Here is a 144,179-nt window from a genome sequence, read left to right as displayed (position 1 = left end):
ACAAGAACTGGCACTAGTCGAAGAAGAAGGCTTTCACCAAGTACTGCAAGAAGTGGCAGGATGACAAGGGTAAGAAGCAGCTCGAGAAAGACTTTAGCAGCATGAAGAAGTCCTGCCCGGTCATGCGCGCCATCACCCACACCCAGACGCGCCTGCTCCCCCTGCACCAGGAGAAGGCGCACCTGACGGAGATGCAGGTGAATGGGGGCTCCGTGGCTGAGAAGCTGGACTGGGCCCAAGAGAAGCTGGTGCCAGTGAACCAGGTGTTCGGCCAGGATGAAATGATCGACATCACGGGGGTGACCAAGGGCAAAGGCTACAAAGGGGTCACCAGTCGTTGGTACACCAAGAAGCTGCCCCGAAAGATCCACCGAGGGTTGCGCAAGGTGGCTTGTATCGGGGCCTGGCATCCCGCCCGTGTGGCCTTCTCGATGGCCCGCGCTGGGCAGAAAGGCTACCACCACTGCACAGAGATCAACAAGAAGATCTATAAGATTGGCCAGGGCTACCTCGTCAAGGACGGCAAGCTTATCAAGAACAACGCCTCCACCGACTACGATCTCTCTGACAAGAGCATCAACCCCCTGGGCGACTTTGTCCACTATGGGGAAGTGATCAATGATTTTGTCATGCTGAAGGGCGGCATGGTGGGCACCAAGAAGCGAGTGCTGACTCTGCACAAGTCCTTGCTGTTGCAGACCAAGCGCCGTGCCCTGGAGAAGATCGACCTCAAGTTCATCGACACCACCTCCAAGTTGGGCCATGGCCGTTTCCAGACCGTGGAAGAGAAAAAAGCTTTCATGGGACCACTCAAGAAAGACCGGATTGCCAAGGAGGAAGGCGCATAACAGATGGTACAGCTGGTGGGATCAGAATAATGACTTCTTTTTCAGTGGGGGAAAAAAACTGTGGTACATATACAATGGAGTACTACGCATCGCTAAAAAGTAGTGATGAAAGTTTGAAGCACATCACTGCATGGGAAGAACTGGAGGAAAGCATGCTAAGCGAAGTAAACCAAGCACAAAAGGACAAGTACACATTGAGTCCACGGAGGTAAGCTTTAAAAAAAATGCAAAAGGGACATAGGGGAAAAGCTACTGTATGAACATTCCTGGGGTGAGGACCAGGTAATATGGCAGGGACCAGACCAAATTCAGGGATACACATGGTAGACAGATAAAAAAGAGGCGGGGAAAGGAAAAGTAATAATAATAATAAATAAATGGGTAGCGGGGTCACAGGGCACTAACCCGCCCAAGGGTGCCACCGTGAACCCGTATATCTCCGATCTGCCTGCCTCTGTGCCTTTGCCTGTGCTCACCCTTTCTCTACTTGGCTCGGTCCTACACCTGTTCTTTTGTGTCTGGCTTATGTCATTACCAGCAGCCCTGCTGGCGTAGTGGTTACGAATTGGACTGTGATCTGCAAGACCGGCAGTGCAAGTCCACCAGCTGCGCCTTGCGAGAAAGATGAAGCTTTCTATGTCTGTAAAAGAGTTACCATCCCCGGAACCCGTGGGGGCAGTTCCACTCTGCCCATTAGGGTTACCATGAGTCAGAGTTGACTGGATGGCAGTGAGTTGGGAATTTTATTTATTTCATTCCCAGCATGTCTTTTCAAGGTTCATTTGTGACCTGACATTTATCCCCCTATTTTAATGAAAGGACACCACTCCATTCTAGAACTCGAACTCACTGACTTGGTCCATCCATCTGTCCACGGACTCAAAGGCGGCTTCCACCTTTGGCTGTCGTAACTATAATGCAGTGATGTCCATAATTTAAAAGAAAACGTTTTGACATGATGTTTTTAGGGGACACAGTGAGACCAGAGCATTTGTCCCTGCCGGTGAAGGGACTGGAGGTCAATCCTTTTTTTTCCCTTCTTTTTGAAGTGTCTCTATTCCCATCTATAAAAGATGGACCCCACTCAGGACTGTATATGGTTTCTCTCCTTGAAATAAAAAAATCCATTGTTGTGCCCATTACATAGAGGGGGAACGAAGCTTACAAGCTAGTGCCAAAACCAACACCCACAAGGCTGGTGGCTGGAGGAGGTCTGTGTGCCCACTGTGGCTGGAGGAGGGACAGAGGGGCCTACAGGGGGGCCACTGGGCCTCAGAGACCTTCTAGGCGAGGCTACAGGAACTGCAGCAGCTCTGGGGCGAGCTGAGGGCCAACTGTAGGAGGAAAGAGACCACGCTCCAGGAGGCCTGCAAGGTGGGACTGTGCACGCCCTGGGCCAGGTTGGATGGGACCCCAGGTTGCCCAGTGCCCACTGCTCACCCCACGTCCTGCCCCAGGCCCTGCATACGGGGGAGCATCTGGGAGCTGGAGAGCTGGCTGCATACTGTGGAGGGGGAGCTGCGAGTCCCTGGCAGTGGATAGGACCGTCCTGGGGTGGATGAGCTCCAACTGGGGGCAAACAAGACTCGTTTCAAACACCAGCTCTGTCTCCTCTAAGGGCCCGTGTACAACTGCGACAACACAACAGTGGGTCCTGCTGGGTCCCCATTAGCATCTGGGAGGAAGGCTATTTATTACAGGGAATCCTACCTTTGTCCCTTGGTGTTAATTGCAGACTCACTGGGTGACGGATTGTATCTGGCACTGACACGCACCACATTTGCCGCAGCAAACACCAACACTTTGTCAAACTCCGTTTGGTATTGCTCCATCCCTCCATTATTCTCCCTAATGACAAAAATAATTAACACATTCATATAAAAGCACAGGATGAGGAAAGCTTTAATTTATGCATCTAGTTCAGGGTCATCCCTCTTATCAATATATGACAATCTAATGAGGCTTAATTAAAAAGTAGCAGTGAAGCAATTTAGGAAACTGAGGGATTGTCACGAGTCCTGGTTGTGACAGCATGTTCTGTGCACCATGGAAGATAACAGATTTGTCTTCTGTGGTATCTCATATCCATCATCCCCAAACTACCTGCTCTTAGGGGTAGAGAGAGCGAGCTTGTCTTTGAAAAAAGTGCCTGGGTTTGGTAGCTGCTCACAGGATGGCAGGTGTAATGTATTATGAGAACTTAACAAGGCTCTGAGAAGACAGCTATTGGAAGGTCTGGCTGGAGGGCAAGGTCATGGCCCTGAAGGATTCAGGATCCAGAAGTCAAGTCAGAACTGGATGCCAGAGACTTTCTCAATCCAGCCCTCTTTGCCCCTCCCCTAAGGCCAATACATTTCTAAGGGTTATGGATTCTACTTCAGAATCTTTCTCAAACCCAGGGCCCTCTTCACCATTATTGTCTAGACCTGGTCACCTCTTGCCTTATAAATAAAAATATGGGTTTATTGTAAGTCTGGGTCTGTTAGGTTTGTCGGGTGGGAAATGTCTCGGGCCTTGGCTACACACTGGAAAGAAATTCACACCAAAGTCTGGTTGGTAATCCGAGTGGGTTTATATACATGAGAGGAGAAGGTTCCGGCGTTACACTAAACTGAACACGGGCACCCTCATCACACTGCACACCCAGCCCTGCTGAGTGGAAGGCAGAGAAGCAGCTGAAGGGAAGGGGCGGTGGTCTCCAGATTCCAGCCTTTTAAGGGCTTTCAGCTGGGAGGCGTCAATTAAGCTCTCCTGGCTTGGGCTTAGCCCGCATTGGCTTCCAAACTCCCGTAGGGGGCCCCCTAAGCATGGAGAGGAACAACCCCTTGTCTTGCTACCTAACCGGTCTACATTCCTGCATGGCTACATTGAGATGGAACTAGCCCCTTTAGACAGCCTGTGTGGTTCACCAGGAGACACGGGCCCCAGTGTTCCCTGTGACCACCTTAAACCTTAAACTACTGTTGGAGTTTATATTACCTGTGTGGGTCTGTGGGCATGGGACGTTTCCATGCCAGAGACCTGAAGTTACACAAATAGGCATCCAGAACAGAACTCATACAGGCTCTAATAAGATGCTCAGATGCTTCTCGCTAGGATGAGAATTTAACGAAGTGTATGAGCAGTTCAGATCTTGTAAGGGAGAACAGGTCAGTAGGGTATCCAGAGAAGAGAGCAAAGGTCAGGGGAAAGGGAGGGGGCCCACAGTCATCTGTGCTCTGTGTTTGGCCACATGACAAGAAACCGGGTCTCCTTGCAAAAGAAAGCAGAACAGCAAGTCCCTCAGAACTACGACATTTTTAAACATGACCTATACAACACTCGGCTCTGGGAGGCGCCTTGGAAAACCATAAAAGCCCTAAAAGAGGGGCAAGGAGGAAGCCCAAGTCTTTGATTTTCCCTGCTGTGCTTTCAGTGTTGAAATGTCTGTGCACGGAGCCTTTGAAATTTCAGAATCAGAGAGTGGATTCACAAGCCAAGCTCCTGCTTTATTCTTCAATGCATTTTGGCCCAGCTTCTCCTTGGTGAGACATGTAACAGAAATTCTGGACTTAGGAGCCACTTGGTCCTTGGACACTAGGAGATTTCAGTGGAATCTGAAACAGGGCTCTAACCACCAGCTGGACTGGCCTAGGAAGCCCAAGTATTCAGTCTCCCAAACACCAACCTCCCGTTGCTCTTCATCTGCCTGCACCTTGTTCAGCTTTAGTTGTCCGTGGAAGCGTTTGGCACCCATCTGATGCTTCGGAACCCAGAAAGGAGGAAAGGTAAAACTGGGATTCAAATGAAACAGACTTAAGCAGGACCATAGCCAAGATGTGTCCAGGGCTCCTCGCAGCATTTGTCACCTCCATTTCCCTCTTCGGACTCAGACGTGGCAAGGTTCAGAAACAAGCTTTACCAGAAAGAACAGCTGTGAACCCAGCCTGCTTCCAAGTGAGAAAAAGCCCTTTACCCATGAGTTCCTGAGGTCAGCCCAGCCCTGTGCGTCCCCACCCCTCCCAGAGTCCCTGGCTCTCTGGCGAAGCATTAAAGCAAGTGGAAGCAGAGATTTGCTCAGAATAAAAAAATCGTTTTTCACAATAGCACGGCACGTTCTGGATGGCAATCACGGCTGAACAAACCATATCCGTCCTCCAGTCATAATGTTGGCGCCTAAGTGACCAAGCACATACATTGTGTGGCGAGATTCAGAGCCTATTCCATTTGTGGTCAATTGTTTCCTCCCTTTCCTTACTTTGCACTTAGGAGACATGCTCTCTGGAGGTGGTTGAGGCTTGTCTTGTCACCAATAATCATCTCCTACACCTTCCTTTACAGTCACTAATTTGATGTGTTCACTCAAAGAAATGCCAATAATATGAGGTTTCAGAGGAGAGCTCCTAGAGCTCCCCCAGACAACAAGGAGGCCGAGTGTCACCGTCATTATCCTGAGCTGGGAGGGGGCACAAGTGTTCCGGAAGCTGGGGATCCGTCACTGCCTGCCCACCGCACAGACAGAGCAGGTGCTGGTTATAATTGCTTCTAGACGTCCTGCCATGCTGAGTTGAAAGTCAAACCCGTAAACGCTGCCAGACTACAATAAAACTGGAGTACACAGACATTTCTGTATCATTGCTGGGTGAAAATATACTGAGTGGAGTTGGATGAGATGGCAGCAAGTGCCTAAGGAGTGGATGCTGTGGGAACACCAACAAGATGAGTCGCCGTTTTCTCTTCTCGTCTGCTTCCCCCCCCCCCTATATTTCAGGACCAAAAGACATGACAAATATGTAAGGAAACAAGTTTGTTCATTTTTAGAGGAGTCTCCCACCCCACCCCACCCCACCCCCATCCCTTCTGGCCTCCTTTGAGCAAGTCAATAGAATTTTTTTTTTTAAACCTGGCTTCTACTATGGCACTTTCCGGAGTTGCTATGTGGCTGTGTTTAAAAGTCGCCTTTGGGATCCAGAGCACAATCCTTGTCACAAAGGCATTCTCCCAGTCCCAAATAGCAATGCGACCTCATTTCAGAAGGTTGTTCTTGTTTCTGTAGACCCAGAAAGGAGTTCAAGCTGTTGATCTTGACCGTGGTTGTCGAGTCAGCCTCTCATGGGCACCTCATGGGAAGCGGAGCAAACTATGCCAGTCTGTGCTATCACCAGGGCTGGGAGGGGAAGCCAACCGTGGCGGGCCATAGGTCGATGTGTGGATGGAGATAATCAGGTCTTTCGTCCTTATTCTATTTCAGTCTGGAAACATCACTGAAGCCTGCTCAGTGTCATAGCAACACACAAACTTTCACTGACAGTCTGGGGCACATTGGCTGCAAATCGAACCCGGGTCTTTCCGGTGAAAGACAATGAGAGATCTACCACTGAAGCACCATGGCCCTCACCTCAGACCAGGGCAGTCATTTCCCACAGATCTACCAGAGTTCAAACCAGACCACAATGCAGGATGACTGAGATTGCCACCAGAATCTGATACTGATGCAGAAGAAAACCTAACTACCATTTTATTGACTCCCACTCATACCGGCCCAATAGGACAAAGAACTGCCCCTTTGGGGTTTTGAGACTTTAAATCCTTACAGTAGCGGTTCTCAACCTGTGGGTCGCGACCCCTCTGGGGATCAAATAACCCTTTCACAGGGGTCAACCAATTCAACCAAAATTACAGTTATGAAGTAGCAATGAAAATAATTTTATGGTTGCAGGTGTCCACAACATGAAATGTATTAAAGGGTGGGGGCATTATGAAGGTTGAGAACCACTGCCTTACAGAAATAGACAACCTCATATTTCTCCCACGGACGGGCTAGTCAGTTCAAACCCCCGACCTTGCGATTAGCAGCTTAATGCACAGTCCACTACACCACCTGGGCTCCTAATGCTATAATAAGAGATACAATTGTTTGATCTCTCCTGGAAGAGATATACTCAGGCCTTGGCTTCGCACGAGAAAGAATTCACTTCGAAGCCTGGATTGTGATCCAAGTGAGTTTTTTGAGAGAAGAAGTTTCAGGTTTACACAGGCACCTCAGGGCCCCTCACGGGGCACAGCCTACCTAGAAGCTGCTGGAGAGAAAGTCACTCAGTGGGCTCCGGGATCCTGCCTTTTTTCTTTTTTAAAAAATCGTTTTATTAGGGGCTCATACAACTCTTATCACAATCCATATATACATCAATTATGTAAAGCACATTTGTACATTCATTGCCCTCGTTATTCTCAAAACATTTGCTCTCCACTTAAGCCCCTGGTATCAAGTCCTCATTTTTCCCCTCCCTCCCCGCTACCCCATCCATCAAGAAACCTTGATAATTTGTGAGTGGTGATACTGAGAGGGTTGTGGGAGGGTGGATTGGAAAGAGGGAACTGATTACAAGTATCTACATGTGACCTCCTCCCTGGGGGACGGACAACAGAAAAGTGGGCGAAGGGAGACATCGGAGCGGTCAAGATCCTGCCTTTTCAATTCCTCCATAGGGAGGCATGGTTGACGGTCATGGTCAACCCCAATGGCTGGATTGAATTCACCTGGCCCAGATGGGCCAATCCAGGTGAAATGCCCACCTAGGTGTACCACACCTTCCTGGCCGGAAGTTTGAACCTGAGCATATGTAATGGATGACCCAGTCCCTATGCTAAACCACCTAATAGTATTTGCAAGATGCCAAGCACCGTTCTAAGCTTTTTGTGTATAATAATTCAATTATTCCACTTAACAAGCCTATGTGTGGACTCTATTCTGGCCTCATTTTACAGATGAAAAATCAGTGGCACAGGATGATAAAGTCATGAGCCTAGGACCACACAGTGAGGAAGTGGGAAGGAGATATTTGGACCCAGGCTGCAGAGCCCATGCCTTGGGTGCCTACAGCTGCCATGTAGGACACAGAAAAGCATGGAGCAGACTCGGCGTAAGACATTAGGGAGTTGGGAGGAATGTAGCATGAATGTATGTGCTATGACTTCATGAGAGTAGCTGCTACTCAGATCCAGAAGAGAATACAAGCCTTTTGCAAAAATTATTTTTGCCAAGAGAGGGTGGAAAACTGCATCTTGTGCGAAATCCCCCCAACCTGCACATATGCATAGCTATTTCAGAAGGTTCCAAACAATGTGTGCTGTGCGGCAAACCAAACTGAGCTCAGGGGGAGCTGGTCTGTGGGTTATGTTTGCCAGAAAGTGAGCAGTTTGAACTCACCAGCCACCACTGCAAGGGAGAAAGAGGAGGCTTTCTGCTCCCATGGACTTACAGCCTTCGAAGTGGCAGGGAGCATTTCCATGCGTCCTATGATTAGGATCTCAGAGGGTGAGGGTGGAGTTGGTTGAGACCTGTCTTCAGGGCATTTCCCAGAAGGGCTTCCTGCAGTGGCTCTGCCTTCAAGAATGTCTGATGACCTTGAGGGCAGCAAAGTCCTAAACACACTCGGGCAGTGGTTCTCAACCTTCCTAATACAGGTCCTCTTGTTGTGGTGATGCCCCCCTCCCCCAACCATTAAATGATTTTCTTGCTACTTCATTACTGTAATTTTGCTACAGTTATGAATTGGGTGAGCCCTGTGAAAGGGTCATATGACTCCCAAAGGGGTCGCAACCCACAGGTTGAGAACCACTGCACTAAGGGTTCCCCTCCCAGGCAGCCCTACCAGTGTCTGGTGTGCATAGTTCTGTGAGGTGAGAGAAATGGACTTAGTGTCTGCTTCTGGTGACAGTTGATGTGGGTGGGCTTTCTCCCTATGTCAAATCCCTCTCGAGCCATTTGTCACCACAACAGAGGGAGTCATGCACAAAAAAGCAAGAAGAGGATGCAGCACAGCAGGACAGCAAGCGGAACAATGATTGAATAAGCACAATTCACTTCAATCATGAATCGGGTGCCCTTGAGATGTGAGGAAGACCCCAGTCTAGTGACATTAGATCAGGTTTAGGGATTGAGTGAAGGGACCCCTCTTGGCTCCCCTCAGCCCCTATTTTGCTTTCCCATTGACCCTGACCCTTGCATCGTGATTGGTCCTTATTCCAGCATGATGGTTGGTTTCATAACCACGGCATATGGGAATGTGTTAGTCGATAGGTTATACAGGCACAGCCTCTGGAATGGGTAAGTGAGGAGGCGATATGGGCTCGCTCATATAGACCTCTAGTTGTCCTTGACATGACTGGTAGAATGGATCATGTGAAGTGATTTGAGATTGGCGGTGAGATCTGATAGGTCATGCAGACTTCTAGCTGATCCTGGCAGTACCCTATTTTAAGGAAACAGAATGTTTGGCGTTTAAGTCGTATTTGAGCTTAAATTTTGAGCAATAGGCTGTGGCTCGCAGTTAGAGTCTATGTGGAGACCCTACATCCATTTTGAGGGGCCACAGATTCAGCCACCATTGAGTTCTTTCCTACTGCTGACTGGCAGTGGAAAGTTTGTCCCTCAGGCAGTGTGCTTGCGTCCACTCCCCAGGCCAGACTCAACGATATACGGTAGTGTGCACATCGTAATGAAGGTCCCGTTCATGCTCTCACAGGCCCTCCTGAAACTCCATGAATTGATCTGTCTTCAGTCACAATTTTGTGACACAGTTGTTTGTTTTCTATGTCTTATTTAAATTTTCAGGAGCCCAGGTGGTAATGCTGGATAGTGTTGGACTATTAAGAGCAAGGTCGCTGGTTTAAAGCCACTAGTCATTCCACAGGAAAAAGATGAGTTTATTGCTCCCTGTAAAGGTAGCAACTTCAGGATCCCTACACAAAGTCACTATGAGTCAGAGTCAGCAGGACAGAATGGGTGTCATTTTATTTAAGTAACTGTGGCTGTGGGTCCTTCTGACACCATTGTGGCCTCATGCGGATGCTCTCCTTCATCCAGAACAGCGGTTTGGGCCTTTTTCTTGTGAAAAACTTAGCAAAGGAGTTCCTAATAAAATATAGTTGAATTGGGAGTCTTTTCCCTCTAAAAACAAAGTAAATACATAAATAGAAACGAGACTATGGTACTAATAACCAGTTGGAGAGTTGAGAGAGCTGAACTCTCAATCCTGATAGAAACCCATTGTGACTGAGCACCTGCTCAAGGTCATACACAGCCTATGAGGTTGAGCCTATGTGTTGGGGAGTGATTGTGTACATAAAGTTAACAATTTATCTTTCTAAAGATTTTGTCTAAAACTTACTTTAAATAATAAGTTTTCCCCTGGGCTAGGTAAAGTTCAGGGAGTTTAACCCCCTAGTATCAACCCCCTCTCAGCATTCATCATGTTAGGCCAGAGGAGGCAAATCACACCCACTACCCTGGGAGCACTGCTTCCAAAAGCACATTGCCTGTGCCGGGGCAGAGGGGAGGTACCCGGACCAGAAATGCTGACAGAGTGGAACCAGAGAGCTCATCCCCCAGCTTCCCGAGGGAGCAGATGTGATGGTTCACTTCTGGATGAATATGTTTAAGCAAAGGCCAAGGGCATGACTTGGGCAGCACAAAAAGCAGATGTGCTGTTACTGCATTCCAGAAGTTCACACACTCTCCGGAGGCTCCTTGGCTGAATGGCAGGAAGTCATTGGTGGCTTCCACCTTCAATCCCAAAAGGTCACTGCCGTCCAGTGGATTCCAACCACAGTGACCCTATATGGAGTGTTCAAGACTGTAAATCTTCATGGGAGCCAGCAGTCTCATTGTCCCCCTTGGGACAGGGAGCTAGCAGCCCGTTTGGCCACCAGGGCTCCTTCCTCTCTAATTCTGGATCCAGTCCCTCCGAATATCCTGCCCTGCCCTTGTCTAGGCTTCTTAAATGCGTTCCACGCAGCTTATGTTAGTCTGGGTGCATTCGAGAAACAAATCCACAGAAACACATATGTATAAGAGAGTTGTATGTAAAGGGTGAGTGCACATCAAGAAAACATGCTCATATGTGCTTATGCACCCGCTTTGTCGGGGTACGCTGATGTGCTTTTTCCATGTGGGCTTTGTTGTTTCTTAGCTAGATGGCCCCCTGTTTATCTTCCAGCCTTTAAGACCCCAGACGCTATATCCTTTGATAGCCGGGCACCATGGTGCTTAACTACTACACCACCAGGGTTCATTAGCATGTGACTTATCTCCTGTCATTCACACTAGATGCTCAAAATAGCAGGAGAAAAGGTTTCTCCTTTGTGGCCACACCAGGTACTGACAGAACAAAGAACAGAGACACAGTTATATATCTTGACAATCATTTGCATATTATATGCCAGGAATCCCTAGGAAGTGTCTTGGAATTGTTCTACTCTGGTTCAAATTTCACACACCCTCCCAGTTTCCATACTGACTCTGCCAAACCCCTAGTAACTGATTTGCACCTCCTATCAACTTGGGGAAAAGACCCTATGCCAGATATAGAAGTGGACATACTTGGTACCCAGAAAACCTGTTCTGTGTTTTGAGGGCGGCTCAGCAAACACCCTAAGTCAGACATAGAAGTGGACACACTTGGTACCCAGAAAACCTGTTCAGTGTTTTGAGGGCGGCTCAGCAAACAAAATGGGCACAGTGATTAAGCATTCAGCTGCTAACACAACGGTCAACTCTGTAGTGGTTCTGAAAGAGAAGGACATGGTAGTTGGCCCCACAAAAGAGTTACAAACTTGGAAACCATATGGGTATTTGTATAAGGTCGCTATGTGTTCCAATTGAGATGATTGTCATAGGTTGGGTTTGGTTTAACCCGTCTTACTGAGGAGATTCCTTCTTTACACGCGATCAGTTACTTTAGAGGAAAAAGACATGCCTGTCCCAGAACAATCCAAGGACTGGTAAAGGCAACACCCACAAAGACACTCCCTCTGCCTGCCTAACTCTAAAATGCTGCCCATAAAACACTCTGCCTGGTAATATGTGGGCAGCACACTGGGTAGGTGCAGCAAATGTGTGTTGAATGTATGAGGCCATTTCATAGTTTGGTTGCACGATCAGGGTGTCTGTCATAAAGCCCATCTCTTTGACTCCACCTCTCAGCAGAGATGAACATAAGCTTCCCATTTTTTTCTAGGCAATGTCCTTGTCAAATAAAAGTTCCTTGTAGATCAGTAACTTGCCACAGAGCAAAAGATATGGGAAGAGGCTCATCTTTCTCCTGGCTATGAAATAGAATGGCAAGCCCCTCCCTTCAACACACACACACACACACGCACGCACGCACACACACCCGTGCACACACACCCCTGCCTTACAACTACATTTGGTTGATTAGCAAACAAAGCTCTACAACCCAACTATGTGTTTTTCTTCTCCAGAGGAATGACGGACTTACATACCCTGCATTGTCTTTTTTTAATGGAATTGCCCCAGTTCTCCTCACCTTTCCTTAGATAGTGCAGTGAACTATTAGATGACTGCAGGTATTGAAAACTAGTACTGATTTCCAGTTTGTGTCACCTTTGGCTTTGAGCACCCTCCACTTCTCTAGTAAGCTTTCCATTGCTTTGGGGAAATGTTCTCTCTCTGAATTTATTATGTGAGGGGGGTAGGGTAATAATCAATGTGCCTATGGAGGACTACCCTTCATGACCTAAACTCATTAAGGGGCAGTGCCTGATGGAGCATCAGGTTGGAGGAAGGCTTATTAACAACCTGCATTATACAGATGACACAATTTTGCTGAAAATGAGAAGGACTTGATTCACTTGCTGATGAAGATGAAGGATTAAAGCCTTCAGTTTGGATTATGACTCAATGTAAAGAAAGCCCAGACCCTCACAACTGGCCCTATTGATAACATCATGATAAATGGAGGAAAGATCAAAATTGTCAAGGATTTTGTCTTGCTTGAATCCACAATCAATTCTCATGGAAGCAGCAGAGAAGAGAACAAATGATACATTTCACTAGTCAAATCTGCTACACGAGACCTCTTTAAAGTGTTGAAAAGCAAGACATTACTTTGAGGACTGGGGCGGGTTGACCCAGGCCATGGTATTTCAACTGTCTCATATTCATGTGAAAGTTGAACACTGAATAAGGAAGACCAAAGAAGAATAGATATATTTGATTAATAGTGATGTAAAAGAGTAATGAATGTACCATGGACTGCCAAAAGAACAAACCCATCTAACTTGGATGAAGTACAGCCAGCATGTTCCTCAGGGCAAGGATAAGGAGACTTCGCCTTAACTTTGACATGTTGTCCGGAGTGATCAGTCCCTGGAGCAGGACATCGTGTTCTGGAAAGTAGAGGGACAATGGAAAAGAGGAAGGCCCTCAACAAATGGGATTGACACAGTGGCTGCAACAATGAGCTCAAACTTAAGAACAACTGTGAATGGTACAATACCGGGCAGTGTATGATTATGTTGTATGTATGGTCACAATGAATCCAAACCCTCCCTATGACACTGAACAACAACAACAACAACCTGACTGAATCCTCTGGGAGGACTCTTGAATGTGAGAAAAATGGAACGAAGCCAGCGGAAGGATTGGAGGATGTCTTAAATTCCTGTCTTAATCTCCTTAACCAAAAATTATCCAACAAGTCAGTAACCTTAAAACACTTTTCCCCCTGCTTTGGAGCTTACAGGTTCAAATTGGGGTGCGACTCTAGGTCAGGGTCCTTATTTGTGGATACCAGAAAGTTCCTTGGCATTCCTCGCTATCTTTCTCCCCGTACTGTGTGTTACTGGGTCTATCCTGGCCTTTAACTCAGAAGTGTTTAGGTTTAGGCTCAAGCCTATTCTCATATGGCCTCATTTTTTTAACATTTTATTAGGGGCTCATACAACTCTTATCACAATCCATACATATACATACATCAATTGTATAAAGCACATCTGCACATTCCCTGCCCCAGTCATTTTCAAAGCATTTGCTCTCCACTTAAGCCCTTTGCATCAGGTCCTCTTTTTTTTTCCCTCTCCCTCCCCGCTCCGCCCCTCCCTCATGTACCCTTGGTAATTTATACATTGTTATTTTGTCATATCTTGCCCTATACCGAGTCTCCCTTCCCCGCCTTCTCTGCTGTCCATCTCCCAGGGAGGAGGTCACATGTGGATCCTCATAATCAGTTCCCCCTTTCCAACCCACTCACCCTCCACTCTCCCAGCAACGCCCCTCTGACTCACCCATCTCCTCTTCTAAACCCCTTTATGAGGGGATCTCCAGTGGCCATACGGCTTCATTTATATTACAAAAGAACACCCTTCTTTTCAAACAGGATCATGTCCACCAAGGTTCAAATGTCTCACATATTTTGAGGGGGCTACAGATCAATCCATAATGGTTCTTTTGGGTAGCTGTAACAAATGGCTACCAATCGAGTGACTTAAACAGCAGGCATCTGTTCTCTCAATTTTCTGAAGGGCAAAGGGTTAAAATTAAGGTGTGGGCAAGATTCATTCCTTCTGAGAGCTCTGAAGGAGAATCAAAGTAGCCTCTCTCTGCTTCTGGTCACTGCTGCTAATCCTTGATATTTCTTGGCTTATAGATGCACTGATCCAATCTCTGCCAGTGTCTTCACATAGGGTCTCTTTGTGCCCAGTCCTCTTCTTATAAGAACACACCAATCAGTGCATGTAGCATCCATCTGAAATCTAAACCCAGAAAGATGGAGCTCTTGAAATCCTTAACTAAGCACATCTGCCAAGACCTCCTCTCCAAGTAAGGCCATAGCCTCAGGTTCCATGTGAACATGAATGGGTGTGTGTGAATGTGATTTAATGTACTATAGAGGGCACGCTTTGGCCTCAGGAGGAGTGTTTCGCCAGTACCTGCTTCACAGCCCTGAGATTGCCCAGGCATTTGCCACATTTTCTTGTCTTCCCACCATTTATCCACCATTAGGCCTTTTTCCCTAAGTTAGTCAAGTGTCAGTTTCTGTCACTTGTGATCATGACCCTCCCTCCCGCCCAGGTCACAAATTTAAACTGATACAGGCAATTTCTTTAATGAGCACTATGTTATCCTGACTAGCAAGCATTGCTAAGGAGGGAGGATGAATCAGCGAGAACCCGCTTGCTTCATCTAGCTTCGGGGAAGTCCACAGAGGATTGATCCCTGAGCCACTAACGAATTTTGCAACTGTCACAGAACAATGCAAATAAGTAAGATCCACATCTGCTGAACACCATCATGAGGTCAAACTGTGTGTAAATAAATGCCTGTTTCAAGGAGTGAGTAAATCCAAAGGTAAGGAGTGACAGGGCTTTGTTGGCATAAACCCAGCAAGGCATTATGGGTCGGATATTAATTAACTCATGCTCCTGGGCCTCACAGAGCCCCAGCTCAACTGCTTCAGCTTGTTGACAAACAAGCACCACCCGGAGAGAGCACTACCATTTTGATGAACAGGGTTGGTTGGGGATGATGCTTCCTAACTTGCATTTTAATACAAATTTGATGCTTCATCTGAGCAATGTGGAAAGTGCATTCAGATAAAAGAGAGGGACAAACATCAAGTGACCAGAGGATGAAACTTCTATCTAATCTGTGCCCACTGGAATTGCTTCGTGGGAAGGTATTTTTTGGTGGTGTGGGGTTGATCCCCTACCCTGCTCCAAGCCTTCCTCCTCATGCCCACCCCCACCCCAGCATACATCCTACTGGGAGAATGTCTCTGAATAATGAAGTTTTAATAAATGAAGCTTTAATGAGCCTGATAGTCTGCCTTAGACCCCTTCAAACTGTAGTCTTTCATTTGTATTCTTCCATCCTTTTGGAAGAAATGAACCTGATGGCAGGTAGTATGTTTCCTTTCCAGGATGAGCTGATAGAGCCTCTCGCTGCTACAGTGGGAGGTGAAACATTAAAAGGCCCTCTGTGGCCATGAGACATGCCCACTCTCCAAGAGACACTGGGCAGGTTTGCTGAAGCTCCTCAGAATAGACTAGTGGCCCTGGTCCACCCATCTGAACCAACCCAGTCCTCATTTGCACTGCATGCCCTCTCTGAGCTCCAACTGCATGCTTCATTTGAGGATGACAAAGCCTCTATTGTCTGAGAAGATGCGCAGACATATGAACTAATCAATGCTCCCCCTGTCCCCGGGGAGTGTGAAATTCTCCCGTTATGACCCACCAGCTTCCCTGGAAATTCCTGTCTTAACTCAGGCACTTAATATCATTGGCGTCTCTGCTTCCTTCCTTCTTGCACAGCCCCCAGGCATTAACTGTCATCCTTCCTCTCCCTAAAATATACTTTGAATCTATTCACTTCATGCCATCCTTACTGCCCCAAGGTGTGTCTTGCATTGACTATGAAACTAGATTCTGTATCCATTTTCCAGGGCTGTCAAAACAAAGCATTGTAAATCAGGTGGCTTTTAAGAACAGTCCACCACCTGTCTATCAGTTCGTGGTGCAGTGGTAGCAAGAGGGTTGCTGTGAAATTGGAAGCCGTGCCACCAATATGACAATCCCCAGAAGGGTCAGCAATGATGGGCAGGCTTCAGTGGAACCTTGAACCCTGTGGTGCTCAACCTTCCTTTAATATAATTCCTCATGTTGTGGTGACCCCCAACCATAAAATCATTTTCCTTGCTACTTCATAACTGTAATTTTGCTACTGCCATGAATCGGGAGACTCGTGTTAAAAGGTCACTGGACCCCAAAAGGGGTCACAACCCACAGATTGAGAACCACTGCTCTAGCCTAAGGCAGACTAGGAAGAAAGACCTGGTGATCTACTTCCAAATATTAACAAATGAAAGCCTTATGGGTCACAACAAAATATGGTCCTATAGAGTGCTGGAAGATGAGCCACTGACCTGCACACAACAGCTACAAAAATGGACTCAAACACACCAACAAAGGCCTGCTGAACTCCAAAGTCCTAAAAAACCCACTGCCCTCAAGTCCCTGCCAACTCATAGCGGCCCTATAGGAGAGGGGCGATCTGTGTATTAGTCTGGGTATGCTAGAGAAAACTCGAGGAAGACTCATGTGTATGACAGAGAGTTGGTGGTTTTTAAAAATCATTTCCCTATTATTTAATCATTATATTAGGGATTCATACAACTCTTATCACAATCCATCCATTCATCCATTATAAAGCACATTTATACATTCATTGCCCTCATCATTGTCAAACATTTGATCTGCACATAAGCCCCTGGCACCTGCTCCTCATTTTTGTCCGCCCTCCCCACACCCCCCTCCTTATGAACCCTTGATAATTTTATTGGGGGCTCATACAACTCTTATCACAGTCATTCCATCCATCCATCCATCCATCCATCCATCCATCCATCCATCCATCCATCCATCCATCCACCCATTGTGTGTCAAGTACATTTGTACATGTGTTGCCGTCATCATTCTCAAAACATTTGCTTTCTATTTGAGCCCTTGGTATCACCTCCTCATTTCCCCTCTTCCATCCTCCCCCTCCCTCCCTGATAAATCCTTGATAATATACAAATTATTTTGTCATCTCTTACATGTCAAACATCTCACTTCCCCCACTTTTCTGTTGTCCATCCCCCAGGGCAGAGGTTTTATGTAGATTCTTGTAATCGGTTCACCCTTTCTACCCCACCTTCCCTCCACCCTCCTGGTATTGCCACTCTCACCACTGGTCCTGAAGGGATCATCTGTCGTGGATTCCCTGTGTTTCCAGCTCCTGTCTGTACCAGAGTACATGTTCTGGTCTAATTCTACCTTATAAATCCAGAGAGATAGTTTTATATCAAACAGTAATTGTACATTAAGCAAACATCCCAGCCCAGTGCAGATCAAATCCATAAGTCTTATATTAGCCCATATGTCTGATACCAATCTATAAATTCCTTTTCAGACCCATAAAACATATGCAGTGATGCTGAATGCAGGATAATCACAGGCCAATGGGTGGAAAGTCTTGTGGATCCAGTGGCATTGTAAGCATCTCAGTGCTGGCAGCGATCTCTCTGAGGCTTCTTTGGCTTCAGAGGTCTGGTCGCATCCATTTGGCTTGCCTTCTGCAATGTCTCCCAAGGAGTAGCAGAGAGAGAGAGAGAGAGAGAGGTGTCTTCCACCTCCAAGGAGGAAGTACCAGATTTCTCAGAGTTCTCAGGAGAAGGCTATGCCCACATAAAAATCTCACTGACTATCTCCAGATTGGCAGCCTACACTCCACGCCTACACTCCTAATCCTTAACTTGACACAAGATTAGGTGACTACCACAGGCTTCTAATCCATAACAAGCCCATTTATTTTTTCCCTGCATACCGACACCAATCCAATACCCAAAGCTTTAGCCAATGGGTAGAGATCTACTTCTAAAACATGAATATAGAAAAATCGCTTTTGCTTGAAGGCTCTCAAGGAAATGCTCACTGAAAACTCCATTCCTATTATCTCACCTCCCCCAAATTAGGCTTCTTCTGGGCTTTCAGTCACACCAAGATCTCTACTGCCCCAAAGTGCCAAGTTCAAAGTTCCAGTTAATCTCCCTGATCCTGAATTTTAAGAACTGTGTGTGTAGGAGGGAAGGGGTTGGGCTGTTTGTTGAACTGCTGGGTTTTGGAGCCATTTGTTATGCAACCTCATTTTGTCAATGACTGGTTAATTAATGCAGCATTCATTTGCCCTTCTTCCACGCACAGCACATGGCTTGTATCTTTGGGATCACTCTTCCACCATGCTCCATCTCCATGCTTCTGCTGGCATTGACCCAATCTGTCAGCTCCAGGCCTGGGTAGTCAGGGCATGACTTTCCTCTGTCCAAAGGGACTGGGTCAGACTCAGTATGAGACTCATGCTAGGTTAATGATATCTAACCCTAAAAAATGCCCCAGAAACAATTGCCCCATTGCCAATGAGTCCATTTTGAATCATAAAAGGTCCCTGTGGGGTTTCTCAGACTGTAAATATTTATGTGAGCAGAAAGTTCCATCTTTTTCCCTATGAGGTAGCTGGTAGGGTAGCACTGCCAACCTTGCAGTTAGCAATCCAATGCTTACCTGATAGTACCACCAATGATTAGAAAGGGAATGAGCCTCTCTCTAATAGAATTCCTGAGCTTCTAGATAAAACTACAGCTGTCATCAGGAAGCCTGCGTGAAACTCAAAAGGAAACAGCACTGAAAGGAAAAGGTTCAAACTCTGATGGTATCAACTGAGTGCCAGAACCCACCTATTCCTGATGCTCTGTCCCCAGACTTAAAAATTCCATGAACCTACCCATTAATTTCTTCTCCTGCTCCTTCCCTTCTCACGCCCCAAGGTACTTTGACTTAGTTTTGAAGGCACTCACAACTTCACGGGTTCTGCCTTGCACAGGTGTCTGCTTGCTTCCAGTTCAGTCCTGACATTGTCCCTATCTTTAGCCATGTTAGGCTTGCGTTCTAGAGCTTTCCTTTGCTTGGCTCCCCATTGCTCTTGTCCTATGTAGTCTGTGGCTTTATCTTTAAGTCTAAGTCCTGCCCTTTCGCTTTCGTAGAAATCTGTCTCTGTATCTTGGCTCATGGCAGGTTGTGTCCTTCAAAGATGACTGTCCTAATGTTGCACATCGCACATTCTCTTGTTACAAGATGAGTTTGTGTTCCCTTTTCCAGAAACAGGGCCTGCTTTCCCTCTTCCTTGCATCTTGGCAGGCCTTTGACTATGGCAGAAGTGTTGCTCTGTGACTTCCACCTGGTCGTATTGGGTTGTTCACCATTGGGACCCTGTCAGGATGTTGCAAGGAAGACCAGGCCAAATGAAAATGTCACATATAGGGTTCTTCTTGAGCTCCAACCAATAGAAGTATCAGTCGTGTGAGGGAGTGAGTCTTAAGAGAGCTGCAGCCTCTGTCCTTTGAGCTACCCCAGCTAATGCTTGATGAAGTCAAAACTAGTGTCCTCACTGAGCTCTGCCCAGATTGCAGATTTGTGAGCAAAATTGATATTATCATTACTTTAAGATGTTATTTGTGGGGATACTTTCTGTTAGCAGCAGATCATCAGAATATTGCCTAATCAGACTGCATTGCCAGTTTTTCTCTCTCTCTCCATAGATAGATAGATAGATAGATAGATAGATAGATAGATAGATAGATAGATAGATATCCTCCACTCATCTGTCAGTTGGTTGTACTATAATGGTTTGTGTATTGTTATGATGTTGGAAGCTCTGTTCCCAGGATTTCAAATACCAGCAGGATTGCCCATGGAGGACAGGTTTCAGTGAACCTTCTAGACTAAGACAGACAAGGAAGAGGGGCCTGACAGTCCACTTCCAAAAATTACTGAAAGAAAACCTTATGGAGCACAAGAGAACACTGACTGACTAATGTGTTTTGGACACACTATCAGTGGACAATTACTTCAACATTCAGGAATGTGTGACAATGGTGCAAGATCAGACAGCACTCCATTCCATTTCATATAAGGTCTCCATGGATCACAGTAGACTTGATGGCACTCTCTATATGTTTGTCTTCAGTGACTTCCCATAGGGCTGCTCTGCCTGGCAGCCTCTATTCTTCATGCTTCCAAATGGGGAGCACAACAGGTCCATAGTCACTGATATTCCCCTCAATCCCCAGGTCAAGCAAGGAGGCATGAAACTAACTATGTTGTTCTCTCTGCCTTGTCAATCTTCGTTTTACCCTCCTCCAACAGGGCTAGAGGGGTAAATACTTACCTTGCAGTCTAGAAGAGAATTTCTTCCACACCAAAATCTTCTCCTTCTTCAAAAGGCACATACATGGTTTTCTCCTTGTTTTGAATTAAAATGGCAGATGGGATGGTAGGAAAGAAAATGAACTAGTCTAACAGAATGGCCAAACAGATTTACCTTCCACATAAGAATGCAAATAACTGCTCAATCTTGTTAAAGAGTCATGATATGATGAGCTCCATCAAAGCAGAGTAGAACACCACGGAGGTCAGACCAGAAAGACCATATTGAGTTGATTTTGTATGAGAGATTCTAGTTGTTAATTATACTTTTCATAACAGACAGATGGCAGGTATAGAAGCCCAGACTTAAAATATCTTTATCTAATTGCCTGCCTAAATATATATTTGCAATATGGTCTTCAAAGGGAATACTTTCTTTACCTTAAATACCATTTCTTTTCCCCCTCTTTTATGTAATTTTATTGAAGTATCATTGATGTACAATAAACCATAGTGTGTTTTGCTCTTTGAGGTTTTTAAAAAGAATCATTTTATTGGGGGCTCCTACAACTCTTATCACAATCTATACATACATCCACTGTGTACATTTGTTGCCATCATCATTCTCAAAACATTTGCTTTCTACTTGAGCCCTTGGTATTAGCTCCTCATTTCCCCTCCTTCCCCCTTCCCCCTCATGGACCCTTGATAATTTATAAATTATTATTCTGTCCTATCTTACACTGTCCGACATCTACCTTCACCCACTTTTTTGTTGCCCCTCCCTCATGGAGGAGGTTATATGTAGATCCTTGTAATCAGATCCCTCTTTCTACCCCACCTTTCCTCCATCCTCCTGTTATTGCTACTCTCAGCATTGCTCCTGAAGGGTTCATCTGTCCTGGTTTCCCTGTGTTTCCAGTTCCTATATGGACCAGTGTATATTCTCTGGTCTAGCCAGGTTTGTAAGGTAGAATTGGGATCATGATAGTGGGCGCGGTAGAATTTAGGAACGAGAGGAAAGTTATATGTTTCATCGTTGCTACACTGCATCCTGACTGGCTCATCTCCTCCCAGCGACCCTTCTGTAAGGGGTTGTCCAGTTGCCTACAGATAGATCTTGGATCCCCTAACTGTACCCCCCACCCTCATTCACAATGATATGATTTTTTTGTTCTTTGATGCCTGATCCCTTCTACATCTTGTGATCACACAGGCTGGTGTGCTTCTTTCATGTGCACTTTATTGGTTCTGAGTTAGATGGCCACTTGTTAACCTTCTAGTCTTTAAAACCCTACACTCTTTATCTTTTGATAGCTAGGCTCCATAAGCTTTCTTCACCTCATTTGTTTATACACCCACCTTTTGTCTTGAGAGATTGTGTCGGGAAGGTGACCATCATGGAATACCAGTTCCTTAAATTCCATATCTATAGGCTTAAGTCTTATCCACAGGAAGCCTATTTTTATTTTATCCCTTGAACAAAATCTTGCAATAATTTTCTCTTTTTGGGTAAGTCCATCCTCAATCACTTATCCTTTAACATTTACAAGAATTTATCTGTAACCAACCCCATTTACATAGTCTCATTCATGCTATTTCCACAATAATTGCTAATAACCCTATTTTTTAGAATCGGAAGAAACCATCAGCATCAATATCCCATTGCCACTGAGTTGATTTCAACTCATGGGTACCCTATAGGACAGAATAGTATTGCCTCATAGGTTTCCAAGGCTGAAAAAAAATCTCTTTATTGTGAGATGGGTGAAGCTTTACAGAATACATCCGTTTTCCATGTGACAGTTCACACATATTTTGCTTCATGATATTGACTGCAGTCTGCTCAACGTAATATCACTTATTGCACTTCCTCCTTGTATTTCCTGTTTCCATTCCCCCTTCTTTCCTGACCCTTCTGAACTTTATCTTTGAATAAATTATATCCTTTTGATTCAAATAGTTGATTAGTGTTACTTTTTACCTTATAGATCTACCTATTGTTTGGCTGAAGATTGAGCCAAGGGAGTGAGTTCAGTTCCAGATCTGAAGGTGCCTAAGGACAACAGTCTTGTGGGTTCCAAGAATCTCTCTCTGAGCAATACCCCTGAACTTTTAAAATAAGTTTAAACTTTGTTGCATATATTTCTCCTTTCTATCCCAAAATTCCAAAGCAAACTCATTATCATTGTGTTGAAGCTGACTCATAGAGACCCTACAAGATAGAATAGAACTTCACCCTTTCATTTTCCAAGGCTTAAATTTTTACCAGAGCAGACAAACTCATATATCTCACATGGACCAACTGATAGGTTAGAACCACTTACTTTGTGGTTAGGAGCTCAATGAGGAGTCCACTCTGCCATTAGAGCTCGTTAAGAATGCTATCCAGGATTCCCTAATGCTATCCCTCTCAGATCAGTTGGTAGTGGTAATAAATGTAAATCTTAAGGGGGTCAGACTGCCACATTGTAACTCTTCCTTGGGGAAGATGGTGGGTTTGAATTGCTGATTGATTAGCCCTTAAGTGCTTAATTACTGCCTCACCAGGGTTCTCCTTAACATCAGAACAGTGGACACTTATTGGTTTATCTTGCTGGTCTCTGTTCCCTAAAAATTGCACTTCATCCACAGGGTTTTCTTCCACAACACACAGCTGCTAGCGTTTTTGGTTTTTTTCTCCACATGACTTCACCTTCCTGGTCAAAGCTGATTTGTCCAGTGCTAAACACACAATGAAAACATAGCCATATTTGCACACTACACAATTTGAAGTGAGACAGCAAGCTATTTGTTGAGTTTTTTGAATGACAGAAGTCTAAAAGGAAGTGTTATGATACAGGAAACAGTGAGTTTTGATGTCCAGGATCTATGCTGGGGACCCAGTTGGCACTCCGAATGACTATTCAAAGTGATGGTATGAATCCTCCTCTTCCATGACCTACACATATAATAGATATAACCACTAAGTCCATGATTTGACAAATGTCTTGTGTGATTGAGTTTTGGTTCCCCATAGGATTAGATCCTGAGACAAAGGTTTTAATTAAGCCATTTTTGGGGGAGATATCAATAAGGAAATGGGAAATAGAAAAGGGAAAGAAGGCAGCCAATGAAAAGTACATTATGAAACAATTTAAAATTGTGAGCAACTGGAGGTTAATCTTACTGGAGACACTGTAGAAAATCTACTAGTTATTCTGCCCAGAATGTGAGGGAGTGTGGCTATTTGTCCAACAACTCCTATGGGTCATTGGTTAAGGGTTACTCCAGGAAGCAAGAATTAACTCCACAACCTCCTAAGCCATGCATGCTTAGGTACAGTGGTCTACAGAAACTAGAGAAAGCAAGAAGAGAGATGTGCTGGCCATTCGGAATTAGGCTAGCATGCCAAGTTGTCAGACATGTCAGGTTCTTGAACTATCATAACTTGAAAGTCACCATGATCCTGTGAGATATACCACTGGTATTTCAAACACAAGCATAGTTACCCGTGGTGGAAAATTTTCAGAAAAGCTTACAAGCTAAATAGACTAGAAAGAATAACCTGCCAATCTACATCTGAAAAAAATAGTGGTGTTTGTGGAGCGCATTGATAGCAGTGGAATATTGTTTCATATAGTGCAGGATGATGAACCCCTCAAGTTGGAAGACACTCAAAATATAATTGGGGAAGAGCTGTCTCCTCAAAGTAGAGTTGACCTTAGTGATATAAAGTTTTCAGGACCTATATTTGTTGATGTGGCAATGACTCAAAATGAGAAGAAACAGCAGTACTGCAATAACCACTAACAAGAAGATGGGATGCATGAAATATGGATCTAGAGAAATTGGAAGCCATGAAAAAATGGAACACATAAAGATCAAACACTCTAGGTGTTATTGAACTGAAATAGACTGGTATTGGCCATTTTGAATGTCACAATAATATGGTTTACATACCAGAGTAACAAATTTGAAAGGAATGGATGACTTTCATGTTAAAAAAGAGAATGTTTCAACATCGATTCCAATGTTCACCATTGTTAGGTGTAGGATATATTACACCTACAAGGATGAATAATTAATAAAGTTATTATTCAAATTGACACACCAACCACTAATGCTAACAATAAAGCCATTGAGGATTTTTACCAACCTTTTCAGTCTGAAATTGATGAAACATGCAATCAAGATTGCTGATGACTTGAATGCAAAATTTGGAAACTAAGGAGGAGGATCACTAGTTAGAAAATATGGCCATGGGGATGGAAGCCACATGGGAGATCTCATGATAGAATTTTCCAATAAGGGTGGCTTATTGATTGAAGATTTATTTTTCAGGGATGTAAACAGTAACCATAGACATGGATCATGTATATTGGATAGAAATACACAGGAATTAAATCAACTATATCTGTTGAAATAAACTACTATACATACTCGAGTATAACCCAAGGCAACTAATTTTACCCACCAAAGCTGGGGTGCTTTTTCAGCATAAAAAATGTGCTGAAAAAAACTAGGCTTATACTCAAGTATTTACGGTATAAAGAAGTTTAATATCATCAGTCACGAGACTGGAGACCAACTGTGGAAAAAACCATCAATGGCAAATTCAACTCGAATTCAAATAAAATTAAAACAAGTCCCCAAGAGTCAAAGTATGAATTTGAGTATATCTCATCTAAATTAGAGGATACTTCAAGAAGAAAGTTGACACATTGAACACAAATCACCTGAGATGATACGAGTTCTGCAATAATATCAAGAACATCATAAATAAAGAAATTCAAAGATAATTAAAAAGATAGAAACTAAAGAAAAGACAAAACGGATGTCACCTTGAATGTGGAGTAGCTGAAGCCAATGAAAGAAATGATGAAGTACGAAAAAGAGAGAGAGAAATATAGAAATAGTTGATGAAGTAAAGACGCTGAATAAAGAAGCTGAACATAAAATTTCAAAGGGGAATTCAAAAAGATGGAATAAAGAATTATATTAAAAGGTGCAAAGACCTGGAATTAGGACAGCAAAAATGAAAAGCATGTGCATTTCACTAGCTGAAAAAATTGAAGAGATTCAAAATACAAAATTACACAGATAGCATCAAAAGAAGATGAAAGGGATTCACTGACCACATGAAGCCCAGGCTCCACAGCGCTGAGTCCAGAAGAGCAAGATAGCATAGGGTTCTCACTGCAGATTACTCTGAAAGTGCTCACAGTCGTAGGCCCTGGATCAACTGGGGAAAATGTAGAACTCAAAATAAGAAGACTAACCTTAGGATATGACCTCACCTCCATGGCTCAATTTCAGCCCCCAAATAGGAGACCTATACTGTCAACGATGTACAATTCAGAGCCCAGCATTTGTCAGGGAGTTACTCAGAAGGCAGGAAGGAATGGGAACGAAAGACCAATGGAAACGGCAAAAAAAGGGAGGGAATAGAAAAAGTAGTATTGCATTGTAGGTATTGCAATCAATATCATAAAACATTGCATGAATTGTAAGGAAAATCAATATACTCTGTAGATTTTCCCTCATATCACAATCAAAACAGTGTAAAAAGAAAATAAGTCATATGACCGAGTACACTGGTAGATCTTGCTGAAGACCAATTTCCAGTGTTAAAAGATGTAACTTTGAGGAATAAGGCACAGCTGAGCCCTAGTGGTATAGTGGTTACAAACATAATGCGTCAGAACCAACCCAGTTGGGTTGCTCAACACAAGATCAACAGTTCTGCTCCCATACAAAGTTCCAGTACTGGAAACCCACAGGGATATCTCTCCCCTGTCCTATAGAGTTGCTAAGGGTTGGAATCAGCTTGATGGCAGTGAACTGGATGTAAGCCAGGCTGACTAGAGACACAAATCAAGTGCCACTCATATATGTGCAATAAATAGTTTTCTATCAAGAAGTCACTGTAGTATTTCTATTTCAAGGAAATATCCCAGGCCAGTCCAACTCAAGTCCATAAGTCCAACACTAGCCCATAAGTTCCTTTCCAACTTACACAGTTACATGCAATGATGCAGAATGCAGGGATGTCAAAGGCCAGTGATTGCAATGTCGTGTGGACCCAAGGTCGATGGAAGCATGGCAAGACTCTGGCAGCTCTCAACGTGGGCAGGAAGCAGTCAGGTGAATGCAAAAAGAAGGGGAGGTTCCCAGGGACCTCCTTATGAGAAGGCCATGGCCACAAAGAGGCACCATCAGGCTATGGTGTGATTGACAGATTGGATACCAACCTTACACTTTTACATATCTTCAAACTGACATAAAATTATATAACTATCATACTATGGCATTTTCAATCACTTCATATGTACTTGAAAATGGACAATAATTATGAAAGATAAAACAAAAGTTGATGTCTTTGAATTATGATGCTGGTGAAGAATACTGAATATTCCATGGACTTTCAGAAGGAACAAATCTTTCTTGGCGGAAGTAGAGCCAGAATGCTTCCTAGACGTGAGAATTGCAAGACTCCATATCACATACTTTGGACATGTTAACAGCTGAGCATAGTCCCTAGAGAAGGATATCATACTTGGTAAAGTGGAGTGGTGAAAAAAAGAAGAAGGTCCTCAATGGGATGAATTGACATACTGGCTGCAAAAACGGTCTCCAACATTAACTGTGAGGAAACAGGCTGTGGGTGCTATGAGTTAGAGCCAAATTAACAGTGTCTAACAATGACAACTCCCCTCCCGCGCCCCATCTGTCAATTTGCTGCACTGTGGTAGCTTGTGTTTTGCTGTGATGCTGGGAGTTAGTCCACTAGTACTTCAAATACCAGGCAGGATCACCCACGGTGAACAGATTTCAACACAGCTTCCAGACTAAGAACTGACAGGACGACAAAACAATCAGTCCACTTCTGAGGGATTCACCATTGAAAACTTTATGCATAGCAGTAAAATATTGTCTGATATAATGCCAGAAAATGAGCCCCTCAGATTGCAAAACAATCAAAATATCACCGAGAAAGAGAGCTTCCTCAAAGTAGAGTCCACCTTAATGATAACTCAAACCCTCACAACAGGAGCTGTAGATAACATCATAATAAATGGAGAAAATATTGAAGTTATCAAGGATTTCGTCTTGCTTAGATTCACAACTAATGCTCATGGAAACAACAATCAAGAAACCAAATAACATATTGCATTAGGCAAATCTACTGCACATAACCACTTTAAAGTACTGAAGATCAAGAATTTCATGTAGGATTAAGTTGCGCCTGGCCCAAGGCATGGTATTTTCCGCCACATCTTATGCATGTGAAATTTGAACATTGAATGAGAACGACTGAAGGAGAACTGGTGCATTTGAATAAAGGTACTGACAAAAAAATACTGAAAGTACCATGGGTGGAGAGAAGAACAAACAAATCTGTCTGAGAAGAAGTGCAGCTAAATGTTCCTTGGCAGATAGGATGGCGAGACTTCATCTCCTGTACTTTGCAGATATTATCAGGACAGACCAGTCCCTGGAGGACATCATACACATTACAGTGGAGGGGTTGCAAAAAGAGGAAGACACCCGATCAAATGGATGGAGACAATTCCTACAACAATGGGCTTTAACATAACAAAAATTTTGAGTATGGGGCAGGACCAGGCAATGTTTCATTCTGTTGTGTAGGCATTATTATGAGACATAACTGACATGAAGGCATCTAGCAACAAAGTGTACTAAAGCTTCTGGCACCTTCATTTGCTGATGGATTATAATTCAAAATGAGAAAAATCATTGCAACCATTCATTAATAATCAGAACATGAAACGTGCAAAATAAGAATCTAGGAAAATTGGAAATCATAAAAAACGGAATCTGACCTATAAAGATCAATATCCTAGGCATTGGTGAGTTGAAATAGTCCCTTTGAATCTTAAAATGATAAGAATGACTACGCTGACAATGACAAATTCAAAAGAATGTCTCTTTCATCCTCAAAAAGAACATTTCTAGATCTATCTTGAAGTGCAATGCTGCCTGTGACAGAATAATATCTATCTTCATACACAAGGAAGGCCGGTTAATAGAACCATTATTCAAATTTTCATACAAACCACTAAAGCCAATGAAGAATTGTACCAACTTCTTTAGTCTGAAATTGATCACACATGTACTGAAAATGCATTAATAATTGTTGACAATTGGAATGCACACATGGAAACAAAAAGGAAGGAAGAGTAATTAGAAACTATGGCTTTGGGGATCGAAAAGAAGCTGAAGACTGCATGAAAGAATTCTGCTAGAGCAATAACTTCCTCATTGCAAACACCTTTATTCAACAACAGGAGCGGCATATATACATGTGGAATACACAGGAATGGAATTGACTAAATCTGTGGCAAGACATGATAGAGAAACTCAATATCATTGAGACAAAATAAGACCAGGGGTTAACTATGTAACAGACTATCAATTACTAATATGCAAGTTCAAGTCAAACCTGAAGAAAATTAAAGTAAGAACGCAAAAGAGCCCAAATACAGCCTATATTATATCTGTGGTCGGCTGGGGTTTCTAGGGAAACAAACCAGTGATATTGATACATGTAGAAGAAGGAAATTCATATCAATAAAGAATTTTACATTAAGAAGTCCACACAACAAGAAACCCCAGTCCAACTCCAGCCCATAAATCAGATGCAAACTAGAGGCCCTTCCAGACTCATGAAGCTGGTGGAGGAATAGCCCAAGAAACAGGAAAACCACAGGTTGGTGGAGGCAGAGTTGGGAAAATCCAAAGTGAACAGGCAGTTGGCAGGCCACAGACAGCTCTTAGGGTCAGCAGGTCTCATGGTGATTGCCATCCCAAGAAGCCAAACGTAGGGTCCAGGGTCTTTTCATCAGGAAGAAAAAGAGTGAGCCCATTCTCCACAGTCTACTTATAGCTATGAAATAGGTCACACCCCCAAGGAGACTGTGACCTGCACCTTCTGAAGATCCTGGTCAAGCTATATTGACACCAAACCTTACTATCACAATATCTCACCTGAATTTAGAGCCTATCTCAAGAACGGTTTGGACATATTGAACATTAATGATCAGCTACCAGAAGACTTGTGAAATAGCATCAAGGTCATCAATCTTTTTTTTTGTCATGTCATTTGTGGCTATTTATTTATTTATCATAAATCATTTTATTGGGGGCTCCTCAAAAAGATCATTATAATACAGTAAAGAAAGAAAATACTACAGTGGATATCAGAGGAGACTGTGAAACTTGCTCTTGAACCTAAAGCAGCTAAAGCAAATGGAAGAAATGATGAAATAAAAGAGTTGAACAGAAAAATTTGAAAGGCCAGCTTGAGAAGATAAAGTAAAGAATTATATTGTAACGTGTAAAGACCTGGAATTAGGAAAGCAAAAGGAATGAGTACAGTCAGCATATCATAAATTGAAAGAACAGAAGAAAAAAATCCAATTCTTGGATTAAAATGTTCAAGGATTATTTATCAAACTATTGAATGATGCAGGGAGAATCCAAAGAATATGGAAGGAGTATACAGAGTCTCTGTACCCAAGAATTAGTTGAGGTTCTACTAGTTCAAAAGGCCAAGAGGAAGTTGAAGCTGCAATGTAAGCATTAGTGCAAAGCAAGAAAGGGATAGGAATGGAAATATTTCAACACGCTCATGCAGTGATAGTCCATGTCAAGAAATTTGGAAGATAGCTATCTGGCCAACCAACTAGAAGTGATTAATATTTCTGTCCATTCTAAAGAAATATGACGCAACAAAATCTGCAAATTAATTTAAAGTAACATTAATATGACATGCAAGTACAATTTTATTGAAGATAACTTTAAAAGTAGTTATAGCAATATGTCAACAGGAAGCTGCCAGAAATCCAGGCTGTATTAAAAGAGGGCATGAGGCAAGGTATATCAATGCTGATTTCAGATGGACCTTGGCTGAAAGCAGAGGATACAAGGAAAATGCTTACTTATGTACTATTGACTATGCAGAGGATTTTACTGTGTATCATAACAAACTTTGGGTAGCATATGAATACATATGAGAACAATGGGAATTCCCGTACATTTAATTGTGCTCCTGTGGTACCTGTACATAAACCAACAGGAAGTGGTTCGAATAGAACAAGGGGATAGTGCGTGGTTTAAAATCAGGAGAGTGTGTGTTGTGGTTATATCTTTTCACCATATGTGTTAGACAGGGTTCTCTAGAGAAACAAAACCAGGACATTTATGATTTGATAGATAGATAGAACACGAAGGAATATAACAGCTAATTAGTCCACATAGCAGTACAGAGGACTCAGTTTAACTCACTTCCATGCAACAGTAAATATGGCAGTACAGCCAGGCAGCAAACTGCAGAACTAGGTAAGGCAGCCACACACTGGTCTGATCACCAGAGAGCAACTGAGAGATAGGTGTGGCTTGCTGAGACATTTATCTCTTTGCCCACGAATCAAACTGTGAACTTATTAATCCCACATGTTCTTATTGGCCAGGTTGGCACTATAAACCTACCTATCTATCACACTGTACTTATTCAAATAATCTGAGAAGCTGCTCTGTATGAAGAAGTTGAGGCATCTGGATTGGAGGAAGAATCATTAACAACCTGTGTTATGCAGATGACCCAATCTTGCTGGCTGAAAGTCAATAGGCCTTGAAGTACTTACTGATAAAGCTCATATAGTACACCTTCAGTATATATTAGTCTTCAACACTAAGAATACAAATGTCTTCTCAACTTGACAAATATAAACCCACAATATCATTACAAATAGAGAAATGTAGCTAAACTCTATTTTACTTGGACCCACAATCAATACTCACAGAAGCAGCAGTCAATAAATCAATGTATTTCATTGGAAAAATCTGTTGTAAAAGACCTCTTTAAAATGTGAAAGAGCAAATGCTTTACTCTGGGGATTAGCAAGTTATGCCTGCTTTTAGCCTTGATATTTTTAATCACCTTAGATGCATGTGAAAGGAGTCTTAATTTCAGTGTCTGGTATGGGTTGAATGACTAAGAGCAAGTCGGTGGTTCAACCCACTTGCTGCTCCACAGAAGAAAGAGGAAGCTATTTGACCCTGTAAAGATTTACAGCCTTGGAAACCCTATATGGTCACTATGAATAAGAATAGACTTGATGGTAATGTGTGACATATGCATGTGAAAGATGGACCATAAATAAGGAAGACTGAAGAAAATATGATGCCATTAAAATATGATGTTGCAAATAATATTGAATATACCATGAATGCCCAGCAGAACAAAGAGGTCTGTCCCGGAAGAAGTACAGCCAGAATGTATTTTAGAAGTGAGGATGGTAAAACTCCATTTCATATACATTGAACATTGTATCAGGAGAAATTAGTCCCTAGAAAAGGACAAAATACTTGGTAGAGCATCATCAAAAAACAGGTAAACCCTGAATGAGATGGATCAACACAGTGGCTGTAACAATAGGCTAAAATATGACCATTGTGAGGATGTCACAGGACTAGAAAGGCTTTTATTCTATTGTGCATAGGGTCACTATAAGTGGCAGTGCGTGAGTTTTTGTTGATTAACAACACTGGGATATGAGCAATGTAACCATGGCATATGCTAAACTGTCACCATGCTGGACACAGTTGATCTTTGTGGCTTTAGAGGGTAATTATTTAGAGGGTTATGATAACACTGAATTTTTTTCTGTGTATTCAAACTATTCCATCCTAAGGTTCCACAGATCTATCCAAACCAAGCTCACTGTCATGGAATCAATGCTAACTCATATCGACCCTACAGCACATGGGTAAAATTGTACCTGTGAGGTTCTGAGAATGTACCTCTTTACAGAGTAGAGTCCCATCTTTCTCCCAAAGAGCAGCCGGTGATTTCAAAATACCGACCGTGCAATTAGCAGCCCAATGTGTAACCAAGAACTATTCAGGGAAGCTAGAGGGAGAGCATGAAAAGAAATGAGTAGTTGAGGTGGTTGGATGCACATCCATCCCTTTGTTCTACTCTCTATGACTTTTTCTGAGTTCATTCAAAATGTAAATTGAGACACAAAATAGAATTCTACCCAACCCTGCTATATGCCTAAACAGTATCCATTTTTCTCATTCTTACTACTAATAGAAGCTCAATTTTGTTTAGGGTGATAATGTACCTACTTAAATCGCTCACTCCTAGGCTCCCTTGCAGCTATGCATAAGCATTTGACCCAGTTTGGGCCAAATATGTGTAGGTGAAAGATACTGAGTAGGACTCCAAAGAAAGTTTTTGTTGTTGTTTAAGGCAAAACACTTGTCTGGCATAACCCATTTCATTTTTGTCCTTGGCTCTTCTGCTGTCATGCTCCCTAGTCAGAATATTGAAAGATGGGAGAGTCACATAGGTTACATGAGTTTGGCAGACCAAAAAGTATGCATTCTCCTATATCCAAGATGAGTCCCTGAGCAAATACGCCAGACCTAGGCTACCTATTTCAAGACTTACTATTGTATAAGACAAACCCCTGTGTGGTGTAAAGGGTTAACACAATTCACTGCTACGACAAAGATGCCTTGGAAGAAAAACCTGGCAATCTACATTTAAAAATTCAGCCCTTGAAAACCTCATGCAGCACAGTTCTACCCTGAATCATATGGGGTAACTGTAAATCAGAATCAATTCAGTGGCAACTGGTTTGGTATTTTTGGTGTTAATATAAGAAAAATTAAGCTTTTGTGATTAGACCACTAGAGTCGGTTTGTTTTTTCCCATGTAGCCAGATGCAATTTGGACTGATAGAGAAATAATTAAAAGAATGTAGAGTTAAGTAAGCGTAATGATTATGGAACTAATCATTTAGCAATGGGCTGCTAACCACAAGGTCAGTAGTTCAAATGCACCAGTCACTCAGGGGGAGAAAAGTGAAGCTCTCTGCTTCTGTAAAGATTTACAGTCTTGGAAGACCTATATGGGGTTGCTATAAGTTGTAATCAACTTGATAGCATTGTATTTGTTTGAGTTTGGTGACTAGTATGTAAGCTTTGAGGGGGTAGTAATAGATACTTTGAATACTATTCTTAGCACTATAGGTATTATGTCTTTTGCAAATGGGTAAACGAACAAAAGCGATATTCATTTTGTGTTTTCTGTAGTTTGCCTTATTCTTCCAAGAAGATTCCTCAAGTGTTAAGACCCAGTCTTCTCTGGCATACTTGGATAAAAGAATAACTGATAGACACAGACTTGAACCCTGGCCTGTGTGATCTTGGGTGTGTCACTGTTTTTCAATCCATTTCTCATCTGTGAACTGGGGATTACACACGTAGCCCACAGGGTTGTTTTGGAGATTCAGAGTAATGTGTGTGTCTTGGATTGAGTGCCCTTGCATGCCGAGATTATTCCTCAGGCCTGGGTGCAGGGAGTCTATTTGAGATCTGATGACAGGGAGTGGGAATAGGAAAGCTGACGCAAGACTGAGTTAGGGGGAGAAGCAATCACAATGGGAACGGGGTGTTGAGGCTTTTAATGTAGGATACAGGGGCTTGATTCCCCCAGGACTTCTGAGCAACATGGGTTCTGTCCTAGAATTGTCTACCAGAAACAGGAGGCTGGGCTCTTCTTCGCCTGTAGTGGTGTTGAGCATTCCTCCTAGTAAGGTGACTTCTCCTACCTTCCTGGGTTTGGCTTTCCATGCCTTTGAAAAGGCTTCGAGGCAGAAGGACATGGAGAGCTGCGTGCTGCACAGTTGTGATAAGACACAATTTCAGCAGGAACCTGCACTTACATAGAGCCGTTCGCCACTGCTATGATGGATATCAGGAGGAGCCCTGGAAGTGCAGTGGTTACAAGTTGGTTTGCTAACTTCAAGGTCAGCAGTTCAAAACTACTAGCTCCAAGGAAGAAAGATGGGGTTTTCTACTCCAATAAAGAGTTGTAGTGTTTGAAACTCGCAGGGGGCAATTGTACACTGCCCCACAGGATCGCTATGAGTCGGTATTGACTGGAAGGCAGTGAGATGGTGTCAGAGATGGGTCAAAGGAATGTGGCATGGCAACCCTAAGAATCTGCTACAGAACCAGAAAGTGCCTGGGATAGATGAGTTTATTGTGCTTGACCTTTTAAAACCATCAAACGGGCAACAGTTAGAAAGACAAACATACCAAGTGTCATTGGAGATCCGGGGAAAGCAGAGAAACACTGCTAATGATGCAGGTTTGCTGCACATCAATCTGGCAGAGCTTAGTGAAAGCCCATTGAATGTACCCTAGGACCTAGTGAGCCCCTCCTGGGCGTACAACCAAAGAAGCGCAGTCACTGAGTTGACTTTCATTCCTCGTGACCCTATCAAACAAAGCTGAATGGTCCCATGATGTTTTCAAGGCTTCTATTGGGAAGTAGACAGCCATGCCTTTATCCCCCAGTGTGTGGAAGACGGCTTCAAACTACTGACCTTTGGGTTAGCAGCCAAGCACTTAATATCTCCCCCATCAAAGCTCTCTCCTGGATGTATAAAAACAAACAAAACCCCAGTTGATTCTTCCTCATTAGCAACCCTACAAGGCACAGTAGAATTAATGCTTTAGGTTTACAAAACTAAATTCTTATGACAGCAGACAGCCTCTCTTTGCTCCATGGAATAGCTGGTGGGTTGGAACTGATCACCTTGGGGTTAGCAGCCCAACGCATAATTCCTGGGTATATAGTCCAAGCTATTTATCCAATTCAAAGGGCCCTTGGGACATTTTTACAAGAAAGGTCACCATGCTGATGCCTGCAGTAGAGAAGAGTTGGAGCCGAATTGGATGCCAATCAACAGACAATTGAAGAAGGAAACAAAAGAAAGATGATGATTGCTCATGACCAAGTGGCACGCAGCAGCACATGCAATTGATATGCAGCATGGCAATAACTCTTAATGACATTGCAAGGAGTTGAAAAGGTCAGAAACTGAATGAGATTTATATTGCAGTACCATTCATGGAAGCTGAAAGCCCATTCACCAAGCAGCATGGTCTAGTGCACATGGCTGTATGCCTATAAGGACACACACACACCAAGCACCCAGCATGGGGTATTAGTCTGAAGAGGGGAATGGAAGTGTTGTGAATGTGGAAAAGGAGGGACAAAACACAAGCAGGGCCTGACACTGATTAGGGTTCACGGTGTGCTATAAAGTAGGCATGATTAATCACTTCCCTGTACCAGAAGGCTGAGCTAGATTTTTAAAGCAAATCGAGTGCCTGGAACACAATGGTTGTTAGCTGCTGTTGAGTCAGCTTCCAGTCCAACTCACTGTGACAACCAGGTCCCAGTGACTCCATGGGCAATATTCTCCCTGGTCCTGCACCATCTCTTTGGTTGTGCATCAGATTGTGATTCACAGGGGTTTTCGTTAACTGGTTTTCAGAAGTAGAAAACCAGGCTCTTCTTCATCGCTCATCTTAGTCTGGACACATCACAGAAACAGGTTCAGTCTCATAGCCGCACCCAACCATGCTTCCCAATTTCAGTATCATAGCAAAACAGAAATCAGTTCAGTACCACAGCAATAACCAAGCATCCCCCTGACAAATGAGTGTTGGATGCACCTGAGTTGCATTGTCTTGGACTCAAACCCAGATCTCCCACATGGAAAAGGAGAATTCTACAACTGAACCACCAATTTATCCTCAGAATATAATAAGTATCCAGTAAATGGTTATTAAGAATGTGGCTGCCAGGAAAATCCAGCAATTTCCTGCCAAGGCTTAACACTAATATCTTCCCCCACACACTAGGAGGCTGCAGAGGAATGACTTTCTCCATGCCAGCCCTGGTATCTACACAAGGGACCCTAACACTGAGCCACTGAGCCCCAGCAGGCTGGGGAGCAATGTCAAATTGGATGAGGGACAATCCTGGTTGAGTTAGTTTCCCTAAGCTTGCAGGGCAGTTTAGCATGTCCACAGCTGTGTTCTGAATAGCCATGCGATTACCACCGAGAGAAATTCTACATGCTTTCACACCCCATGCTAGTCGTTGCAGCCATCCTTGAGTACAGTTCATGCTCATCACTATCTAGAACTCATGGTGACGCTGTGGGTGAGCCATTGGGCAGGTAACCTCAAGGTTGGCAGTTCAAAGACACCAGTTGTTCTCTGAGAGGAAGGTGAGATGATCTGCTCCTGTCAAGATTTAGCCTGAGGAATTTTATATAAGGTCACAGTGAGTCAGGATCAACTCAATGGTGTGGGTTTGGTTTAGTAGACCCGCCATCAGATCATATTTAATGTATTTATTAACATGTATATTTGCCACAAATCCAATGTCTTTTATTTTTATCACTGCATTTCAATACAATTTGTGCCTTTGTGATTCTGTATTTCATTGGAGGTATTTGGAAATATCATTCTGGGGAGTGGGCAGGGGTTCCATAGCCTTTCCTAAATGCCAAAAGGATCCATGGGGTTGCAATGGTTAAGACCCTCTAATAGAGTTTATCAAAGAGCCCTGGAGGCACAATGGTTAAGTGCTCAGCTGCTATCCAAAAGGTTGAAGGTTTGAACCCACCAGTGGCTCTGTTCTTGGAAGAAAAACCAGGCAACTCATTCTTATAAAGATTACAGCATAGAGAAGCCTAGAGCAGTGGTTCTCAAACTTCCTAATGCCACAACCCTTTCATACAGTTCCTCATGTTGTGGTGACCTCCACAACCATAAAAATATTCTCATTGCTGCTTCATAACTGTAATTTTGTTAAAGTCACCCTGTGCAAGGGTCCCACAGGTTGAGAACCATTGGTCTAGAGAGCTCTGCACTGATGAATTGAGTCACTATGAGTTGGACTGGACTAGAAGGTTCCTAACAAAAACACCAACAATCCTTTTTTACCATGACCTTGTTAACTCAAAAAGATTAATAAGCAAATTCACAAATGAGGACATCCAGTTGCCCCTCCAAACTGGAGAAGCATGAGTTAAATGGTAACCCTGACCCCACGGTGTCCTCCAGCTGGTGCCATGCTGCCTTTATTCCTTCTGCCTGTCAGGTTTGTGGAGAAGAAGTGGAAAGGGAGGGAAAGAAAAAGAAAGAAATGAAAAGATAAATTCCCAGCTTCTTCACATCACTGAATTGAACTTTACTTTTAATAAAAGTATTGTGAAATGGAAATGGTGCTTTCACTATTTTGCTTTCAGGTGATATTCAGAGACATGGTGCTGGTCATTATTTGAGCCGGGGAGGTTAGTGTGCAGATTTTCTGAATATGGTTGAGCCAGCATGCCCCCTTCCAGGCCTAGCATTTCCCTGGGCTATGAGAAGTTATAGACAGTCTACCCTCTTCTTCCTCTGACTTCGCTGCAAACCATGGACACACTGGTTCTGACTTGACCTGGCTCCAGTACAGAAAATAATATCCTCCTTGAATAATTGTAGTGCTTGCATTGGAAGGCACCCAGAGACAAATCTCTCTTCTGGTGGCATAATGGGTTATGTGTTGGGCTATTAACTGCAAGGTCAGCAGTTAGAATTCACCAGTCGCTCCTTTGGAGAAAGATGAGGCTTTCTTCTCCCATAAAGAGTTATAGCCTTAGATGAGTATAAAAACTCAAAATGCATTGGCAGAGATTCCACAGAGAATAAGCCTCCATTAAATCCCCTGGGACCATTCACCAGGGATGGGATTAAACCCTGCTCACCGTCAGTACATCAGAAAGTGTATTGTTGCAGATATGATTAGGTTAAAAATTAACATCTTATCATTTGTCTTTACTCTTAACACGTTTTTCATTTGTTCTTTTTTTAATTTTCTGCTTACCTTTTTATTGAAAAAAGTAACTAATGTCACTAAACAAGTAGAGAATTTGTTAAATGAAAATCTAATCGGTTATGTAAACTTTCACTGAAAACATAACACACTTTTATTTTTACAAAGAGTTACAGCCTTAGAAACCCAGGAAGCCGGAGTATTTTCTCTCGATAGGATTGTTATGCACCCAATGGCAATGAGTGTTGTTGGATTTTGTTTCTTTATTGTTTTCTGTAGCTTTGGAGGGGTATAGGGGTTATGTGTTGGGCTGCTGAACGCAATGTCTGAAATGGCAAATTTGAAATCCCCAGCCACTCCAAGGGAGAAAGATGAGGCTTTCTACTCCCCTAAAGAGTTCCAGTCTCAGAGCATCCAGTCCACAAAAAGAACAATATGGCTGGGCCCACTATGAGACATGATGCCCCTCAGTGACCAAGGGTGATACAGGGGACAGCACTGGAGACACAGTGTGCGAATTGCACCTAACCTGATTCCACCACACCGAGGCAAAGTGTGGTGGGGTGCAGTGGAACATCAAGGGAATGGAGTGGCAAGGTCCCCAGGGAATGCTGAAAGTGGACTTTGGGACCAGGTTGTGGTGCCTCAACAGACTGGATTGGAAAACACTCCTAAGGTCCAACAAATGATCCTTGAACTAACTACAAGCTCTTCTTTCTTGATGTGTTTTGTTTTGTTCTTTGTCAGTGTTTTTGTTGTTTTGTTGTCTGGTTCTATACTGTTGCTTTGTTTTCCTCTGTCTTGTTTTCGTGCATGTTAGTGTCTCCACAGGTCTATCTAAATAAGAAAGGCTGGATGAACTATCTGCAGGAAAAACAACAGGACCGACAGTTCTGGGGGCACTTGGGATAGGTGGAGGTGCAGGGGGGTAAGGAAGTGGTGTTAACAAACACAGGGACAAGGGAACAACATGGGACTCAAAATGGTAGTGAGGGCGAAGTGGCAGGCCTGGTAGGGAATGATCAAGGGTAAGGTTACGTAAAGAAAAGGTATAGCTGTAACCCAGGTGGGGATAGAGCATGGTAGTGGGAGAGGAGGAAAGTCAAGGGAGATGGAGGAAAGAGCTAGGAGTCAAAGTGCATTTATAGAGGTCTAGACAAAGACATGTGCATGCAAATATATATATATATATATATATATATATATATATATATATATATATATATATATATATATATATATATATATATATAAATAGATCTATGTGTCTATATTTATAGGTTTAGTATTAAGGTGGTGGCAGGACCTTGGACCTTTACTCAAGCACTCCCTCAATGCATGAATACTTTCTTTTATTAAATTGACACTCTACAATGCTCATCCTTCCGACACAACTGCTGAAGCCAAAGCTGGTGAACAAGTAAATGTGGTGAAGAAAGCTGGTGGTGCCTGGTTATCAAAAGAGATACTGTCTGGGATCTTAAAGACTTGAAGATAAACAAGCGGCAATCTAGCTCAGAAGCAATAAAGCCCACATGGAAGAGCACACCAGCCTGTGTAATCACGAGGTCCCAAAGGGATCAGTTATCAGGCATCAAAGAAAAAAAATCACAGCATTGGCTGCACACCTCCATGATATGATTGCCGAAGACAAACGGGTGCATAAACAAATGTGGCGAAGAAAGCTGATGGTGCCCGGCTATCAAAAGAGATAGTGTCTGGGGTCTTAAAGGCTTGAAGGTGAACAAGCGGCCATCTAGCTCAGAAGCAAAAAAGTCCACATGGAAGAAGCACACCAGCCTGTGCGATCACAAGGTGCCAAAGGGACCAGTATAAGACATTATGCAAAAAATATATATATACCATATATATGGTATATATATATATACATAATAGTGAATGAAGGGGGAAGTGCAGAGTGGCGACGCAAAGCCCATTTGCTGGCCACTAGAGATCCCCTCACAGAGGGGTTTAGGAGAGGAGATGGGTCAGTCAGGGGGGTGCGATGTAGTACCGATGAAAAACACAGCTTTCCCCCAGATCCTGGATGCTTCCTCCCACCAACTACCATGATCCGTATTCTACCTTGCAGGACTGGATAGGGCAGAGGTTGTACACTGGTACATATAGGAGCTGGAGGTACAGGGAATCCACGGTGGATGATACCTTCAGGACCAGGAGTGTGAGGGGCGATACTGAGAGAGTGGAGGGTGAGTGGGTTGGAAACGGGGAACAGATTACAAGGATCCACATGTAACCTCCTCCCTGGGAGACAGACGGCAGAGAAGGGGGGGAGGGAGACTCCGGATAGGGCAAGATATGACAAAATAACAATCTGTGGATTATCAAGGGCTCATGAGGGAGTGGGGAGCGGAGGGAGGGTAAAAAAAAAGAGGACCTAATGCAAAGGGTTTAAGTGGAGAGCAAATGCTTTGAGAGTGATTAGGGCAAAGAATGTACAGATATGCTTTATACAATTGATGTATGTATATGTATGGATTGTAATAAGAGTTGTATGAGCCCCTAATAAAATGTTTTAAAAAAAAGAATTCCAGTCTCAGAAACTCACAGGTGCAGTTCTACCCTATCCTATAGAGTCGCCATGAGTCGGCATCAACTGGATGGCAGGAAGGACACATAACGATTCAGACCTGGGCTTAGTTTGGGTTCTCACTGAAGCAGACCCTGGCCAAAGACTTAAAGGCAATGAGCTTATTTAGGAAACTCTGAGCATGCAGGTAATGAAGTGGCTTTGTGAGCCAGTGGAGGGAAGGCCACTGATAACAAATAGATTTTGAATCCAATTACAAACCTGGGAACCTGCTGCTTAATCACTTAGGAAGTCTCCAGGGGTAGGGTGTAGCACATGCCTCTCAGAGTTTTGCCATCCAAGGAGTGAGGGGCCTGGTCAGGGCTGTTCCCAGGGGCATATGTTCCTCAGCACATTCAGCCAGCACCATCAAAGGGACCTTCAGAGCTGGCCCTTGGTGACTGAGGCGAGTACACGGAATCAGGCATTTGGGAGTGAAGAGAAGGAGCACCGGGAGTGTCAGCTACAGATTGGAGACTGGAAGGTCAACTCGGTGCTCCTCAAGGGGACAGGCGCTCCCTTCTCTGGATCTCACTTTTAACATCGATACACAAAGGTCAATTCTGTGAGGGTCACAGACTGGGGACTCACATGGCCAAATGACGACCTGTGTGGACTCTGGTTGGCCTGCTTTTTCACTGCCATCTAGAAGATTCCAATTCACAGTGACTCTGTAAGACCGAGCAGAACTGCCCCTGTGGGTTTTCGAGGCTGAAATTCTATATGGACTAGAAAGTCTCATCTCTGCACAGCCCCCTATACTATCCCCCACCCCCCGCTGCCCCAGTGTGACTGGTGGTTTCAAATTACTGACCTTCTAGTTAGCTGCCGAAACATAACCCACTGTGCCATCAAGGCTCTTTGGCCTACCTGGCTTCTATCCAATGTTATTGAATCGCCTTTGAAAAAATCAGGAGGTTTTTCAGAAAACAGGAATTTTGACTTTCTCTAGAAAAATCGATCTGGCATCACTGGAACCTAAACTAGAGGATCCACAATTCCACGTGGCTCTGGGAATCTCAACATTTCTTCCTCCTGCTCAAAGTAAAATGGTTTAAGGGGACCTTTCACAGCTGGTGGGCTGGTCTCCTTTCTAGAAAGTTGCCTCTGTAAAGAAAATGCATCTTTCTTCCCTTTTACCTAGTTGGGGGTGGTGAGGGTAGCAGGAGCCATTGGATTAAGAAAAAACAGTCCAGGTAGCTTCAGTCTGCCCTGCCAGGGCTTTAGAGTCCAAGCCTTTTTTGCTCCAGCTGACTGGCCTGCTGTTTCCAGGGCAGCCCCACCATCTGTTCCCAGATGCAGGGAGGGAGCTGACTTTCCTTCATCACACCTGCCCCAAACTCAGGCCCAGAACTACTGTCTGAACACAGAACAACTTTTGTCTGTGGCCAAATGTGGGACCCCAAATTTCTTCCCTCTTTCCCGATACTCCTTCAGTGACTTGATGACCTGGGCCAGGCTGAGATGAATTAGCTTGCTCCTCACAGCTGGCTGCTGGGTTCCAGTCAACTCCCAGAGGCCACTGGCTGTGCCCATCAGTAGAAGTGGGAGTTGAGAACCCTCAGATCTTGGCTGAGCAGCTCTGTCAGTCTGTAGCTGTTGACTGTAGCTGGTTCTGACAGCCAGTCTAGCTGGTGCTTTAAGTCATTTCAGTCGCTCCACGTCAGCTGTGATTAATCTAGTCTCTGTAGCCTCAGAGGGAGGGGAAAACAAAACACCTCAATGACTTTGAATCAGAGTGGGTTATCCTTTTTTAAAAGGCAGAAAGTCTGAATTGGAGGATATTTTGGGGGGTCTCTTTTATGCATTTCACATTTATGAAATAAGAAATAACAGTATTTGTTCCAGTAAGTGGATCAGAACCACCTAAGGGCCCACTCCTCCCACCAGGCCACGCCTCACTAAGAATAGAGGTCCATCACTTGTCTGGCATTTTGTGGTACTGTGGTGACTTTTGTTTTGTGTGATACTGGGAGCTATGTGATTGGCATTTCATATACCAGCAGGGTCACCCAAAGAGCTTCCAGACAAAGAACAGACAATGAAGAAGGAATTGGCTGCCCGCATGGGAAGAATGAGCCATTGAAAACCCTATGGATAGCAGCAACACTGTCAGTTACTAGACCCCCCATGAACAACAGAAGAACATTGTCAGAACGTGTGCCAGAAGATGAGCTCTTCAACTTGGAAAGTACTCAAAATACGGCTGAGGAAGAGGAAGAGCTGACTTTTCATAGGCAAGTAGACCATAATGATGCAAATCGAGTATAGCCATCAGGACCTTCATTTGCTGATGGGGCACAACTCAAAATGAGGAGAAACAGTTCATATCGTCATTAATAATTGAAACTTGGGATGTATGAAATATGAATCTAGGGACATTGGAAGTCATTAAAAATGAAATGGAATACATAAAGATTGATATTGTAAGCATTAGTTAGCTGAAATGGACTGATATTGACCATTTTGAAATAGAAAATCTTATGGTTTACTCTGCTGGAAATGACACAATCAAGAGAAACAACATTGCATTCATCATCAAAAGGACATTTTCAGATCTATTTTAATGTACAATGCTATCTTTGATAGGATGCTATCTAGCCCCCTTCAAGGAGAACCAATCAATACAACTATTGTTCAAATTTATGAACCAACCACCCAAAGCTGGTGATGCAGAAATTGAATAATTCTACCACCATATTCAGTCCCAAATTTGTCAGACTTGCTATCAAAATGCTATTGGAATGCAAAAGTTGAAAACAAAGAGGAAAGATCAGTAGTTGAAAAATATGGTCTTGGTGATAGAAACCAAGCTGGAGATCGCATGACAGAGTTTGCAAGACCAATAAATTGCTGATAGCATATACTATATTTTCCAACTTCTGTTCTTTCCTCTTTGGTTCCAACATTTGCACTCCAATCACCAATAATTAACACTTTATCTTGATTGTATGTTAGAATTTTGCATGATTAATGATTTCTTCAAACATTTGATCAACAACAAAAAAGGTGACCATAAATGTGGACTTCTCCAGATGGAATACACAGAAGTTACATTGACTACACCTGTGGGAAGAGACAATAAAAGAAGCTCAATATCAGCAACTGAAACCAGTCCAGGGGCTGATTGTGGAACAGATCAGCAATTGTTCATATGTGAGCTCAAGTTGAAGTTCAAGAAAATGCAAACAAGTACACGAGAGTCAATATACAACCTTGATAATAACCCACCAAATTTTGAGAACATCTCTGAATAAAGCACAGTGTCATTTTTTAAAAAAGGAAATAAAGAAAAGATACAAGTGCTTGTAAGAAGAGACTCTGAAACTTACTATTAATCAGAGAGTAGCTAAGGCAAATGGAGGAAATGATGAAGTAAAGAGCTAAAAAGAAAATTTCAAAGGACAACTCGAGAATACAAAGTAAAATATTATCACAAAATGTGCAAAGGCCTAGAGTTAGAAAACCAAAACAGATCATATTCAGCATATCTTAAACTGAAAGACCTGAAGAAAAATGTCAAGTCTCGAAGTGCAATATTAAAAAATTCTATGGGCAAAATATTGAATGATGAAGGAAACATCTGAGGAAGATGGAAACCATATGGAGTCACTGTATCAAAAAGAATAGACCAACATTCAACCATTTCAGGAGGTAACATATGAGCAAGAACCAATGGTCAGGAAAGAAGAAATTCAAGATGCATGGAAAGCACTAGCCCAAAACAAGATGCCAGGAATTGCTGGAATATCTAGTGAAATGTTTCCACAAGCTGATAATGCACTGGCAGCACTCACTCATCTATGTCAGGAAATTTGGAATACAGCTACTTGGCTAACGGACTGGAAGAGATCCATATGTGTATACATACCAAAGAAGGGAGACCAACGGAATGGTCAAATTATGTAACACTATCATTGGCATCACATGTGAGTCAAATTGTACTGAAGCTAATACAACAACAGTTGCATTAATTCATTGACAGAAAGTTACCATATTCAGCATTCAAGAGCCATCGTGGCACAGTGGTTACAGGTTGGATTGCAAACCCCAAGGTCAGCAGTTCAAAACCACCAGTCACTCCGTGGGAGAAAGGCAAGGTTTTCTACTCCCATAATGAGTTACAGTCTCAGAAACTCACAGGGGCAGTTAGTTCTACCCTATACTATAGGGTCAGGATGAGTTGTCATCAACTACAAGGCAGTGTGTTTGGTTTCCCAGAGATTTAACCCAGATTCAGAAGAGGATGTGGAACAAAGCATATCAGATATCAGATGGATCTTGCCTGAAAGCAGTGAATACCCAAAAGATGTTTACTTATGTTTTATTAACACCCAAGGTATCTGACTGTGTGGATCATAACAAAACATGGATAGTTTTGAGAAGGGAATTCCAGAACACTTTGTCTTGCTCATGTGAAACTTGTACATGGATTAAGAAGCAGCAGCACAAATAGAACAAGGGTAGATTGCATGGTTTAAGAATCAAGAAAGGTGTGCATCCAGGTTGCACCCACTTATTATACTTTTTCAATCTGTATAGTGAGCAAATAATCAGAGAAGCCAAATTATATGAAGAAGAACACAGAATCAGATTTGGAGGAAATATTATTAACAACCTGCTATATGCAGTTTGGCTTGCTGACAAGGATGGGGGACTTGAAGCACTTGCTGGTGAAGATCAAGGATTGCAGCCTTCAATGTGGGATACAACTCAACACAAAGAAAACCAAAACGCTCACAACTGAACCAATAGGTAACATGATGATAAATCGAGAAAAATTTGAAGTTGTCAAGAATTTTGTCTTCTTGGATCCACAAGCAATGCTCCTGGAAGCAGCAGTCAAGAGATGAAAAGATACATTGCACTGGGTAGATCTGCTGCATAAGACCTCTTTAGAATGTTGAAAAGTTAGGATGTAACTTTAAGCAGGAAGTGCACATGATCCAAACCATGGTATTTTCATTTGCCTCATCTGCATGTGAAAAGCTTGCCATTGAGTGAAGAAGACCCAGGTAAACTGTATGAATTTGAACCATGGTACTGGCAAAGAATTTTGACAGTACCATGGACTGCCAAAAGAACAAACAAAATCTGTCTTGGAAGTACGGCCAGAATTCCCATTAGAAGTAAGGATGGTGAGATTTTGGACATGTTGTCAGTGGAGACGAGTCCCTGGAGAGGCATCATGCTTAGAAAAATGGAAGGGCTGTGAAAAAAGGTTGAAGGCCCTTGAAGAGCTGGATTGACACAGTGACTACAACAAGAGGACTGAGCATAGGAACACTTGGGTGGATGGAGGAGGAGCTGTTATTGTTATATTCTGCTGTGAATAGGTTTTCCATGGACCAGAACCAACTGGATGGCAAACTAACAACAACAGGGAGAGACATTAAAAAAGCGTGATTCAAAGCAACCCTGGAGGACAGGGTAGAACTGGCACCCGTGAGTTCCCGAGAGTGTAACTTTTCACAGGAGGGGAAAGCCTGTTTAACCTACTACTTAGCAGCCCAGCCCATCACCAGGGCCCAGCCCATCACCAGAGAGAAGCACTGTTAGGGCTGGATATGGCAGAGGCTGTGTACTGGTACATATGAGGGCTGGAGGTACAGGGAATCCAGGGTGGACGATACCTTCAGGACCAAGGTTGTGAGGGGCGATGCTGGGAGAGAGGAGGGTGAGTGGGTTGGAAAGGGGGAACTGATTACAAGGATCCACATGTGACCTCTTCCCTGGGAGATGGACAGCAGAGAACCGGAGAAGGGAGACTCCGGATAGGGCAAGATATGACAAAATAACGATGTATAAATTACCAAGGGCACATGAGGGAGTGGGGAAGGGGAGGGAGGGGAAAAGAAAAAAGAGGACCTGATGCAAAGGGCTTAAGTGGAGAGCAAATGCTTTGAGAATTATTGGGGTAGGGAATGTATGGATGTGCTTTATACAATTGATGTATGTATATGTAAGAACTGTGATAAGAGTTGTATGAGCCCCTAATAAATTGTTTAAAAAAATGATCCTCAATTCTATCTGAATCCTTGCCAGAGCTGCAAGTTTCCTTAATAAACACGAGCAAAAAAAGTACCTCTGGCAGCAGACCGCTCAGGTTCAAATCCAGGCTCTCTAACTTATTGACTATGTGACCTTGGGAAAACCTGGACCTCTCTGTGCTTCCAAAGACTCACTTTCCAAAAGGGAAGTCATAAGCCAACTTTTCTTATTCCTCACTGGGTTGCTTTGAAGATGAAATGAGACATCTGTCTAAAACTGCTTCTGACCATCCCTTGGTTCTCAGAGCTCCACAAATGCTATGGATTATTTTTATAAGATTATGAATGATTTTTTCCATGGTAGTACAAAGATTAACATCAGTGCTACTTCTCTCTGACAAAATATAAATCCAAATTTCTAAATAGTAGGGTCTCAACGGATGCGCTGTTAACAGCATCTTGCTTTTCTCCCATCACTTGTCACAGTAAATCTGATAAGAAATGCTTGGCTAGGGCCTGCAGCCAAGCCCCTCACTAGCAGCGTGCAGAACCTTAGGTTGTTGGCAGGCCAAGGGGCATCACAATGGCAAGAGGACACTCCACAAAGGGCCCCTGCTTCCTCCCCCACGCCCCCCTTCCCCACGTTCAGGGTGAAACGTCAAAATACAATTTTTTTGTCACCTGGTGAAATAATGAGCCCCCATTCCCGTTGCCTTGGTATCATCAGAGCGCAACAGCCACGTGGGGTAATCACTGTTTCTGTGTTAAAGCTGCTCAGTTCAAACATTTTCTCAGGCCCTGGCGAAATGAAACCCGTGCTTTCTGCCTAGGTGGAGTTTGAGGCGATTCAGCCCATTTGCTTCTGCTGAAGAGGCTACCTCAGAAAAACAGGAAATAAAAACATAGAGGGTGCCATTGACATTAGGTTTCTCGTTTTCTTCCTTTCTTCCCTACCTTCCTTTTTTCTTCTTGCCCTTCTCTTCCTCTTTTCTTCCTGACCTCCCTTTGCTCCCGTCTTCCTGTCTGCCTTCACCTTCCATCTTCCCTCCCGCACTCTTCCATTTCTTCTTCGCTCCTCTCTCCCCACCCCCACCTTTCTCCTTTCCTTCCCTGCCTTTTCCCTTCAGCCTCACAGTCTCCCTCCTTCACTCTCTCCCTTTGCTCCTTCCTTTCCCCACCTTGTTTTGATCCAGTGATTTGTACTCCTTTCTTCCTCTCATCCCACCCCTCCCCATTGCTGGAGAAACATCAGTTCCTTGTGGCGCTGGTTTCTTGGCGCCAGACCCTGTTCTTTGGGTGTTCACAAGTCTGCGTCCTGTGTGCAAACATAAGACAGACATATGATCAGTGTTGGACAGAAGATGGGATTTGACAGGTGTTCTGGATCCCAAATCTCCAGGAGGCAAAGGTAAAGTCAGGCTCCTGCCTTTAAGGTTATGTCTCCCATTGTAACTGCATCCCACAGAGGCTCCTGCCTCCTGGCCACCTGAGGCCTGCTGCCTGCCTTCCTCTAGCTCCTGGGGAATTGGGGCAGCAGTGGCAAGAACAACAAAAATCCCCAGGAGTTGACAAGAAGGGAGGCTGCCTTGCTCAAGAGACGGCCCCCTCACCCACCTGCATGTTGTTGAGATGCAGGTTCTCATCCCTGTGGCTGGGCAAGAAACGCCCCCTCCCCAAACGCAGTGGCTTCAAAAAAGGACCATCATCGTGTGGTTGCTGGGAGGCCACTGGGTCGTGCTTGGAGTCTCCCATGAGTTGGCAGTCACATGGGAGCTGGGGCAGGGGCCTCTGGTGACTCCAGTGCCTACACGTGCACTCAGAGGGCTGGCAGCTGAAGCTGGCCGTTAGCTGGGTGCTTAGCTGGGTTGTTGGTTGGAGTGTCTCCACGTGGCCTTTCCAGGTGGCTTAGGCTTCTTTCAGCATAGTGTCTGGGTGCTGAGAAGTTTCCTGAGAGGAAGCACGTGGAGGCTGGACATTCTAAGGGTGAGTACTCAAGAAGAAGTCTTTGAAGGGATTTTTCAGAAGCTGTGAAGCACTTTGGGGGAGGGAAGGGGGTTGCCCAAACTAGATGTCACAGTGCCATCTTCTCCATAATCTATTGGTCACAGAGGTCATGAAATATCCCAATTTAAGGGGAAAGGGCATAGACTCTATCCTGTCAAGGTATTTGGGGGTCACATACGAAGACTGGGAGACCCTGGGTGGCACAAATGATTAAGGGCTCAACGTATCAAGAGGTGGGCAGTTGCACCTCTCAGAAGAAATAACTAATGGCCTGCTTCTAGAAGCCCACAGGCTTGAGAATCCTGTGATGTGTAGTTTCTCCCTGGCACCCAGGGGGTCCTCGGGAGCCAGAACCAACATAACAGCAATGGGTTGGGTTTTTGTTGGTTTTGTTTGGGCTAATATTAAAACGACTAGTATGAAATTATATATGTATTGTGTTTAACTCTAAGGACTCTGATTATGCTGAAGTTGAATAAAACCGTCTGCCTCTTCTATGAACGCCAGCCGATGGAGGCAAAGGGTGAGGGACTAGAGGAAGAATGAATGTCACATTCCCGTCCTTATGTTTCAGTTGTCCTTAAAGGGCACAGGGTACAAACCAGACGTCTTTGATATGATTTTAGCCTAATGATGAGCTAGTATGATGATGAGCAGCCTGAAAAGTGATTTTAACTAATGTGATCCAATATTTGAAAAATTGATGATTTCACATCGAATTTTATATTCTCAGCATCTCAGTTACAAACAGAAAATCAGGCCTTAAAATCCTTGCATTTCCCCAAGGCAACAACAGTCTGGAGCTAGAATTTGAATGTCCCCTGTGGATGAGCTGACACGTGCCTGTTAACCGCAGTCCCCATCCATTCCTATTGCCCCCAACACAGATGTTGGCTACAAGTATCCTTTATCTATATGGCTAAATAGGTTAGTTGGTTTGGATTGGGTTGCTAGTTTTTCCTGTTTTGTTTTTGCTTACTTTTGATTTTTTGGGGGGCTAGGAAATGGTGTGTTTTTTGGTACCACATCTTCCAAAGCGAGAAAATAAAATCCAGTAAGCCAAGAAGGTCAAACAGTGTAGATTAATGATGAAAGGAGGAGCCCTGTTGGTGAAGTAGATTATGAGTTGGACTTCTAACTGCAAGATCAGAAGTTCAAAACTCCCCCCACCCCCACTCCACAAGAGAAAGATGAGATTTTCTACTCCTGTAAAGATTTACAGACTTGAAAACCCACAGGGGCAGTTCTATACTCTGTCCAAAGGGTTGCTATATGTCAGAATTGATTCCAGGGTAGTGAGGTTTTCTTGATTGATATAAATAATTTTGGTGAGTATTGAAAAAACCAGTCAATATTATTTTTAACACACATCAAAGAAGGTCCACATTAATTGTTCACACAACCCTGCCACCTTCTTTCTTTATTCCCTTGCCTCCCACTCTCCTTTCTTCCTCCCTATGGTCTTTTATCTCATTCGTTTTCTTTCAAGGTTTAGCCTAGAAGTTGGAAAGTCTGACTAATTCTTAACCAAAAGACTAAATTGGTTTTATTGTTGGTGTTATTACTTGGGTTAAATTTTTTTCTTTTCTCTTCTTCTATTGGTTTGTGTCATGTAACCCAGAAAATGGGGAAACATTTGGAACATCAAAACACTCTCCTTTCTCAGTAGACTACAAGCATTAAAGGCAACAGAGATAAATACTCCAATAATAACAATAACATACAACGATAGCTAGAGAGATAAATAGATAGATAGAAAAACCACAAAATCTGAGCAGTTGCGGGAAGGAGAATGGGACTAGCCCCATGAATAAATATAGGTTTGCCAGAGAATAGTTCTATATACATATTAGCATATACTACAAATATGTCCATGAATATAATAGTGCATCCAGGAGGCATAGTTATGAAAATGTCTTAGCTATAACAAAACCCCTTGAGGGAGCGTGTCCTAAATATAGGGCATCAGGAACAAACTCTGAGAGACCTCAAGATCAATTGGTACAAACTAGCTCACAAAGACAATGTTCTGTATCCATCAGGGAAGTGACTGGGGTCTTCAAAAGCTAGTGAGTAGCAAACTAAAAGTCGGTTCTTGGTCTCATCCTATGTGTTGGACAGGGTTCTCTAGAGAGACAAAACCATATTGCTAGTAATTATATATAAATATATTTATAAAGCTAGATATACAATACAAGAAATGAACCACTAAATTATATACAGATAGATAACACAAGAAACTAACAGTTAAATTATAAAACAGTGAGACACTAGCAGTCCTTTAAGGCTTGAGAGCCGCCAGTTGCCAGTCCCTTTCTGTAGAGAGAGCTGGGCTATATATACCCAGGCAGCAAACAGCAAGGCAAGTCACCAACTGTCGGTCCCCAGCTCCAGAGACGAACATTCCAATCCTGTGGGATTAAATGGACCTCAACTTACAGCGACACAGTCCACAAGTTAGGCATCCCACAGGTAGTGTACCCCTTTAAATTGAGGCACAGAACAAGCAAGGCGAGGCTCACAAAGCCATTTATCCCTCTGCCCTTCGATTAATCTTACTTGTGTTTATTGGCCAGGCTGGCACAATAAACTATTGCACCCTGTCTGGAGCAAATAACAGTGAAGAAAATCAAGATGCCTGGCAACAATTAGTCCAAATCAGTAATGGACTATGCGTATACCTCAGGCTCTATGATGCTAAGGTCAGAAGAACTAAATGGTGCCTGCCTATCACAAACAGCTGCTCTGAAAGGGATCATGGTACATGATCCTAGATAGAGTGGGGAGTAATGTGTAAGAAAACTGAAAGTCATATTACTACTACCAATAGTAATAATAATAATGATAAAAGATGAGGTTTATTGGTTAGATAGACTAGTGGTCCTTCATCACCCTTCAGGTCTGGAACTGAATTCAACCCCCTGAAAAATAGACAGGTTTATAAAGTGAACCTTATGAGAATCAAAGATTGCAGCCCTCAGTATGGATTACAACTCAATGTCAAGGAGACACACATCCTCACAACTTGATCAATAGGTACCATGATAAATGGAGAAGTTTGTTGTTTTTTTTTTATTTGTTGAAGTTGTCACGGATTTTTGTCTTGATGAGGTCTATAATCAATGCTCTTGGTAGCTGCAATCATGAGATCAAATGACGCATTGCATATGGGTACATTTGGAGCACAATACATCTGTAGAGTGCTAAAAAGCAAGGATGTTACTTTGAGGACTAAGGTGCACCTTACCTAAGCCATAGTAATTTAAATTGCCTCATAAGTATGTGAAAGTCAGACATTGAATAAGGAAGGCTGAAGAAGAATTGATGTGTTTGAATTGTGGTGCTGGTGAAGAATATTGCAAGTAACATAGACTGCCAAGGGAACAAACAGACCTGTCTTAGAAGAAGTATGGTCAGAGGGCTCCTTAAAGGCAAGGATGGTGAGACTTCCAATCACATACTTTGGTCATGTTATTAAGAGAGACTAGTCCCAGGAGAAGGACATCATGCCAGGTGAAGTAGAGGGACAGTGAAAGAGAGGAAGCCCCTTAAGGAGATGGATTGACAGTGACTGAAACAAGGGGCTCAAGCTTGGGAACAATTAGGAGAATAATTCAGGGCTAGGTAGTGATTCTTTCTGTTTGGCATAGGGTCAATGTGGGTTGCAACTGGCTCAATGGCACCTGATAAGAACAACTACACCAAAATGAATCATAGCACTGAGGAGCACACATTCCTCAGAACCATCAACCATTCAAAAGCAAATAGGCAGTATTTGCCCAAGGCCAAATTCAAAAGGCGGGCAAGGTTACGGGAGAAGGGTGAATGAAAACAGGAAGCAGAGTTTCAATGGCATGAGTGATATTACATTGCAGGAGATTGTCATCAATGTCACATAACAAAACGTGTATAAATTGTTACGTGCAAAGCTGATTTTCTCTGTAAATCTTAACCCACCTTACAATAAAAAGTTTCTTTTTTTAAAACAAAGACACCATCGTTCATATTATAGACACAGCCAAAGATCTCCTGGACAATCCTAAAATGATCTCCCAAATGATTGGGGTAGTTAGCCCTCCCCAGGGAGTTCTACCCATTGAACCGCTGGGCGGTTATGGCTGCAATTATATTTCAGGCCAGAAGAGGCAGCAGAGGCCTGGTTGTTCAAATGCTGCAAAACTACCAGACAATGGGCAAACAGTTTCTTTCCACGGACGACTAGCGGCTCTGTCATATCCATGTCTGGTGTTCAACCCTTGGCGACAGAATCCAGCCCCCTGGGTTTGGGTGGGGTCTGTTTCTCACCCATGCTTCGCTTGGGATTGTTCTATTGCATCCACAAAGTGGAGTCCTTTCCTTTCTGATGTCCCGAGAAAGCTGTTTTCTCCTTTTTCTCTCTCTGGCCCTCTTCCCAAGAACCCTGGGGTTCACTCTGCTTTCCGCTGGTTGATGTGTCTCAGGCAGTTACTTGACCTTGGTTCATCTACTGCAGGGTACCATTAGCAAGTAACTGCACCGTCCTTGGATGGTATTGTTCATGAGCTAGGCTGCAAACTACGGGTTAAAGGTTTGAGTTCACCCAGAGGTGCCTACCAAGAAGGGCCTGGTGATATGCCTCTGGAAAAAAACCCACCCCAGCCATGGAAAATTCGGACTTCTCTAACACACTTGGGCTCTCCATGAGTCCGAGTTGACTCAATGGCAATTGGTTGCTGGTATTCCTGTAAGTAGAAGACAACAATCTTTAAGCAGTCCCTCTTGAATTCACGGGAGGAGGATGGCTTCCTCTGAGAGAACTTCTCAGGGCTCCAAGGGCTCAATGATCTTACAAAAAATGAGAGAAACGATGAGCCTGATGACAGATGATATTGCTATGCAGGCCCCGTTTCAGGATGCTCAAGTTTCCAGGTCTTTCCCTGACTCACAGTGGAGCCCTGTGAGGTTCCAAATAGAAGGGCACCCTTGCTCCCAGGACCTGGAGCCTTGTAGCTGAGCAGAGCAGTCATGATGAGAAAGAGCACCCAAGGGGGAAGTCAGGGGGCTGCTTCACTTTTCTCAGTGTCAAGCAAACAAATGTTTTGGCAGGAAATTTCTCTTCAAGAGTGTTCTGATTTCTTGAAGGAAATCTTTTTCTGAACAATTTCCTCAGGGGAAAACCACTCAACTACCTCGGGAAAGAAGATTTTTCTCCTGCCAAGCTTACAAGGCTGTGCTAACTCACAGAGGAGGTGTGATTAGCAGGCAATGAAACTGATTTCCAGACTCCTATGAAAATCAGCAAGTGCTCGGCTGCTAAGTGAAAGGCCGGCAGTTGGAAAACCCAAGCTGCTCTGCAGGAGAAAGTGGTGGCTGACTGTGTCTGACAAGATGACAGCTTTGGAAACCCAATGGGGCAGTTCTCCTCTGTGTTCTACAGTTGCTTTGAGTTGGAGTGGACTTGACAGTGATAGAGCTGATCTTTTTCCCCATGAAAATTGGCTTTCACGAATACATGTGCATTCATGGATGTCTGTGTCTGCTTTGGCATGCATGTGCACATATGTGCCTATTTGCACGTGGATGGATACGTCTGTGAATGTGGGCGTCTCTATTTACTTTGCCATGTGTGTGCACATGTCTGCCTTTGTCAGTATGCATGCGGGATCAGGCAGCATAAAGAGATCACAGAGAACCTTGGAGAGAAAGAGAAAAGTAACCTATTTTCTCATGGGTCTCCCATACCTGACGGTCTACTGGCATCCACCGCCACGAAGACCAGAGGTCACTTCATGCCATGTGTCCAGCTGCACATTGCTGGTTGAGGTCAGTCACCAGGGAGGCAAGTCAGACTGGCCTCGCCAACCTACCACCCACCTGCAGGAGTGATTCCCACCATCTGTCCTGGAGCCCCTCCCACCTTACTCAGCCTCCCTAGACCTTGAGTGAAAGGCGTTTCCAACATTTTTACATAAAGATTTCTGATATTGACTGAAGAAATGATTTCATTTGACAAAACATGAAGCTTTGAATTTAAAGATTTGAGGCAAGTGCCCTCCAGAGAGGGGGACACAGAACGGGGCCATGCTCCCTTCCGGTATGCACGGGGGTTGCTATGAGTTGGAACCAACTTGATGAGCACCTGCCAGTAACAACAACAACCAGAAGTTGTCCAAACTTCTGTGGCCTCAACTCGGAAATGAGAATATTAATATTGCCTCCTAGAAAGAACCCAAGGTATGTACAATTGGTTAATAGCCGTTTGGAAAGTGAGTACATTAAGTGGAATGATGACATTGATAAGGCAATAAGAAACTGAGAAGGCTTCACTAACAGGTGCTTTCACATCTGTAACCAGTAGATTCCTTCCTTCTTCATTTCTTGGCATCTTCATCAGCTCCCACACTTTCCAGGCAGCTTGAGGGATTAAATGCTCAGTCTGATCCTATTATAAGCCTCAGCCTCAGAATCAGAGGCTTTACCTCAGGTTTGAGGAGCTATACTGGGAATGAGGGAGAGTAACCTGTCTTTTCTATTGCTCTCCTATCGCTCCCTCTTCCCTAGCCCTTCCCTGTCTCTGGGCCTGCCTTTCCTCCCAAGAGCAGTGGCTTCCGGGAGAAGGGGATGGAAACAATGAGCACATTCCTGACCAGGCCTCTTACCATGCTATCTTCCAACCCTCTCTTGGAAGGGCCTCCACGAAGTCTTCTTATGTCATCTCACAATAACTTGTTAGATACCATTGAGTGAGCTCCTGACTCATAACAAAAGTACACACAAGAGATTGAAGCACCACCTGGTCCTGCACTGTCCTCACAATGGTCCTTATGTGTGAGCCCATGGTTGCAGCAGTGTTGAGGAGATCCTGTCCAAGAAGGCTGCCAGTGGGTGGGAGCGGCTGCAGCATTCAGAGACTTTGGAGGATGCCAAGGAGGACAGTTCACGGCATATCATATGAGGACAGCCAGCGGGCCTTGGGGGCCCTTCCCATTATCCATAGATATATGAAATAAATGGAGGCCCTCAGAAAGATGGGCTGCAGACACCTCCAGGACTCACTTGATCCTTGGCAAGCTCCCTTGGCCTTAGGACACCACCTGCTGGAACTGTGGCTTTGCTGCCTCTCCTGGCTCTCAACTTCCCTCCTAGAGGACTCCAGCCACCCTTCTCCTTCCAGATCCTTCCAGCAGGAGGCAGATATTGGTCTCTATGCTTTTGCATGTGGCCAGTTTTCTAGGGACAGATCAGCCTCTCCCAAGAATTTGGGTTCACCAGAGTGAGCGTGCCCACAAGTCTGCAGAGCGTACGGCCAAGCCTCTGAAGAGAGAACTGCTGGAAGATTTGCCCCTTTTCAAAAGCGCTAATTCCACAGTTGAGAGCTCATCTCCTGGGGACTCAGCTTGAGTCTCAAGGAGCACATCCCCTTTGACACTGCTGGCAACTCGAGGTGCTGTGGGTCATTTTCTTGCCTTTGAGGAGTGCAAGGGAAATGCTACAATATGTCCCTTCACATGAACCACCAATCCTTATCTGGAGAACTCTCTGAGATGACAGGGATGAGAGGGAGATATTTCTGGGGCACGCTTTCACCTGCACATCTCTCAAGTGAGTCAAACATTTGGCCCCCAAAAGTTGAGTATGATGGTCAGAGTTCAGGCTGGGAGATAGAGTGTCTGGGTTCAAATCAAGAGACTGCACATCTCAGCTCCCATGATTCTCCTGCATAAAACCCAAGCCAAGCAGTTTATCACTTCCCTGCTGAGCATCCTACTGAGGCCAGCTAAACTCATTATTTGCTGATGACAACGTTGCTTGTACCAAATGGCTTTGCCATGTAGCCCTTAGCAATGGCCAGAAGGGCTTCTCATCAAACCGCAGAGCAGGGCTTCTGGCGCACATGTTAAGAAGGGGGCTATTGACAACAAGGTCGGTAGTTCAGAACCCACTAGCTGTTTCTCTGGAGAAAAAACTGTGGCTGTGTGCTTCCATAAAGATGCCCAGCCATGGAACCCCCCTGGAGAGGGCCATGATGAGCTGGAGTGAGCTCTACAGGAGTGGGATTTTTTTACTGTGGATGTAATCCCACCTGGGCAGAGATTTTCTTTGTGACATTAAAGAGGCTGTACCTTACACCAATCACTTGGCTGATACAAAAGGATTCAATTCAACACTGAAGCAAACTAACTCCAAGGGAAGAAGGCAGCTGCCATGCAGAGAGCTCCAAGGACCACCAACCATGGAGGTTATTGAAGCCAAAACAAGAATACCGCCCACCAGCCCTCAGCCCCCAGGGATGGACAAAGAGAGCCTGCCCATCAAGCTGGTGCACTGGCATGATGCTGTCAGCCTCCGGTGCTGTGAGAACATTGACTTTGGTGTGTTAACGGCACACACTTGCGGTATGTTTGTGATGTCAGCGTGTGGAAACTATGGCAAGCCCCCCTCCCTGCCTCACAGCAGCAAAGCCTCGGCATTAAAACCCTGTGCCTTCTGTGGCGCTTGCCAGCTGTGAGAGGGCAGGAAATGCCGTTGGCTTTTCTGCTCCTTGTTGCGACCTCCCTCTGAGGCAGGGAGCAGAGGATGTGAGGTTGGAATCTGTTTTGTTTCATCACTACCCTTTGTCATCTCTCTGAACACTGTCATGTGCTCCTCACCAGTGCTTCGCCCTCTCTATCACCAAGCCATATGCTCTTTAAAACATGCACACACACACACACACACACACACACACACCTAATGTTCACATTTTGAGGCACATATGTCTTTGATTCACTAATAATAACAATAATTATTCAAAGCCACTTTACCATCTGAAAAGAAATCTCTATGCATACACTTAGATCATGGATGCCAACTGCCTTCTTAACAACATTTCCCAATGAAATATTCAGCAGCGACTATATTAAGCCTTAAGCTGTTCATCCAGTTTGTGTTAATCAAAACAAAAACAAGAGACGAAGGGATCCAAAAGGACATGTAAGATCATAGACTGAAAGTATCCCCATCAAGCACCAAAGGCTTGTCCAGAAGGGCAGAGCCACAGGTAAAAGCTACGTCTCTCTGGAGTTGCTGGCATTTAACTAGATGCAAAATGTCAGCGCAGGAAATGGCTTGCCCAATGCAAATACTAACAAGGAAGGCATGTGTTCCTGTGTAAATGGAGCTTCAGCCAATCCGGGCCTTCGGGATCCAGCTCCCATCGCAACATCCACGGGAAGCACCAGGGGAATGTTCCGTTTGCTTATTTTCCCTCTCTTTGCTAAGAAGAAAAAGAGCCTTTGTGGCCTAGTGGCTACAAGTTGGGCTGCTAATTGCTATATCAGCAGTTTGAAACTACCAGCTGCTTTGTGGGAGAAAGATAAGGCATTCTGCTCCCATAAAGAGTTCGAGTCTCAGACACTCACAGGGGCAGTTCTACGCTGCCCTATAAGTTGGCTGTGAGTCAGTATGGATTCGATGGCAGTGAGTTTTCTAAGAGTAAGAAGTATCTAGGGGTGTAAACAGTTAATGAGCTCTGCTATTAAGGGAAAAGTTGTCATTCCCAACCCACTTAGAGGAGCTGTGAAAGAGAAGCCTGGCAATCTTCTTCAGAATCCTCGGCCATTGAAAAGTTTGTAGAATGTATTGACCTTGGTTGTTAAATAGATCCAGGTATATGGTGGAGCATACAGGGACCAATGTCAAAAATCTCTGAGACAGATGCAAAAACTGTGAGGGAATGAGTTGTTGAGCCTGGGGGATCAGGACCATCGTCTCTGGGATTTTCAAAGTTCCTGAGCAATCAGGAAAGGGGCAACAGATGGTCTCTCCCCATCCAGAGGACAGCAGAAGAGGAGAACTGATTGGGCACAATGAATCAATGACTAGTGACTCAAGCAACGATCACCCTCCAACACTGGAGACCAGAAGAACTAGATGGTGCCTAGCTCCCACTATCGACTGCTATGAAAGAGATCACATTAGAAGGGCTTGATTAGAGTAGAAGGGAAATGTGGGGCAAAACTCAAAATCATGATAAAACACCAAGCTTACTGTTTGGATAAAGGCTGGTGAAGTTGCAAGACTATGGTGCTTAGTTACCCTGCAGGTCTGGAACTGAACTCATCATGGCTCGATGTTCAACCAAACAATAGACAGGTCTATAATGGGAACAATGACATTAGAGACATACAAATACCGTAGAATAATAGATCACATGAGAACAAAAGACAGCATTCCCCCAAGAACGAAGTTCAAAAAAGTTGAGAATGAAGGCAGCTTGGAGACAAGAAACAAGAAGATGTGGGGGAAGTGATGGTACATTGTGGGAATTGCTATCAATGACATGAAACAAAATTTGTATACATTGCTCAATGGACAGCTGAGCTGCTCTTTAACCTTCACCCAAATCACAATAAAAATGTTTTTAATCAAAGAAAACTTCATGGTTCACTTCTACTCTGACACACACGGGGTGATGAGGAAATAGTGTCAACCGGGTTTGCTGTGGTCCAACCACCAGACATATGCTTATGGGAGAAAGAGCATGCTGACGCTGGCAATACCGAGCAGGACCAATTTGGTTTTATTTGCCTGCATCATGAAGATGGTAGCCCTGGTGGTGAGATGATTCAGAGCTCAAGTGCTAACCAAGAAGCCACCCAGTTTAAACTCACCCAGCCCTACTGAAGGAGATTTCCCTCCTCAAAGGTGTTGTTGGTTGTTATGTGCCATTGAGGCGATTCTGACTCCCTGTGACGGGAAGGAAAGGCACACTGTGCTATAGTGTTAGGGTTTTCAGCGGCTACTTCCTCTGAAGTGGGCAGTGGAACACTTCTTTGTAATCTGTTCTTAGCCTGGAAGTTTCCCTGACACCTCTTCACTTGAGGTAACCCTGCTGGCATTTGAAATACCAGTCATGTGGCTTCCAGCATCACAGTAACACACAACTTACCACAGCACCACAAATGGACAGACAACAACAGGCTAGCAGTCTTCATGGGAGCAGGCAGTCACGTCTTGACTCTCTCAATGGGGATCAGTGAGTTCAAACTGCCAGTCTCTCTGTTACAGCCGCACATGCAACCACTGTGCTGCTAGGTACATTTCCCTAAAATTCTGCCTAGAAAAATCTGTGGAACAGTTCTTCTCTGTCACAGAGGGTCACTGTGAGCCAGGATGGGCTCTGAGACACACAAATGCAACACCATGAAGCCACCTTACTCTGTCCTGCTCTTATTTAACTCTATTCTTTTCTGAGCTATCTTTTCCGTATATTCAGAAGAGACTGGCACTGAGCAGTGTTAATTCCACCAAGGCCAGGAAGGAGGTCAAAGAGTCACAAAGGACTATCTCTTTGCTCTCATGCCACTGCACTAAGGAGGCTTGGGTGGCAGCTGGAAGCTGTACATTTCACTCCCTGTCCCTACACTCCTGGCTGAGTCTCCTCAGAGTGAGACTGCCCCTTTACCCAGCTCACTGCATTGGCTGTCTTGCTCTGAAAAGAGAATTCACACATGTGAGTCTGACTGGGTGACAGATGGGAATCTTAATGCTGCTCTTTGGAATATGAAAGGCCTCAGATCAGAGTGCTGCAGGGGAGTGATGTCTGCAGAAGACCTGCTGGTCTCCCAGTTAGAAAGAAGCCTTCCCCTTTGTCTCAGAGGTGCGTTCACTGTGGGTGGCAAGTCAGATCCTTGGGCTGGCACTCTCAGTAAACAGATCATATGGGCACCTTGAGAAGTGCTTTCTCACTGACCCAGCTCCCCAAGGATGTAAATATACCAACCAGGATGACTAAGGACACCAGTGCCAAGAATGATCACATTCTTTGCATGTGTACAAATGAGGTGGGCAGCCACCGTCGCTGATGGTGGCTGCACAGTGAGTGTCTGGAATCACACCTGGCTAGGTGGACCATAGAAAGAGTTGGTGATATGATAATAGGGAGTACACCCCGTTGCCAGTAAAGCTGAGGAAATGGCATTTGAGGAAGCAGGGGCAGCCGGGTCGCCAGCATGAAAGCAGCGAGAACCTTGCTTGTGCCTCCTGTGTTCACTGGTGGCTGCTGTCATCTGGGTAGTGAGGACACCATGGCTACTGCCAGAATTCTCCACGGTCCCTGGTTCCACTCTCAAGTCGCTGGCTTCATCACTACCACTGCCATCGAGTCGATTCTGACTCACAGCAACCCGAAAGGACAGAGTAGAACTGCGGCTGGTGGGTCTGGGGGGCTGTGGATCATTATGAGAGCATTTCTATCTCGCAGTAGCTAAAGGGTCCAAAATGCTGGCCTTACGGTTAGCAGCCCAACATAACCCACTTGGTCATGAACCCTTGCCAGCTGATCCAGGGAGTCCATTCCCAAGTGCATATCTAAAAGAATGAAAGACGAGTACCCAGATGGATGCTGCACTAATCACTATGGGCAAAAGGTAAACAATAAGCCAACAATACCCATCAGTAGAAGAATAGAGAAAATATGATCTACAATGAGTGGGATATACATATAGTCTGCCACAAGAAAACTAAGGCCTTTGATTCGGACAGACTCTGTAACACAGGTGAACGCAAGACATGAAGTGAAAGACGCCAAACACCAAATGCCATGTATTGTGAGTCCATTTAGAGCAAATATGCTGGACAGGTAAATCCCGTAGAGCCATAGAGTAGATTGGTGGTTTCCCAGGGTGGGGTGGGAGGGGCAATGGGGAATGACTGCTTAATGGCTGCAGGGTCGATGAAAATGTTCTGGAACTGGACGGTGGGAAGCTTTCACAGTGTCCTTAAAACTACTCTTAAAAAGGGGAGAGAAAGAATCTGCAGAAAGCACAGTTCTGATTGACTCACATGAATGCGATCACCAAGAATTGGAATCCAATAGAATTGGAATGGCAGCTAGACTATTGTTTCCTTGGGAGGTGCCTCCAGGAAGAACCAGTAGAGAAGGGTAATACTGATAGAGCAAAGGGAAGGGGCCGATAAAGAAATGTCATTGAGTAGGTTCCCAGAGACAGTATAAATCCTCTTGTAGTTGTCCCACCCAAAGGCTGAGGGAACTGGAGTGTGGCTCCACCTATCCTCATGTGTCATTGGTTAAAGTGGCATTAGGTCCTGGAGGATGTCAACTCCCCTGTCTGCTCAATGACTGTTCCCTGTGTGGGGAGTTACATGTGCTTCCTGTGAGTCCATTGGCATTTATGAGAGTGGTGGGTGCTAAGTGCTAATACATGGGCACATTAGCAGCTGCTACAGCAAGTGCTGTACATTTTTAGCTGCTTGAGTGACAGGTGGGCCCTACCTCCTGCCTATATTCAGTGGTAGGGTGTTCAGATGGGGGCATGCGAAAAATAATATGGCCCTATTCTTTGAAAATAGACATTATTATTTTAATCTGTCCCAACCCCCTTTCTTATCTGTCCCTGTGAACTACCTCACTGGCTGAAACATCATTTCCCTGGGGAAGACACCACATTTCAATACGGTCACAAGGCTGTTTTCATTGGCCCAGTGGAGACACTCACATAAGATGGGTCAACTAGACGCTTTTTCTGGAGCATTTCCAACCAAAAAATGGAAAAGAAAGTCCCGCTTTTGCAAGTGGCCGGCATCTAAGAAGCATAATTCAGAAGCACATGTCCCGCCACGTGGAGGAGACGGTTTATGTTGCGAGATTACAGCATGTGCCCTGAGAGACAGACACAAAGAACACAGGAACATGCCAGTGGTGGTGAGGAACCGTCGACAGAGCCAGCTGTCCTCTTGTTCTCCCCACCTTTCCATTTTCCTAGGATTCTCTCTTCCAAGTATTGGTCTCTTTGCCTGTTTACAACCAAATGAGCCCCAAATAAGGTCCAGATCATAGAAATAGAAGGAGGAAGTTGGATGGAGACTGCAGTTCATACTCCCCGGAAGCCATTCAGACTCCCTGGAAGAAGGAGACACTGTGATGGAATTAGCTCTGGATTCCTGACATTTATTGAGGAATGCTCAGGGAATAAGCACCTGTGGGGGGAATCAAGGAAGGGCACAAGAGGGAAATCTCAACAGAGGTCTCAGCCCTGCCTATGGAGAGTGTCATAGTCAGTGTTCCCTAGAGAAACCAAACCAGTTATATAGCTGAAACTGGAGATATCGATATATCCACCAGGGCTCCTATGGTTAACCACTGCACCGGCCACTCATTGCCATCAAGGTGGACTCAAAGTGACTGTGTAAAACAGTATAGAACTGACCTTTTGGGCGTTGGAGACAGTAACTCTTCAGGAGATTACGAAGCTTCATCTTTCCCTCAAGGAGCCCTTGGTGTTTTCAAACTGATGTCCTTGCTGTTGGATGCTCAATGGGCCACCCACTACGACACCAGAGCCCCAGAGAGTGAGGCTTATTTCTAGGAATTGGCTCACATAGGGGAATGGCAGTTCCAAATTCATAGGTCAGGCAACAGCCTAAAGACCTCTGTCGATGTTCATCTTAAAATCCATAGGTTAGGTGATGGGAAAAGACAAGAATAAGAATGGCAAGAACACACCCTAGGGAAACTTCCTTTCTGTGCTGAAGGCCTTTGGCTGAGAGGTTTACCACTTCCCACATTATGGAAAGTATTCTATTTTGCTTGAGACCAACTCCTTCATAAGAGCAAATAGATGAGGTGAACAAGCGGCCATCTAGCTCAGAAGAAATAAAGCCCACCTGGAAGAAGCACACCAGCCGGTGCGATCATGAGGTGCCAAAGGGACCAGGTATAAGGCATCATGCAAAAAAAAAAAGAATATATATATGTATACATATCTCTGTGTGTATATGGGTATATATATATATATATATATATACCATAGAGAATGAAGGGGGAAGTGCAGAGTGGAGACCAGAGGCCCAAATGTCGTCCACTGGAGATCCCCTCATAGAGGGCTTTAGGAGTGGAGATGGGTCAGTCAGGGTGCGATGTAGTACCGATGAAGAACACAGATTTCCCCCAGATCCTGGATGCTTCCTCTCCCCAACTACCAGGATCCAAATTCTACCTTGCAGGACTGGATAGGGCAGAGGCTGTACACTGGTGCATATTGGAGCTGGAGGCACAGGGAATCCAGGGTGGATGATACCCTCAGGAACAGGGGTGTGAGGGGTGATACTGGGAGAGTGGAGGGTGAGTGGGTTGGAAAGGGGGAACTGATTACAAGGAGCCACATGTGACCTCCTCCCTGGGAGATGGACGGCAGAGAAGGGGGGAAGAGAGACTCCGGAAAGGGCAAGAGATGACAAAATAACAATCTGTGGATTATCAAGAGCTCATGAGGGAGGGGGAGTGGGGAGGGAGGGGACAAAAAAAAGAGGACCTGATGCGGAGGGCTTAAGTGGAGAGCAAATGCTTTGAGAGTGATTAGGGCAAAGAATGTACAGATGTGCTTTATAAAATTGATGTATGTATATGTATGGATTGTGATAAGAGTTGTATGAGCCCCTAATAAAATGTTTAAAAAACAAGAGCAAATAGATGAATGCTTGTTTGACCCAAAAACTGGGCACCATAGCCTCGCCACATTGATATGCAATAGGAGCCATCACAGGGAGCTCTGTAACTTGGACCTGGCCAAGTGGTGACCAGTAGCCTGGGACTTTGTAGCCTAATACGTTGCAGCGAATTGCTTACTAGTTCTCCTCTAGCTATAGTCTTTTTTTTTTTAACAATTTATTGGGGCTGATACAATTCTTTTCACAGTTCATACATATACATACATCAGTTGTATAAAGGACATCTGTACAGTCTTTGCCCTAATCATTTTTTTTCTCTTTTCTTCTTTTACATTTTATTAGGGACTCAAACAACTCTTACCACAATCCATACATATACATACATCAATTGTATAAAGCACATCCATACATTCCCTGCCCCAATCATTCTCAAGGCATTTGCTCTCCACTTAAGCCCCTTGCATCAGGTCCTTTTTTTTTCTCCCCCTCCCTCCCCTTTCCCCCCTCCCTCATATGCCCTTGGTAATTTATACCTCGTTATTTTGTCATATCTTGCCCTATCCGGGGTCTCCCTTCCCCCCTTCTCTGCTGTCCCTCTCCCAGGGAAGAGGTCACATGTGGCTCCTTGTAATCAGTTCCCCCTTTCCAACCCACTCACCCTCCACTCTCCCAGCATCGTCCCTCACGCCCTTGGTCCTGAAGGTATCATCCACCCTGGATTCCCTGTACCTCCAGCCCTCATATGTACCAGTGTACAGCCTCTGTCCTATCCAGCCCTGCAAGGTAGAATTCGGATCATGGTAGTTGGGGGGAGGAAGCATCCAGGATCTGGGGGAAAGCTGTGTTCTTCATCGATACTACCTCACACCCTAATTAACCCATCTCCTCTCCTAAGCCCCTCTATGAGGGTATCTCCATTGGCCGACACTTGGGCCTTGGGTCTCCACTCTGCACTTCCCCCTTCATTTAATATAATATATATATACACACATATATACATATACACATATATACACATACATACACACACTTATATCTTTTTTTTTTTGCATGATGCCTTATATCTGGTCCCTTGGGCACCTCGTGATCGCACTGGCCGGTGTGCTTCTTCCATGTGGGCTTATTTGCTTCTGAGCGAGATGGCCGCTTGTTCACCTTCAAGCCTTTAAGACCCCAGACACTATCTCTTTTGATAGCTATAGTCTTTGTAACTCCTACCAATGACAGGGTGGAACTATGCCACCGAGGGAAGTAGACAGCATGCTAATAATATCAGTAAGGTGCATGGCATCCTCGAAGAGGTGAGACCATTCAAGTAAGACCTGTAGAGCCCTAATGTAGGGATTGGTCGGTTTGGTCATCCTGGGTGAGTTAACTCAGAAACAGAAAGTGGAGTTTCAAGAGCACCGAGAAAGACGAGCCAGCAGTGGAGTGTGCTCTTTGGACCCAGGATCATTACTCTGAGCACCACCTCTGTCCAGGAGACAGAGATCCCTGACACTGGATGCACCAGGAGACAATGAAAAACAGTGGCAGATAAATAGCTCATGGAAGCAGAGGCAGCAGCACCAAGACCCCAGAACAGGGAGCTGACCAGCACACAGAATGAGAAAGCTGAGTGTCTTTGGGCCAAGGCTTCCAGACAAAGCGGGGTGCCTCAACGCACTTATCAGCAGAGCTGAAAGAACTTTGTACATGGTCCCAAGCAGAGCAGAGGTCAAGGAGCTGCAGGGCAGAGGCCAAGGACCAGAAAAAGTTCTGCCTCTGGGCACCACTGGGAAGAGACTGTCCTGACTGAAGAACTATATCCCCAGTCATTTCTGATCCTGAATTGTCACCTGCTAGGTCCCCAATTAACCCCAGAAACATAAGTATTGGTTTGCGAGTTCTGTGTGGCCATTGCCACTTAAGGATTATCAAACCCAGCAGAGAAGAAGAGAGTGTCATGGTAGGGATGGTTGGTGTCAGAAACTGTGAAAAGAAACGAGGGTGGAGGCATTTTGATCTCTGTCTCATAGGAATCAGCCTTGGGCTGTTTATCTTGATTTTCCTCCATTGCCTTTTGTGAAGTTACAGGGGGGGTCAAATGCCTCCACTATGCCATTTATACCCCTAAATTGACAAGTCCTTGGATGAAGGTTAGTCTGGGGAAGGAGCAGACCTTGGATGAGCTCTCATCAGCTGAGGCAATCCTAAAAGGGGCCAGACAGCTGGGACCTTTTCTATCAGTGGCTCTCTCAGCAGCTGGGGAAATCAGTCTCTTGGCCCTGAGAGGAATCTGGGTGACACACTCATCTATGACAATACCCTGAAGAACAAGCTCCCACAAAAACCTGGCTGAGAACTCTCGCCTAGAAAACAGGAGTGCATGCCTAGCTAATAATAGCCATTTACTGAAGGCCCTATGATTGGAACTGTGCCTCATTTACAGATGGAAAACTAGAGGAAGGGATTTAAGGTGGCTAAGTTAATAAGTGACAGAGACAAGATTCAAACACAAGTTTGAAGCTGGTACTGTTAGCCTTTTTTCCAGGGCTGGGTTTTAGATGAGGCAAATGAGACACTTGTCAGGCACACAAGGTAAAGAGGCCTTCCCTCTCCTGTGTGACTTTCCCCATAAGTCTGAATCATGGGCCTGGTGTGTCTTATTTGCCTTCCTTGAGTCTCAGAACCTGGTCTAGTCTGATTTGCTATTTGAAGGAATAAGCCAGAATGCTCAAGTACTCTGAGTCAAGACCCATTCTCCACTGGAATTGTTCAGTGGGATTTACCAGCCTCTTCCTTCGTGTTTCACTTTTCTAGAAACCTCCATGGAGGACTAGCTCTCATGAAGAGAGCTTCAAAAAGCTCATGGCAAAATTCCATTATTTTTTCGTATCACTTTTCCACACGCTTTTGAAAGCTCCCTCCTTATCCCTTTCCACAGTCTTTCTCAAGGAAAGAGACTGTTGCTGGTTGATGTCAGATGCCCCTGAGTGTTTTCTACTCAGAATGCTCTGCACAAACTCTATCAACAAATGACGTAGAGTCAAACGTGCTGTGTGTCTTTAAGTTGATATCAGCTCATAGTGACCCTACAGGACAGAGTAGAACTGCCCCCCAAAGGTGTCCTAGGCTGAGATCGTTATGGGACCAGCTCGTCAGGTCTTTTCCCCTTTAGAGCCCATGGGTAGGTTCAAACTACCAGCCTTTTATTTAGCCACCCAGTCCTTAGCCATTGTACCACCAGGGCTCTTTAAAACAGGGATTAGGTTGATTAATTGTATAATCTCCAGGCACATTTGAAAGCTGCTTCCCAGAACACCCTTCCCCAGATTGTTGATTAAGACGGGCATTTGGGGACTCATTTCTTTCTCATTTGTGTAAGTGCACTCTATGAGAGGGGTTTCCCTTCATAGATAGGTGATCACATACTATTTTTCCAAATTGAACCACTTTTGGTGGTATATTGGGTTAAGAGTTGGGCTGCTGCTAATGGCAAAGTTAATGGTTCAAACCCACCAGCTACTCCTTGGGAGAAAGATGAGGGTTTTCTGCTCCCGTAAAGATGTGCAGTTCTGAAAATCAGCAGAGCCAGTCTATTGTGCCATATATGAGGTCAACCCCATGGCAGTGGATTTGGTTTTGGTTTGGGTCTGTGGGGGAAGTCCTTAAGTCATTCTTTAGTCACATGGAGGAGTCCCTGGGTGGTGCAGTTGGTTAACATACTGGGCTACTAACTCATAGGTTGGAGCTTCAAGCCCAGCCAGAAGTGTCTCTGAAGAAAGGCCTGGTGCTGCATTTCAAACAACAACAACAAAATCAGTTATAGAAAAAAAACAACAGAATGTCGTTCTACTCTGGCCCAAAGGAGTCCCTATGAATCAGAGTTAACTTCATGGCAACTGGCATGGGTTTGGTCCATGGGAAAAAAGAACCCTTCATAATTGCCTCCATGCCCAATAGTTCCTTTCCTGTATCCCTAGACCACACCAGCACCCTCAGCATCTTGCCTTATAATTGCCATGGGTCCGTCTCTCTTCCCAATGGGCCAGGCCGTGATGCAGCCGCTGCTGATACAGAGGGATTGTGCAGTCCCTGCATGATCTACAGTCCTCATGACATATTTCTTGAATGAAGATTAAGTGATCCTCTCTAGAGCTTAGCTCAGGTGAATCCACTACCTCAGCTGGAACCGAAGTGGTGCCTGACCAATATCTGTTTTGAAAAGATAGAAGGGCATTCCTAATCTTTGTGGAGAAACAGAGGATTTAGTGAAATGTTTCTGCAGTTGAGGTTACAGATGATCTGTTGACATGGTCTAAAAGGTTGTAGGTGGTTTGATGTCTCTCGGTACCATCAATTTTGCATCTTGTCCTGACTTAGCAAATTGGTTGGGATTTCGGCTTACTGCCAAGGACCTTCAGAAAGAATGTGGTTGCAGGAGCAAGTTTAAGAAAGGAAGGAGCTTTGAAGCAGCCCTCACTGAGTGCCAATCCAAAGCTCTGTAACCCAGCACCTCAGAGGGCTTGATCTGGGATGGACTATGGCAGCATCACCATGAGCCACTTCCTCCAGTGGCCCTGACTGAAGGCTCAGAACCTGCCTCTGATTGGCAGCTGAGAGATACTAGGACCGTCACCTGCCACATCGCCTGTATTTCTCCTGGCAGTAAAAATCCCCAAAGTACACTATGTTCGGGCAATCTTTCCAGCCTACAAGCAGTTGTTGCTTATCTCTGTCAGCTTTTTGCAAGGGAACAATCAGGTTTTGAAATTGAAAGACTTGCATGTGTGTGACTCATCAGGTTAAGAGACAACGCATAACAACTATATTACCAGGTTTCCTTCCTCTTGAAGGATAGGTAAGCAACAAAAAGACCAATTCTCTTAAAACCTCTGATCGAGAGTGGCACACAACTCCTTCCACTTTTATTCTATTGGCCAAGCCCTTCGCTGGCAGGGCAGGGAAGTTTACTCTTTCCTTGGATGACTAGGAAGTGAGTGAAATTTTGTCATCTCATACAAAGGGAAAAGGGAAACATGCTCTATGATGAAATAAGTTTAAAAAAAAAGTCAAAATATTCATAGAATCTGCCGAGTGTGGCAAAAGCATGAGCACTCCCATTGTAGAAGAAACACTGCTCTCAGAAACCACACTGTGCCTGGCAAGGGAGGCTGGGAGGATTTATGCTTGCTCACTTTGGCCAAGTCATTAAGCATGGCTGATCAGTAGAAAAGGAAATCGGGTTTGGTGCGGGGATGTGTCATTGGATATGCAGGCGATTCTCCTTGAGATGTATTGGCCCACAACTTTGGACTCACATACAGCAGTGACCATGCAGATGGCATCGGACCTGGCAACATTTCATTTTTGTATATAGAAAGTTGACACAAGCATCTCCTGGTGGTGTAGTGGGTTACAAATTGTGTCCCTAACCTTAAACTCAGCAGTTCGAAAACAGCAGCACTCAGTGAGGGAAAGATGAGGCTTTCTACTCCTGTCAAGAGTTACAGGCTCAGAAACCCATGGGGGCAATTCTCCCCTGTCCTACAAGGTCGCTATGCATCAGCAGTGACTCGATGGCAGGGAGATTAAGTTGATATTACCTATTTTAGAAAACGGTTCTGGTTATTCAATTAAGTAAGGCAGGTGCAGCCCTGTCACACAGGGTTTGTTTAGATAGCACAATAGTGTCCACTCACTCATTAGCTCAGTGTGTCTGGAAACCCAATGTGTATTTCCACATGGGACAAGTCAGGTTGAAGACACTGGGGATTCGTGCTTTGTTGAGCAAGCCCTGGAATTGCAAGAGTTCTAAAAAGAGATCAAAGTTCCTGTTTTTATAGCTCTCTCTCACACACACAGACACACACACACACACACACACACACACACACACACAGAAAGTGGTGAACTTCACAGAACGTAGTGGGGACTTCACAGAAAGGGGGGTTAATAGCTGTGAACAGGGTTGGGATGGGTCTTGTTCTATCCATTTGAAAGTCTCTAGGCTAAACAGGAATGTCCTGGTGGTATAGTAGGTTCCGTGTTGGCCTGCTAACCACCAGGTCAGCAGTTCTGAATCCACCAGTTCCTCCATGGAAAAAAGATGAGGCTTTCTATTTGAGTAAAGAATTATAGTCTCAGAGACTCATTGGGGCATGTTTATTCTTCCCTATAGGGGCGCTGCCAGTCAGAATGAACTCAGTACAGTATGCAAATAACAAGCTGTGCTAATACCATTCCAGAGTGACAGTGGTGTTCCAGGGACTTTGGTTTCGCCTGGCCCCTGACCCTGAGGAAACATGAGGTCTTCAGGTCCTCTCCTGCTGCTCTTCTTTACCATCCTCCCATATCCTCCTCTGCACTCCCAAGTGGTGGGCATGATTTATAAACACAGAAATCCACTTACTCCTTTGGAAAAGTGGTTTACTTCACCCAAAAATTCGGAGAACTGTGTCGTCTCCCTTTCAAAGTAAATTATACGATGAACATACAATATTGATTGCAGGCATGTGGATTCTTAATCCTCAAGTTCCCATGAAACCCTGCTTTCCATGGCAAATCAGCCCGCCATTTCAGCACACCAGTATTGCCAGGAGAAAGGAGCCTCAGCAGCCACCACTGCTCCACAGCCTGCTTTTCACGGTCACACGGGGATGTCAAAGTGCCCCACACCTCGTGCACTTGACTCAGTGCTTGCTTGCAGGGGTTGCATTTCGTGAGAGCTCAACAACTTCCGAGCATTGGCAAATTCCCTCAACCAAAGGTGGGCAACAGCCTCAAAATGTCACCAGTCATTAACCACCAGCAGGGTTGCGTTATGCTCGTCAGTGCCGTCATGTGCAAGGGGAAAAACAATTCCCACAGGCTGCCCGCTGTTTGGGGAGGGAATGCCAAGTGGGGAAGCTGGGGGTCCTCACACCAGCAGCCACAGTTCCTGGCTCCAGGCCCTGCCCCAGGCTGTGCCAGGATGAAGAGCCTGGACTCTCAGAGACTCCATAGCTCGATTTCCACTCAGGTTGTGTTGTGCTGATCATTCCTTCCCTAGGCTGCCACCCATCTGTCAGTTTGTCATCATGTTGTCATTTGTCTATAGCTTTGAGTGCTGTAAGCGGTGTCACCAGCTACGATTATAACCAGAGCAAGCCACTCTGGACACGCTTCACCAGAGCATCCAAGCTAGGACACACTGGGAAGAAAGACCTGATGATGTACTACTGAAAATGAGTCCATGGAACCCTATGGATCAAAAGAGAATACCGTCCAAACAAGTACTGGAAGAGGAGCACCCTAGGTGGGAATACACTCACACGATTCAGTGGGAGGACTCCCTGGGTAGTGTTTGACTAGCACCCAGGAGGTCGGCAGTTAAATCCCACCCAGAATCCAAGAGGTGCCTAAGGAAGGTAGGCCTGAATATCTGCTTCCAAAAGGTCACAACCTTAAAAACCCTATGGAACAGTTCTACTCTGAAATGTATGGGAGTCGCTATGAGTCAAAATGGACCGAAAAGCAGCTAATAACAACAACACTGTATAAAGAACAACACTGCAAGACCTTAGGACAAAATACAGAGCAGGCACAATAGCCTCGACTCCACAGGATAGGGCAAGTTATTTTCCTTTGTACCAGAGACCGGAACTGTACAACGGAATGACACCCTGCCTGCTCTTGTGTCATCACCACAGTCGTTGGTCCATGTTGAGTCCATTGCTGTAGCCACTGTGGACATCCATCTTATCAAGGGTCTTCTTCCCTCTTGCTGCCCCTGTCCTTTAACAAGCATTATGTCCTTTCTTAAGAACCAGTCTCTCCTGATAGCATGTCCAATGGATGTGAGATGAAGACTTGCCATCCTCACTTCTAAGGGGCATTCTGGCCGTGCTTTCTCCAAGAGGGATTTGCTTGTTCTTCTGACAGCCCAGACGACTTTCGGTATTGTTTGCACATCATTCACATGCATTGATTTTTCTTCAGTTTTCCTTACTCACTGTCCAGCTCTCACATGCAATTGACCATTGAAACTACTTACCTTGAATTCAGAGCTTAGGGTACACTACCCAAAGCCACATACCTTGTGAGCGGCTGAAACATGTCTGCTGCCAGTATCTGTCCAATTCATTTTATTGAAACATCATACTCAAAAGGTGCTTTAGGCAAACATGTTTTGTCTTTTGACTACATGTCCCAATAATATAACCAGGCTCAGACCCTCACATTGTAATGATTCAGCTATATGTCTGAGAGGAAAAAGACTGCAAACCATAAAACTGATGGGAGAATAGGTACTGACTGTCACCTGCAATGCCATTCCTTCAATAAATACTTATTGAGTGTTATTCAAATGACAACATTTTGCAAAGTTTTAAGAAGACCCAGATGTAGAGAACACAGTCCCTGCTCACAGGAGACTCACAGATACTGCATCAGGGCATTCAGATCAGGGACACCACAGATAGATGCTGAAAGAAAAATCATTAAAAAAATATAGCAACCACGCACGGAATCCAGGACAGATAAAATCCTCAGGAACAGCAATGGGAGTAGCGATACAGTGGTAGCTTTTTAATCTCCCATCATCTTGCATAGGGGTGGAGTCCAGACTGTCACTCAGGCCATAGCCAGTGAGGTCTCAATGTGGGCATGGCCTTCTCTTGAGGATTCTGGCAACTTATGTATTCTTTCCTGGGGGCAAGAGACACCCATGACTTGATATTCCTGCTGACAAGATACATGGATCTACATTGACGGCAGCGAGAGCCTTGAACGGGGGGGAGTCATGTGGAGAGCCATGCCACTTTCCACCTCCACTGGGTCCATAAGACATTCCACCGACTGCCCTGTGATCTTCCAGCACTTGGTGTCATTGCATGTGTTGCATAAGTCTGAAAAAAATTTACACACTGTTATTGGATATAGGGGTTAATTTCGTACTTATGGACGTGGTCTGGACTGGGCTGGGATGTTTTCTTAATATACAATTATTCTTCTATATAAAGCTTTTTTAGGACACATGAGTGTTTATGAATGTGCTTCTCTGGTCAACTCTAACTGACTCAGATACCATGAGGGCACAGGGTGGCTGTGTAGGGAAGGGGAGGAAAAGGGAACTTATAACAATGATGGATTTAGAACACACACACACACAGCCTAGGGGCCGAATAACATTAATATGGGTAGAGGGACACAGAAGACAGTGTGTATAAAGATATTAATTTATATATAATTTAGTACGGGTGTGAGGGTTGAGGAGAGAGGGAAAAAACAGGAGCTGATATCAAAGGGGTCAAGTAGAATGATAGTGTTTAGAAAATGATGGTGGCAGCATATGTACAAACTCGCTTGATCTAATTGATTTATGGATTGTTATATTATCTGTCAGAGCCCCCATTAAAATGTGTTCTTTTTTCGATAACAACATAAACTCACTGCCATGGAGTCAATTTTGACTCAGCATAGAACACCCCTGTGGTTTCCTCGCTTGCTATTCTTTAAGGAAACAGAAAGCCTTTTCTTTCCCCTGCAGAGTGGCTGGTGGTTTCAACTATTGACTTTGAGGTTAGCAGGCACCATAGCACCATGATTCCTAAGGATGCTGGTAGAAAGAGAGAACCTTGTGGAACATAATTTAAAATTCTTTAATTATCTAGACTTACTTAACTGGAAGAGTCCCAGAGACTATAACCCTGAGTTACTCTTCAAACCTTGAATTGAAACTGTCCCCTGAAGTCATCTTTAAACTAAATAACAATTTAGCTCTTAAAGGATTGCATCCTTGAGTATTGCAGTCTTTAAAAAATCAGCACAAAACTAAATGGGCTACAGATAAGTCAAAATATATGTGAGAGGGTTGTGGCAGAGAGATTAAGTAAAAAGAAACACCTAGAATAGAAAGAACAAGAATGTTAATTCAATATGAAGAGTGTGACCAATGTCAATGAACATTGTGTCCAGAAAGGGTTGAAATGGAACAGATTTTGCTTTGTATGTTTTCACATATCAAAATTAAATATTAGTAGAAAAAGAGAGAGACTCGCATCTGTTTGAGGCAGACTACCAAATACTGGGTTATATATAATGCTAAGTATTGAAATATTATCCCATTTTCATATGCCAAGTATGGAAAGCCAAGGATGGAGTGAGGCATTCACAGGGGAGATGGCATTTGAATGATCCAGGAATATGGCTAAAGAAGATGCTCATTCCCGGGTGTTTCCACTGGGTTCGCAAACACATCAGCAAATGAATGTCAAATAACGCGTCTCACCCTCTAACTCAGAGCTGTGCAACCGAACTCTCTTCTATGATGAAAATGTTCCAGAGCAGTGATTCTCAACCTGTGGGTCGCGACCCCCATGGGGAGGGGGGTCGAACAATGCTTTCACAGGGGTCATCCGATTCATCACAGTAGCAATATTATAGTTATGAAGTAGCAACAAAAATAATTTTATAGTTGGGGGGAGCACCACATATGAGGAACTATATGAAAGTGTCACAACATTAGGAAGGTTGAGAACCACTGTTCTAAAGGCATGACATCCAACCTGGTAGCTACTACATTTTATCAGGAAAGACCAGTCCATGGAAAGGGACATCATGCTTGGTAAAACTGAAGGTCCACAAGAAAAGAGACTGACCATCAAGGAGATGGGCTGACACCATGGCTGCAACAATGGACTCCAACCTAACAACCAAGGCGAGATTTGGCACAAGATCAGGCAGTGTCCTCAAAATAACATCCTTGATCTTCAGTCTTTTTAAAAGATCTGGTGTAGCACATTTAGCCAATGCAACGTGTCATTTGATGTCTTGACTGATGCTTCCTTGAGCATTGATCTGGCTTAGGGTTTAAAAATTCCCCTTGGCTTCTCAATCATACAGGAGGCCCACACAGTGATCATCTTTCCTCACTACACAGAGTGTCATGCCCCACTCACATTGGTCTCCTTGCTGTTCCAGGAAGAAGCTTGGAGAACCCAATCACAAGGCCTTTTGCACTGACTGTCTCCTACCTGGAACACTTTCCCCACCGCCACATGGCCACTCCTGTGTCTTCCTGCCTTATTCAAGTACTGCACTATCAATGAGATCTTCCTTGGCTGTGATGCACTACTTGCCCCAAGTTTCCCATCCAGCGCAGTTTAGTGAGAAAAATCTCACTGCTACCTGCAGGGGGGGAGCCTCGGCACTGGCATCTCAGAAAATGGAGCATAATCAGAACAGAAATGTGACCCTACCTCTCATGCTAAAAGGCTGCTAACTGCAAGATCTAAACCACCACACAACCAGCCACTTCTCAGGAGAAAGGCTGAAAGTTAGTCTCAGAAACCTACAGGGGAAGTTCTACCCTGTCTTATAGGGTCATTATGAGTCAGTATCAACTCTATGGCAGTAAATTTGCATTTAGGGGGGGCGCGTTCTAAGGAGCTCTGGGTCACATACCCTGATCAATCCAACTGGCAGCTGCATCAGCTGGCTAAGGCTTCAAAAGACTGAGTAGGTAACCCAGAGCTCAGTGCTGTTGGCAGAAACTTGTGGGGGTTCAGAAGGACTTGAGGTGATGGTGTCCCTCTCAGTGGCCTCAGATAATCTTCTCCCCGGTCTGGGCATCAGCATCTTCTTTGCAAAATGGGATGATTGCATTAGAGAACCTCTAAACTCCTACATACCTGAGCAATCAGGAAGCAATTGTGAATCCTGGAGAGGAGCAAAGACTATGCTGGTGGCTCTGCAAATCTTGGGAAGCCTGGATCCGATGCGGCTGGAACTGTCCACAGCGAGGCACCAAGAATCCCGAGAGCTGTAGTTCAGGTCTCCCCCTTGCCTGTGTACCATGGAAGATTTAATAAATGTTCTCCTCATGCTAGGATCCTTGGTGGCAAAGTGGCAAAATCCCTTCACATTGGCCTGTTAACTGCAGGGTTGGCAGTTCAAACGCACCTGCTGCATTCCTGTAGGAAGGGCAGCTTTCAACTCCCACAAAGAATTGTTGTTTCAGAAATCCACAAGGACAGTTGTATCCTGTAACTATGAGTCAGAACTGGCACAATAGCAGTGCGTGAGTGAGCTTTAAACTACGTTTGAGACTGTGGTCTAATTTGAATTCCCCTACCTGTCCATTGGGTGTCATGGGAAGAGAGTAGATAGGAGAAAAAAGGGTAGGCGGCAGTGAGGGAGGAGAGTAGAATGTACTGGAGTAACACATTCTGGCAGAAAATTGTGTGTATGTGTGTGTGTGCGTGTTCTATTGTAATTCACACAGATTATGGGTGGGGGAGGGAACTGAAAAAGTAAATATCCATGAAAAAGAAATTTTTTTTTCTTTGGTGATTTTCCTTTTGTTGAGCTAAGGGATGGAGAATGTACTGCATGGGCGTGACCAGCCACTGGACTTGTGTGCTGTTAACACACCCTCCTGCCTTTGCATGCTGGGGGCCTCTCTGTAAACAGAAGTGACTTGTGACTTCTGATTTCCTGGGGCTCTAATGAGAACCCGAGAATAGAAGTTCTAAATCATGAACAAAGGAGATACAAAGGGTTAATGAGAGGACAGAAGTTTGAAGTTTCATTGGATGAAAACAGCGCCAGCATCCAACAAACATGCCAAAGGCTGAACTCTGCCCGGAAGTAATGAATGAGCACTGCCTTTAGCCCGTGTCCTCACTCTCCCCGTTTCCTGCACTCCAAGCCAGCCTCACTAAGAGTAGTCAAAGGTGACATGGTGGTCCTTTCAACTCTCTCTGACCCCTCACGCTGCCTTCACCTCTATCCAAGTTGCTTCATCCTTCCCCCTTCTCCCTGATCTTCCTCGTGGAAAGATCTAATTCATACTAACTGGTAAAAGTCAGTTAGCACACAAGAAAGAAGACATCTCCTTCCTCAGCCTATGCTGCAGAAAAGGAAACTCAGGCTTGAGCTCATTTGCCCAACTGTCAAAGGTACCATCACGGGCAGGGCCATGATGTGAAAATTCAAGCAAGTAGCCCCAGAGCCAGAGCTCCCAACCCTCATCCACTGCAGTTCAAGTTCATGGGGTGAAGTGGTGAAAAGCTAACCAGAAACTGAGAGTCAATGTAGATACCCAAGGCTTACTTGCCAGGGCACTCACTCACTGCCATTGAGTCAATGCTGACTCATAACAACCCTATAGGACAGGGTAGAATTCCCCTGTGAGTTACTGAGGATGTATCTCTTTATAGGAATAGAAAGCCCCATCTCTCCCTTGTGGAGTGGCTAGTGGTTTTAAACTGTTGCACAAAGCATAACCATGACACCATCAGGACTCCAAAACATGCCAGGGCAATCAATGGTTCTGTGAGATCTCTCAGGATAGAGATATACCTTGCTCATTGGCTACACACGAGAAAGCATTCACCTCCAAGCCTAGTTTGTGATCCAAGTGAGTTTTATGAGAATTAGAAGAAGTTTCAGGTTTATAAAGGCACCTGCAGGGCTCTTCAGAAATGTGCATCTCCTTAGAAGCTTCCCTGAAAGTCACGAGGTTTGATCTGTGCTCCTGCCTTTTAAATCACTCCCAGAGGTGGGGCGTGCTGGTGACCCTGGTTGAACTCATTGGCTGAACTGAATTCACCTGGCCTTGTTGGGCCAATTCAGGTGCAGAACACAGCCAGGTGTACCTCCCCTTCCTGGCTGGGAACCTGAGCCTTTGAGCATGCGCAGTGTACCACTCGTTCATGGGACAAAGGCTCAGACTGCTGACCATGCGTAATGGATGCCTCAGTCCCTAAGGTAAACTACCAAGCAGTTCCAAAACCCCACTGCTTTGTAGTGTTCATGAACTTTGGCAGGAACACATCCTTACCACGAAGAATCCTGGTGGCCCAATGGCTAAGCACTTGGGCTTTAGACCGCGGTCAGTAGCAACACATGAGAAAAAGGTCTTGCCATTGTAAACATTCCACCCCACTGCCATCAAACGCAAAGGACCTCTGGTGACATAGCGGGCTACTCACAGAGCTACTAAATGCAAAGTCAACAGTTCTAACCCACCAGCTTTACTGTGGGAGAAAGATGAAGCTATCTATTCCTATAGAGACATAATATCTCAGAAACCTATAGGGAAAATTCTACCCTGCCATGGACTACTAAACGAACAACCTAATCTGACTTGGAAGAAGTCAGGCCAGAGTGCCCTTGACAGCATATATGGCAAGATTTTGCCTCCCAAATATGTTGGACATATTGCCTGGAGAAGGACATCCTGCTTGGTAAAGTGGAGGGGCAGCACAAAAGAGGAAGGCCCTCAATGAGCTGGATTGACACCGTGGCTGCATCAATGGACTCAGGCAGAGAACAAATGTGATGATGGTGCAGGACCTGGAAGTGTTTGGTTCTGTTGTGCATAGGGTCACTTTGGATCAGAAACCACTCAATGGCACCCGACAGCAACAACAGTATATAAGATCACCATGAGTTGGAATCAACTCGATAGAAAGTGGGCTTTGGGTCTGTCATGGAACCAACCCTGGCTCATAGCGACCCAATCATGGGATTCTGAGGCTGTAAATCTTCATGGGAGCAGAGGGCCTCATCTGTCTCCTGCGGAGCAGCTGGTAGGTGTGAACCCCTGACTTTGCAGTTGACAGTCCAACACTTCCCTTAAAGTACCCCCCGGGGCTCCTTTGGTAACGATGACAGACTAGGAAACCCAATAGGGACATTTCTACTCTGTCACATGAAGGCATCCTGTGCAGAATGGGCTCAACGGGAACTAACACCAAACCCACCACTTTTAACACCATCCCAACCTTACAGACTGTGCTAGGCTCTTGAAGGAATTGACTTTTTGCACTCCCACTGAGCGAGCTATGAGCATGCATGCCAACACGTAACTTCCGGTCCTGAACTAGGGATCAGCTGCACATGTAAGGATGTGCTTCTAATGTGGAAGGAAGTAAAGAGAGGGGATCTGGAAGCAGGAAAAGCCAGGAAGCAGGAGTCACTTAGGCAGACCCCTTTCAGAAACCAACTTAATTAGCATATCACAGATCCTGGCTCAGAGGTGATGTTCAAAGAAGAATTGTTGACTGAATATACAAGGGAAGGAACAGAATAAGTGAACACAGAAATGTGCTAATGACCAAATTGACTCACAGTTCCGACCCTGCTCTTCTTCTTCCAGGTTCTTCTCTAGTTACTAATGGTATTTGCTTGACCTCTCACAAGCACAAAAGGAGCCCTGGTGGCCTAGCGGTTAGGCAGTGGGCTGCTAACCACCAAACTAGCAGTTCTAAATTAGCAGGCATTCTGAAGGAGAACAACAAGCTGTCTGCTCCTTTAAAGAATTACAGTCTTGGGAATGCACAGTGGTAGCTCTACCCTGGCCCATAGGGCTGCTCTGAGTCTGACTCGACTGGACAGCAGTGAGTATGGGTTTGGTTTGGTTTTCACAGGTACCCCGATCCATTGGTGGTCTTGGTAAATTGCACACGCTGGTTCAGTGGACCTTGTGTAGGGCTTGAGAATTTGCACTTCTAACAAGCTCCTGATGTTGCTAGTCTGTGACCATATTTAGGATGGCAAGGCTCTGGACTACCCGGGTCTTCCTGGTGGCTGCTGTCACAGCACAAGTTCCCAAGAGTGCACCGCTACTCATTTCTTTGGAATGATTTGGACTGAGGTTTCCCAGCCATTTCATCAAGGTTTTTGGCTATTTGTTCCATGACACTGAAAAGTTTGGACCTGACATATGCAGCTCAGGCTGTATTATCTATCTTCTCTGCCCTCTTGGATTGGAGATGGATCACCTATGAAGCGATGAGGGTAAGAAGGGTTGGGTGTCCCCGGGTAATGTGAACAGTTAGCGCGCTCAACCACTGCTGATTAAAAGGTTTGCGGTTCAAATCCAAGGCCCCTCAGGAGAAAGGCCTGCTGATTGACTTCTGAACGACCAGCCTTTGAAAGCTCTGTGGGGTCCCGTGGTGCTGACCCACAAGGCGTCACCGTGAGTTGGAATGGACTCCTCAGAAACGGGTTTAGTAAGCAGCACAAAGAGGAAACTCCTTGGTGAACTGGAGGACACGGTAGCTGAAACCATGGGCTCCAACATACTACTCCTGAGGCTGGCAAAGGACCGGGAAGTGCTGCCTTGTGTTGCAAAGAAGGTCCCTGTGATGTCAGAATGACTGGACAGCACTAACAACAACAAAGGATGTCAGGGCCCTTCACTTCCCCAGACCACTGACCAGGTTCAAAGACCCGCATGCGAGTATAGTTTCACAGTTAGACGTGTTTAGAAAAAATAATGTTTGCAAAAGTAAAATCTTGGCTTACATTTTACAGAGCATGCACAATGAGTAGAACTCTTAAGGTCCACCGGAACCTGTTTAGGGTCCCCTCCACTTGCTCACCACCGATAAGTCGATTCTGACTCATATTGATCCTACAGGAGAGGTTAAAATTTCCCCTGTGGGTATTTCAGAAAGTGTAGCTCCTTATGGGAATAGAAAGCCTCCTCTTTCTCTGCAGCTGGTGGGTTCAAACTGCCAACCTTGTCTTTAGCAGCTCAGGACTGACTTGTATCTCTATGAAACCAAAATCTACCTCACTGCCAGGGAGGTGATGCTGACTCATAGTGACCCTGTGAGGCAGAGTAGATCTGTCCCTGTGAGTTTCTGAGACTGTAACTCTTTATAGGAGTAGACAGACTCTTCTTCCCACGGAGTGGCTGGTGGTTTCAAAGTGCTGACTTTGGTGTTAGCAGCCCAACATGCAAACACTATGCCACCAAAGCTCCTTTTGTACTCCTATAAGTAGATAAATATTTCTCTTATATCTGTGTTTCAACCAAAGGCATGGCTATAAAGGAAAAAAGGCCATGAGTGTCAAGAATGATTTGAAAATGTGGAGTTCTTTTGGGAAAGGATATATATATATATATATATATATATATATATATATATATATATATATATATACACTTGTGTATATAAATAGAATTCTGACGGCGGCAAGAGTGGTCAGGAGTTGGACTGTTAATCTCAAGGTCAGCAGTTTGAATGACCAACCGCTCCTCTGGAGAAAGAGGAGATTTTCTACTCCTCTAAAGAATCACAGTCTCAGAAACCCACGGGGGCCATTTTACTCAGTCCCATGGGCCTGTGAGTTGGAATGGACTTGATGGCAGTGAGGGCATGTAAATATGCAAACACCCACCTCGGACTTAGGATTTGACCTGCTCCCTCAGCCCTGTGAGCATCTGCATCCGAAGCCATGGACTTGGCCTTCTGTGAAGAACCCATTAGTGCACCGCCACAAAGAGAATGAGTTTCCTCTGTGTCAGTCCATTACCCTGCCAACGTTCAGGATGGAGCCAACACCCTTGGTTTCCCAGAGAAATTGGCTCAACATCCCCCTGATGTGGTTGCATGACATAGGCCACTCATGCAATGCACTGCATGTGCTCTATTTAATGCACTATCACCAACAAGTCTACATGGGTGGTAACTCTGAAAACCTTGCCCAAACAGCTGGCTTCACCAAAGTATATGGAACCATGTGGAGTCGTCGACCAGTTCGACTCTGCACTGGCTGTACGTTGGCATTGCCAAGGGGGCTTTCTCACTGACTGTGACCTGAATCCTGCTTCCACTAAGCCTTGCTTCATTGGTCTGGGATGGGGCCAGGCCAATGGGAGGCTTGAAAGCTCCTAAGGGATTCCAAAGTATGACCAAGGGTGAACAGTACTGTTTTTGGCCATCACATCCGGGAAGGCCCTTGGGACTTTGCCACTCAAAGTATGATAGGTCAAGGAAACAGCAACATCAGCATTAGCTTCTCCCATGCTAATGCCATCGAGTTGATGCTGACTCATATAGACCCTACAGGACAGGGCAGAACTGCCCTTGTGGGTTTCCCAGACTGTCACTCTTGCCCGGAGTCTACAGCCTCATATTTCTCCCAAGGAGTGGCTGGTGGTTTAGGACTACTGTCCTTGTGGTTAACAGCCCAAGAGTACCAGGGCCTCTAGAACTGCTGGATCCTAGACCCCACCCTGAACCCACAAAATCAGAATCTGCCCCCCAGCCCGATTTCCAGGAACCTGGGTAAGTGCATGCATGTGAAAGTTTAAGAAATACTTCCTTAGAAACCATTACTTTCCAGAACAAACTCCTCCTGCCAGAGGTGCAGAAATGGAAGCCCATTAGGCCATGCTCGCCTAGAAGCAATTTGAGGTCTCAGTGCTCCTATATCCTGGCTGTCATCCAGATTTCCTTATTCTCACCTGGACTGTTGTCACTGCAGCAGGTATTGGTGAGTCCTCAGCACGAACAGCCCCAAATTCGGTCTAGAGACACAGCTCCCATTTCAGAGTAGTACAATCCACAGTTTCCTGTAGAGTTTCTGGCTTTTACTGGCTTGGGGTAGGGTCTAGTGGGAAACGCATCTTAGCAAGAGCCATTATGTATTCTGGATGTGCACAATGAGTTTGTCTTGAGGCATATTTATGTCTGATGTTGTTATGTATTCTCTTTCTATCCCATGCAACCTTATTTTTTTTGAAAATTTATATTTGCTTTTAATTACCCAGACATATAAGTGATTTATAGCTAGGTCTGATCGATTGGAATCAGATGACCACGCCTGGATTAACCATGGGTCCTGGTGACCATTAGGCACTTCTTTCCATGAATGATATTTTCACCTGAGTGAATGCATTCACGACTTTTCTTCTCTTAAGATAAATAAGCAGGTGGGTATCATTTTGCTCTGCTGGCACTTCCTTGTGCTGTTTTAAGTTCACCCAGCAATTTTTAAAAAGAGAAACATATTACAACTGTCACACACTTTATAATTCATGTGGAAAAATTTGGGGGAGAGCTAAATAGAGGTGACCCGTGGTGCAGTCTTACTTACTGCTTGTTAGAAGGTACTGAAATCTTATATACATAAACACTAGAAACCAGGAGAGAGGAAATGGTGGTTCCATGGCAGAATTCTCACTAGCCATGCAGGAAATTTGGGTTTGATTCTTGGCCAGTGCGCCTCCTGTTACAGCTACCACCTAACTGCTAGTGGAGGCTGGCATATTGCTATGATGCTGAACAGATTTTAGCGATGTTTTCTGCCTACAGACAGACTAGGAGGAAAGGCCTGGTGAACTCCTTCAAGCCATCAGCCACTGAAAACCCCCCAGCTGACAAGGGGTCAAATCTACAACCCATTGAAGGAATGGGGTAGGACCAGTGGGCATTGAGTTCTGTAGTGCATGGAGTCCGCATGAGTCAGCTGGCTGACTTGAAGGCAATTGTCCACAGCACTCTCTAGGAAGGCAGTGGTTGGAGCACATAGGCGTCCTTCATGTGGCCCCATGATCATCAGGCCTTAAGTCATGCAACCAACTCTGGGAAATGAGAGATGCCCGGGGTACCAGGAATATTTGAAAGACCTGGTGTAAATTGGTTCAGCCCAGGGGAGTTCTGGAAACCACCGAGGTAAGCTTCCTGCTGAAACCACTAACTTAGCTCCAGTGCGAGTGGATGGGTGTCTGCACATGTACCCAGCCACCATTAGTGCGTTTGTTGTTGTTGTTGTTGTTGCCGTTCACGACCGTAGAGTCGATGCCGATTCACAGTGACCCTATATGACAGGGTAGAATTCCCCCTGTGACTTTCTGACACTGTGACTCTTTACAGGAGTAAAAAAGCCTCATCTTTCTCTTGAGGAGTGGCTGGTGGTTTTGAATGGTTGATCTTGCCATTAGTCCATTGCGTAACCAGGTGCTGTCAATTTGGTTCCAATTCATGGCCACTCTATGTACAGCAGAACAAAACAACACGCTGCCCTGCGCATTTCTCACAGCCATTCCTACATTTGAGCCATTGTGTCAACTCATCTTGTGGAGGTTTGTCCTCCTTTTGTCTTGACCAAGCATGCTGTCCAACTCCAGGGACTGGTCCCTCCTGATAACACCCAAAGTACATGAAGCCAAATGTCACCATCCTCGCTTCTAAGAATCAATCTGGCTGTAGTTCTTTCAACATGGATTTGTTTGTTCTCCTAGAAGTTCCTTGGTGTATTCAATATTCCTTACCAGGACCATATTTCAAATGCATCAATTCTTCTCATGGGACTTCCTTTTGCATTTTCCAGCTTCCACATGAAAATAATCATGCCTTGGGATAGGATACTCCTGAGTTTTTAAGGTGACAAAGTCACCTTGGTTCAAAAAAAATGTTTAAAAGGCCTTTTGCAGCAAATTCACTGAAAGCAATTTATCCAGTGATTTCTTTACAGATATTTCTATGAGCGTTGGTTGTGGATGGGTCCAAGTAAGATGAAATGCTTCATCATTTAAATCTTTTCTCTGTTTATCATGTTGCTTATTGGTTCAGTGGTGAGGATTCTTGTTCTTTTAACCTCGAGTTGTAATCCATACTGAAGACTATCATCTTTGAACTTCATCAGTAAGTGCTTCAACTCCTCTTCCCTTGCAGCAAGCAAGGCTGGTCGCCTGCATATTTCAGGCTGTTCTCAAATCTTCCTGCAATCCTGAAGTCTCCAATTCAGCCATTCAAAACTCAAAACAGCTCAATGCCATGGAAGTCAAGTCAATTCTGACTCGAGCAAACCTGTAGGCCAGGAAAGAACCTCCCGGAAGGTTTCCAAGGCTGTAATCTTTGTGGCAGCACATGGTCACATCTTTCTCACTCGGGATAGCTGGTGAATTCCAAGTGTTGCTCTTTCGGTTAACAGTGAAGTGCTTAAACATTGCCCTACCTGGATTCCAAGTGTGAGCTAGCAGCCACAATTTTCTTCTGAGACCAAAGGGGTTGTTAGCTGTGAATTCTTGACCAAGGGTGGTCCAGCAGACCTGCTCAGTATTCACCCAGGTGCAAAATCCATCAAGAGGATGTATTGTCATTATTTTTAATCACATAACACACCCAGGTGTAGCAGCAACCCAGCTTTGTAATATCACCCTGGTTTTGATAAATATGTACCATTCCTTGATAACGCTTCCAAATCCTTTAATATCCTGCAGCTCAGTCCCTGGTGTCTGGCTGTAACAAAAGGTGTGAAGGGAGACCATATGTCAATAAACTCTCCCCTTCTGCCACAACTCAGCGCATAATCAGCTCCACGGTAAAATGCATGGTAAGTCAGTTATGCGCTGGCGGGGAGGGCAAGGGGCCCCTTTCAGGTTTGTCTTCTGATGAAGTTGACCAAAATGACTTCTTATTTCAGCCTATTAGGAGAGTGAGAGTTGCCCCCCCTCCCTCGCCATTTTTCTTTTCCCTTTTTGTCCCTTTCCCCTTGGAGGGACAGCCTGCTCTGCTATTCTGAAAGGGTTGTCTGTTTTATGCTGCGCTCTCCACTCCATTAAATCACCTTTCCTCACATTAAATACAGGTTTTCAGGGTGGTCAGAGAGCTTTGCTGTGAGGGATAATGATATAATTAGGATGACATGCATGAAAAATCATTTTTCAGCTCAATCCCAGGCAGACCACGGGGAAGCATGAAATGGGAAGGGGGAGAGGTGTACCTCACTTTAGACAAGAGCCAGGCTTCTGAGGGGGCCAGTCTCGACCTGGAAGGCTGCTGAAGGCTTCTTTACCTCACTCACTCATTCACTCATTCATTCAACCAGCTTGCTACTTACTTATTAAATGCCAGACCTTGGGGCTCTCTCACTGAACAAAAGAGACAAAAATCCCCCTCCTGTCAAGAAGCTTCCATAAACAGAGGCATTCAAATACTTCCTAGAGAATGTGTTTAAAGTCCAATTTACACAAAAGCAGAAGAAGAGACTGATGCGAGGGGTTTCACACACACACATGTTCATATATGACTCCCATTGCAGCGACAAAGTGTAGGACTCTTCCAGGAGACACTCTTCATTGGAGTTAAATTGCTCCCCCCAACCCCCTGAGCTCTCTCTCTCTCTCTTTTTTTTCTTTCTTTCTGAGAGCAATTGCCCTTGGAAGGGATTAGCTGTTATCACTCTCTAACACCTTAGTGTGAACTTATTTATTGGCTCCTTTTCCTGCCTAGATAGGAGGGGCCTCCAGGGCTGCTAAAAGCCAGAAAAATCCCAAAAAAGGCAGCAGCAAGAGAGGCAGGGGACAATTGGCGCCAGTGTTTCTCATTTGAGTGGGGGGGGGGGCATTTGTTAAAGATGCAGATTACACACGCATACAGCACACACACACTTCCCTGCCGCCCCACCCAATATGGCCCTACTAAATAAGGATCCTACCCCACCATCTGTCCGGGAGCCCCTGAACTGGCCCTTCCCATGAAACAAGCCAGGGCCATTGAAAGTGACTCTTTAGGCAAAAGACCAGTTACTTAGGTTTTCCAAACCACGATAAAGCCCATTTGTTAAGCACTTGCATATTAACCAAAAGGTTGATGCTTCAAACCCACCCACAGGTTCCTAGGAAAGCAGGCCTGGTGATCTGTTTCTGAAAGGGCACAGTCTTGAAAAGGATCCCTGGTAACATATTGTCCTGCTAGCCATAAGGTCAGCAGTTCAATACTACCAGCTGCTCTGAGAGAGAAAGCTGAAGCTTTCTACTGTACAGATGTATAGTCTCAGAAACCTACCAGGGCAAGTATACTCTGCTGCCATGAGTCAGAATTGACTCAATGGCAGCAAGTGAGTGGATGGGCAGGGATTGATTGGGCACCAACTAACACTAAGAGCAACTATTTTGGGTGGCAGTGACATTCTTCTGCTTTATCTAGAATCTGAACTCTCAGCGTCATTAACAATGGAGGCAACAGACAAATAATTATAACCTACAGAAGGGTAAAGAAAAGCTAAAGAAGTTACTTCTGTTTGGGGTTTAGTTGTGTGCTTTTTTTAGCAGAAAATATGAACTATGAAGGAGCAGGGACTTGCTGGACTTAAATATGAACTGTAAGATCTCTCTCCGGGCTAGAGTTACATCTCAGTTCTTGGCTCTGCATGAGAAAGAATTCACGCCAAAGCCTGGCTCGTGATCCAAGTGAGTTTAATGAAAGTTAAAAGAAGTTTCAGGTTTTACGCGCCACCCCTAGGATTGCTCCCCACCATGCAGCCTGGCAGAGACTGCTCGAGGTCATGCAAAGATCTCTCTCCTAAGTTTTCCTCCAAAAAAAGACCTGTCTCATGTTCTTTCTCAAGTTCTCTCCCCAGTTCCTGTCCCCAGTTTTTCCTTTCTCCCCCTCGCTCCTGCCTTTTCAAGGATTCCCGGGGGGAGGCATGGTGAATGACCCCAGGTCGATCCCATTGGCTGAATTGCAATCACCTGGCCCAGGTGGGCTGATCCAGGTTTAACGCCCATCCGTACCCACCAGCGGGAAAACCTAGGCTTTTGTTCTATGCTTGGTTCTCCTGGGCATGCGTCAATGGACATCTCATTCCTGCCTATCTGGCTAATAAAACCTATTTTTCAACCCCAAGTCTTTCTTGCCAAAAAATAATGTCCCATAATAGGAATGGCATGAGCAGGGCTTCTGCGTTGGATCAGATCAAGAAGATAGCTTTCATGCCCTGTACTAAGATCACAAAAGAATGTAATCCAGTGCCTTGTAGACAGTCTCATGTACACAAAAGTTTTTCTAAGAGTCTCCAGAAGGCTGTGCTACAGCCTAAATAGGCTGAATTGCAACATAAAACAGAGAGGGACCCATTTCAAAGAGATGTGGGGACATGGCTTTCATAAAATTGAATGCATCATGTAATCCAGTGCAAGGGAAACCCAGTAACTTTGGGAAGGAACTGCATTGGCTTGGACTAAAGAGCCAGAGATAGTGCTACATAAAAAGAAAGAAGATGATTGATAAAGCAACCCAGACATTATTGTGGAAAAGGAAAAGGGACTTAGAAGACAATCAAAAGCTACAAGGAACCTCTCTTAGGGAGAAGTCTTGTGGTTTCAACTTGTGTGCTCTGGGGGATATTTGGCAGTCACGTATTAAATTATGCATTCAATTTAATCCCTTTAAGGGATTTTGTCACTGGGCCTACAGCCCAACTATCCTGACAAAAAAATCTATCTTGAAAATCACCCTGCTGTGAGGAAGCTAAAGGCAAGCACATGATACGATCACATGGAGGGAAATTGGGGAGCCAATGCAACAGCAAGAACCCAGGCCCTAGACCTATGACCCAAAGCAAACCCATCTTGCCGGGTCTCGCTGCTTGAGCTGGTTTGGCCAATGCCACGTGGAGTGGAGATGTGCTGCCCCAGCCAAACCTTCCTCAAATTACAAAATTATGAGCAAATAATACACTGAGTGGGATTGAAAGTCACTATGCAGCAATAGGTAAGTAAAACATATGGGCCTACCATTACCTATCTGTAAAGAGTCTTTGGCAATGGTTTATGGAAGACGCAGGCCCTGATTACCTCCCATAACATGTATTCTTTATCATAGCCACGGACACTCATGGAAACATTAAAGTTGTGCTTGAGAGAGGAAAAGGTGAGTTAAGAACTGAGAAAGATGGTCATGTGGCCTGGATATTGCTCAAACACTCCATTCTCCTTGGTCTCTTGGAAGAAGGAGAGGGATGAAAACCCAAAGCTGTAAACATTGTGTGGATTAGAAACGTGTTAAGTTTGGTGTGAGGGCTGAAGGCCCAGGTTGGTAAAATTATTTCTGTGGGATTTTCTAGAACCAGAGCTGCTCTGAGGCCCACACTGGAGAGAATGCCATTGTCATTACCCTTGTATGCTTTATTTTGGCTGAGTCCCTCCACCACCATGTGTCAGGGCTTACTCAGTGCCCCTTCTCAGCCCTGATACACGGTGTTGCCAAAAGGGCTCAGAGATGTTAAGCAATATGATCAAGGTCATGAGGCTTAAGGTCAGGTACAGAGCCAGACACTGAAATGCAAGAAGACTGACTCCTATGCCCAGACCTGGGACAAATCTCTCTGACAGAGCTGGGTAGATGCCCCTAAACATCCGTCTTGTGTGTGTGTATTTGTGTGTGTGTGTGTGTGTGTATCCACATATATATGTTTGGTTTATTTGTCATCAACATAATTAGAGTATTTCTATCCAATTAAAAAATGAATTAAGCCAAGGTTGGTGGTTTACAATTTACACAAGTGCCTTTATGAACTATCATGGTTTACTTTCTTTCATTGGGAGGCAGCTCCAAGCTTCAGACCTCTTCACTCCCCAGGTGAGGTGCTACATTCAGACCAGAGTCAGAGGAAAGGATTGACCAGAAAGAGTCAGTTCACTGAATGAGGTTCCTTTTAAAAGGAAGCCAAAATTGCCCTCTAAACTCATGGCCATCAAGTCAATACTAGCTCATACTGAGGGACCCTGTTGAACAGGATCCTATGGTACAGGGTAGCTCTGTCCCTGTGACTCTCCAAGACTAACTCCATGGAAGCAGAAAGCACCAGGTTTCTGCCACAGGGCTGATGGTGGTATCAAATGACTGGCCTTTATGATGTCAGCTCAACTTGTAACTACTATGCCAAAAGGGCACTTAGTCAATCTAACAGGTCTGGCAAAATGTAGAGCCAGACATTATATACTGAAAAGGGCTCACCACCACCACCACCACCAAAGGCTGGCTTTCTGGTGGGGTCTTCTGAAGGGTAAGGGTAAGGGTAAGGGTAAGGGTAAGGGTAAGGGTAAGGGTAAGGGTAAGGGTAAGGGTAAGGGTTAGGGTTAGGGTTAGGGTTAGGGTTAGGGTTAGGGTTAGGGTTAGATAAAATTGATGTGTGACTTGATAGGGCCACTAGTAAGCCAGCATATATAAATGACTTACTCCCTCCCCCAACAGAATGGGTTCTTTTCTCCAAGATTTCACGAAACATGGCATGACCAGGAAAGACAACCGGTCCAAATTCCTAAAGCCACCAAAGTGGAGGCCGTCCCTCTCCTCCCCTCCCCATCCCCGTCCTCTTTATCCCACTTTGCAGGACGACTCAGGAGCGGGAGAGCTGGCTTAAGACCCATTTTGACCGCTGCCTGCCTATCAGTTCATGGGGGCAAAAGGAAGAGAAATACCACTTCTTTTAAAGTCACCCCCCAACACGTGCACTAGGGCTGGCATGTCCTCTCCACCCCCCAAGAAGGATCACTGGTCAGCAGCATTCTCTGCTTAAGGCAAGCAGCCCAAACACCTGGGGAAACCCCAAGAGTCCCTCCTTGGGTCTATGTCCCAATTTTTTCCCCAGGATTGCATAATTGGAATAAACAAACCCCCCTGTCTGAGAAACCACAAGGTCTGATTTCTTTGCTAGACTAGCTTTTCCACATGCAGCAGCCCACCTCAGACAAGTGCCAGCCACTTCTGCAGGTGCTGTTCACAGCAGAGGAAGGGGAGCCCTTCCAGAGAGAGGCCCAGAAAGCAGTCAATAGAACTGATGGTCAGCCAGCGGGCACTCCCCAGTGGAGAGAAACTCTTTTTACCACTCCACGAATAATGTGGGACCCAAACTCCCAGTAAGGCCCCGAGGGCTTAGCCAGGTATCACCAGTCTCTCTTGCAGGGCCTCCGCGGGACAACTAGGAAACCTATGCATTTATCTAAGGTCAGTGAGAATTTTCAGGCGCCTACAAGCGAATGTCTGTCTGCCTGCCTGCCTGCCTTTTTAGAGTGGCTGATGGAAGCCTGCGTTCTTTGTACCCCCAATGACCCAGAGGCCCCCGAAAACAAGAGGGAAATAAGTATTGCCTTTATTACTCAGCCCGCCTCAGACATGAAAAAGAAATGGGAAGCATTTGAAGGGAACAATCTTCGTGATTTGGTAGAAGTGTCTTATTGGGTGTATCACAACACGGATGACCCTACCACGACAGAGACAAAGAAATAGCTAAAATACTAGGAATTGCCATGAGACACAACAGAGACTCAGAAAAAGAGATCATGGCCCACTCATGGAGAGACTGACCTGTGGCACCGCCAAGCCCTGAGGAAGGAAGGATCCAGGTGCCTACTACAGAAGAGACAGACATTGGAAAAAACATTGCATTGAAAACTCCAGGAGAGACGGACAAACCTCCACTAGAGAGGACGGGCCTCGTCCTCGCCTAGAAAAACCCAAGTGAGAGACAATAACGCTTGAGGAAGCTGAAGGAATGTCTCAGGGCTCTGTTTCACTGGCCCCCAGGTTCTCGTGCTAACTGTCCAAGTTGGGGGCCAGCCAGGAAATATCTTGGAGGACTCAGGGGCCATCTTCTCAGGTTCAAAAAAGAGAACGGACACATGGTCAAAGGAAAGATTGGAATTACTGTCAGCCTATGATTGCTTCCAAAGTATTCACACCAGAAGGTTTGCATGGAGATTGGGGGGCTTCCCAAGCCATCAAGGTAAAAAATGTCTCTCTGCCCTATGTCCCAGTTAGCCACATGGTTTTCATGGCACTGGCTCCCGGCTCGGCTGTTGAGCCAGTGAAACTCTTTTAGCAGGAGTTGAAGTGGCCATCAGTGGAAGGACAAAACCTCCACAGTGGGCTTCCCGTTTCAATACAAAGCCACCTATATCACCTCTTGGACATTATCATTGTCCTGGACTCTGAATCGCCACCCCAGATCTAGAATGCGCCTGACATGTCCACATGGTTTGAATCAGGTTCGGGTTAACCCCTCTCGATCACTTAGTGACATGGGACACTAGACCCTGGAATACCTTTACTTTCCAGATGAGAAAACTCACTCAAAAAGACACAGGTACTGACCAACAGGAACACAACTGGTTAACAACAAAGCCACATTCCCAACCAGTGTCTGGAGCCAGAGCTCAGAGCCCCATATGCCTGTGCCCAGCTGAGCAGTCACCCTCTCCTGGACCCTCGAAAGATCTGAGCAGATCCTCCCCCACCAGGCCCCCCTCCCACGCCCAAATATGTTTTTTCATAGGATGGCACTGAATCTGCAGCTCTGGGAGAGGGACATATCTGATGGAGAATACGGAGCAGACAAAGGGGGAGGAGGGGAGAGTGGAACACATCCTGGCCCACCAGGCTTTGAGGATGATGTTCCCACTCAGAGAAGACAGTCCACACAGAAGACCACATGGCCAGCCCAAGATGAGACACGACGTCCCTCAAAGACCCATAGCCCTAGAAGGGACAACACTGGAGAGACAATGCAGGAACGGATCCCGCCACACCGAGGCATAGCACTAAGGGGGTGCAGCAGAAGAGCAAGGAGGTGGAGCAACAAGGTGCCCAGGGAATACCAAAGGAGGACTTTGGGGGCAGGACTTGGTGCCCACACAGACTGGACTGGAACACACTGCTAAGGGCCAACAAACAGTCCGTGAACTAACTACGAGCTTTCCTTTCTTGAGAAGTTGTGTTTTCTTTGATGGTCATTGGATTTTGGCTGTTTTCTTTTTTTTGGTGCTTGCTTTCGCTCTGTCTTGTGTTTGTGCATGTTATTACCTCTACTGTATGTCTAAAAAGAGATGCTGGATGCACAATCTGCAGGAGAGAAAAAGGGGACCAACGCTTCGGGGGAGGGCCACGGGAAAGAGGGAGTTGGGGGGAAAGGGAGTGATGTCAAGAAACCCAGAGACAAGGGAACAACAAGTGGATGCAAATCCGTGGTGAGGGCGATGTAGGAATCCTGGTAGGGCGTGATCAAGGGTGAAGGAACCAAGAGGATTTACTGAAACCCAAATGAAGACTGAGCATGGCAGTGGGCACAAGAGGGAAATGAAAGGGAATAGCAGAGCGACCTAGGAAGCACGGGCCAGTTATAGAGGTCTAAAGAAAGGCACGCACAGATGTAAATATATTTATCTGTGAGCATGGGGAAATACACCTATGTCCATATCTTTATAGGTGTCCTATTAAGGTAGCAGATGGCCTTTGGGCCTCCACTCAAGGACTCTCTCATTTCAAGAATACCTTGTTCTATTACACTGGCATTCTATGATGCTCACCTTCCCGACACGTTCCCTGAAGTCTAAGCGGTTGCATAAGCAAATGTGGTCAAGAAAGCTGATGGTGCCCTATTATCAAAAGATATGGCGTCTGAGGTCTTAAATGCCTGAATGGTAAACAAGCGGCCATGTAGCTCAGAAACAACAGAGCCCACATGGAATAAGCATACCAGCCTGTGCGATCACGTGGTATCAAAGGGATCAGGCATCATCAGCACAAAAAAATCTCATTGCGAATGAGCAGGGAATGCTGGGTAGAGAGCCAAAGAGCATTTGCAGTACACTGGACATTCCCTTAAGTAAGGTCTTGGGGAAGATACAAGCCTACACAGGGTACTAGACAGCAACGGTGAAACACAACTAGCTCCTCAATGCTTCCTCTAGCTCCTCAATGCTTCTTCTCGCCTCATTTTCAAGATCCCAATTATAACTTACAGTTCTGACTAGACCAGAGAATGTACACTGGGACAGGTAGGAACTAGAAACACAGGGAATTCAAGGAGGATGAGCCCTTTAGGACCAGTGTTATGAATGGGGATGCTGGGAGGATGGAGGGAGGTTAGGCTGGCACCAGGGAACCGATGACAAGGATCTACATAACCTCAAAAGAAAAGGGGGTGAAGGGGGACATCAGACAGTGCAAGTTATGACAAAATAATAATTAGTAAATGATGAAGGATTTATGAGGAGGGTAGTGAGAATCGGGGAGGGGGAATGAGGAGCTGAGGCCAAGCGCTTGGGTGGAGAGAAGATATTTTGAGAATAATGAGGGCAATGAATTTACAAATATGCCTTATATCAGTGATGTTTGCACGTATTGTGGTTATTGTTGTACAAGCCACTATAAAAGGAGAGAAAAAAAAGACCCTGGCAGAGAGCTGATGCTAGGATGATCTCAGGCTGGATTAGCCCAGCAAAAGCAGGTGCTGCAGTCGCCTCACCCTGTGTCTATTCCTATGTGAGGCATGAAGCTTAGGGTCTACAGCCCCGGCAGCTGGACAGTGAGAGAGGCGGGGCTCTGAGGTCATTCCACAGGGGGAATGGCCCTCCGGTTCCTGCAGGGCCCACCCTCCTGGGTAGTCCTACTGTCTGGGGCACCTCTTTCACGGAGCCCACACCAGGGGAGCTCTTCAACTCATGGGGGATTGGCAGGAAGCCTCTGCTCATGCACACACACCACCACCTAGCTGGAGGACCTCGGTGAACAAAGCCTGAGGCAGACAACAAGCCCACTAACTGATCCTGTGAGAGATATAATCAGGATCCAGAAACCGGCAACTGGGAGCAAGGGGCAGCACACCTGGGTCCCAGCCCCTCCCACTGCCCTCTGCAAGGGGTGACATTCCAAAGCACAGTGTTTTCCAAAAGCACTGTCAGGACTTTGGAATGGGCAGCTCATTTGTGGACATGGATACTATGTGATCCAGACATACTACCTCCTCTGATCCTGTCAGCCGAGACTAAAAACCCTTCCAAGCAGAAAGCCATGCATCTGAACAGTATCCACCAGCCACTCATATACACTCCTGCTGCCTCCAAAGAGCTTTCCTGGGTTGGTCAGATCTCTCTGGGGACAAATATCCCTCGGTCCTTGGTTCTGCGTGAGAAAGAATTCACGCCAAAGCCTGGTTTGTGACCCAAGTGAGGTTTAGGAGAGTTATGGAGGTGTGGTGGGCAACCCTGGTCGATCCTAGTGGCTGAATTGAATATACTTGGCCTAGGTTGGTCGATGCAGGTGCAGCGCCCACACAGGTGGACCTGCCCTTCCTGGCCGGAAACCTGGACCTCTGAGCACGCACAGTGTGCCACTCCTTCCTGGGCCGTTAACTGGGCCCTCTGAGCATGTGTAATGGACACCCCAAGCCCTATGCTAACTTCCTAACATTTCCACCCTGAAGAGATGTGGACCCAAATCTTTGGGGTAATGGGCGATGACATCTCTCGCTACTTCCTGCTGGAAAAAGGGGCGATGTGGGGCTTTGGGTCCACACCCTTCCTGCTCTGCTGGGAGGGGTTGTCCATTCAGCGCTAGGATGGATAAGGTTGAAGTGGTCCAGGAGATGGTGGTCCTGGAGCTGGCACACTTGGATTAGGGGCTTTGGTAACTTGAGAACTTCTGGAAAAACCAACAAACGCACAAAAGGGTGAATAGTTTAACTGAGACAAGGCTAGGATTGTGAGGTGGGAGTGCCCTTGAAAGTAGGTGAGTATCACAGGAAGTAAGTAAAAATCTTAGGATTATCAGGCGTGTGTGTTTGTTCATTCTAAGTACCGGCACAGGGGTAAAAGCATTCACAATTTCCCCTAGGGGGGTCCAGGGTTTGGGCACTCCTGGGTGCAGTGGGATCACCGCTTCACTTATGATCCTAAGGCATTGGCCCCTCTGATAAGAACCATCCTTCTTTTTAACCCTATAACGCCTCACTTTTAAATTTTGGGGCAAAAAAAAATTTGTTTTGATTCATTACTTTCATAGTTATCAATATATATACATTTATATACATTTCATTAAATGTTAGGGAAAGGTCATGCTCGGCGTTATAGGGTTAAATTGTAATATTGGGATGCTACAGGCGGATTCAACAGGGATCAAAAGTAGAGTAACTGCCTGTGTCATTTTTAATTTTCTCGGGTTCCATTTTAGTAAAAGGCTTGTAAGTTACCCGCGGACCAAATGCCCCTGGTGCCTCTACTAGGGGTAGAATGTTCAGGGAGGGTTCAGGGCTGGGACAATAGTGACCTGAAGTCCAGGATCCCTTAGGGCAGGGGTCCTCAATTTGTTTACACAGGGGGCCAGTTCATTGTCTCTCCGACCGTTGGAGGGCCAGACTATGGTTTTCAAAAAACCTACGGACAAATTCCTATGCACACTGCACGAGTCGGCTGCTAAGCAGGACAGGCAGTGGCAGCAAAAACACCCCGAGGGTGGGATAAATGGCATTGCGCCACATGTGCCCCATGGACCACAGTTTGAGGACGCCTGCCTTAGGGGTTCCTGGGTGCACTGGGGATGAAGGTCTCCTACTGCTCCTCGAGAGGAGAAATGCTCTAAGTTCTGGCATCTCCGCCCACTTTCCCGGCACTCTACCGAACTGTTCCCGGTGAATCACGGTTGGAAGGGAAAGCGTACCATTCTCTGCCCATCATTCTCCTTTCTCAAAACGATACTGTGGCCAAATAGAGTAGCAAAGTGAATCTATCAGCTTTTGTTTGCCCAGCCTCTCTGTATCAACTCTATCCCAATTGGACACGATTCATGCAAGGGGGCAGTTCCTGAGCATCAAGCTGCTAAGTCCCATCTAGAAAGCACAAAACAAGGAGGCGATTGACAGCTTGCTGCCTCCAGATCAATAACCCCCACTTGAGAGCGCACCCCTGGGTTGCCCTGAATCTCATGCCTCAGCCCAAGGGAAGAGGTCAAGGACTAGTCGCCGAGGGCGACCATTAGGTCCTACCATTTTTCTGGACAACAGGCTAGGAGGACCACTGCTTGGGATGGCGCCAAGGCCCTCCAAGGTGCCTGCTGGCTGGGCTGATGCTCAAATCTCTGAAGGGAACCTTAAGGGAAATTGGAATTTCTGGCTGGAACATCATGGCAGAGGAGCTGTGTATTAAGTAAGAGCTGTCCCCAAAAGTGCCTGAAGCAGCATCGCTGAAAGCCTAAAGGTAACAGTGACCCCGCCTAGGCTTCCGAACGCCATTGGCCTAAGCCTGGGCCACGGAAAACCAGCCTGTAAGAAGGAACAAACCAAATCTGGAAGAACACTAGCCCTATAACGCCTCAAGTTTTAAATTTAGGAAATATTTTTTGGGGGTTTTATTCTTTACTTTCATAGTTATCAATATATATGACATTCAAAATATATTTTAAAAGCATAAAATTTTCAGTGTTTTTGAAATGTGACCAAATTGTCACATTTATAATTTGGGTACCAGATACGTTTTCATTAAGAATTATGACAATTTTGTGCTTGGCGTTATAGGGCTAGAGCAGCTTGTTTGAAAAACCAGGAGAAAGGCAAAGGGAATAGAGGGGAAAAGGGAAATTTTGGCTCTCGGGACCAGGCAGGGCTAACTCCCAGGCCTCTTCACCCAGCTCCCTAGGCAGCGCCCTTCCACATGTTTGGACTGGTGGGTGCCATCTTGGCCATGGTCACAGATCCTGTTACCTCTTGGCTACAATGGCGACTGTGTAGGATCTCTGGGAAAAGCTGAAACAGCTTTGACAAGAGTGAAGCCATTTGGGGCTGACAGAAGACATCATGAAAAGAAAATAAAGTAGCTAGGAAGTGTAAATGAACTAGCTGATATTGGGGAGGTAGGCTGTGCAGACGTCGCCCAAGGGAATGTCATGAAGGAAATAGGTGTTCAGAAGGCTTGCGAGAACGACCAGAGCAGTTTTGGTTCAACTAAGAATGGCTAACCATAATACCCCACTTCTCACTCGCCTAGTCCTGAGGAAGTATCCAGGTACCTACTATACAAAACAGTGACATTGGAAAAATCAGTGCCTTGAAAAGCCCAGGAGAGGCGGACGAGCCACCACTAGACAGAACGGGCCTAGTCCTCGCCTAGAAAAATCGAGGCTACAGACAATAATGCTCGAAGCTGAATAAAGGTGTCCAGGCTCTGTTTCACTTGACCCCAAAGAGCCCATGCTCACTCTCCATGTAGGGAGCCAGCCAGTAAATTTCTAGGTGGACAAAGGGGTCACCTTCTTGGTTTCAGAAAAGACTACAGGTGCCTTGTCAAAAGGAAAGGCTTTCATTACAGGGGCCCCAGGGCAGACCCAAGCACACCCATTGACAACGGCCAGAATAACAGATTTACCACAAGAGACAGTTACACGCTCCTTCCTGGTAATGCCTCAATGTCCCTTTCCCCTAAATGATCGTGACTTATTATGAAAAATGGCAGCCATAATTACTTTCTCATCTGCTACAACCACCTTAACCCTTGAACTTGAAAAGCCAAAAGTTTTGCTCACCGCTCCAATGTCAGAGTGATATGTGTTTTATCAAGGAGAAGAGACCTCCTCAAAGGAACTTCTTGATAAATCGCTAAAAGATATTCCTTTTGTTTGGGCAGAGAACAACCTGCCAGACCTTTCTGAACTTCAGGTGCCTGGGGTCGTACAACTTCTGTGCTCAGCTACACTGGTGTGTCAAGTTAACCCTACTCCCTGGATAGCAAAGGTGGGTATTTCTGTTCCCACTTGCAGACTAAAGAGGACAGGCATTTGGGTCCTCTGCAAGTCCACATGGAATGCTCCCCTGCTGCCCATGCAGAAGCCGGGAACTGAGGACTTCCAACCGGTGCAGGATCTCATAGAGGCAAATGAGAGGATAGAAACTGGCCACCCCACGTGCCAAACCCTGAGACCCTCCGGAGTACAATCCCGTCAAACTGAATTTGTTATACTGTTTTGGACTTAAAGGATGCTTTGTTCTCCATACCCGTGTCCCCTGCACATCAACCCAGTGAAGACTTAGAGGGATACAAGGAGGAACACCCCCAAACCACCTTGCTCCAATATGCAGATGACTTCCTCCTGACCTCCGAAACCCTGGAGGAATGCCAACGGACTACCAAGGACCTGATAATAGTCCTTGGACCATTGGGGTACAGGGTATCTGCAAGAAAGGCTCAACTGTGTGTCCATAAAGCTGTATACCTAGGCTACCAACTGGAGGAGGGAAAACGGACCTTGTCCCCCAGCCGCACTGAGGCGATCCTCAAAATCCCAGTCCCTGAGACTAAGAGGCAGTTGCAAGAGTTTCTAGGAGCTGTGGGGTACTGTCCATTGTGGAATTTGGGATTTGCAAAAACAACAAAACCCCTATATGCAAGTACTGGGGAAAGGAAAAAGAACTTAAATGGTCTGAAGTAGAACAACAAGCCTTTGAATCCTTTAAAAAGTCGCTCATATGGGCAACCTCTTTGCCCTACTAGACATAGTAAAGCCCTTCCAATTGTCTATGTGAGGCCAGAGGCACAGCAAAAGAAGTGCTAACTGAGAACTTGCGGCCATGGAAGAGACCTGTGGCCTATCTTTCAAAGAAACTGGACTCTCTAGCTGCAGGATGGCTGAGCTGCATGCGAGCTGAGGCTGCCACGGCCATCCTAGTCATAGAAGCTAGGAAGCTTACCTTGGGACAGGATATTGCTGTGGTAGGGGGACCTATGGTTGAACCACTCCTAACCAGTCCCCCGGACCGGTGGATCTCGAATGCCAGGACTATACCACAAATCCCCAAGGTAGTGGCTGTGACCATGCCATCCCCAGTGTTACAGCCACAACCTACATACTCAGAAAATGATCTAAAGATAAGCCAAGAGCTGGCCTGCCAAAAAGACTGGGAGCATCCAGGGTGGCTGCTCCATCCTGATGGAAGAAGATTCATGCCAGAAGCTCTGGGAGAGATCTGATTCAAGGACTACATGAAGGTATACATTTGGGATCCTCTCTAAACTGTCTCAGTTGCTTCTCAGGCACTTTTACATACCCAGGCTTGGACACTGGGTGGCAGATGTCACCCACCGTTGATTGCACTGTGCTCGGGTAAACAACCCCAGAAAGAAAAGGAGCAACCCCAACCACGAGCTCGAGGTAGTAGTCCTGGAGATTTCTGGGAGGTGGACTTTATGGATATCAAACTTAGAAAGTATGGCTACCGATATTTGCTGGTGTTCGTAGACAATTGTTCCGGATGGGTGGAAGCCTTCCCAACAAAGAAGGAAACTGCTGCCACTGTGTGTAAATTATTAGTAACTAAAATTGTCCCTAGATTTGGCCTTCCCACCACCTTGGGGTCCAACAATGGCCCAACATTTATTGTTCAAATTACTAAAGTCTTAGAAATGCTTATAAATATTAACTGGAAGCTCTTCAGGGCAAGTAGAAAAAATAAACAGAACCCTAAAGGAATTGTTCGTTAAGTTGCATTTAGGACCTGGCGAGAACTGGGTTTATCCTTACTTTACCTTTTGCCCTACTTCAAGTCCGATGCACTCCCTATGTGAAAAGCATGACCCCATTTGAATTTATGTTTGGCAGACCTTCCCCAAGTCCTCCCAAGATTGAAGGAAGTAGAAATAATGAAGTCACTAATCGTTCCCTCATCGAGTGCCTGCAGGCTGTGCTACAGGTGAGACAAATCATCTGCTCTGACACCTTCATTTTGGGCCTAACCAAGGGAAAGGGAACAGGCAGCCAACAAGGTGCAACAAGGAAACTGGACATGGGTAAAGAAGCACCAACCTTACACCTTAGAACCTAGGTGAACTGGCCCATACCATGTGATACTGACAACACCAACTGCTGTTAAAATAGTGGGGAGGGGGCCGTGGATTCATCAGTCATAAGGTAAAAAAAAAAGCCCTCCCTGAGCATATCCTGAAAAGATGGACACCCAGAAAGATGGAAAATCCCTCAAAATTAAGGCTTTACAGAACTTAATTGTTTTTCTCCGAGTATTGCTGACAGCACCCACTGTTTCCCCCAAGCAAAAACACACCTGTGGACTGTTATTCTAACCTCCAGCAGTCTCAGGTTTACACAGGCCCCTCAGGGCCCCTCTTGGGGCACAGCCTACCTAGAAGCTGCTGGAGAGAAAGTCACTCAGTTTTCTCCGGGATCCTGCCTTGAGGATGATGTTCCCACTCAGAGAAGACAGTCCACACAGAAGACCACATGGCCAGCCCAAGATGAGACACGACGTCCCTCAAAGACCCATAGCCCTAGAAGGGACAACACTGGAGACACAGTGCGCGAACGGATCCTGCCACACCGAGGCATAGCACTAAGGGGGTGCAGCAGAAGAGCAAGGAAGTGGAGCAACAAGGACCCCAGGGAATGCCAAAGGACTTTGGGGGTAGTACTTGGTGCTGGCACAGACTGGACTGGAAAACACTGCTAAGGGCCAACAAACAGTCCGTGAACTAAATATGAGCTTTCATTTCTTGAGGAGTTGTGTTTTCTTTGATGGTCATTGGATTTTGGCTGTTTCCTTTCTTTTGGTGCTTGCTTTTGCTCTGTCTTGTGTTTGTGCATGTTATTACCTCTACTGTATGTCTAAAAAGAGATGCTGGATGCACAATCTGCAGGAGAGAAAAAGGGGACAAATGCTTCGCGGGAGGGCCAAGGGAAATAGGGAGTTGCGGGGAAAGGGAGTGATGTCAAGAAACCCAGAGACAAGGGAACAACAAGTGGATGCAAATCCGTGGTGAGGGCGATGTAGGAATCCTGGTAGGGCGTGATCAAGGGTGAAGGAACCAAGAGGATTTACTGAAACCCAAATGAAAACTGAGCATGGCAGTGGGCACAAGAGGGAAATGAAAGGGAATAGCAGAGCGACCTAGGAAGCACGGGCCAGTTATAGAGGTCTAAAGAAAGGCACGCACAGATGTAAATATATTTATCTGTGAGCATGGGGAAATACACCTATGTCCATATCTTTATAGGTGTCCTATTAAGGTAGCAGATGGCCTTTGGGCCTCCACTCAAGGACTCTCTCATTGCAAGAATACCTTGTTCTATTACATTGGCATTCTATGATGCTCACCTTCCCGACACGTTCCCTGAAGTCTAAGCGGTTGCATAAGCAAATGTGGTCAAGAAAGCTGATGGTGCCCTATTATCAAAAGATATGGCGTCTGAGGTCTTAAAGGCCTGAAGGGTAAGAAAGCGGCCATGTAGCTCAGAAACAAAAGAGCCCACATGTAATAAGCCTACCAGCCTGTGCGATCACGAGGTATCAAAGGGATCAGGCATCATCAGCACAAAAAAATCTCATTGCGAATGAGCAGGGAATGCTGGGTAGAGAGCCAAAGCCCATTTGCAGTACTCTCTACATTCCCTTAAGTAAGGTCTTGGGGAAGAGACAAGTCTACACAGGGTACTAGACAGCAATGTTGAAACACAACTTATCTCTAGCTCCTCAATGCTTCCTCTCCCCTCACTATCAAGATCCCAATTATAACTTTCAAATCTGACTAGATCAGAGAATGTACACTTGGACAGATAGGAACTAGAAACACAGGGAATTCAAGGTGGATGAGCCCTTTAGGACCAGTGTTATGAATGGGGATGCTGGGAGGATGGAGGGAGGGTAGGCTGGCACCAGGGAACCGAGGACAAGGATCTACATAAAACCTCAAAAGAAAAGGGGGTGAAGGGGGACATCAGACAGTGCAAGTTATGACAAAATAATAATTAGTAAATGATGAAGGATTTATGAGGAGGGGTAGTGAGAATGGGGGCGGGGGGAATGAGGAGCTGAGGCCAGGGGCTTGGATGGGAGAAGATATTTTGAGAATAATGAGGGCAATGAATGTACAAATGTGCCTTATATCAGTGATGTTTGCACGTATTATGGTTATTATTGTATGAGCCCCTATAAAAGGAGAGAAAAAAAAAAGACCCTGGCAGAGGACTGATGCTAGGAATATCTCAGGCTGGATTAGACCAGCAAAAGCAGGTGCTGCACTCGCCTCACCCTGTGTCTATTCCTATGTGAGGCATGAAGCTTAGGGTCCACAGCCCCGGCAGCTGGACAGTGAGAGAGGCGGGGCTCTGAGGTCATTCCACAGGGGGAATGGCCCTCCGGTTCCTGCAGGGTCCACCCTCCTGGGTAGTCCTGCTGTCTGGGGCACCTCTTTCACGGAGCCCACACCAGGGGAGCTCTTCAACTCATGGGGGATTGGCAGGAAGCCTCTGCTCATGCACACACACCACCACCTAGCTGGAGGACCTCGGTGAACAAAGCCTGAGGCAGACAACAAGCCCACTAACTGATCCTGTGAGAGATATAATCAGGATCCAGAAACCGGCAACTGGGAGCAAGGGGCAGCATACCTGGGTCCCAGGCCCACCCAATGCCCTCTGCAAGGAGTGACATTCCAAAGCACAGTGTTTTCCAAAGGCACTGTCAGGACTTTGGAATGGGCAGCTCATTTGTGGACATGGATACTATGTGATCCAGACATACTACCTCCTCTGATCCTGTCAGCCGAGACTAAAAACCCTTCCAAGCAGAAAGCCATGCATCGGAACAGTATCCACCAGCCACTCACGTCCACTCCTACTGCCTCCAAAGAGCTTTCCTGGGTTGGTCAGATATCTCTGGGGACAGATATCCCTCGGTCCTTGGTTCTGCGTGCAAAAGAATTCACGCCAAGCCTGGTTTGTGATCCAAGTAAGGTTTAGGAGAGTTAGGGAGGTGTGGTGGGCAACCCTGGTCGATCCTAGTGGCTGAATTGAATATACTTGGCCTAGGTGGGTCGATTCAGGTGCAGCGCCCACCCAGGTGGACCTGCCCTTCCTGGCCGGAAACCTGGACCTCTGAGCACGCACAGTGTGCCTCTCCTTCCTGGGCCGCTCACTGGGCCCTCTGAGCATGTGTAATGGACGCGCCAGTCCCTATGCTAGCTACCTAACATTTCCACCCTGAAGAGATGTGGACCCAAATCTATGGGGTACTGGGCGACGACATCTCTAGCTACTTCCTGCTGGAAAAAGGGGCGATGTGGGGCTTTGGGTCCACACCCTTCCTGCTCTGCTGGGAGGGGTTGTCCATTCAGCGCTAGGATGGATAAGGTTGAAGTGGTTCAGGAGATGGTGGTCCTGGAGCTGGCACACTTGGATTAGGGGCTTTGGTAACTTGAGAACTTCTGGAAAAACCAACAAACGCACAAAAGGGTGAACAGTTTAACTGAGACAAGGCTAGGATTGTGAGGTGGGAGTGCCCTTGAAAGTAGATGAGTATCACAGGAAGTAAGTAAAAATCTTAGGATTATCAGGCGTGTGTGTTTGTTCATTCTAAGTACCGGCACGGGGGTAAAAGCATTCACAATTTCCCCTAGGGGGGTCCAGGGTTTGGGCACTACTGGGTGCAGTGGGATCACCGCTTCACTTATGATCCTAAGGCATTGGCCCCTCTGATAAGAACCATCCTTCTTTTTAACCCTATAACGCCTCACTTTTAAATTTTGGGGCAAAAAAAAATTTGTTTTGATTCATTACTTTCATAGTTATCAATATATATACATTTATATACATTTCATTAAATGTTAGGGAAAGGTCATGCTCGGCGTTATAGGGTTAAATTGTAATATTGGGATGCTACAGGCGGATTCAACAGGGATCAAAAGTAGAGTAACTGCCTGTGTCATTTTTAATTTTCTCGGGTTCCATTTTAGTAAAAGGCTTGTAAGTTACCCGCGGACCAAATGCCCCTGGTGCCTCTACTAGGGGTAGAATGTTCAGGGAGGGTTCTTGGCTGGGACAATAGTGACCTGAAGTCCAGGATCCCTTAGGGCAGGGGTCCTCAATTTGTTTACACAGGGGGCCAGTTCATTGTCTCTCCGACCGTTGGAGGGCCAGACTATGGTTTTCAAAAAACCTACGGACAAATTCCTATGCACACTGCACGAGTCGGCTGCTAAGCAGGACAGGCAGTGGCAGCAAAAACACCCCGAGGGTGGGATAAATGGCATTGCGCCACATGTGCCCCATGGACCACAGTTTGAGGACGCCTGCCTTAGGGGTTCCTGGGTGCACTGGGGATGAAGGTCTCCTACTGCTCCTCGAGAGGAGAAATGCTCTAAGTTCTGGCATCTCTGCCCACTTTCCCGGCACTCTACCGAACTGTTCCCGGTGAATCACAGTGGGAAGGGAAAGCGTACCATTCTCTGCCCATCATTCTCCTTTCTCAAAACGATACTGTGGCCAAATAGAGTTGCAAAGTGAATCTATCAGCTTTTGTTTGCCCAGCCTCTCTGTATCAACTCTATCCCAATTGGACACGATTCATGCAAGGGGGCAATTCCTGAGCATCAAGCTGCTAAGTCCCATCTAGAAAGCACAAAACAAGGAGGCGATTGACAGCTTGCTGCCTCCAGGTCAATAACCCCCACTTGAGAGCGCACCCCTGGGTTGCCCTGAATCTCATGCCTCAGCCCGAGGGAAGGGGTCAAGGACTAGTCGCCGAGGGAGACCTTTAGGTCAAACCATTTTTCTGGACAACAGGGTAGGAGGACCACTGAGTTGGATCACCCCAAGGCCCTCCAAGGTGCCTGCTGGCGGGGCTGACGCTCAAATCTCTGAAGGGAAGGGACACGTGGCAGCTGAGGGAACCTTAAGGGAAATTGGAATTTCTGGCTGGAACATCATGGCAGAGGAGCTGTGTTTTAAGTAAGAGCTGTCCCCAAAAGTGCCTGAAGCAGCATCGCTGAAAGCCTAAAGGGAACAGTGACTCCGCCTAGGCTTCCGAACGCCATTGGCCTAAGCCTGGGCCACGGAAAATCAGCCTGTAAGAAGGAACAAACCAAATCTGGAAGAACACTAGCCCTATAACGCCTCAAGGTTTAAATTTAGGAAATATTTTTTTTTTGGTTTATAATCTTTACTTTCATAGTTATCAATATATATGGAATTCAAAATATATTTTAAAAGCATAAAATTTTCAGTGTTTTTGAAATGTGACCAAATTGTCACCTTTATAATTTGGGTACCAGATACGTTTTCATTAAGAATTATGACAATTTTGTGCTTGGCGTTATAGGGCTAGAGCAGCTTGTTTGAAAAACCAGGAGAAAGGCAAAGGGAATGGAGGGGAAAAGGGAAACTTCTGGCTCCCGGGACCAGGCAGGGCTAACTCCCAGGCCTCTTCACCCAGCTCCCTAGGCAGCGCCCTTCCACATGTTTGGACTGGTGGGTGCCATCTTGGCCATGGTCACAGAACCTGTTACCTCTCGGCTACAATGGCGACTGTGTAGGATCTCTGGGAAAAGCTGAAACAGCTTTGACAAGAGTGAAGCCATTTGGGGCTGACAGAAGACATCATGAAAAGAAAATAAAGTAGCTAGGAAGTGTAAATGAACTAGCTGATATTGGGGAGGTAGGCTGTGCAGACGTCGCCCAAGGGAATGTCATGAAGTAAATGAGTGTTCAGAAGGCTTGCGAGAACGACCAGAGCAGTTTTGGTTCAACTAAGAATGGCTAACCCTAATACCCTGCTTCTCACTCGCCTAGTCCTGAGGAAGTATCCATGTACCTACTATACAAAACAGTGACATTGGAAAAATCAGTGCCTTGAAAAGCCCAGGAGAGGCGGATAAGCCACCACTAGAGGGAATGGGCCTAGTCTTCGCCTAGAAAAATCGAAGCTACAGACAATAATGCTCGAAGCTGAATAAAGGTGTCCAGGCTCTGTTTCACATGACCCCAAAGAGCCCATGCTCACTCTCCATGTAGGGAGCCAGCCAGTAAATTTCTAGGTGGACAAAGGGGTCACCTTCTTGGTTTCAGAAAAGACTACAGGTGCCTTGTCAAAAGGAAAGGCTTTCATTACAGGGGCCCCAGGGCAGACTCAAAAACACCCATGGACAACGGCCAGAATAACAGATTTACCACAAGAGACAGTTACACGCTCCTTCCTGGTAATGTCTCAATGCCCCTTTCCCCTAATTGATCATGACTTATTATGAAAAATAGCAGCCATAATTACTTTCTCATCTGCTACAACCACCTTAACCCTTGAACTTGAAAAGCCAAAAGTTTTGCTCACCGCTCCAATGTCAGAGTGATATGTGTTTTATCAAGGAGCAGAAGAGACCTCCTCAAAGGAACTTCTTGATAAATCGCTAAAAGATATTCCTTTTGTTTGGGCAGAGAACAACCTGCCAGACCTTTCTGAACTTCAGGTGCCTGGGGTTGTACAACTTCTGAGCTCAGCTACACTGGTGTGTCAAGCTAACCCTACTCCCTGGATAGCAAAAGTGGGTATTTCTGTTCCCATTTGCAGACTAAAGAGGACAGGCATTTGGGTCCTCTGCAAGTCCACATGGAATGCTCCCCTGCTGCCCATGCAGAAGCCGGGAACTGAGGACTTCCAACCGGTGCAGGATCTCAGAGAGGCAAATGAGAGGATAGAAACTGTCCACCCCACGTGCCAAACCCCGAGACCATCCTGAGTACTATCCAGTCAAACTGAATTTGTTATACTGTTTTGGACTTAAATGATGCTTTGTTCTCCATACCCGTGTCCCCTGCACATCAACCCAGTGAAGACTTACAGGGGCACAAGGAGGAACACCCCCAAACCACCTTGCTCCAGTATGCAGATGACCTCCTCCTGGTCTCTGAAACCCTGGAGGAATGCCAACGGGCTAACAAGGACCTGATAATAGTCCTTGGCCTATTTGGGTACAGGGTATCTGCAAGAAAGGCTCAACTGTGTGTCCATAAAGCTGTATATCTAGGCTACCAACTGGAGGAGGGAAAACGGACCTTGTCCCCCAGCCGCACTGAGGCGATCCTCAAAATCCCAGTCCCTGAGACTAAGAGGCAGTTGCAAGAGTTACTAGGAGCTGTGGGGTACTGTCCATTGTGGAATTTGGGATTTGCAAAACAACGAAACCCCTATATGCAAGTACTGGGGAAAGGAAAAAGAACTTAAATGGACTGAAGTAGAACAACAAGCGTTTGAATCCTTTAAAAAGTCGCTCATATGGGCAACCTCTCTTGCCCTACTAGACATAGTAAAGCCCTTCCAATTGTCTATGTGAGGCCAGAGGCACAGCAAAAGAAGTGCTAACTGAGAACTTGCGGCCATGGAAGAGACCTGTGGCCTATCTTTCAAAGAAACTGGACTCTGTAGCTGCAGGATGGCTGAGCTGCATGCGAGCTGAGGCTGCCACGGCCATCCTAGTCATAGAAGCTAGGAAGCTTACCTTGGGACAGGATATTGCTGTGGTAAGGGGACCTATGGTTGAACCACTCCTAACCAGTCCCCCGGACCGGTGGATCTCGAATGCCAGGACTATACCACAAATCCCCAAGGTAGTGGCTGTGACCATGCCATCCCCAGTGCTACAGCCACAACCTACATACTCAGAAAATGATCTAAAGATAAGCCAAGAACTGGCCTGCCAAAAAGACTGGGAGCATCCAGGGTGGCTGCTCCATCCTGATGGAAGAAGATTCATGCCTGAAGCTCTGGGAGAGATCTGATTCAAAGACTACATGAAGGTATGCATTTGGGATCCTCTCTAAACTGTCTCAGTTGCTTCTCAGGCACTTTTACATACCCAGGCTTGGATACTGGGTGGCAGATGTCACCCACCGTTGATTGCACTGTGCTCGGGTAAACAACCCCAGAAAGAAAAGGAGCAACCCCAACCACGAGCTCGAGGTAGTAGTCCTGGAGAATTCTGGGAGGTGGACTTTATGGATATCAAAATTAGAAAGTATGGCTACTGATATTTGCTGGTGTTCGTAGACACCTATTCTGGATGGGTGGAAGCCTTCCCAACCAAGAAGGAAACTGCTGCCACTGTGTGTAAATTATTAGTAACTAAAATTGTCCCTAGATTTGGCCTTCCCACCACCTTGGGGTCCAACAATGGCCCAACATTTATTGCTCAAATTACTAAAGTCTTAGCAATGCTTATAAATATTAACTGGAAGCTCTTCAGGGCAAGTAAAAAAAAAAAAAAACAGAACCCTAAAGGAATTGTTCGTTAAGTTGCATTTAGGACCTGGAGAGAACTGGGTTAATCCTTACTTTACCTTTTGCCCTACTTCAAGTCCGATGCACTCCCTATGTGAAAAGCATGACCCCATTTGAATTTATGTTTGGCAGACCTTCCCAAAATCCTCCCAAGTTTGAAAGAAGTAGAAATAATGGAAGTCACTAATCGTTCCCTCATCGAGTGCCTGCAGGCTGTGCTACAGGTGAGAGACAAATCATCTGCTCTGACACCTTCATTTTGGGCCTAACCAAGCGAAAGGGAACAGGCAGCCAACAACGTGCAACCAGGAAACTGGACATGGGTAAAGAAACACCAAGTTGCCACCTTAGAACCTAGGTGGACTGGCCCATACCAAGTGATACTTACAACACCAACTGCTGTTAAAATAGTGGGGAGGGGGTCGTGGATTCATCAGTCATGAGTAAAAAAAAAAAAAAGCCCTCCCTGAGCATATCCTGAAAAGATGGATACCCAGAAAGATGGAAAATCCCTCAAAATTAAGGTTTTACAGAACTTAATTGTTTTTCTCCGAGTATTGCTGACAACACCCAGTGTTTCCCCCAAGCACAAACACATGTGTGGACTGCTATTCTTACCTCCAGCAGTGAATATGTAACCTCTTATACTGGGTATGACCCCCTGTTTTCATTTTGAATTGTTTGATTTGCTAGGAAAAATTGGCATGCTGGATCCTTTAAAGGTAAAGGGCACAATGGGACCTATACTGGAATCCCGTTCTATGGGTGCGGAATACCCTCTATAGAAAGAAGGCTCCACACAAACCATGTCTATATATGCCCGGCTCATGGACTCCCTAACTGCCAAGGGGAGGGACATTATCATTGTGCAGCTTGGGGTTGTGAAACTATCATTTTCAGGGTGGAAGCTTGTTAAAGATGACCCTATTATTTTTTCAAGAATGAGACTCAAGTCGGAAGGGTTTGATCCCACTACGTGTATGGTTTCCAAATGTAACCCAATAAGAATTGGATTCAAGCGTTATTGGGTTCACTGGGAAAACATGGGGAATTCAACATTATGTAAATGATAGAGATCCCGGGACAACCTTTTCTATCCCGCAAAGTAAAATATGGCAACCTGCCATCCGTACAAAGGCCCAAACCTCGGGATAAATCCTGAAGAGCCACAGCTGGTGTCATTAAGATTCCTTTGCCGCACCCTCCAGACTCTCCAGTAACTTTCCCGTTCACTGCAGCCCAACTCACAGGGCCCTTCTCATTCAGGAGCCACCTCAAGGTTCTGTGTTTGATTATCAGGATGCTGTATTCCAATGTATGAACTCAAATCCTCACCTCACAGCTGATTGTTGGCTTTGTCTGAACCCTGCTTCCCCTTACTATGTAGGCACAGGTACAAATAGCACTATTGGTACAGAGTGTAATCCAATTAGAAATGTTAGTGAAAAGGATTACACGAAGCAGCAGTCTATAGGTGATGTTAGTATGGACTCAAGTCTAAGCTCACTTTAAAAGATTTGCAAGGGCAAGGACTGTGTTTTTATTCATTTAAGTATCCCTTTAATATATCAAGATATCGAGATTTTTGCCTTCAAGCTGTTCCCATTGAACCAAATGGTGATCCTAATTTGTTATCTGCTCCAATGAGTACTTGCTTTACTTGTTCCACAGGACGAACACCCTGTCTCTTTTCCCCAGTATTAGTAGCGGACCCGGGTATTTGTGTGCTACTGCATGTTAGTCCTCAAGTGTACCTGTGTTCTGGTGAAGGAGGTGTAGGGATAACTTTGGAATTTCCGGATGAGTTCAAAGAGCCCCAGTATTGGTCCCACTGGTAACAGGGCTTGGGATTATGGGATTAGCTGCAGTCGGGTCAGTTGCTTTAATACAAGGAAACTTAAACTATCAGACTCTTAGTCAGCAAATTGTTTTAGATCTACAGGGATAAAAAAAAAACCTGTCTCCCATTTAGAAAGATCCCTAGACTCCCTTGTAGCAGTTGTGTTGCAAACCCGCCGAGGGCTTGACTTGCTCTTTTGGAAACAAGGAATGCTGTGCACAGCATTGGGAGAAACTAATTCTATGCAAAGCATTCGGGAATCAATAAAGATAGATGAGCCCTGGTTAGGAAAGGATTAGAACAAAGAGTCAAGAAAAGAAATGGAGGAACCAATAGGTTTGAAAAGCTACTTAATTGGTCAGCCTGGCTAACTACCCTATGAACGGCCCTATACGGCCCCTAATCCTCTTCCAGCTAAGCCTCACATTTGGCCCAGTAATAACCAATAAGCTAGTGGCATTCCTTACACAGAAAGTACAAGCCACAAAACTCTTAGTGCTGAGCCCACCATACACTGGGCTGGCTACCGAAGATTCAATGATTTGAAATTGGCTAAGAACAGGAGAGAATGTAGCAGCTCTGGGCAAAGCTTAAATAGCCTTGACAAGAGAAGTCATTTTGAGCTTTCAGAAGCCATTATGAATGGTAAATAAACTAGCTATGAACTGCCAATGAACTGGCTGATACTGGGGAGTTAGGCTGTGCAGACGTAGCCCAAGGGAACGTACAGAAGGAAATGGATGTTCAGAAGGCTTGCGAGAAGGAACAGAGCAGTTTTGGTTCAACTAAGAATGGCTAACCACAATACCCCGCTTCTGAGCCCTGCCTGCTTGCACACCTGCACATTGCAAAAGTATAAAAACCTTTGGAAAATTAGACTGGGGGGCCGCTCAGTCTCCCCTCAAGAGAGCTGATGGTCTGGTCCCTGCGCAGGAAATGAAACTTGTTCTGCTGAACTTTCCGGCAGTCTGGGCAGTTTGCTGTCTGGGAATGGAGTGTAGCTACAACAGACACAGGTGGTGCCATTCTGCCTGAGAGTGGAGTCACGTGGCTGGGAAAATGGAGGCCACAGGTTGCAGCCTAGCCAAAAGCCAGCCTGGAGCCGGCCACCCAGCCAGAGTCCTGCCCAAACCAACAGGGTGGTCGCAGGCGCCCCCAGGCCTGCTGCTTGCCGGAGCCGCGGCACAACACTGTGTCCCAGTCTTGGCACAACAGACTTCATTTTGAGTCCTGCACCTCCATCTTAGCTCTCAAGGCTGAACCCTAACCGACCTGACCTCCCCTCCCCTGCTCAACCCCAAATTCCTGGAACCAGCTCGTCCCAAAGCCAGAATGTTTTCTGAAGATATGGTCACTCCATCCTTCCTTGACATAGAGATAAGATTAACGACCTTCTCCCTTCTGAAGCACCTGTGTGTGCAGATCCTCCCCAGCTATGATCCTCCCCAGCTCTGCCTGCCAACAGTGGGCATAAAAACGCCGCCAGGATTTTTTTTCCCGGCGCAGCTTCAATAGCTCAATATCCTGAGTTGCTGAACCCGCCCACAAGCTTCTCAATAAAGCCTGCTTCTAAAACTTTGTTAATTGGGTCTTTCATTCTGTTTTCACATCCAAATAGACCTTGTATTTTGGTGCCAAAAACCCGGGATAGGTGTGTGGCTCCCCCCTTCTTTTGGGGTCCCCTAAGAGCCACCCATCTTCCCCAAATCTCCAGGACCTTTAGGCACGACACTTGCCTACGTTCAAAACCAGTCTATGGCTGCCCTGATGAGTCTCTCCCTCTCACTCAGACCTTGTGAAAGAAAAGACTTGTTTTCCTCTCCCAAGTTGCCTGGCCCCAGTCCCAGCTTAAGAAGCACGCACATTGGCTTCCGACGGGCATTTTTTATTTCAACGTTCTACAGGACCTGGACAATTTCTGCAGGAGGACTGGTAAGGATTCTGAAGTCCCCTATGTGCAGGATTTTTGGGAGTGCATTCCCGTCCTGACCTCTTTAGCCATTGTTCCTCCCGCCAAATATGGTTAGCTCTATCTCCTCAGCAGAAAGAACCTGCCATTCAAACCCCAGAAGAGCCAGCCAAGCTCCTCAGCGCGCCTCTCCCGCTGCCCTATCAGTCTCCCCCGCCCGCTGCGCCACCCCATCGCTCTCTCCTGTCCTCACTGCTTGCCTCTCATACCCGCTCCCACAACCCTCCATCTGCCCTTTGTCCATTAAGAGAGGTTGCAGGTGTATAGGGACTCGTTCAAGTCCACGTTCCTTTTTCCTTAAAGGACCTGTCACAGATAGACACCCGCCTGGGCTCTTTCTCAGCAGACCCCTCTAAGTTTATTAAAGAATTTACCTGCATTTCCCAAACGTATGATTTAACCTGGCATGACATCCAAGTGATCCTTGCTTCTACCCTTACTGCTGAGGAACGTACACAGACAAAAACCACGCTATCGACCCAAATGTCCCCTTGGGGGAGCATGCCATCCCAATAGAGGACCCCAGTTGGAGTTACCAGCCCGGCCGGGCGTCTGATCTTCCTTATAGAAACCTCATGCTCAGGTACCTCATTAGAGGTCAGGAAACAGTCTCCAACAAGGTTGTCAACTATGACAAACTGAGAGAAGTTACTGCTCTTTTTCTTAACCGCCTCTAGGAGGCACTCACAAAGTACACTCGTTTAGACCCAGGGTCTATAAAGTGGTGCCTCTATTTTGGCCTCTCACTTCACCTTCCAGTCAGCCCTGACATCAGAAAAAAAGCTATAGAAGGCTGAGGAGGGCCCTGAAACCCCTATACAGGATCTAGTAAAAATGGCATTTAAAGTTTTCCACGCTTGGGAGGAGCCAGCTGAGGCCAATTGCCAGCTGAGGGTCCAACAGATGGTTAGCCTCCATTCCCAAGCCCTGGTAGCAGCCCTAAGGCCGGCAGGCAATCCCGTCCATCGCCGCGCTCCCCAGGGGAGCCGGCACCTACCGCCAGGAGCCTGCTTCAAATGTGGCCGGTTCGGCCACTGGGCAAAAGTTTGCCCCAATCCCAAGCCTCCTACCAAGCCCTGCCCGCAGTGCAAACAGCCAGGCCACTGGAAGTCGAACTGCCCGACCCTGGCTCTGCCACCGGCTCTGCAAAGCCGAGGTGCCGAGATCCTGGAAACTCCAGACACATAGCTGCAAGGTATGGAGCTGCTGGGGTTCATGGACTGAAGAGGCCCTGGCTCCTCGATTCCGGTAACCCTCGCCGAGCCCAGGGTTGTGCTCCAGGTAGCGGACTACCTTCTCCATTTCGCCCTCTCACTCAGGCCCTACTTCCCCTTCCCTGGTCTCGGTTATGGGAATAGACAGGCACCCCTCCCACTCTGCAGATCCTGTTACTGACTTAGCCCAACAACTTTCCCGCTCCTAGCTCAGTATGCTTTTTACCTCCCACTTACACTCCAACTTACACTGATCAGGAAAACACCCAGTATTGCTCTCTTCCCCAACAAAAATGGTGGGTACACAAATAGAACTTACTCATTCTCCCAAAGTTACATGAGGAAACAATCATCACCAATATTCACAATTCTCCACACATTGGGCCAAAAGCTCTCTACACGTTTCTAACCCCATATTTCACCCCACTGGACTATGGAGTACTATCAACACAGTACATGCAAAATGCAACATCGGTGCCCTCTCCAATAGCCAGAAAGCTCAACACCCTCATAAACAGCTCCACCAGATGTAAGGGCACCTACTGGGACAGGACTGGCAGATAAACGTTACCCACATGCCAAAGCATAAGTGGTTTAAATATCTCCTCACTATGGTGAACACATTTTCAGGATGGATCAAAGCCTTTCCCACCTCCTCTGAGAGTGCAAGCATAGTCGCCACTCACCTTCTTCAAGACATCATTACTCGTTTTGGCCAGCCTGCTTCAATTCAGTCGGACAACGGTCCAGACTTCATATCTATGGTGCAGCAGGCAGTTTGCGCCTCACTGGGCATCTGCTGGAAACTCCACGCAGCCTACCACCCCCAGTCTTCTGGTAAGGTTGAACGAGCTAACGGTCTCATAAAACAACAGCTCACCAAACTCTCCCTAGAACTGCAACTTTCTTAGCCTCAACTATTACCCTTTGCTCTTATACTCGCCTTGGCGCAGCCCCTCAGGAGCCGTCCGGCCTCAGTCCTTTCAAAATACTCTACAGACAACCTTTCCTTTTCTCGCCTCTTCCTGCAACCGATTGCCCTCTGCTAGCTTTTTACCTTCCATACTTGTGCTTGCTCCACAACCTTCTTAGACAACACGCCAACTCTGCCATCCCTGAACCCTCTCTGACCTCTGCTGATCACCAAAAACCAGTGCATCCTGGAGATGCTGTGTTAATTAAATCCCTTGCACCCAAACCCTTAGCACCCCGGTGGAAAGGCCCTTACACTGTCCCTTACCACTCCCTCAGCAATCAAGGTTCTTAGACTAGATTCCTGGGTACATTTGTCCCAAGTCCAGATGGCAGTAAACTCTGGCCATGGCTCCCAGTGGTCTGCTCAGTCTACTCGTCCTATGTCTCTCTGCCTCACTCACCTCACCAAGCCAGCCAGCTAAACCTAGTATAATTTCCCCTTTTGCCTGGCGATTTTACTTGACTGAAAACTATACCAATTACGCCTGCACTAAGTGTTATGATTATTTGCTGGCCACCGCTAACTGCCCACCAACAGGGGACAGAGCACGCATATACTTAAATTTCACTGATTTTAAAACGCTTCCTATATGACCAGAAGGCAACTACCCAATGTGCAAAAAAGTGAATGCAGAAAAATGTAGGGTGTCCTTGGTCTTCCTGCCAGATACATTACCTTTCCCTTCGTCCCCAGGGATGATTCTACTACCATCAATCTAAATACACTCTCACAATCCCAGACCCCTGGGATAGCCGGTGGACGTCTCCGGTTCCAGGAGCCTAGTGCACCACTCGCCGAGAGAAATTTCTGGACGCCAAACTGTATGTATGGAGGTCGCTACTGCAGGTCCAATCCACCATCCACCGTAATATTCAGATCCAAGACCTTCAACTCACTAACTAAATTTCTAAACCTTCTGAGTCTCCCTTCTCCTGGCTCACCCTGCTTCAGCAGGGACTGGCCATCGCCACTTTGCTGGACTAGGCAACCTCTCCACCTGCTTCATGTGTGCGGCCCTAGAACGCCCTCCTCTGGTAGCAGTACCAGGTCCTGCCCTGTCATTTTCATCCAACGTAAAGACCACAAAAGCCATAACCATCCCCAACGTCCCTCTGTACATCCAACCAGAAAACACTCAAGTGCCCTTTTGCTACTCCAATCCATCGACACAGACATGTAATGTCACCCAAATCCCCTCCAAACCACTAACAGGGCCAGAAAAAATTTTCTTTTGGTGCAACTATACACTCACTATGCATATAAACATCAGTTCTACCTCTACCCGTCACTCTGGTTCCGCAGCTCCCTATATACACTCCGGCTGAGTTCCAGGACAAATACATCCAAGTATACAGTCGTCAAACTAAAAGAGCAGTTTTTCTCCTGATAGCAGTGAGAATATCCTTCGCCTCAGCAGCAATTGCAGTAGGACTCAGCGGCGGAGCCCTTGGACACTATCATCACAGCAGACAAGTTAACCGCATGCTTCCAGCTGGCAGTCGATGCCTCTGCCAAGTCTCTAGCCTCCCTGCAAAGACAAATAACCTCTGTTGCCCAAGTTGCCTTGCAGAACCACCGCGCTTTACACCTCATCACGGCTGAAAAAGGAGGAACCTGCCTCTTCCTCCAGGAGGAAGGCTGTTATTATATCAATAAACTGGGGATTGTGGAAACTAGAGTCCAGATCCTCAACAAGCTAAACCGAGAGCTGCAAAACAACAGATTCAGAACAGATGGATCTTCCTCCTGGTGGAACTCTTCTCTGTACTCCTTCCTAGCCCTCATACTAGGACCCATAATTTTAGTTATAATTTTGCTCTTAATTGCTCCTTGTCTCATCCAGCTCCGGCAAAGTCGACTCCGCGAAATTACCCGTATAGCAGTTCACCAGCAATACCAACCTCTCCACCCTGTGCTAGGCCGCAACTGTCAGTACTCTGCCTGAAAAGCCCCTCCCCTTGCTTTTTACCCACTACCCACAGGAAGCAGTTACAGAAACGGTTACATCCCTTTTCCCTATAGGGCACAGTCTAAAATGTCCGGTCTTGGCACAACAGACTCCATTTTGAGTCCTGCACCTCCATCTTAGCTCTCAAGGCTGACCCCTAACCGACCTCCCCTCCCTGCTCAACCCCAAATTCCTGGAACCAGCTCGTCCCAAAGCCAGAATGTTTTCTGAAGATATGGTCACTCCACGCGTCCCTGACATATAGGTAAGATTAACGACCTTCTCCCTTCTGAAGCACCTGTGTGCGCAGATCCTCCCCAGCTTTGATCCTCCCCAGCTGTGCCTGCCAGCAGTGGGTATAAAAACGCTGCCAGGATTTTTTCCCCCTGCGCGGCTTCAATAGCTCAATACCCTGAGTTGCTGAACCCGCCCGCAAGCTTCTCAATAAAGCCTGCTTCTAAAACTTCGTTAATTGCATCTTTGATTCTGTTTTCACGTCCAAATAAACCTTATACACTGAGCCTCGAGAAGGCTTTGGGAGTCAAAATCCTCCCAGCCTCCAGGCAGCAGCGTCCCAGCCCCCTCACAAATGCAGCCCGGGAAGGCAGGCGAGTTCCCGGGAAAGCAGGCACGTCATGTCCCGCACACCAGCAAGAAACGGCGCAAAGACGGACACCAGCAAGAAACGGCGCAAAGACGGACACCAGCAAGAAACGTCGCAAAGACGGACACCAGCAAGAAACGGCGCAAAGACGGACACCGTGAATTCAACCCAACAATTCTCCTGAGGGTGGTGAGGTAAAAGGATCCCAGAGGGGCCCCCAATCCGTGAGACCAACATGGGAGGGCCCACTCCTGGGGCCGGCTTGCCTCATAGCTCCGAATCACACAGCACCGCTTCTTTTCGACCTCTCCGGGGACAGGTGTGCCTCGGTCCTCGGCTCCACTCGAGAAACAGCTCACGCTGAGGCCTGGTTTGGGATCCCCGTGAGTTTTATGAGCGGTTAGGGAGGCGTGGTCAATGACGTGGGTCGACCCCATTGGCTGAATTGTTGAACTGAATTCACCTGGCCTAGGTGAGCCAATGCAGGTACAGCCCCACCCAGGTATAGCTCCCCCTCCTGGCTGGAAACCTGAACTTCTGAGCATGCAGTGAGCCACTGCTTCATGAGCCTGTAGCTCGGACCTCTGAGCATGTGTAATAGGCCTGCCAGTCCCTATGCTAGCTCCCTAACAGGTTTTCCAGCCAAAGGTCTGCCTTCTGGAGCTGTTCTACAGAAAGCACTTAGTTCCTGACCCCTACGCATTCGGGGTAATGGATGCCCTCGTTTCCGTGCTTGCTTCTATGTCATTCTGGAATGGTCCTTGTTTCACAGGTCGGCGAGGTCAGGAATTCTGGGCTGGTTGGCTACCAAGCACAAAATAAATAGCCAACAGATTGAAATCTCAACCCCTATATTGGTTTATTATCGACCACACAAACTTGTCTTCTGGAACTTCCCTCCTAAATTTCTGAACCCTTGAACTCCTTGACACATGTACTTGGAAAGCAAGGATTCCAAACTCTGATAACCATATCTGACTGCTCCCCCAGTCCCTCTGCACTGTCAACCAGCAAAGTCGGGCCTCTCCATTTCTCAGAAGCTGCAGATTGTTATGTGACATCACCCTGTGTTTAAATGTTAGTGATTATGCCATTTAAAAAACAAATGTGTGAGCCAACTGGGGGTAAACAAGACTCGTTTCAAACACCAGCTCTGTCTCCTCTAAGGGCCCGTGTACAACTGCGACAACACAACAGTGGGTCCTGCTGGGTCTCCATTAGCATCTGGGAGGAAGGTTATTTATTACAGGGAATCCTACCTTTGTCCCTTGGTGTTAATTGCAGACTCACTGGGTGACGGATTGTATCTGACACGTACCACGTTTGCCGCAGCAAACACCAACACTTTGTCAAACTCCGTTTGGTATTGCTCCATCCCTCCATTATTCTCCCTAATGACAAAAATAATTAACACATTCATATAAAAGCACAGGATGAGGAAAGCTTTAATTTATGCATCTAGTTCAGGGTCATCCCTCTTATCAATATATGACAATCTAATGACGCTTAATTAAAAAGTAGCAGTGAAGCAATTTAGGAAACTGAGGGATTGTCACGAGTCCTGGTTGTGACAGCATGTTTTGTGCACCATGGAAGATAACAGATTTGTCTTCTGTGGTATCTCATATCCATCATCCCCAAACTACCTGCCCTTAGGGGTAGAGAGAGCGAGCTTGTCTTTGAAAAAAGTGCCTGGGTTTGGTAGCCGCTCACAGGATGGCAGGTGTAATGTATTATGAGAACTTAACAAGGCTCTGAGAAGACAGCTATTGGAAGGTCTGGCTGGAGGGCAAGGTCATGGCCCTGAAGGATTCAGGATCCAGAAGTCAAGTCAGAACTGGATGCCAGAGACTTTCTCAATCCAGCCCTCTTTGCCCCTCCCCAAGGCCAATACATTTCTAAGGGTTATGGATTCTACTTCAGAATCTTTCTCAAACCCAAGGCCCTCTTCACCATTATTGTCTAGACCTGGTCACCCCTTGCCTTATAAATAAAAATATAGGTTTATTGTAAGTCTGGGTCTGTTAGGTTTCTCGGGTGGGAAATGTCTCGGGCCTTGGCTACACACTGGAAAGAAATTCACACCAAAGTCTGGTTGGTAATCCGAGTGGGTTTATGTACATGAGAGAAGAAGGTTCCGGCGTTACACTAAACTGAACACGGGCACCCTCATGACACTGCACACTCAGCCCTGCTGAGTGGAAGGCAGAGAAGCAGCTGAAGGGAAGGGGCGGTGGTCTCCAGATTCCAGCCTTTTAAGGGCTTTCAGCTGGGAGGCGTCAAGTAAGCTCTCCTGGCTAGGGCTTAGCCCGCATTGGCTTCCAACCTCCTGTAGGGGGCCCCCTAAGCATGGAGAGGAACAACCCCTTGTCTTGCTACCTAACCGGTCTACATTCCTGCATGGCTGCATTGAGATGGAACTAGCCCCTTTAGACAGCCTGAGGGGTTCACCAGGAGACATGGGCCCCAGTGTTCCCTGTGACCACCTTAAACCTTAAACTACTGTTGGAGTTTATATTACCTGCGTGGGTCTGTGGGCATGGGACGTTTCCATGCCAGAGACCTGAAGTTACACAAATAGGATCCAGAACAGAACTCATACAGGCTCTAATAAGATGCTCAGATGCTTCTCGCTAGGATGAGAATTTAACGAATTGTGCGTGAGCAGTTCAGATCTTGTAAGGGAGAACAGGTCAGTAGGGTATCCAGAGAAGAGAGCAAAGGTCAGGGGAAAGGGAGGGGGCCCACAGACATCTGTGCTCTGTGTTTGGCCACAAGACAAGAAACCGGGTCTCCTTGCAAAAGAAAGCAGAACAGCAAGTCCCTCAGAACTACGACATTTTTAAACATGACCTATACAACACTCGGCTCTGGGAGGCGCCTTGGAAAACCATAAACGCCCTAAAAGAGGGGCAAGGAGGAAGCCCAAGTCTTTGATTTTCCCTGCTGTGCTTTCAGTGTTGAAATGTCTGTGCACGGAGCCTTTGAAATTTCAGAATCAGAGAGTGGATTCACAAGCCAAGCTCCTGCTTTATTCTTCAATGCATTTTGGCCCAGCTTCTCCTTGGTGAGACATGTAACAGAAATTCTGGACTTAGGAGCCACTTGGTCCTTGGACACTAGGAGATTTCAGTGGAATCTGAAACAGGGCTCTAACCACCAGCTGGACTGGCCTAGGAAGCCCAAGTATTCAGTCTCCCAAACACCAACCTCCCGTTGCTCTTCATCTGCCTGCACCTTGTTCAGCTTTAGTTGTCCGTGGAAGCGTTTGGCACCCATCTGATGCTTCGGAACCCAGAAAGGAGGAAAGGTAAAACTGGGATTCAAATGAAACAGACTTAAGCAGGACCATAGCCAAGATGTGCCCAGGGCTCCTCGCAGCATTTGTCACCTCCATTTCCCTCTTCGGACTCAGACGTGGCAAGGTTCAGAAACAAGCTTTACCAGAAAGAACAGCTGTGAACCCAGCCTGCTTCCAAGTGAGAAAAAGCCCTTTACACATGAGTTCCTGAGGTCAGCCCAGCCCTGTGCGTCCCCACCCCTCCCAGAGTCCCTGGCTCTCTGGCGAAGCATTAAAGCAAGTGGAAGCAGAGATTTGCTCAGAATAAAAAAATCGTTTTTCACAATAGCACGGCACGTTCTGGATGGCAATCACGGCTGCACAAACCATATCCGTCCTCCAGCCATAATGTTGGCGCCTCAGTGACCACGCACATACATTGTGTGGTGAGACTCAGAGCCTATTCCATTTGTGGTCAATTGTTTCCTCCCTCTCCATACTTTGCACTTAGGAGACATGCTCTCTGGAGGTGGTTGAGGCTTGTCTTGTCACCAATAATCATCTCCTACACCTTCCTTTACAGTCACTAATTTGATGTGTTCACTCAAAGAAATGCCAATAATATGAGGTTTCAGAGGAGAGCTCCTAGAGCTCCCCCAGACAACAAGGAGGCCGAGTGTCACCGTCATTATCCTGAGCTGGGAGGGGGCACTAGTGTTCTGGAAGCTGGGGATCCGTCACTGCCTGCCCACCGCACAGACAGAGCAGGTGCTGGTTATAATTGTCTAGACGTCCTGCCATGCTGAGTTGAAAGTCAAACCCGTAAACGCTGCCCGACTACAATAACACTGGAGTACTCAGACATTTCTGCATCATTGCTGGGTGAAAATATACTGAGTGGAGTTGGATGAGATGGCAGCAAGTGCCTAAGGAGGGGATGCTGTGGGAATACCAACAAGATGACTGTCAGTCGCCGTTTCCTCCTCTCGTCTGCTTTTCCCCCCCTTTCTTTCAGGACCAAAAGACATGACAAATATGTAAGGAAACAAATTTGTTCATTTTTAGAGGAGTCTCCCACCCCACCCCACCCCCATCCAACTCTGGCCTCCTTTGAGCAAGCCAGTAGAACTTTTTTTTTTTTTTAAACCTGGCTTCTACTATGGCAATTTCCGGAGTTGCTATGTGGCTGTGTTTAAAAGTCGCCTTTGGGATCCAGAGCACAATCCTTGTCACAAAGGCATTCTCCCAGTCCCAAATAGCAATGCGACCTCCTTTCAGAAGGTTGTTCTTGTTTCTGTAGACCCATAAAGGAGTTCAAGCTGTTGAACTTGACCGTGGTTGTCGAGTCAGCCTCTCATGGGCACCTCATGGGAAGCGGAGCAAACTATGCCAGTCTGTGCTATCACCAGGTCTGGGAGGGGAAGCCAACCGTGGCGGGCCAGAGGTCGATGTGTGGATGGAGATAATCAGGTCTTTCGTCCTTATTCTATTTCAGTCTGGAAACATCACATTTGTGAGTGGTGATACTGAGAGGGTTGTGGGAGTGTGGATTGGAAAGAGGGAACTGATTACAAGTATCTACATGTGACCTCCTCCCTGGGGGACGGACAACAGAAAAGTGGGTGAAGGGAGACATCGGAGCGGTCAAGAACCTGCCTTTTCAATTCCTCCATAGGGAGGCATGGTTGACGGTCATGGTCAACCCCAATGGCTGGATTGAATTCACCTGGCCCAGATGGGCCAATCCAGGTGTAATGCCCACCTAGGTGTACCACCCCTTCCTGGCCGGAAGTTTGAACCTGAGCATATGTAATGGATGACCCAGTCCCTATGCTAAACCACCTAATAGTATTTGCAAGATGCCAAGCACCGTTCTAAGCTTTTTGTGTATAATAATTCAATTATTCCACTAAACAAGCCTATGTGTGGACTCTAGTTGGCCTCCTTTTAGAGATGAAAAGTCAGTGGCACAGGATGATAAAGTCATGAGCCTAGGACCACACAGTGAGGAAGTGGGAAGGAGAGATTTGGACCCAGGCTGCAGAGCCCATGCCTTGGGTGCCTACAGCTGCCATGTAGGACACAGAAAAGCATGGAGCAGACTCGGCGTAAGACATTAGGGAGTTGGGAGGAATGTAGCATGAATGTATGTGCTATGACTTCATGAGAGTAGCTGCTACTCAGATCCAGAAGAGAATACAAGCCTTTTGCAAAAAATATGTTTGCCAAGAGAGGGTGGAAAACTGTATCTTGTGCGAAATCCCCCCAACCTGCACATGTGCATAGCTATTTCAGGAGGTTCCAAACAATGTGTGCTGTGCGGCAAACCAAACTGAGCTCAGGGGGAGCTGGTCTGTGGGTTATGTTAGCCAGAAAGTGAGCAGTTTGAACTCACCAGCCACCACTCCAAGGGAGAAAGAGGAGGCTTTCTGCTCCCATGGACTTAGAGCATTCGAAGTGGCAGGGAGCATTTCCATGCGTCCTATGATTAGGATCTCAGAGGGTGAGGGTGGAGTTGGTTGAGACCTGTCTTCAGGGCATTTCCCAGAAGGGCTTCCTGCAGTGGCTCTGCCTTCAGGAATGTCTGATGACCTTGAGGGCAGCAAAGTCCTAAACACACTCAGGGGCAGTGGTTCTCAACCTTCCTAATACAGGTCCTCTTGTTGTGGTGATGCCCCCCTCCCCCAACCATTAAATGATTTTCTTGCTACTTCATCACTGTAATTTTGCTACAGTTATGAATTGGGTGAACCCTGTGAAAGGGTCATATGACTCCCAAAGGGGTCGCAACCCACAGGTTGAGAACCACTGCACTAAGGGTTCCCCTCCCAGGCAGCCCTACCAGTGTCTGGTGTGCATAGTTCTGTGAGGTGAGAGAAATGGACTTAGTGTCTGCTTCTGGTGACAGTTGATGCAGGTGGGCTTTCTCCCTATGTCAAATCCCTCTCAAGCCATTTGTCACCACAACAGAGGGAGCCATGCACAAAAAAGCAAGAAGTGGATGCAGCACAGCAGGACAGCAAGCAGAACAATGATTGAATAAGCACAATTCACTTCAATCATGAATCGGGTGCCCTTGAGATGTGAGGAAGACCCCAGTCTAGTGACATTAGATCAGGTTTAGGGATTGAGTGAAGGGACCCCTCTTGGCTCCCCTCAGCCCCTATTTTGCTTTCCCATTGACCCTGACCCTTGCATCGTGATTGGTCCTTATTCCAGCATGATGGTTGGTTTCATAACCACGGCATATGGGAATGTGTTAGTCGATAGGTTATACAGGCACAGCCTCTGGAATGGGTAAGTGAGGAGGCGATTTGGGCTCGCTCATGCAGACCTCTAGTTGTCCTTGACATGACTGGTAGAATGGATCATGTGAAGTGATTTGAGATTGGCGTTGAGATCTGATAGGTCATGCAGACTTCTAGCTGATCCTGGCAGTACCCTATTTTAAGGAAACAGAATGTTTGGCGTTTAAGTCGTATTTGAGCTTAAATTTTGAGCAATAGGCTGTGGCTCACAGTTAGAGTCTATGTGGAGACCCTACATCCATTTTGAGGGGCCACAGATTCAGCCACCATTGAGTTCTTTCCTACTGCTGACTGGCAGTGGAAAGTTTGTCCCTCAGGCAGTGTGCTTGCGTCCACTCCCCGGGCCAGACTCAACGATATATGGTAGTGTGCACATCCCAATGAAGGTCCCGCTCATGCTCTCACAGGCATTCCTGAAACTCCATGAATTGATCTGTCTTCAGTCACAATTTTGTGACAAAGTTGATTGTTTTCTATGTCTTATTTAAGTTTTCAGGAGCCCAGGTGGTAATGCTGGATAGTGTTGGACTATTAAGAGCAAGGTCGCTGGTTCAAAGCCACTAGTCATTCCCCAGGAGAAAGATGAGGTTATTGCTTCGTGTAAAGGTAGCAACTTCAGGATCCCTACACAGAGTCACTATGAGTCAGAGTCAGCAGGACAGAATGGGTGTCATTTTATTTAAGTCACTATGGCTGTGGGTCCTTCCGACACCATTGTGGCCTCATGCGGATGCTGTCCTTCATCCAGAACAGCAGTTTGTGCCTTTTTCTTGTGTAAAACTTAGCAAAGGAGTTCCTAATAAAATATAGTTGAATTGGGAGTCATTTTCCCCTAAAAACAAAGTAAATACATAAATAGAAACGAGACTATGGTGCTAATAACCAGTTGGAGAGTTGAGAGAGCTGAACTCTCAATCCTGATAGAAACCCATTGTGACTGAGCACCTGCTCAAGGTCATCCACAGCCTATGAGGTTGAGCCTATGTGTTGGGGAGTACTTGTGTACATAAAGTTAACAATTTATCTTTCTAAAGATTCTGTCTAAAACTTACTTTAAATAATAAGTTTTCCCCTGGGATAGGTAAAGTTCAGGGAGTTTTACACCCTAGCATCCACCCACTCTCAGCAATCATCATGTTAGGCCAGAGGAGGCAAATCACACCCACTACCCAGGGAGCACTGATTCCAAAAGCACATTGCCTGTGCCGGGGCAGAGGGGAGGTACCCGGACCAGAAATGCTGACAGAGTGGAACCAGAGAGCTCAGCCCCCAGCTTCCAGAGGGAGCAGCTGTGATGGTTCACTTCTGGATGAATATGTTTAAGCAAAGGCCAAGGGCATGACTTGGGCAGCACGAAAAGCAGATGTGCAGAGGTTGTTCACTGCATTCCAGAAGGTCACACACTCTCCGGAGGCTCCTTGGCTCAATGGCAGGAAGTCATTGGTGGCTTCCACCTTCAATCCCAAAAGGTCACTGCCGTCCAGTGGATTCCAACCACAGTGACCCTATATGGAGTTTTCAAGACTGTAAATCTTCATGGGAGCCAGCAGTCTCATTCTCCCCCTTGGGACAGGGAGTTAGCAGCCCGTTTTGCCACCAGGGCTCCTTCCTCTCTAATTCTGGATCCAGTCCCTCCGAATATCCTGCCCTGCCCTTGTCTAGGCTTCTTAAATGCGTTCCACGCAGCTTATTTTAGTCTGGGTGCATTCGAGAAACAAATCCACAGAAAAACTTATGTATAAGAGAGTTGTGTGTAAAGGGTGAGTGCACATCAAGAAAACATGCTCGTATGTGCTTATGCACCCGATTTGTCTTCAGCGATCATGTCGGGGTAGTCTGGTGTGCTTTTTCCATGTGGGCTTTGTTGTTTCTTAGCTAGATGGCCCCCTGTTTATCTTCCAGCCTTTAAGACCCCAGACGCTATATCCTTTGATAGCCGGGAACCATGGTGCTTAACTACTACACCACCAGGGTTCATTAGCATGTGACTTATCACCTGTCAAAATAGCAGGAGACCAGGTTTCTCCTTTGTGGCCACACCAGGTACTGACAGAACCAAGAACAGAGACACATTTATATATCTTGATTATCATTTGCATATTATATGCCAGGAATCCTTGGAAGTGTCTTGGAATTGTTCTACTCTGGTTCAAATTTCACACACCCTCCCAGTTTCCATACTTACTCTGCCAAACGCCTAGTAACTGATTTGCACCTCCTATCAACTTGGGGAAAAGACCCTATGCCAGATATAGAAGTGGACATACTTGGTACCCAGAAAACCTGTTCAGTGTTTTGAGGGTGGCTCAGCAAACAAAATGGGCACAGTGATTAAGCATTCAGCTGCTAACACAACGGTCAACTCTCTAGTGGTTCTGAAAGAGAAGGGTATGGTAGTTGACCCCCCAAAAGAGTTACAAACTTGGAAACCCTACGGGTATTTGTATAGGGTCGCTATGTGTTCCAATTGAGATGATTGTCATAGGTTGGGTTTGGTTTAACCCGTCTTACTGAGGAGACTCCTTCTTTACACGCGATCAGTTACTTTAGAGGAAAAAGACATGCCTGTCCCAGAACAATCCAAGGACTGGTAAAGGCAACACCCACAAAGACACTCCCTCTGCCTGCCTAACTCTAAAATGCTGCCCATAAAACACTCTGCCTGGTAATATCTGGGCAGCACACTGGGGAGGTGCAGCAAATGTGTGTTGAATGTATGAGGCCATTTCATAGTTTGGCTGCACGATCAGGGTGTCTGTCATAAAGCCGATCTCTTTGACTCCACCTCTCAGCAGAGATGAACACAAGCTTCCCGTTTTTTTCTCGGCAATGTCCTTGTCAAATAAAAGTTCCTTGTAGATCAGTAACTTGCCACAGAGCAAAAGATATGGGAAGAGGCTCATCTTTCTCCTGGCTGTGAAATAGAATGGCAAGCCCCTCCCTTCAACACACACACACACACACACACACACACGCACGCACGCACACACACGCACGCACACACACGCGCGCACACACACCCCTGCCTTACAACTACATTCGGTTGATTAGCAAACAAAGCTCTACAACCCAACTATGTGTTTTTCTTCTCCAGAGGAATGACGGACTTACATACCCTGCATTGTCTTTTTTTAATGGAATTGCCCCAGTTCTTCTCACCTTTCCTTAGATAGTGCAGTGAACTATTAGATGACTGCAGGTATTGAAAACTAGTACTGATTTCCAGTTTGTGTCACCTTTGGCTTTGAGCACCCTCCACTTCTCTAGTAAGCTTTCCATTGCTTTGGGGAAAATTTTCTCTTTCTGAATTTATTATGTGAGGGGGGAAGGGTAATAATTAATGTGGCTATGGAGGACTATCCTTCATGACCTAAACTCATTAAGGGGCAGTGCCTGATGGAGCATCAGGTTGGAGGAAGGCTTTTTAACAACCTGCATTATACAGATGACACAATTTTGCTGAAAATGAGAAGGACTTGATTCACTTGCTGATGAAGATGAAGGATTAAAGCCTTCAGTTTGGATTATGACTCAAGGTGGAGAAAGCCCAGACCCTCACAACTGGACCTATTGATAACATCATGATAAATGGAGGAAAGTTCGAAATTGTCAAGGATTTTGTCTTGCTTGAATCCACAATCAATTCTCATGGAAGCAGCAGAGAAGAGAACAAATGACATATTTCACTAGTCAAATCTGCTACACGAGACCTCTTTAAAGTGTTGAAAAGCAAGAGATTACTTTGAGGACTGGGGCGGGTTGACCCAGGCCATGGTATTTTCAACTGTCTCATATTTATGTGAAAGTTGAACACTGAATAAGGAAGACCAAAGAAGAATAGATATATTTGATTAATAGTGATGTAAAAGAGTAATGAATGTACCATGGACTGCCAAAAGAACAAACCCATCTAACTTGGATGAAGGACAGCCAGAATGTTCCTCAGGGCAAGGATAATGTGACTTCGCTTTAACTTTGACATGTTGTCCGGAGAGATCAGTCCCTGGAGCAGGACATCGTGTTCTGGAAAGTAGAGGGGCAATGAAAAAGAGGAAGGCCTTCAACAAATGGGATTGACACAGTGGCTGCAACAATGGGCTCAAACTTAAGAACAACTGTGAGAATGGTACAGTACCTGGCAGTGTATGATTATGTTGTATGTATGGTCACAATGAATCCAAACCCTCCCTATGACACTGAACAACAACAACAACAACCTGACTGAATCCTCTGGGAGGACTCTTGAATGTGAGAAAAATGGAATGAAGCCAGCAGAAGGATTGGAGGATGTCTTAAGTTCCTGTCTTAATCTCCTTAACCAAAAATTATCCAACAAGTCAGTAGCCTTAAAACACTTTTCCCACTGCTTTTGAGCTTACAGGTTCAAATTTGGGGTGCGACTCTAGGTCAGGGTCCTTCTTTGTGGATACCAGAAAGTTCCTTGGCATTCCTCGCTATCTTTCTCCCCGTACTGTGTGTTACTGGGTCTATCCTGGCCTTTAACTCAGAAGTGTTTAGGTTTAGGCTCAAGCCTATTCTCATATGGCCACATTTTTTTTAACATTTTATTAGGGACTCATACAACTCTTGTCACAATCCATACATATACATACATCAATTGTATAAAGCACATCTGTACATTCTTTGCCCTAATCATTTTCTTTTTTTACATTTTATTAGGGGCTCATACAACTTTTATCACAATGCATACATATTCATACATCAAATGTATAAAGCACATCCGCACATTCCCTGCCCCAATCATTCTCAAAGCATTTGCTCTCCACTTAAGCCCTTTGCATCAGGTCCTCTTTTTTTTCCCTCTCCCTCCCCGCTCCCCCCTTGCTCATGTACCCTTGGTAATTTATACATTGTTATTTTGTCATATCTTGCCCTATCCCGAGTCTCCCTTCCCCCCCTTCTCTGCTGTCCATCTCCCAGGGAGGAGGTCACATGTGGATCCTCGTAATCAGTTCCCCGTTTCCAACCCACTCACCCTCCACTCTCCAGCATCGCCCCTCTGACTGACCCATCTCCTCTTCTAAACCCCTCTATGAGGGGATCTCCAGTGGCCATATGGCCTCATTTATATTACAAAAGAACTCCCTTCTTTTCAAACAGGATCATGTCCACCAAGGGTCAAATTTCTCACATATTTTGAGGGGGCTACAGATCAATCCATAATGGTTCTTTTGGGTAGCTGTAACAAATGGCTACCAATCGAGTGACTTAAACAGCAGGCATCTGTTCTCTCACTTTTCTGAAGGGCAAAGGGTTAAAATTAAGGTGTGGGCAAGATTCATTCCTTCTGAGAGCTCTGAAGGAGAATCAAAGTAGCCTCTCTCTGCTTCTGGTCACTGCTGCTAATCCTTGATATTTCTTGGCTTATAGATGCACTGATCCAATCTCTGCTAGTGTCTTCACACGGGGTCTCTGTGTGACCACTCCTCTTCTTATAAGAACACACCAATCAGTGCATGTAGCATCCATCTGAAATCTAAACCCAGAAAGATGGAGCTCTTGAAATCCTTAACTAAGCACATCTGCCAAGACCTCCTCTCCAAGTAAGGCCATAGCCTCAGGTTCCATGTGAATATGAATGTGTGTTTGTGAATGTGATTTAATGTACTACAGAGGGCACGCTTTGGCCTCATGAGGAGTGTTTCGCCAGTACCGGCTTCACAGCCCTGAGATTTCCCAGGCATTTGCCACATTTTCTTGTTTTCCCACCATTTATCCATTAGGCCTTTTCCCCTAAGTTAGTCAAGCATCAGTTTCTGTCACTTGTGATCATGACCCTCCCTCCCGCCCAGGTCACAAATTTAAACTGATACAGGCAGTTTCTTTAATGAGCACTATGTTATCCTGATTAGCAAGCATTGCTAAGGAGGGAGGATGAATCAGTGAGAACCCGCTTGCTTCATCTAGCTTTGGGGGCAGTCCACAGAGGATTGATCCCTGAGCCACTAACGAATTTTGCAACTGTCACAGAACAATGCAAATAAGTAAGATCCACATCTGCTGAACACCATCATGAGGTCAAACTGTGTGTAAATAAATGCCTGTTTCAAGGAGTGAGTAAATCCTAAGGTAAGGAGTGACAGGGCTTTGTTGGCATAAACCCAGCAAGGCATTATGGGCCAGATATTAATGAACTCATGCTCCTGGGCCTCACAGAGCCCCAGCTCAACTGCTTCAGCTTGTTGACAAACAAGCACTACCCGGAGAGAGCACTACCATTTCGATGAACAGGGTTGGTTGGGGATGATGCTTCCTAACTTGCATTTTAATACAAATTTGATGCTTCATCTGAGCAATGTGGAAAGAGCATTCAGATAAAAGAGAGGGACAAACATCAAGTGACCAGAGGATGAAACTTCTATCTAATCTGTGCCCACTGGAATTGCTTCATGGGAAGGTATTTTTTGGTGGTGTTGGGTTGTTCCCCTACCTTGCTCCAAGCCTTCCTCCTCATGCCCACCCCCACCCCAGCATACATCCTACTGGGAGAATGTCTCTGAATAATGAAGTTTTAATAAATGAAGCTTTAATGAGCCTGATAGTCTGCCTAAGACCCCTTCAAACTGTAGTCTTTCATTTGTATTCTTCCATCCTTTTTGAAGAAATGAACCTGATGGCAGGTAGTATGTTTCCTTTCCAGGATAGAGCCTCTCGCTGCTGCAGTGGGAGGTGAAACATTAAAAGGCCCTCTGTGGCCATGAGACATGCCCACTCTCCAAGAGACACTGGGCAGGTTTGCTGAAGCTCCTCAGAATTGACTAGTGGCCTTGTCCACCCATCTCAACCAACCCAGTCTTCATTTGCACTCCATGCCCTCTCTGAGCTCCAAATGCATGCTTCATTTGAGGATGACAAAGCCTCTATTTTCTGAGAAGATGCGCAGACATGTGAACTAATCAATGCTCCCCCTGTCCCCAGGGAGTGTGAAATTCTCCCATCATGACCCACCAGCTTCCCTGGAAATTCCTGTCTTAACTCAGGCACTTAATATCATTGGTGTCTCGGCTTCCTTCCTTCTTGCACATCCCCCAGGCATTAACTGTCATCCTTCCTCTCCCTAAAATATACTTTGAATCTATTCACTTCATGCCATCCCTACTGCCCCAAGGTGTGTCTTGCATTGACTATGAAACTAGATTCTGTATCCATTTTCCAGGACTGTCAAAACAAAGCATCGTAAATCAGGTGGCTTTTAAGAACAGTCCACCACCTGTCTATCAGTTCGTGGTGCAGTGGTAGCTAGAGTGTTGCTGTGAAATTGGAAGCCGTGCCACCGATATGACAAACCCCAGAAGGGTCAGCAACGATGGGCAGGCTTCAGTTGAACCTCAAGCCCTGTGGTGCTCAACCTTCCTTTAATACAATTCCTCATGTTGTGGTGACCCCCAACCATAAAATCATTTTCCTTGCTACTTCATAACTGTAATTTTGCTACTGCCATGAATCGGGTGACTCCTGTTAAAAGGTCCCTGGACCCCAAAAGGGGTCACAACCAACAGATTGAGAACCACTGCTCTAGCCTAAGGCAGACTAGGAAGAAAGACCTGGTGATCTACTTCCAAATATTAACAAATGAAAGCCTTATGGGTCACAACAAAATATGGTCCTATAGAGTGCTGGAAGATGAGCCACTGACCTGCACACAACAGCTACAAAAATAGACTCAAACACACCAACAAAGGCCTGCTGAACTCCAAAGCCCTAACAAACCCACTGCCCTCAAGTCCATGCCAACTCATAGCGGCCCTATAGGACAGGGGCGAACTGTGTATTAGTCTGGGTATGCTAGAGAAAACTCGAGGGAGACTCATGTGTATGACAGAGAGTTGGTGGTTTTTAAAAATCATTTCCCTATTATTTAATCATTTTATTAGGGATTCATCCAACTCTTATCACAATCCATCCATCCATCCATCCATTATAAAGCACATTTATACATTCATTGCCCTCATCATTGTCAAAACATTTGCTCTCCACATAAGCCCCTGGCACCTGCTCCTCGTTTTTCTCCTCCCTCCCCACTCCCCCCTCCTTATGAACCCTTGATAATTTTATTGGGGGCTCATACAACTCTTATCACAGTCATTCCATCCATCCATCCATCCATCCACCCATTGTGTGTCAAGTACATTTGTACATGTGTTGCCCTCATCATTCTCAAAACATTTGCTTTCTACTTGATCCCTTGGTATCAGCTCCTCATTTCCCCACTTCCATCCTCCCCCCCCTCATAAATTCTTGATAATATATAAATTATTTTGTCATCTCTTACACATCAAACATCTCACTTCCCCCACTTTTCTGTTGTCCGTCCCCCAGGGCAGAGGTTTTATGTAGATCCTTGTAATCGGTTCACCCTTTCTACCCCACCTTCCCTCCACCCTCCTGGTATTGCCACACTCACCACTGGTCCTGAAGGGATCATCTCTCGTGGATTCCCTGTGTTTCCAGCTCCTGTCTGTAACAGAGTACATGTTCTGGTCTAATTCTACCTTATAAATCAAGAGAGAGAGTTTTATATCAAACAGTAATTATACATTAAGCAAACGTCCCAGCCCAGTGCAGATCAAATCCATAAGTCTGATATTAGCCCATATGTCTGATACCAATCTATACATTCCTTTTCAGACCCATAAAACATGTGCAGTGATGCTGAATGCAGGATAATCACAGGCCAATGGGTGGAAAGTCTTGTGGATCCAGTGGCATTGTAAGCATCTCAGTGCTGGCAGCGATCTCTCTGAGGCTTCTTTGGCTTCAGAGGTCTGGTCGCATCCATTTGGCTTGCCTTGTGCAATGTCTCCCAAGGAGTAGCAGAGAGAGAGAGAGAGAGGTGTCTTCCACCTCCAAGGAGGAAGTACCAGATTTCTCAGAGTTCTCAGGAGAAGGCTATGCCCACATAAAAATCTCACTGACTATCTCCAGATTGGCAGCCTAGACTCCACGCCTACACTCCTAATCCTTAACGTGAAACAAGATTAGGTGACTACCACAGGCTCCTAATCCATAACAAGCCCATTTATTTTTTCCCTGCATACCGACGCCAATCCAATACCCAAAGCTTTACCCAGAGGGTGGAGATCTACTTCTAAAACATGAATATAGAAAAATCGCTTTTGCTTGAAGGCTCTCAAGGAAATGCTCACCGACAACTCCATTCCTATTATCTCACCTCCTCCAAATTAGTCTTCTTCTGGGCTTTTAGTCACACCAAGGTCTCTCCTGCCCCAAAGACTTTACATGCACTGTCATCTCTACAAAGCCCTGAAGTGCCAAGTTCAAAGTTCCAGTTAATCTCCCTGATCCTGAATTTTAAGAACTGTGTGTGTGGGAGGGAAGGGGTTGGGCTGTTTGTTGAACTGCTGGGTTTTGGAGCCATTTGTTATGCAACCTCATTTTGTCAATGACTGGTTAATTAATGCAGCATTCATTTGCCTTTCTTCCACGCACAGCACATGGCTTGTATCTTTGGGATCACTCTTCCACCATGCTCCATCTCCATGCTTCTGCTGGCATTGACCCAATCTGCCAGCTCCAGGCCTGGCTAGTCAGGGCATGACTTTCCTCTCTCCAAAGGGACTGGGTCAGACTCACTATGTGACTCATGCTAGGTTAATGATATCTAACCCTAAAAAATGCCCCAGAAACAATTGCCCCATTGCCAATGAGTCCATTTTGAATCATAGAAGGTCCCTGTGGGGTTTCTCAGACTGTAAATATTTATGTGAGCAGAAAGTTCCATCTTTTTCCCTATGAGGTAGCTGGTAGGGTAGCACTGCCAACCTTGCAGTTAGCAATCCAATGCTTACCTGATAGTACCACCAATGATTAGAAAGGAAAAGAGCCTCTCTCTAATAGAATTCCTGAGCTTCTAGATAAAACTACAGCTGTCACCAGGAAGCTTGCGTGAAACTCAAAAGGAAACAGCACTGAAAGGAAAAGGTTCAAACTCTGATGGTATCAACTGAGTGCCAGAACCCAGCTATTCCTGATGCTCTGTCCCCAGACTTACAAATTCCATAAACCTACCCATTAATTCCTTCTCCTGTTCCTTCCCTTCTCATGCCCCAAGGTACTTTGACTTAGCTTTGAAGGCACTCACAACTTCACTGGTTCTGCCTTGCACAGGTGTCTGCTTGCTTCCAGTTCAGTCCTGACATTGTCCCTATCTTTAGCCATGTTAGGCTTGCGTTCTAGAACTTTCCTTTGCTTGTCTCCCCATTGCTCTTGTCCTATGAAGTCTGTGGCTTTATCTTTAAGTCTAAGTCCTGCCCTTTCGCTTTCGTAGAAATCTGTCTCTGTATCTTGGCTCGTGGCAGGTTGTGTCCTTCAAAGATGACTGTCCTAATGTTTCACATCGCACATTCTCTTGTTACGAGTTTGTGTTCACTTTTCCAGAAACAGGGCCCGCTTTCCCTCTTCCTTGCATCTTGGCAGGCCTTTGACTATGGCAGAAGTGTTGCTCTGTGACTTCCACCTGGTCGTATTGGGTTGTTCACCATTGGGACCCTGTCAGGATGTTGCAAGGAAGACCAGGCCAAATGAAAATGTCACATATAGGGTTCTTCTTGAGCTCCAACCAATAGAAGTATCAGTCGTGTGAAGGAGTGAGTCTTAAGAGAGCTGCAGCCTCTGTCCTTTGAGCTACCCCAGCTAATGCTTGATGAAGCCAAAACTAGTGTTCTCACTGTGCTCTGCCCAGATTGCAGATTTGTGAGCAAAATTGATATTATCATTACTTTAAGATGTTATTTGTGGGGATACTTTCTGTTAGCAGCAGATCATCAGAATACTGCCTAATCAGACTGCATTGCCAGTTTTACTCTCTCTCTCCATATATATATATATATATACATATATATATATGTATATATGTATATGTATATATATATCCTCCACGCTTCTGTCAGTTGGTTGTCCTATAATGGTTTGTGTATTGTTATGATGCTGGAAGCTCTGTTACCAGAATTTCAAATACCAGCAGGATTGCACATGGTGGACAGGTTTCAGTGAAGCTTCTAGACTAAGACAGACAAGGAAGAGGGGCCTGCCCGTCCACTTCCAAAAATTACTGAAAGAAAACCTTATGGAGCACAAGAGAACACTGACTGACTAATGTGTTTTGGACACACTATCAGTGGACAATTGCTAGAGGAAGACATCATATTTGATGAAATAGAGGGACATGGAAGATCCTTATTGAGGCAGATTGACCTAATCGCTGCAACAATGGACTTCAACATTCAGGAATGTGTGACAATGGTGCAAGATCAGACAGCACTCCATTCCATTTCATATAAGGTCTCCATGGATCACAGTAGACTTGATGGCACTCTCTATATGTTTGTCTTCAGTGACTTCCCATAGGGCTGCTCTGCCTGGCAGCCTCTATTCTTCATGCTTCCAAATGGGGAGCACAACAGGTCCATAGTCACTGATATTCCCCTCAATCCCCAGGTCAAGTAAGGAGGCATGAAACTAACTATGATGTTCTCTTTGCCTTGTCTCTCTCTTCCTTTTCCCGTCCTCCAACAGGGCTAGAGGGGGTAAATACTTACCTTGCAGTCTAGATGAGAATTTCTTCCACACCAAAATCTTCTCCTTCCTCAAAAGGCACATACATGCTTTTCTCCTTGTTTTGAATTAAAATGGCAGATGGGATGGTAGGAAAGAAAATGAACTAGTCTAACAGAATGGCCAAACAGATTTACCTTCCACATAAGAATGCAAATAACTCCTCAATCTTGTTATAGAGTCATGATATGATGAGCTCCATCAAAGCAGAGTAGAACACCACGGAGGTCAGACCAGAAAGACCATATTGAGTTGATTTTGTATGAGAGATTCTAGTTGCTAATTATACTTTTCATAACAGACAGATGGCAGGTTTAGAAGCCCAGACTTAAAATGTCTTTATCTAATTGCCTGCCTAAATATATATTTGCAATATGGTCCTCAAAGGAATACTTTCTTTACCTTAAATTCCCTTTCTTTTTCCCCTCTTTTATGTAATTTTATTGAACTATCATTGATGTACAATAAACCATATTGTGTTTTGCTATTTGAGGTTTTTAAAAAGAATCATTTTATTGGGGGCTCCTATAACTCTTATCACAATCTATACATACATCCACTGTGTACATTTGTTGCCATCATCATTCTCAAAACATTTGCTTTCTACTTGAGCCCTTGGTATTAGCTCCTCATTTCCCCTCCTTCCCCCTTCCCACTCATGGACCCTTGATAATTTATAAATTATTATTCTGTCCTATCTTACACTGTCTGACATCTACCTTCACCCACTTTTTTGTTGTCCCTCCCTCATGGAGGAGGTTATATGTAGATCCTTGTAATCAGATCCCTCTTTCTACCCCACCTTTCCTCCATCCTCCTGTTATTGCTACTCTCAGCACTGGTCCTGAAGGGGTCATCTGTCCTGGTTTCCCTGTGTTTCCAGTTCCTATATGGACCAGTGTATATTCTCTGGTTTAGCCAGGTTTGTAAGGTAGAATTGGGATCATGATAGTGGGCGCGGTAGCATTTAGGAATGAGAGGAAAGTTATATGTTTCATCGTTGCTACACTGCATCCTGACTGGCTCATCTCCTCCCAGCGACCCTTCTGTAAGGGGTTGTCCAGTTGCCTACAGATAGATCTTGGATCCCCTAACTGTATTCCCCCTCATTCACAATGATATGATTTTTTTGTTCTTTGATGCCTGATCCCTGATCCCTTCTACATCTTGTGATCACACAGGCTGGTGTGCTTCTTTCATGTGCACTTTATTGGTTCTGAGTTAGATGGCCACTTGTGAACCTTCTAGTCTTTAAAACCCTAGACTCTTTATCTTTTGATAGCTAGGCTCCATAAGCTTTCTTCACCTCATTTGTTTATACACCCACTTTTAGTCTTGAGTGATTGTGTCGGGAAGGTGACCATCATGGAATACCAGTTCCTTAAATTCCATATCTATAGGCTTAAGTCTTACCCACAGGAAACCTATTTTTATTTTATCCCTGGAACAAAATCTTGCAATAATTTTCTCTTTTTGGGTAAGTCCATCCTCAATCACTTATCCTTTAACATTTACAAGAATTTATCTGTAACCAACCCCATTTACATAGTCTCATGCTATTTCCACAATATGCTAATAACCCTATTTTTTAGAATTGGCAGAAAGCATCAGCATCAATATCCCATTGCCACTGAGTTGATTTCAACTCATGGGTATAGGACAGAATAGTATTGCCTCATAGGTTTCCAAGGCTGAAAAAAAAATCTCTTTATTGTGAGTTGGGTGAAGGTTTACAGAATACATCCGTTTTCCATTTGACAGTTCACACATATTTTGCTTCATGATATTGACTGCAATCTGCTCAACGTAATATCACTTATCGCACTTCCTCCTTGTATTTCCTGTTTCCATTCCACCTTCTTTCCTGACCCTTCTGAACTTTATCTTTGAATAAATTATATCCTTTTCATTCAAATGGGTGATTAGTGTTACTTTTTACCTTATAGATCTACCTATTGTTTGGCTGAAGATTGAGCCAAGGGAGTGAGTTCAGTTCCAGATCTGAAGGTGCCTAAGGACAACAGTCTTGTGGGTTCCAAGAATCTCTCTCTGAGCAATATCCCTGAACTTTTAAAATAAGTTTAAACTTTGTTGCACATATTTCTCCTATTCTATCCCAAACTTCCAAAGCAAAATCATTATCATTGTGTTGAAGCTGACTCATAGAGACCCTACAAGATAGAATAGAACTTCACCCTTTCATTTTCCAAGGCTTAAATCTTTACCAGAGCAGACAAACTCATATTTCTCACATGGACCAACTGATAGGTTAGAACCACTTTCTTTGTGGTTAGGAGATCAATGAGGAGTCCACTCTGCCATTAGAGCTCGTTAAGAATGCGATCCAGGATCCCCTAATGCTATCCCTCTCAGATCAGTTGGTAGTGGTAATTAATGTAAATCTTAAGGGGGTCAGACTGCCACATCGTAACTCTTCCTTGGGGAAGATGGTGGGTTTGAACTGCTGATTGATTAGCCCTTAAGTGCTTAATTACTGCCTAACCAGGGTTCTCCTTAACATCAGAACAGTGGACATTTATTGGTTTATCTTACTGGTCTCTGTTCCCTAAAAATTGCACTTCATCCACAGGGTTTTCTTCCACAACACACAGCTGCTAGTGTTTTTGGTTTGTTTTTCCACATGACTTCACCTTCCTGGTCAAAGGTGATTTGTCCAGGGCTAAACACACAATGAAAACATAGCCATATTTGCACACTACAAAATTTGAAGTGAGACAGCAAGTTATTTGTTGAGTTTTTTGAATGACTGAAGTCTAAAAGGAAGTGTTATGATACAGGAAACAGTGAGTTTTGATGCCCAGGATCTATGCTGGGGACCCAGTTGGCACTCCGAATGACTATTCAAAGTGATGGTATGAATTCTCCTCTTCCATGACCTACACATATAATAGATATAACCACTAAGTCCATGATTTGAGAAATGTCTTGTGTGATTGAGTTTGGGTTCCCCATAGGATTAGATCCTGAGACAAAGGTTTTAATTAAGCCATTTTTGGGGGAGATATCAATAAGGAAATGGGAAATAGAAAAGGGAAAGAAGGCAGCCAATGAAAAGTACATTATCAAACAATTTAAAATTGTGAGCAACTGGAGGTTAATCTTACTGGAGACACTGTAGAAAATCCACTAGTTATTCTGCCCAGAATGTGAGGGAGTGTGGCTATTTGTCCAACAACTCCTATGGGTCATTGGTTAAGGGTTACTCCAGGAAGCAAGAATTAACTCCACAACCTCCTAAGCCATGCATGCTCAGGTACAGTGGTCTACAGAAACTAGAGAAAGCAAGAAGAGAGATGTGCTGCCCATTCGGAATTAGGCTAGCATGCCAAGTTGTCAGACATGTCAGGTTCTTGAACTATCATAACTTGAAAGTCATCATGATCCTGTGAGATATACCACTGGTATTTCAAACACAAGCATAGTTACCCGTGGTGGAAAATTTTCAGAAAAGCTTACAAGCTAAATAGACTAGAAAGAATAACCTGCCAATCTACATCTGAAAAAAATAGTGGTGTTTGTGGAGCGCATTGATAGCAGTGGAATATTGTTTCATATAGTGCAGGATGATGAACCCCTCAAGTTGGAAGACACTCAAAATATAATTGGGGAAGAGCTGTCTCCTCAAAGTAGAGTTGACCTTAGTGATATAAAGTTTTCAGGACCTATATTTGTTGATGTGGCAATGACTCAAAATGAGAAGAAACAGCAGTACTGCAATAACCACTAACAAGAAGATGGGATGCATGAAATATGGATCTAGAAAAATTGGAAGCCATGAAAAAATGGAACACATAAAGCTCAAACACTCTAGGTGTTATTGAACTGAAATAGCTGAACTGAATTTGAACTGAATATTGAACTGAAATTGCTCCTATGCTTGAGCCCATTGTTGTAGCCACCGTGTCACTCCATCTCATTGAGGGCCCTCCTCTATTTTGAGGCCCTCTCCTTTACCTAGTCCGATATCCTTCTCCAGGGACTGGTCTCTTCCGACAATATATACAACACACATAAGGAAGTCTCGCCAAGCTGGTCTCTGACCCAATCAGGCTTGGTCGACCTTTTGGCAGTCCATGGTACTTTCAATATTCTTCTTTAGCATCACAATTCAAATGTATGTACTCTTTTTCAGTCTCCCTTATTCAATGTCCGACTTTCACATGCATATGAGGCCACTGAAAATACCATGGCTTGGGTCTGGCGCACCTCAGTACTCAGAGTAATGTTCTTGATTTTCATTTCTCTAAAAAGATCTTGTCCAGCAGATTTACCCAAACGAATGTGTCTTTTTATCTCTTGATGGCTGCTTCCATGAGCACTGATGGACTGTGCTTATGAGCAAGAAGAAATCTTTGGCAACTTCAAACTTTTCTCCACGTATCATGACACCACCTAGTGATCCAATTGTGAGGAGGATTCTGACCTTCTTTCCATCAACTTGCCATCCATACTAAAGGCTGCAATCCTTGATCATAAGAAACACTAGGAGGGTACAATAAAACTGTACTTCCTGGGCCTCCTCCCAAATGCATGAGTCTGTAGATGCTGAGGCTGCTGGTCTGAGCCCGACTCTTGAGCAACCAGTTACTCAAATGTCGGGGACAGCCACACTGACCTCCCACAGAGCATTGAAGGAACGCAGCAGAATCTCAAGCCACAGCACAGAACAATTGGATCAGAATCTGAATTTTCACAAAACCCTCTGGTGATTCGTAGAGAAATTAACATTTCAGAAAGCGTGGTGTAAATTATACCCCTACTTTGGCCAAGAGGACTAGGAATGGGATGGAACAGGATCTGGAACTGCCGGTAACTTGAGCGCTAACCTTCGAAACCCTTCAGCACTAACAGTGTCATGCAGAAATTCAAGCCTCGTGTTGCCAGGTATTCCAATATCTCAAAAAATGTGAATCTGGATGCTTATGTGAAATCTCCCAACTGTAAAATATTGGCAATTAATTCAAAGGTCTCATAACGTCTTCTAGGCTAAATAAAATATGCCCGTGGGCCATAGTTCGCCCACCGCCTTAATGTAACCCCTAACCTAAAAAAAGTCGATCGTAACTTAAGTTAGTTTGGGGGAAAATGTTGGAGATGCCTTTAGAACACTCTCTTTAAAAGCTTTAGATAAATGGTATCTTTGGTAACATAATTATTTTCCATTGGGCATAGTTTGTCTGACAAGAACTCAGCAAAGCAGCAGAAATGAATGTTAGACAGGGCAGCTTTGAAATATAAGTTATGGGAGAAAATTTATGCAGCTTTAAGGCAGGAAGCAAGAGAGGCTGCCCAATGCCTCGGGAGGGCCTTTGAGAACAGGAGATGTGAGAGCAATCCATCTCAAATGGGAAGGTTTGAGGCATTTGATTATGTTTACTAATAAATACAACCATGGGCATGGAAAATATTTTAGTCACAAGCCTTTAGGAATGAAAGAACAGCCGCCTTATGGATGTAGAATTTATACTAACTTATTAAGTAAGTATATCAGTTCCAAAGTAATATCAGTTCCATAGTATCTCTCCATCTTTATATAAAATTATTGAATTTTATCATTTCCTTTTAAGAAAAAGTAGTTTAGGGGGTGGAAAAACTACAATCGAGATATACAAATAGGCTCAAAGCACTATATTGTGAGGATCTTGGGCCGTCATCAAGCCATCCCTTTTTAAAGATACCTTAGAAACTTGTAAACCATCTAGAAAATAACAAGAAGGGATCTTTCAGCAAGGTCAGTTAGGACTAGAAAGTGCACAGCAGGCAGCTAAGCCGCCGAAAAGAACCATGAAAGTCAAATGATGTGTCTGAGAAGGAGAAAGGCGAACAGGAAAGTGATGAGAACTGCTTATTACTTCCCTGGAACAGGAGTAAACAAGCAAAGTTTCCTAAACACATGGAATGAAACAGAAAAGGCTCAGGAAACTTTCCAGTCACCTCTCAGTAGGCTCTGCTTGTGACTATATCTCCTTTAAGAAATGACCCTAAAAATGTTTTGTTTGTTTTTTTTTAAAGAAGTGACCCTTTACTCCATAATCTCAAATGACACTCCCGGATCACAAGCCCATTTCTTAGTCTGTCATAAAAGGTGTTCACGATACAAGGACAGTTTAGCTCTAATCCTCTTAAATCAGAAAGCATTAACTCATCTCTTTCCAAAGCCCTCCAATTAGCCCAGCAATTAAGACAATAGGTCCTTGTCTGCACGCTACAGACATATCTTTAAAACGGGCAAGTGTCTGCCATTGGAGTAATGAAGTAAACCTTAAAGTTTAGCAGGATGATTTGGGGTCAACATTTGAAGAACTACTATTATCTCATAGTTGATTCTAACACCAATATGTTTTCATTATTTTTCAAGTTGAATATTCAAGACACACGCATGAGGCAAACATATACTAGATGACATTATTTCCTTTAGCAAGGAAGACGCACATCATATAGAATAGTAAATAGGAGAAGACAGATAGGCTTTGACAGTTCTACAAACATAAAGGGAGTTTCACTTGATGCTGCCATGATTAGCGGCTTCAAGTGTAAATGATCCTACAACCTCACAGGTTCCAACACTTATTTGTCCTACTGCCCCACTCTCAGGAAAAACCCTTCCTTAACGCCTCCCCTGAAAATGAAATCTTAGGTATAGATCCAGATCTAGCTATCAGTGCCCTTACCCAGAACAAAGTATAGCCATCTACTTTTATAGCCCACACCGCCCTCTGGACACTTTCAGTGCCCCCGGGGCAGTCTTCCCACTGTGGAAAATACGGATTCTAAGATAAGCATTCACTTTGGGAGTCTTTTTATAAAGGGCCAAATTGAGTGCATGATGTGTAGATTATTGTTCTGAAAATCCGAAGTCCATTGTGTTTACCTGTGCCTGTGAGAAGCCACAATACACAGTACAACACATTAAAGACACTCTATATTAAAATGCCTTCACTTTTTCAGTTATTCTATGTCAGTGGTTCTCAAACTTCCTCATGTTGTGACCCTTTCACACAGTTCCTCGTGTGGTGATGACCCCCCCAACCATAAAATTATTTTCCTTGCTACTTCGTACGTGTAATTTTGCTACTGTTATGATTCGGGCAGACCCCTGTGAAAGGGTCATTCGATCCCCATAAGGGCCATGACCCACAGGTTGAGAACGGCTGCTCTAGATGAAAATGCACTCACCTCTTATGTTTCTTTATAAGCAAGAAGAAGAAAGACAGTAACATTTAATCATGGCCTAAAATCTCTCAGGCCCTGTGCTTAACAAAATCACCAGTCTGATGGGATGTTGAAGGAGACAAGCTTTATGGTCTCTTTAATTAAAACTCTCTCTTTTCTGTGGAATATTTGAGCAATTTGATATGTAAATCCTAACCACAGTAAGTCACAGAATTAATTGTGACTTAGAATTAATTGCCTGTCAATTATAGCCTTATTATTCTACAAAAAGAAACTCCTTTACCTATGGGTTAATCTTAAATCCAAAACTACAGAAAGGATATGCAGTAGAAAAACAACAATTGTCTCATCCTGACTATGTTGACATAGTACATGATAAAAATAGAACCTAAGAGAGGAGAGAAACAGAGGAGGAAAATAGTATTTTATGTTCATACACAGAGCTTAATGCAAAATGTTTCACTTCACATATTCTTCATTTTTTATCACAAATTCAAAAATACTATTTTAATAGTTCAGTCATTAGCCACTGTTGTGTTCATACCCAGCTACCATGCTACATATCTAGTTATATGGGAAGAAATAAAATGCAGGGCTTTCTGGTTTGTGAAAGGCATTAATATGCATGAGAGTGCAGCTTGCCCCTTGTGGAGATGTAGAAGGTTCTTGTTAGCAACCTCCCAGACGTCTCCATATGTGGCTGTCTCTTCATTTGGAACTTGCCTTGGCCAGTGAATTTCGAAAGGCAAGAAAAAATATGATTGAGCATCCAGGCTTTCCTGATATCTCTTTGCCATCGCCATCAGAAGATTATGCTCCAAGAGGAGAACAAGAAACACCGAGTGGTTCCCCCCACACACACCCCTATGCTGGGGTAGGGTGGTATGCTGGGATGGCACCATCCCAGAAACCCCAAGCATGATTTGCCAAGACAAAATCAAAAAGGGTGAAATAGATGCATCTCACAGCTCCATATTGCCCTCTTAATAGCTCTATCATCACACTTACCATATCACATCATCTTGTTCATTATTTTCTATTTTTCACTAGGATAATTTTCTATGGAACTGAAATTGCATTTTTAACCTTGGGGGCAAGTGGTTTGAGGGAGCAAAGGCTTCCTAAAAAGCAAATAAATATTGAAGAATTAAGCAACATAAAGAAATAGCAAATATTCTATTCAAACCCTTGCTTGTTATTCAAATGATTATCAAATAGCTGAAGTACATAAGTGAAAAATGTCCAGCATGATAAGAAAACATAAAGTTTGAGCTCTGCCCCGTAAGAGAGTGGAACAAAGGCTTCTTGTAGTAGATGATGCTTGAGTAAGCTAGCATCAGGCCTTGAGTAGACAACTAACTCCATGTGTTGGAGAACCTTGTTTAATGGGTTTCAATGGCTGATTTTTTCAGAAGCACTTGAGGAAGTTTCTCTACAGATGAAGCAGGAGTAAGAGCCACTGGAGAACGTTGGAATGGGTTAAGCTAAGCAGATGGAATGCGGCAAACCAGGACACGGTGGGTGAAATGGCACAGTCTTTGTGGGAAACAAGCTATCGATTGCTATCTTAGTCTGGACTTGGAAGCCAGGAGCATGAGAGTCCAAGGCTGAAGGAATGAATGTCCATGGTTCATCACAGGGGTCAGTGTCTTCCACGGAAAGAGCTTGGATTTGATTTCAGGGGCAATGGGAAGCAAAGAAATGATGCAGAAGATCAACATGACCAGCTTTGTAGCTTTGAGGTTTGAAACAAATCTCTGATGAAAGTGGCAGGAGGAATAAAATCAGTGACTAGATG

General features: G+C 45.3%; 1 long non-coding RNA gene across 1 annotated transcript; it reads right to left on the bottom strand.

The window, feature by feature from the left end:
* Positions 1–70,324: 70,324 nt before the first annotated feature.
* LOC142436101 (uncharacterized) lies at positions 70,325–132,105 on the bottom strand. The gene is made up of 4 exons (XR_012781779.1): positions 132,018–132,105; positions 118,264–118,395; positions 75,741–75,895; positions 70,325–72,956 (listed from the first exon to the last, which is right to left on the bottom strand). It is a non-coding gene; the product is annotated as an uncharacterized LOC142436101 (long non-coding RNA).
* Positions 132,106–144,179: the final 12,074 nt, after the last annotated feature.

This window comes from Tenrec ecaudatus, unplaced genomic scaffold (assembly GCF_050624435.1).
Source record: "Tenrec ecaudatus isolate mTenEca1 unplaced genomic scaffold, mTenEca1.hap1 Scaffold_1508, whole genome shotgun sequence".
Classification (NCBI taxonomy): domain Eukaryota; kingdom Metazoa; phylum Chordata; class Mammalia; order Afrosoricida; family Tenrecidae; genus Tenrec; species Tenrec ecaudatus.
This window is presented reverse-complemented; position numbering and strand designations above follow the sequence as displayed.